The following is a 144,179-nucleotide window of genomic DNA, read 5'->3' as shown; positions in this document are numbered from 1 at the left end:
ATATGCGGTGGTTCAACCAAATTCCCCGATTTTATCTTTCCCCGATTTTTCTCAGCCCCCTAGGTATGTCTATTCCTGAATTCAAATAGACTGACTGGATCTGCCTCTTATTGGCCTTGACAGAAACTCTATCTCAAACACATTGTGATGTTCGTGGTTACAGTGAACACTTGCAAGAAATGGTAGCAGGGAGAACATCTTAAAAACTGTGTGGATTCCTTCCTCTAGTTGACAACAATTTTACTTTTATCTCTTGTGGCAGGTCTCCTCCTCTTAATTTAACTAGTTTTATAACCACCAAAAAGTCCCACTCCTAATGTGGAACCCTCCTTGCTATACATAATGCTAGAATCTGTGGTCAAGCTTGTGCACTGCATTCATTCCCCCTAGACCTAGAGACAGCCTCGCAGACAGGATTTTTCAAATGTCCACATTTTCTCTCATCTCTGGGGAAGTTTAGTAAATAAACTTTTCTCAGTCTCCTTACAAAATAAATAACCATCAAACACGTTGTTTTAGAAAGGTCAGACAGCTTTTAAATATTCTCAGGAGACCTTATAAATTGTAGATATCCAAAAATAAAGAACAATGAGCTAGAGACCCATAATGTAGTGTGAATTAAAATTTTAATAGATTTTCTTGATTTATGTCAAAATATGTGACATGTCAAAAGACCGTGGATTTCTGGATTATGTTGCCTTTATCATGATGAAAAATGCCATTAAATGTGTCATTGAAAATTAAATAATGAAATCATTTGGCACATGAAAGAACATTTTAAAACAGTAGTTTTTCTTTTAGCTGTCACAACTCATTTAGATACCAATTGTCTATAATTGCAAATCTTTCAATTGAAATGTCAGCAAAGGCTGCCGGGGGGTGGGGGTGGGGGGCGGGCAAAATAGCTCTAAGGTGAATATAAATATTAATTGCCAGAACTGTATCAAGAAAGAAACCTGTGATTAGTTTATTCTCTTATTAGGATTAAGAATATGCACAGACATAGGAGAATTTGGCAGAAGTAAAGACTCAACTCTAATGCATCCTCAAGGACATTTTAAATGTAACACTACTCTGAAAATGTTTTTCCCTTGCTCAAGTATTGCATTACAAATACCCCTCAATTTTCCCAACACACTCCAGAGACATTTCCAATATCTTTAGAAGAAGGGGGGAAACAGCCTCCTTTTCAAGTTGCCCCACCTTTGTTAACATGTCAGTCTTATTGCAGACACAGGCTATTATGTGTTTAAAAATCTCTCTCTCTCTCTTTTTTTGGCATATTTTCTGTAGAAGAAAACTACCAAAGTGTTTGAGAATAGTCCTGACAAATCTTAAGAAGTTCTTTTGTAACTATTATGAGTTACAAAGACACCCAAAGGATATACTGTTTATGCAGAGGTACTCGAATTTCTTATAATAAAAACCACTATAGCTCTGTTGTCTGTCTCTCTCCTTTTCAATGTAGTACTCATGGTGTTTATACCAGACCCACTCTCCAAAACATATGACCCTTAGAGAATCTTTGCTGGATTCTTTCTGCCTTGACACAAGGGTAATTGGAGATTTGCATCTATTGAAAGATCTTTCGGGACACTGTTCTAGTGGCTGAAAGGTGATGCACAGAGATACCACATTATAGTCTCTGGCTCTTATATGGTAACATATGCTTTTGCACATGAAATTAATGATTTTGAGATGAGGTTGTTATAGATTTTCAAAGTAGGCCCACAATGTATCACATGAATAAAAAAGTGAGACAAAGGGAGAGTTCATACACACAGAAGGTAATATGAAGATGGAGGCAGAGAATGGAGTGACACAACCTCAGGCCAAGGAATGGACTTCCACCAGAAGCTAGAAAAGGAAAGGAACACATTCTCCCCTACAGCCTTGAAGGGGACCAAAGTCTGGCCACCTTATAACTGCCTTTTTGGATACTAATTTTAAGCTGGTAATTAAGAAGCAAAATACTGAGAGAACCTGTGACCCTCTTTCTTACCTAAGAGATTCAGCTGGAAAGACCTGAATTAAATATGGTAGATGAGAGTGCTCTAGGCAAGGGCATAGTAACTAGATCAGCCACTGTTCCATTGAAGCAAAATCTTACCTGCTGTGTGTGTTCTCTTCTTCCTCAACTACTTGCAAATCACTCATTCTTACTTCTGAAATCTAAGATCCCATTCCCTTTCTTCCTCTTTTGTCTAAAACATCATGTATACTCACTTTTGCTTCACTGTCTTTAGAATTTTCATGCTTATGTGAATTTCCTTGCATACATATTAAAATCTTATTTTCTTAGCCCATCTAAAGAAACAGAAGGTGGGAAGAAAAATCGGATTCTTTAAGCCTCCACAGCCTCCAGACAGAGCATGCCCTGCCAACTCTTGCTTCAGTCTATCCTCAAGAATGGTGAGAGACAAATTTCTGTTGTTTTCAACAATTTGTTACTACAGCTTCAGAAAACTAATATGTCTGTCATCTATCAAATATGGTATAAGAATGTATATATATATATATATATATATATATATATATATATCTCATATTTTAGCAGTTCAAATTTCTGTGATTTAGAATTTTTGAAAACTTCTTTGCCAGTCAGATAGAGAAATGAGCAAAAAACTAGAGTATGATATGAATAAAATGTACCAAAATGTGATTCTGTTAGAATGTTTCATTAGCAATATAAGAATAGCTATCTCAAAATAAATAAATAAAGTCAGGCTACTATTAGTATCTACTATAAAGTTATATATACATATCATCCAGGCCAATTTAACTTTCATCATGCATCATAGATTTTAGATTACATTAAAAACATGTTTTATATTTTTATAGTGTGTATATATATATGATTGCAATTTTAGACATAATTCTCTTTAAAATAACAGAAAATATTGTAATTCATCTCTTCCAATAAATAGTCTTTAAAAAATAATCTGAAATAAATCAAATTTATAAACACATTTTTTTAAAAGAAATAATGTTTTAGATGATCTAAAACTGGATTTGGCAGAAAAGTAATACAATGTTTATTTACAAATGTGTAACATAATGTACAAAGCATTTATAAAGTTTGCTTCACTTTTTGAAAGATGTTACACTCAAAATAATTGGTGAGCTAGGTTAATAATAAACATTAAAATATTTAAAGTTAAAAATATCAAAGTATAATTGTGAAACTGAATAAAAAACACTAGAATAAATGTTTGTACAGATTTTATCAAATTTAATCTCAAGTAATATAAGAAGTTTGAATATAAATCTTTGCTTCTGAGCAGACCATATTTTAATATATTGAATAATTAGTTGATATGGACTGATGGGTGAGAAAGAAAATTCAATAGCATATCAGAATATTTACTGCTTCCATAAATACAGGATGCAGTAAATATTCTTTTGATTTTTTTGAAAGAGGAAGAGAGAGAGAGAGAGAGAGTCATTGATGTGAGAGAGAAACATTGATGGGTTGCCTCCCATACCTGCTCCAAACAGCGACTGAACTGCAACCTGGGTATGTGCCTTACCCAAGAATTGAACCTACCATCTTTTGGTTTACAGGACAATGCTCCAACCAGCTGAGCCACACTGGCCTGGGCAATACAGAAACTTTTTAATAAAGTACTAGGAAATAAAATTAATTGACTTATTACAAGAATAGTTAAACATGAACAAAATATTTTCCTAGGAGTGCAGATGATTTTATTCTAAATAAGAAAAGTGCAAAGAAATAAACCACAGTTGCCCTGGCTGGTTTGACTCAGTGGTTGGAGCACGGGCCTGTGGACCAGAGAGTCCCAGGTTTGGTTCCCGCTAGGGGCACGTTCCTCTGTTGCAGTTTGTCCCCTGCCCCAGTTGGGGTCATGTGGGTGGCAACCACTTGATGTGTTTCTCTCACGTCGATGTTTCTCTCTCTCTCTTCCTCCCTCTCTCCCTCCTGCTCTGTCCAAAGATGAATGCAAAAATGTCCTCGGGTGAAGATAAGAACAAAGAAAAGAAATAAACCACAGTTAAAAAAACATAAATAGGTAACGTGGGGGGAAACAACAGTTAATAAAAAAAAAATTACTATAATAATTCTTTAAAAAATATACTATGTTGGGAAACCAGGATACACACATCTAACGTACACACACACACACACACACACTAAAACAACATTATTCTCTTTATATTTTTCCCAGCAAATTAGCCATGATTATTATTTTTTATTACAAAAACTCAGTGACAGCGACTGTGTCACAAGATAAGCCCTTTCCTAGTTACCTGAACATCATTTAAGGCAACACATTTAGAAAATTATTTGGCAATAGTTCTTAAAAATAATAAAATATTTACATTCTTTGATCTAATAATTCTACTTCTGGGAATCTCTCCTAAGAAAATAATTTAAAATGCAGATGCTTTTTGCTCAGAGATACTCATTACAGCATTATGAATTTTGGAAATAACCTCATGTGTTCAAAAACAGGAAGATAGTGTGGTGTAATATGTTTGCATTTGGTAAAAGAAAAGGAATAGCTCAGGTAAAAATATAGATATGAGCAAAAGAGGAAGCAATATAACATCAGAAAGAGAACACAGATGTACTGCAATGATTAGCTATGAGCATACATCTCTAAATATATGTGGTAGGTTCAATAAAGGCCCCCAAATATGTCTGCTTCTTAATCCCCAGAACCTGTGAAATTTACCTTAATGGCAAAAGGGATTTTGCAGATGTGATCTGATTAAGGGTCTTCAGATGGGGAATTATCCTGGATCGTGCCGGTAAATAAATGTCACGACAAAGGTCTTTATAAGAGGGATGCAAAAGGAGTCGGAGTCAGAGAAGACCTGATGGCAGAAGCAGAGATTTGAACCATGTGCTTTGGAGATGGAGGAAGGGTCAGGATCAAGGAATACAGACAGCCACAGAAGCTGAAAATGGCAAGAAAACAGGTTCACCTCTCGGTGAAGAAAGAAGGAGCTTTACCAACATTTTGACTTTAGCCCCATAGAACCGATTTTGAACTTCTGTCCTCTAGAACTGTAAGATAATAAATTTTTGTTATTTTAAGTCATCAACTTTGTGATAATTTGTTATAGCAACAACAGGAAACAAATACAACATATGTAAGCATAAAGATTTCTTCTCTTCTAATCAACTCTCCCCTCACACGGGGATATCCAGGGACCGTTAAGTATGTGTAAAATTATATTTGTGCAAGATTTTATTTGAGGAGTTCATCAGTGTCCTGATTATGAAATATGTGAGATAATAGCATACAAGGTCAGGAAGCAGACAGGAAGGGTGAGGGATGTGTTTATAGAAGTCCTTGAGGAACCTCTGAGAATGTGAACAGGCTAAGTCATGTAGCATAAAGTGCTGTTTTAGGCTCTGCAGATTAGGTATTGAATAAATAACTCTTTAAAGCATATAATATTTTCACTATTTCCATGACCTCCAAGTGGCCATGGCAGCCTGGAAAGTGTCTAGATACTAAATTTTATAAACTTGGTTGTTTACAAACCTATAAAAAAAATATGATTACAAACTGATGGTAGCATTTTATTTTATTAAATACTTTTTTACATTAAAAGAAAAAGCAAGAGAAATTTATATGTACCAGTGATCACAACTAAATTATAAATATGTATAGATAAAATGTAAATAGAAAATATGTTATTCTCTCTGAGGGATGAGATTATCAGTAATTTGCTTTGTTGCTCAATTATATATTAATTTATTTCCCAAATTATTTAAAATTAGGATGTATTTTATAGTCAAAGTTATAAACCAGTAAAGCATTTAAGTAAATAATTTATTGTGCTGCAAATTTCTGCAAATATACTTACTTTACAATGAATATCTATGTTCAGACAAAAAGCTACTAAATCACTTCCATCAAATCAACTCTATAGCCACAAACAATTGGTATATTAGTAGCTCATGTCTACAGAAAGTTGGAGTCATCTGAAAACAAAGTATACAGCAAAATTTTAATAATTAAAATGCTGTAAATTTCTCATGCCAGAAGCTAGAGTCTACTTATTTCATAGAGTAATTTGGTTAGTCCTAAAAACAATACTATTACTGTCAACCCTCATTGAGCAGATGAGGAAATTGAGGGGCACAGAGATAAGTGATTTATTGAGAATTTGTATAGCTAATTAATGGTAGAGTCAGGATTCAAAATCTGGCATTGTAAACTCCAGAGCCATATTTTAACTGCCCTTATTGCTTAACTCTAAAATCAATGCAAGTACAATTATAGAGTGAGAACTTAGGAGAATAATTTTATTTCAATTATGAAATTTTATGGTGTATATTAATTTTCATTTGCATATAAGGTATACACATATTATCTTGACAATAATAAATTAAATATATATATATATATATATATATATATATATATATATATTCAAACACACACTTACATTAATTGTTTCTGCTTTTATCCACTGGTCATTTCATAGAAAATGTCATAAAAAGATTCTGCATGCACATCTGCAAGCTCCACTTGTTTTGTTGAACTAGTTTTCACAGGAGTGTATCCCTGGGGTGACCTTACCCATGCTGTACAAATCAGTTTCTCATTCCATAATTTTGGGACTGGGACTCATTATACATGAGAATTTGACATTTAAGAACATGTTGTGCCCTTTGGTGCTATGAAGTACTTAGAAAAACAGATACCATCAATCTGCTGACAGAGAAAGTATCAAGAGCTGAAGAGAATCTGGATCAAAGGCTTTACAGAAGCAAATGGATGCACCCTGCACCCCGCCCCCCAGCTGGCCTCTCCTTTCTGCTCTAGACTTTCTGCTCTAGGCTTGGAATCCACTGGATAAAAACTATTCTTTCAAGTTGTGAGGGGTTCTTGTTGCTGATTCCATATTAAAACAAATCTATTTTGGAGAAGAAATGCTTATTTTAAAGAGTTATAAAAATAGTTTGAAAAGAATTCTCTTTTGCTAGCAATTTCAAAATCTCTACATTCTGTTTTAAACTATTTTTTAAAAAATTAAAGTAATATGACTGAAGATAACTTGGAGGTTTATTTAGTGGCTAGTTCTCATTAAGGAAAATCACAGGCATCTGTCTTGTGTTTAGTAAATTTTAAAACTCCGTTCTTTCAGCAGCAGCATCCCCACTTCATTTTGGGTTTTTTCCCCCAAAGCTGTCTGTGCCCTGTTCTCTTCTAGCATGGTAGACAACTAACCATAGCCTGGACAATTGTCATCTCTGTTATGGGACTTCAACTCTTGACTGGAGAAACACAAGCATATAAAAAAAAGGTTGGAGCAAATTCATTCTAACCACAATTAGAGTTCATGGGTTTATACACTGGCATAAAAATGTTAGGAAGTTACTGTCCGAATTAATATACTGTGTCATTCTAGTGCCAAGCATGCACTCAATTAATATCACCTAGCCTTCACAAAAATAAACTGCTCAAAATAGAAAATAGTAACACAGAAAAATGAAGACATAATGAACAAATTCCAAGTTTCAGGGCATTTAAAAACGTTTAATATTTTCTTTCAATTGACATTGTATTTCAAGAACACAGGAAGGACCATTATGCAAACAGATGTTCTGATATGGCAAATATGTAAAAAGTTATTAGGTAAGAAGAGGACATTTTTCTCAGACTGCAATTACTTGTTAACATTAATGGACAAATTAAAATAATTTGAGTACTACTTTTATAGTTTCTAGAGCCCCATTTCTCTTATAAAAGAATTCCCCCACTTAATCTATTAGGTTAGTTCTCTGTTTGCGGTGCCTGCAATACTTTGAAATAAGTTTTTTTTCCTGCCTGTTTACATTTGGAAAGTGTTATATCCAATTCTCTACAAAAGAGGATCTCAAAGAATGCTTACAGGTTTGAAGTTTTGGTGGCTATCAGAGGTGTGGGAACGAGGGGAATTCCTCTGTCTAGACAGCACACGCTTTACTCACAGTCTTTCTGTCACGTGATTTAGCAACCTAAAGTTGTTCCACCTCTGGAATGTCAAATTCAAAACTGGGCTTGCTCACTCTAACCCTGAAACATACCAACTGACTCGTTTGGTTAATTCCAGCAGTGGGTTTTTCAACCTCAGCATAACCTCTTGCAGCATCATTCATTGAGTCACAAGAATCTATTGAATGCTTACTCTGCACTACATCAGATTCTTGTCATTGATAAGAAGATGTTAAACAAGACACACAGACTAGTTCTTCAAGGACATTATATTTTAGAGAGGAAAACAAATAAAAAAATTAACATGTATTATAATTTGGGGTAGATGTGTGTGATATCAAAAAATCTAGCAGAAAAAATGGTGTAGAAAGTGATGAGATATGTGTGGCCTTTTAAAATAGAGTGTAATAATTAGCCCTTGCACAATACTCCTGCAAAACAAAAATAACTTAAAAATGTCAGTGGCTTATAACACAAGTGTCTGTAGGCCGACTGGAGTTTGGTGGTTCAGCCTGGGCTTGCCTAAACTTGGTTCCGTGTTTCAGGTTGGGTCCAGTTCTTCTTCATGTTTTTTAGTCTTCTTAAATCAGCAGCTACCCATGTAAGTACTTTTTATGGAGAAAGGTAGGAATACAAGAGAAAGACAAGTTGGGCAATTGCATTCTGAGCCTTTGTTTTTGTCAAGTCTACTAATATCCTCTTGGCCAAAGCATGTCACTTGGCCAGACCCAAAATCATAGGGCCAAGAAATAGACTCCACCCACCATAAGGCCATTACAAAATTGTAGCTGCATAAAATTAATACAGTGGAGTGAAGAACGGAGACCAATTCTTCGATCTACCACTTTGAGAAAGGGGAACATTTCTTTGGAATTCCATTCAAGACCTGAATTAAGTGAATGAACAGGTGATGTGAAGACTGAGAGTATAACATTCCAGGCAGTACGAATAGCGGCTGTAAAGACTTAGAAGGAGGGCCAAGCTAAGGAAGACAGCATTTTGACTGATGTGGTAAAAGTGGAGTGACTGATAGGAAGGGTAGTAGAAGAACAAGCTGATAGATATTTGATATCAAAATCTTTACAAACTTTGAAGTACATGGGGAAAAATGGATTTTACTCAAGGTGCATTGGAAAGATTTCTGTTTCTAAATGATCACATGCAACTAGGTGGAAAATAGACATTAGGGGTTTCAAAAATAAAAAGAGAACAGTTAGTTGAAATTTTTTGCAGAAATAATTAGGGAGAGATGACGACTAATTGGGGTATTAAAAGTAAAGGTGATAAGAAGTAGAATTGTTGATACATATTACTGGAAATCCCAACATTATATGACGATGGTTCGGATAGGAGATGTGAAGGGAAAAAAAGGACTCAAAGATCACTACTAAAGGTTTTAGTTTGAACAATTTGGAAATTGGTATGCCATTTCTTCAATGGGAAAAACTGAAGGAGAAATAGTGTTGGTGGTAAAAATGTAGTGTTGGTTTTATATAACATACATTTCAGATGCTTTTTAGACCTCAAAATAGGATTGAGAGAATAAGAACGAAAGAAATTGGTGCTGAAGATATAAATTTGGGAGCTATCAGAAAATGGATAGTGCTTAAAGACTTTAGACTTGAGATCTAAGAAAGAAGTTCAATGATTTGGTTCTGAGTGCTTCCAAAATTAGCATTCAAAAAGAGGTGGTAGAACAGAAAAATGATACCAAGGAGTAGCTGGTAAGGCAGGAGCAAATCCAAAGAGGAATGGTGTCTGGAACCCAATGAAAAAAAGAATTTCAAAGAAAGTGAGAGGGATCAACATATGTCAAAGGCTGCTGAGGGATCAAGGAAGATGAGGACTACGAATTATACACTGATAATTGGTGAGGTGAAAATCTTTAGTGCTTTTCACAGGAAACATTTTTGTGGATGAGTGGGAATGAAACCTTATTGGAATTCATTAAAAATAGAGAATTACAATTAATATGAGGAGACTAGTGAGCTCTTCAGAATTTTTCCAGCCTGTTACTCCCTTCTACTTGAACATTTACTTTATGTCTTACTTTATTTCCTATTTATTTTAGATTATATAATTACAGTTTCCCATCAGTTTTAATTGCCTTGCTATTTTGCTTTTTCACTTGAATACTCAACAAAACACAAATCTTGGTAAATAAAACTGTGTTGTTTTGTTTTTTTTATTATTATTTCTATATTCAGGCAGTTGAGCACTGCTGAAAAAAATCACAGACTTACATTCCATTGTCTTGAAAAATATGTTATCAATACCATCTGCCATTCTCCCCTATAATTTACATGCTCTATACATATTCTTTCCTTTTATAATATCATGAGAAAAAGCGTCCCTTTTTATGTTTTTTTTTTTTTTTTTCTTTGTTTATTTTAGAGAAAGAGGAAGGGAGAGGGAGAGAGAACTAGAAACATTGATGAGGGAGAACATCAATTGGCTGCCCCCTGCATATCTCCCATTGGGGATCAGGCCCACAACCTGTGCATGTGCTCTGACTGAAAATTAAACTGGGGACCTCTTGGTGCATGGGTCAACTCTCAACCAGTGAGCCACACTGGCTGGGCCCTTTTTATGACTTTTCTGTCCCAGTCTTATGTAGCCATTCCTTCTACCTCCTCAGTGATCTTACTCCATCAATTATCTCTTTTTCTTGTCTCTTCAAAACCACCCTCCTCACTGGCTCTTTCCATCAGCATTTAAATATTCTGTTACTTTCATCATAAATATGACATTTCCCTATCTTTCTTTCTGTTCTAATCTTTAACTAGCTTTACAACAATGGCCATATATCTTTTTTTTTAAATCCTCACCTGAGGATTTTTTGATATTTTGTTCAGATAGAGTGTTGGGGGGGGGGGGGAGAAACATCGACATGAAAAGGACACATCCAGTGGTTGCCACCCACACAACCCAACCAGGTATGTGCAAACGAGGTACGTGTTCTTAGCGGGAACCGAATCCGGGTCTCTCCAGACCGCAGGCCAAAGCTCTAACTGCTGAGCCAAACCGGCCAGAGCTGACCATATATCTTTAAAGGATTGTATCCACTCATGATGGCCATATTTCTCCTTCAATTTTCTATTCTGATTTCTGTAGTCTGAAAGTCCCTTTCATCTCACTCAATTAAAAACAAGCAACGTTTTTAGTTTGTCAACTTCCTCCGACAAACCAAATATCAGAGGCAATCAGATTATTTTCCCAGTCCTTGACACTGTTGAATTGTCACTGCTCCTGAAATCTTCTTCATTAGCTTTTGTGATGTCATGCTTCGTTTATTCTCTCATCTTTCTAGCTGTTCTAAGTAAACATCATAGCTGGCCCTTCCTTCCTTCCTTCCTTCCTTCCTTCCTTCCTTCCTTCCTTCCTTCCTTCCTTCCTTTCTTCCTTCCCTCCTTCCTTCCTTCCTTCCTTCTTTCTTTCTTGCTTTCTTCTTCTTTCTTTTTTTTCCTTCTTTCTAATGTGTTTCATAAGGTTCTGTCCTAGTTTTATTAACTTTTCTCTTTGTGTTCTATTACTATATGACCTCATTCATTACAATCACTTTAATCATCATCTATATTCTATACATGTCTGGGAAGATACTCCCAGATGTATCTTCCCAGACATGTATATGATATTCAGTCGTCTCCTGGATCTCTCCACTTGGCTGTTCCTCCGACAGTTTAAGCTCAACACTTACACCTGCCTCTCCTGCAAGATTCTCAATGTCAGTGACTGGAGCTACCATGTATTCAAATGTCTAAAAAGAAAAATTGGAATGTAATGACTCCCTTTGTTTACTCTCACACCTAATCAACCAAGTCCAGCTGATTCTATAACACCCTTAAGTCTCCTGATTCATTCGGTTCTATCCATCCCCTGTGGATCTACCCCTGTTCAAGAAGGTTATCATCTCTCTCCTGAATTTTGACAACAGTTCTCTAACTCAGTGCCTTGATTTTAGGATCATTTTCCTGTTTATTTATCATGTAACTATAATGCCATTCTTTCTGTCTCACACTTTTTAATGTCTTTGACTTTTTTTTTTCTTGGTAGATTTCAAACACCTTTGGGTTTTGTACATACTGTTTATTTGTTGAAGCCCCCTTTTTATTCATCCCTATTCTCCCAGAATGCGGTTATATCCTGATTATCTTTGAGGTTTCAGCCAAGATGTCATTATTTTCTGGGTATTCCTCACCTCTCAAATTCTTAGTTACTCTCATTATAGCACTCAGATTGAACTGTATAACCCCAAAATGACTAGTGTCTTTAGTCTGTACCCTGTACCCAAAGGAATACTCTTGCCTGTCTTTCTGTCATGTTTCTCAAATTCTGGAAATGAGTCAGTGCATTTAGTCAGCAAATAATTTTTTGAATGGCCACTATGACGCCAGGCAATGCTTGAGGCTCTAGGGATAGACAAGTGAAGGAAATGAAGTGCCTACAGGATGACAAGATATTCAATAAATATACAAACATACACATAATTTCAGGTACAGGTAAATGCTAAAAGCAGTCAAACAAGAAAATCTGGCTGACTTATTGGTATTCAGGGGGACAGCAAGGGGCATCATTTTAGTTTAGAGAGTTGTGAAGTGAGGCTTGAATAGTGAGGAGAAGTACAATGATCTGGAGAAGCTTTCCAAGCCAAAAGAACATACTAATACTCTGGCATGAGAACAAGCTTGGCATATTCAAAGGCAGAAACGAGGCTCTTGTGACAGCAGCATTAATCAGAGGGATGAAAAGAAGAGTCCAGAGAGGTATGCAGCGCCATGTCATGCAGGGCCTTATAGGCATGGAAGAAATTTGGATTTTATTCCAGTTGTAGGGGGAAATCACTGAGAGGTTTGCGCCAGACAGTGATCTAGTTTGATCATTAGTTCATTAGTTTATGTGAGGTGAGAGGACTCATATGTTTTCACAAATTAACCTCTCTCATCTAGTCAAGACTTAAATCTCTAGGTCTTTCAGAGCCTTAAAAATTAAACAGCTAAAAGACAAAGCTTCTTGCAATGTTTTGATTGCTTCTTAAAAACAGACACTGCTGGGTGATTACATAATAGAATCCCTGCCTTCTAGGAGTGAACAAGGGTGAAGGTACAGAGAACCTCTCGCACTGCTCCGCTAGTGTCATCAGGTGCTCTTTCACGGGCCGGTCATCTCTTTGAAGCTGGGACTGCTCATGACCATACCCCCAGGCCTAGTGTAGTGCCTGACTGGAACTCAGTTGTGGTGGGTTGAAGGAAGAAGAATCTATGGAGGCGGAATGGAGGATTTTATTGTCCTCTCCATTTGATGGTTGGTTCTTGATGGAATGTGCCTGTGTGCTCCAGTGGCCATATACCCATTTCCTTTAAAGGGTAGTCTACAGCTCACTGCAGCCTTGTGACATTCAGGACAAATTGCCATGTCTCCTTGAAAGACTCGAGCTTTCATTCCTTGAACTATAACTAAGTACTCCCTAGTGCTTGCATTTACTTAGATTCCAATGCAGAGAACACACACACACACACACACACACACACACACTAATTGTAATGAACTTGAAGTTGGATTGAAAAGGCATAAGTTTTTTTTTATTTTATTTGCATTTGGAAAGGTGAATGACCGGATCCAGAGTTCTAAGGATCTCATGGTGATGGACAGTAATTAATAACAATTCAGAAAAGAGAACCATATTGCTCGAGTCACAGAACCTCTAATACCTCAAACATTTTTTCTCTTTTAAAAATGGGCCTTTTTGGCATTACCTTTGTGTGTGTTCGCGTGCGTGTGTGTGTGTGTGGGGGGGGGGGGGGAGAATTGTAGCTGCCATTCTTAGCTCAGTTTCTTTTGCATTCACTCTCATGAAAAAAAACAAAAGTGCCAAGCAGAAAGCTCTGCGTTTACATGTTCAGATGAAAGGCTGCAGTCCCAAACCCAGAGAGCTCTCAGCAGCTCTGACAGACCCATCTCTGGTTTAACAGTCAAAGGTGGTTGCATGGAAACACTAACAGTCAAAAATAACTTCTTTTGTTACAAAAAATAACAAGGAGGAGGTGAATTGAAAGGCTTTGGGACTCAAGTGAGTATCACAAAAATTATTCTAAACTTTGGACCTGACATTTGTCTATTAATGTTCATTCTAAAAATTTCAAATACAGCCTTAGAGAAATTTGCTTTGCAGTTTACTAATTTAAGTTCAGAAGGAGAAACTCCGACTTAAAAATAAAAAAAAATGTAACTTTTTACATTGACTCTTTAAAACATTTCATACTAATTTTTCTTACTGTGATTGATACCTGGAGTCTTACCTTAACTCTGTTGCCACCTTCCCAGATCAGTGCTGAGGGCTCCACCTCGTCTTCTCAGCTCTGCCTTCTCAGCTCGACTTCCATCATTGTCATATACAGAGTATCACTTCAAAAGAACTTTTCTCCCCCAGGGACATGTCATGCCATAGTTTGATAAAAACGGAAAGTAGGGTGGCTAAATACTTAAAGGCAATTTTGAAGATTCAGGGGAATTCAGAGTGATAGTTCTGTGAAACCATTAAAATAGCTATTTAAGAAAGATTTTTTAAAGTGGTTGTTTAATGAAATTTTTCATGTTCTAGTGAGATTTCTTGGCAGCCTATATAGCAAGTCTTATTTCTCAAAATGTTTGACTTGTTTGAAAAAAATGGACATTGTCTCACTTTAAGAAGGGATGACATTCAGCAGAACTCATTTCCCTGTGTCTATAAATAACTGTTTATTGAAATGTACCTTCTCACAAAATGTGTTTCTTCTCTACCTACAAAACTCTCCCTGAAAATGCCTATCTGTCATTAATATTCATTGGAATTATTTAGCTCCCTAATTTTTTTTCCTGTTTTTCTTTTCTGTTTGTTTGTTTTCTATTCTCTGAGAATACTGTTGAAACTTAGGTGAACTGAGAGTCATTAATTTTTGAGAAACCTCTGAGATTTAAGATGCTTTGTGCACTTTTACCAAACTGATTCTTCGACTTGTTTTTCTGGCTTAGACTGAGCTTACTGTATTAGAAGACAAGTATAATTGATGACATTTGGTTAATGAGTTGGTATTTCAGAAGGCAAACAAAATCTGAGCCATATAATCACTTCCTAGGCCTTCATCTTTATAAAAGGGCACCCCGTTGTTCATAGTTTTCTAAGCTGCTTTTAGAATCTAACAACAGACTGTGATACAATTTATGAATTAATTAATACAATTCCTATATTTTTTTCATTCAACTATATAAAATATTAAGTTCACTGAACCTAACCCTTAGAGCAATCCCAGAGTAGCATGAATTATAGTAATAAGACAGAATCATTTGACCAGGAACATAGATTTTCTTGGATACTTGGCATGTTCCATACCATGGGAATCATACTTTCTCAAGAAAAAAGAGGTTTTATGAAGATATTATGAGATCTCACATTATATTGATTTCCCTAAAATCCTTCCGTCCATTTTATCTCTCCTCTAAACACAATGAGCACTTGCAAACATATGATGTGGAGGGCATGTGTACAGTGGAAGGAATCAGAATAATGTCAAGGGGATCACTTGCTTTCACAATCTGACTGCATTTGCTGCTATTACAAACAGAAGTTGAAGCATCGTTTTACCCCTAAGAACATGACAGTTAGAGTTGGGACTGGGTTTGAACCCAGCCTTTGCTATGGACCACTTGGGTGACTTTGGGAAAATAACTATTTTCTTCTGTGCCACAAGCTTCTGATTAGTAAAATAAGGGATAATTATACAGCCTATAGGATTTTATGTAGATTAGATCAGTTAATACACATTAAATCACTTACAACAGTGCCTGGTGCATATTAATCATGTCTTAATACTTGTGATTTGTTATTGATCTTTTTGATATTTTGTTCATCGTATTTTTTGTATTAATATTGATTCTTTAAAATACTTTATTGGTTAATGAGTTGGTATATTATTGACTCCAGATTAGTGAGTTCTTTGGTCCTTTATTAAATTTTCCACCCAAGGTGAATGCCTCACTCATTTTATCCTAATCTTAACCTTACGCTGTTCATAAATCATTGCCATTACTTGCTTTCTTGTTGTCCTTGATCAAATTTGAAAAGATATGTATTTTGTTTTAACCATTACAATTGTGAAATATGTAGTACATGTAAAATTTTATTTTAAAAAGATATATGTCTTAGTGACTTAACAAAAAGCAAATAAATATTTATGTAACCACCACTCACATCAAAAAAGAGAACACCAGCATCTCATATCCCTTCCCCACCAGTAGTGGTCCCTTTCTTATTCCAAAAGGTTGACCTTCTTTTGACATTTGTGGTAATTGCTTCCTTGATTTATTTGATCATTGTACATCTAAAAATGCATTCTCAAATATTATAATTTATGTTTGCCCATTTTTAAAATTTAAACAAATAGAACAGTATTCATACATTATGTATCCTTTTATGTCTGCCTTTTTTTACTTACCATTAGGTTTGAGATTTAGCCATGTTGTTGCACACAGCTGTCGTCGTCTCAATATGCTTACTGAATAGTAATCTATTGTATAAATATATTCCATTTATCCATTCTACTGTTCATGAATATTGGGTTTATTTTCAGTTTTGGGCTATTATTAACAATGCTTCTAGAAACACTCTCACACGAATCTCTTGGGACACATAAGGTACATGTGCTTGCATTTATATTGGATATGTGCTTGAGCGTAGAATTAGCATTAATGTTGGTTTTCCAAAGTGGTTTTACCAGTTTTTATCTATTTTACTAACTTATTAATTATAATAGTTTATCTGTAGTTTATTTTGTATGTGCTATATATACAATCATGTTAACTTTAATATGTTTGAATTGTGATTAATGATGGTTGTATTTCTTCCTTTCAAATCTTTCAACATTTTATTTTATAACATCTTATTGCAATAAGATCACCACCTCCATTACCATGTGGCATGGAAACATCTGTGTTTTATTACAAGTTTTATAAGGAAAACTTTCAACATTTCATAATTAGATGAGTTGTTTGCTCACAGTCTTATGTAATGACCATTTGTCATATGAAGGAAAATCCTTAATATTATGAACACCCACACATACATTATATAATACTTTATTATGTTAAATAAATTTTCTGTATCTATTAAGATGGTGTTATTATGTTTCTTCTTTATTTGGTTAATGTGTAAATTATGTTAATGATTTTCTAATGTTAAACAATATTTATATTCCTAGAGTCAACTTAAATTGAACATGTATATATCATCCTTTTAAATGTTGCTGGGATGGTTTGCTATTTTTTCTTTAGGATTTTTGCATCTATATTTATGAAGAAATGGAGTAGCTTGCAATTTTTTCCTTGTAATATTTATGTCTGGTTTTATATCAAAGTTATCATGAACTTTTGAAACATGTATTTGAGTGATAATTCTTTTATCTATTCTCTGGAAGATTTTATTTTAACACTGACATTCATTTATCCTTAACATTTGGTAGAACTCACCAGTGAAGTATTTAAGCTGGAAGGTTTTTTGTTTGTTTATTTTTTAAAGAAAATTTAAATTATGGATTTAATTTCTTTTCTAGACTCTTCATATATACTATATTTCCTTTTTGTCAATCACTTGTATTTTTCTAAAGTATTGTCCATTTTTCATATTTGTTTACACTTATTACCATTTTAGTGGGTTGATTGTGAACCCCCTAAACATGTCCAAAATCTAATTCTAGTACCTGTGAATATGACCTTATTTAGAAACAGGGTTTTCTCACATGCTTACCTTTTTATTGCTTCTTAATTATATTTTTTTACAGTTCTCTCATTCTATTTAATTAAATAATAAAATTAATTTTAATTAAATTTTTTTCATTGCAAATTGACTCATAATTAAGTCTTCATATTTTGCACTTTTAAAAACATCCTTATTTTACGTTCTTTTTTTAAAAAAAATTGTAGGTGGGAATAGAATTTTAAATTGTCAGCTACTTTCTTTCAACATTTTAAAGATGTCATTTTATTGTATTTTGGCTTACATTTTACTGTATAAAAGTCAGTTCTAAGTCTCAGATGATGATTTTTAAAAGATAACATCTATTTTCTCTTATATGTAGACTTTTTCCACCTGTTATATTTGGTTTTCATTGGTTTTACTGATGTGCCTTAGGGTGGCTTTTTTTTTTTTTTTTTTCCCCCAAATCTTTATTGTTGGATGTAAAATGTATTACAGATGTTGCACATTTTTCCCCCATTGACCCCCTCCTCCCCACTCCCGCCCCCCTCCCACCTTTTCCCACACTATTGTCTGTGTCCATTGGTTATGCATATAAGTTCTTTGGTTTATTTCTTCCCACCCCCCCAACCCCTTTCCCTTTGAGGTGTGTCAGTCTAGCAATGAATTTGTGCTTCTTAATCCCTTCAGCTTTTTCACCCATTCCCCCAACCCCCTTCCCAACTGGCAACCAACAAAATGTTCTCTGTATCTATGAGAATGTTTCTATTCTTCCTGTTCATTTTGTTTGTAGATTCCATTGTTGATAGATATGTATTCATTGCCATTTTGTTTGTTCATACATTTTATCTTTTTCTTCAAAAAGACCCTTCATCATTTCATATAATAACGGTTTGGTAGTGATGAACTCCTTTAACATTTTCTTGTCTGGGAAAGTTTTTGTATGTCCATCAATTCTAAGTGACAGCTTTGCAGGATAGAGTAATCTTGGTTGTAGGTTCTTGGTTTTCATCACTCTGAATATTTCTTGCCACTCCCTTCTGGCCTGCAAAGTTTCTTTTGAGAAATCAGCTGACAGCCTAATGGGAACTCCCTTGTAGGTAACTAGCTGCCTTTCTCTTGCTGCTTTTAAGATTCTCTCTTTGTCTTGAACCTTTTGCATTTTGATGATGATGTGTCTTGGTGTGGGCCTCTTGGGGTTCATCTTGTTTGGGACTCTCTGTGCTTCCTGGACTTGTATGTCTGTTTCCTTCAACAAGTTAGGAAAGTTTTCTGCCATTATTGTTTCAAACAGGTTTTCGATTTCCTGTTCTCTCTCTTCTCCTTCGGGCACCCCCAAGATGAGAATGTTGGCACGCTTGAAGTTGTCCCAAAGGCTCCTTACACTATCCTCATTTTTTTGGATTCTTTTTTCTTTTTGCTGTTCTGATTGGGGATTTTTTGCTTCCTTATATTCCAAATCGATGGTTTGCTCCTTGAATTTACATACTCTATTATTGAAGCTGTGTAAATTATTCTTTATTTCAGTTAATGCCTCCTTCAATTCTAACTGTGTATCCATGATTTCTAACTGGTCCTTTTTTATGCTCTTGAGGCCCTCCTTAAGTTCACTGAGGTTCTCACTAAGTTCATTAAGCATCCTTATAAGCAGTATTTTGAACTCAGTATCTGTTAGGTTGCTTATCTCCCTTTCGCTTAGTTCTTTTATTGGGGTTTTGTTCTGTTCTTTCATTTGGGACCTGTTTCTTTGTATCCTCATTTTGGCTGCCTCTCTGTGTTTGTTTCTGTGTATTACTTAATGAGAGGTATGGGGCTCGCTGAGACCCAATGTTGCTCGTTTGAAAGAATTTAGGGAAAACCTGAAGCAGGATCCAAGACAGGCCAATCCTATGGTTAAGCAAGTGGCAACAGCTTGGGTGGGCTTGAAAGTTGTGTGGGGCGGGGCGGGGCGGGGCCTCAGGGAGTCAGCAGGGCGGGGCTACCAGTGTGAGCCAGGTTGCTGGAGTCCCAGATATGGCTTCTGTCTGCCGCCCCCAGGAAGGGCTCACCAAAGGAACAAAGGCCTCTGACAGCACGTTTGTCCCTGAGGAAGCCCCCTCTCCAGCCCTCGCTCCAGTGCCAAACAGCTCAGTTCTTCCCTGTATGTCTCTGGCGCCCCTCGAGCTGTCTCCCCTCCAAGCTTAGAGGGAGAGAGTCCGATAAGTCCGTGTGCGGGCCCTTTAAGGAGCTGCCTGGGGCTCCAGCCAGGTCAGCTTCCCTGAGCCTCAGTTCCCGCTGGTTTTTCCAGCCAGAAGTTATGGGGATTCTCTTCCTGGCACTGGAACCCTGAGCAGGGCACCTGGTATGGGACGGGGACCCCTCAGTCCTCAGGAAGGACCTTCCCAGCCGCGGGAGCCTCCTGATTTTTATCCACCACACTTGGGTGTGGGACCAGCCCGACTCGCCGCCACGCCTCCGCTGCCGCCAACGCCACCGCCGCCAACGCCGCCACCACCCATCGCGCAGCCGCCCCTCCTACCAGTCTGGATGTAGCTGCTTTTTAAAATTCCATAGGTGTAGGACTTCCATTCAGCTTGATTTCAGGCGGTTTTGAATGATGGTTGTTCTGTAGTTTAGTTGTAACTTTGATGTGGCTGTGGGAGGACGCGATACTGTGTTTACCTACGCCGCCATCTTGACCGGAAGTCCGGGTGGCTTTTTTTCTTTGCACTAATTCTCCATAAATGCTTCATGCTTTTAAAATCTGTGACTTGATGACTACTCAAATTTGGAAAGATATCACGCATTATTTTAAAAAATATTATCTGTCTTTTGAGAACTCCAGTTGTATACCTAATAAACATTCTCTCAATCATCTCTGTTCGGTACCTCATCATTTGTATTTTCCAGCTCTTTCTCTGTGCTTCAGTCTGGATATGTTATTTTAATTTATCTTTCGCTATGCCTAATCTGCTATAGAAGCTATTGAATGAGTCCTTAATTTCAGTTATTGTGTTGTTTCAGTTCTAAGTTTATCATTTTTTGAACTGCATTGTTCTTTAAAATTCTCTCTTAGTCTTTGAATGATCTTAAAGTCAATAACTGATATCTCTAATATCAGAGGCTTTTGGGGTCTTTTAAAGGGCTATTCTCTCCTCACTATCACATATTGAGTAGAGATTATTTAAATTTGTCATTTAACTCTAGGTTCAGATTTTATATATATATATTTATGTGTATATATATATATATATATATAGAGAGAGAGAGAGAGAGAGAGACCAGATCAAAAATATTAGCATCACCCAAAGACGAATCAATTGACATGATTTTTTGTTTCTTGCCCCTCCACATTGAAACTATCTTTATAAAGTAGGAGAGAATAAAGCCAATGTACAGATAATAACAGAGCAGGGAAATGGAAAGAGTACTGGTAATATTGTTTACGTCCCTGGATTCAAAGACGAAAAACTATCCATTTATCTTTAAGATTCAGAATAGACAGAAGGAAAATGGGATTTATGATGATTGGGGTTCTTGTTCAAATCTTCAAAGATTGGATAGAAACAATAACCCAACAAGAATAATGTCAAGAATAATGGGCTGAGAACCAGGACAACTGACTTCTAGTTCAAGCTCTTCAATAACAACGCATGTAAATGTGAACAATTCAGCGTTTTCGATTCTCAGTTCTCTCCTCTGTAAAATGCTTCAGCTAATTCTAAGATCTTTAAACTATAAACATGCATGCCTCAGACACTTCTAAACTAATTACACTTTGAAATAAGTGTCCCACCTCTAAATAGGTGCTTAATAAATTTTTCTTATACTAACATTTTATTTTTTGTCTTTGCTTTAAGTTTTCAGTTAAAACAAGTGTGATGTTGCTAGATAAATCCAGTGAAATGTAAATGTAATCAGCGACTAAATCAAGTGTCTGTAGTCCACAACATCTCCAAAGCAAAAACAAAATTATATATCCTTATTTGAATCAGCTGAAGTAAGTGCTGATTTTTACAATTTCAATGAAATAGTGAATGGTCAAAATTGATTGTCTTAGCAGATTATAATGTTGAGCACTCAGGCACACAGAGAAGTAGCAACCCCTACACCAAATTTAGAGGTTCATGAAGTTTAGCATTAGAAATATTCCTGCTTGTCCTGTGGGGGTCTCAACCCCACTGGCTTCTTTCCCAAGTTCGTGCAATTAAATTCATCATCAGGACCAACTGGAATAAGCTATGGCATCTGCATGGAATGCTGGGATGGAGAGAGTTGCGAGACTGTATTCTGGCTCATTGGAGAGGATGTTATGATAAATAAGTGGTGTCTGCAAAGGATACAATCCTTGAAAAAATGGGTATGTGCCATCCAATTGCTAACTTAACTTTGTATTCCACATCTTTTCCTTTTAATAGAAAAATTTCAAATTCAATTTCTAAATGATAGGTCTGAGCCCTTGATTTGTATATAACATCCTTCCCTACTGGGTGTTACATTTGGGGGCAAGGGTACTTTCTACATTATTCTTTATATCCAACCATCCATTCTCACTGACCATGCAAAGACAGCATTGATTTATATCCCTGGTGTCTTTCACAACTCCAATTTGTTCCCAGCATGAAATACCACTTATATAGGTTTGCAATTCTATTCTAAACTTAGAGCCCATGATTTCTGTGTAGGATGTAAAGTTGACAAAACAGGTGTTTTTTTCCTAATGCAAATCTTATATGCATTGGCTTTCAGGTAGTTAGGCTGACACTTCGGGCGGTGTGTAAGACAGAAAATAACTCCTATTAAATAAAAAGGTAAGGAGAGAGAAAAAAGGAAAAGATCTATTTTATTAAATGAAATTGTTAGAGACACAGAGCAAATGGTTCTGTTTTGTTTTGAAGGAGATTAAGAATAAAAATAAGGTATTTAAAATGAGAGTGAATACACGTTAGGAGGTTAAGGAAAGCTGACAATCTGCCAGTTGTCACAACATTTAATAATATTCAAATTAAGTGTAATATTGAAAATGGAAAACCTTGACTTCAAATGAATAATGAATAGCAAAACCAGATATGGCTCTGAGGTGAAATGTGATTTTCATGAGGATGGGAACATTTAACATTTATACAGCAGTTCATATTCTCCAAGTCATGTATCAGTGACAACTGTAAAATACATCTTTAATTTGAATTGATGAAATACTCTTCAGGGTTAGTCAGGAGGTAGTATACTTCCCTCTCTAAATAAAATGAGACACAGAGAGATTTGTATAAACAAATGCTTAAAAAGTGCTCATATAAATGGAAGTCAAATGCTCTGATATCCAATAATATGAAATGATTTAATTCTTTGTATGTTTTTCTCATTCATTCACATGAATACTCATCATATTTTGCAACTCATCAAGTCTTTAGAAGTTAAGGGTAATCCATATCCTGAATGCAAAAGGATACTCCTTAGACAATGCTTTAAATAAAAAATGCATTTTCTCCAAAACTGTCATCTCTGCTCTGCTTTTCTCATATCCTCGCCTTAGTTAAATTTCAGCTAAAACATTCCTGAAGTCCGCACATGCCCAGTGATTTCCTTTTAACTAGCTACTTCTCTATCTCAATGCTTAATACATTAACATGGTCTTAGAAATTCCAAAGTGCTCATGTGGTGATTTCACCCCTAGTAACAGTGTCTTAGTGTGATGTCACTGCCACCCCCAGCTCTGCCCCCTTGCGATTAGCACGCTCAAAACTCCCGTCATGGAACAGGGGCAGCAGCGCTCCATTCTCTTCCAGGCCTGACCCGGACAGCCCCTCGCGCCTTCCCGCCTTTGGCTGGCTGCAGTAGGAATGACAAGGACGACTTTGCAAGTCACATAAAGATGGCAGAACTGCCAGCACCCTGGATCTCTGAATGACCCTGTGGAGAATAGCTGCCCACTAACCTGGAACACCCCTGTGGACTGTGAACCTGAGAAGGACGCATGTTTTATTCTGATTGAGAGGTGTATCTGGAGGTCTTTTTTTCTTTGTCTTTTAATTACCCTAACTACTATAAGTCTAGATTTGCTGCCATAAACGTATGGTTTCTAAGCCCACCTGGTCTCTCAGTAGAACTCCGCAATTCTTAGGAAGCTGCCACCCTCTTGGCCTCTGCATTTTATTTTTTTTTTAAACCTTCAGAATGCTCTTCGAGATATCATTCTAACCTCCAGTCCTGCCATCTCAGCAGATGACATTGACTCAGAGGAAATGATGCCATCAGGCATGAATTCCTTCCATTTTCCCCTTTTCCAATTCAAAAATTATTCATATTTGTCCCAATCTTAATTCTTTTTACTTTATTAAGAGTTTTGTTTCTCTTTAAAAGTACTCTCCACACGATTTAAAAACAAAACTTTTTTCTTTATTGATATGAGAGAGAGAGGAAGAGAGAGATAGAAACATTGATTGGCCGCCTCGTGCCCCCCACTGCGGATCTGACCCACAACCTAGGCTTGGGCCCTGACTGGGAATCAAACTGGTGACTCCTTGGTGCATGGGTAACTCAGTGTTCAACCACTGAGCCACACCAGCCAGGCTCTGTACATGATTTTTAATGTTACCCTTTAATCTGCTTAAAGCTTTCTCTATAGCCTTTTTTTTTTCTGTCTCCTATTTCATTAATTTCTGCTCCCTCATTCCTGTATTTCTTTCCTTAATAAAATATAGTCAAGATCTTTGATCTTTAAAAAAATTCTCCCACTTTACCCAGTGTCCCCTCTAATCCTCCATCCATCTTACACCTTTGCTTTTTATATAAGCTTCCTTGAAGTGTATTTTAGTTCTCTTTTCAATTCTGATCTCTCAATTACCCCACAAACACTTTAGTATGCCTTACAAAAAACTTCAGTCTCTGGCTCTTATTTATTCTCCTGTTTCTTCTTCTATGGCTTCCTCCCAAGCACACTGTAAATAAATCTTACTGAACTTGTTAAAGTTAATTATGTTTCGATCTTTATTATTTTTTTCGGAATTGTTTTTTTTCTACTTGGGAAGTATGTCTTCAATTAACCATTTATTTAAATAATCTCTATACTTCAAGACCCAACTCCAGTATTTCCTTCCTCTTAAATCCTTTCTTGTTGCATTAAATCTCCTTTTCTGTCACACAGTGAATAGTGTTTACTCTGCTCTAGAACTTATCATGCTGTGTTATGATGTTTGGTAGGTATATTTCTTTTACTCTTCTATAAGACTATGAACTCCTTGAAAGCAAAATCCTCATTCATCTTGGTATCACTAGAATCTAGCATTTTGGTGAGGGCAGAGTAAAATGCTAAGACATTTATTGAGCAGTGGAATTAATTATTATAAATTATTTTCTTATTTTTAAGTAAGCTCACACAGTTAGTGACTCTGGGTGGTATTCATTAATGATATAAGCGATATAACAGATTATACTGTTGAGAGTTCAAACATCAAAATGTAAAGAACCAAATGATGACCTTGTGAACTTTTTCAAACTTAGCAAATAGAAATGCCCATTTAAGTTATTTTTCAAGAGGAAGAAATTTTTATTTAAGAACTGGTCAGCAGATGTTTTATATTTTATAAGACAGGTATTTGTGCTTATATAGAAAAATAAAAAAAGTAAAAGGATAAATTGCTGTGAAATAGCAACTAGGACTACAAACTGGTCGTCTGTGATGGACTTCAGAGCAGACGACAGTGAGCTAAATTATGGACTCCACAGGGGCCACCTGCTACAGGACATTGCAGATCCTTGTAAAGGCGACAGTGGTCATGGGCAGAAGCCAGCTCCTCAGAGAACGGAGTCTCTAAGATGGAAGGGGCATCATTGCCTTTGTTAATTGAAGACTGGATTGACGTAGGCCAATTTCTAAGAGAATGTTTGACAATGTCAAATGTGTGTGAGGAAAGAAGCCTGATATTGGAGACAGCTATTCATGAGTCAGAGTTAAAGAGAGGAACGTTTTTAATTGCACTGGAATGCCTTCTGTCATTTGAAACGAGCTGGATAACAGTTTCTAAATAATCAGATGGCAAGCCAAACCTATGGAATGACTTTCAACCCTTGGTTAAAGAAATGAGCACAGGCCACTTAGAGAAAGTAATGAGAAGAGAAAGAGATTTTCCTTGACACAAATAGAACACAAAACAATTGAAACTGAACTCAACAGCAGTGTTAAGATAAAATAAGATTTATTAACTAATGGTTCATTTGAGGCCTTTCCTGTGATTCTGAAGACTAAGTTTATCAAGTGAACTTCAGAGGAATTTCTAGGTCACGTACGGGATTTCCAGGTCAGATGAAAGCGAATACAATCAAATGGCCTTAAGTTCACTTTCAATGTTTTGAGTTTCTTTTATACTTCTTCATTCTAAAGTTTAAAAAGCCAATATTAAATTTGTGCTGTGTCAATTTGTTTTTGCAAGTTTTTCTTTACCTACTGGGCTAAAAGTAAAGCATTTTGCTTTTGTATATTTCTCCTGGTAAGTTACTTCAACCAGTGAAACAGGTAGCTTACACTCTGTTGGCTCAAATATAAAACTTCCTTATATTATGACACTCTGTCCCCAACCTCTGCTCCTTTTCCCCCTAAATCAACCCAGTTGATTATGTATGTTTGTCTTCTATTAAAATTAACCTGGGGGAGGGAAAATGGCGGCGAAGTGAATGGAGGGACCCAGACCGTCTCCCAAGACCAAACTGGATTTACAACGAAAACAAAGGCAAACCGTCAGGAAAGGGCAGCTGAAGGACACCTTGGAGGACCACTTAACCAGAAACACCCACTCTGTCCTGGTAGGCTTGCGAGGACGGGAGAGGGGACCAAGAGCCCAGGGTCCGCAGCGGCCTGGGCAGGGGCCAGGGAACTAGAGGGGAAGTTAACTCTACCGTCTTTCTTTCCACCGTGCCCGGCCTGGAAACCCTGTTGCCGGCTAGGCTAGGCTCTCCGCTGAAGTCGCACAGACTCGCAACCGGCTAGGCTAGGCTCTCCGCTGAAGCCGCACAGACTCGCAGCCGGCTAGGCTAGGCCCTCTGCTGAAGCCGCACAGACTCGCAGACCCCAGGCAAATCGGTGGGACCGGGGAACGCGGTGGAGAGTTAACGCTACCGCCTCCCTCCCTGCCCTGCACGGCCTTGGAAACTCTGCAGCCGGCTAGGCTAGGCTCTCCGCTGGAGCCGCACAGACTCCTGGCCCCCAAGGAACTGGGCGGGACCAGGGAACTCGGAGGGACCGGGGAACTAGGCGGAAAATTAATTCTACTGCCTCCCCTCCTGCCGTGCAAGGCCCTGTAGCCGCTGAAGCCGCACAGACTCCTGGCCCCCAGGCAACTCGGTGGGACCGGGGAACGCGGCGGAAAATTAAGTCTACCGCCTCTCTCCCCGCCGTGCACGGCCTGGAAACCCTGTAGCCGGCTAGGCTAGGCTCTCCGCTGGAGCCGCACAGACTCGCAGCCGGCTAGGCTAGGCTCTCTGCTGGAGCCGCACAGACTCGCAGCCGGCTAGGCTAGGCTCTCTGCTGAAGCCGCACAGACTCGCAGACCCCAGGCAACTCGGTGGGACCGGGGAACGCGGTGGAGAGTTAACGCTACCGCCTCCCTCCCTGCCGTGCACGGCCTTGGAAACTCTGCAGCCGGCTAGGCTAGGCTCTCCGCTGGAGCCGCACAGACTCCTGGCCCCCAAGGAACTGGGCGGGACCAGGGAACTCGGAGGGACCGGGGAACTAGGCGGAAAATTAATTCTACTGCCTCCCCTCCTGCTGTGCAAGGCCCTGTAGCCGCTGAAGCCGCATAGACTCCTGGCCCCCAGGCAACTCGGTGGGACCTGCGAACGTTGCACGGCCCTGGAAACTCTGCAGCCGCTGAAGCCCCACGGACTCACGGCCCCCAGGGAACTGGGCGGGACCAGGGAACTTGGCTGGAAATTATTCCCACCATCTCCCTTGCCACCCTGCATGGGCCCTCCTAACGCTATAGCCTGCTAAACTCTCCGCTGGAGCCACACAGACTCCCGGAGAACAGGGGACTTGGCGGGATTAAAGTGGGTCCTCTCTGGTGCATCCAAATCCAGGAGAGGGAGCCACAAACAGCAAAACACAAACACCCACTGGGAAAACTTGGCAGACTCCAAAGCCCACTGTGATAACCAAAATGGTGAGAAACAGAAACAAAAGCCAAATGAAAGATCAAGAGACCTCTACAGAAGATGAAATAAATGAGGTGCAGTTAAGCAAGTTAACAGAACTAGAATTTAGAGCCATGATGTTGCGGAAGCTCAACAGCATGTGTAAGGACATGAGCAACATGAGTAAAGACATAGAAATGTTGAAAATAAACCATCTGGAAATGAAAAACCAACAGGAAGAAATGAAGAATGACATATCAGAAATGAAAAACACACTGGAAGGTCTAAAAAGCAGAGTAGGGGAAGCTGAGGACCGGATCAGTGAATTAGAAGACAGGCTAGAAGAAATCAACCAATCAGAAAACCAAAAGGAAAAAAAGATTAAGAAACAAGAAGAGAGCTTAAGAGAATTGTGGGACAACTGGAAACGTAATAATATTCGTATCATAGGAGTCCCTGAAGAAGAAGAAAGTAAGCGAGGGCTAGAGAATATATTCAAAGAAATAGTGACAGAAAACTTCCCTAATTTGGTGAAGGAAGAAGGCATTCAAGTTCAAGAAGCTCAGAGAGCCCCAAGTAAGAAGAACCCAAACAGGCCCACACCAAGACACATAGTAATCAAACTGCCAAAAATTCAAGACAAAGAGAGAATCCTAAAAGCAGCAAGAGATAAGCAACAGGTTACCTACAAAGGAACCCCCATAAGGCTCTCAGCTGACTTCTCACAAGAAACATTACAGGCTCGAAGGGAATGGCATGAAGTAATCAAGGTCATGAAAAACAAGGATCTGAATCCAAGACTACTCTACCCAGCAAGGCTATCGTTCAAAATAGAAGGTCAAATAAAGAGCTTCCCAGACAAAATAAGGCTAAGGGAGTACATTAGCACCAAACCAGCACTGCAAGAAATGTTAAAAGGACTGCTGTAATTACCAGGAGAAATGGGAAGAAAAATAGAACCACACTAAACAAAAATGGAAATAAATAAGTACATATCAATAACCACCTTAAATGTAAATGGACTGAATGCTCCCATAAAAAGACACAGAGTAGCTGATTGGATAAGAAAGCAAGACTCATCTATATGCTGTTTACAAGAAACCCACCTCACAACAAAAGACTCACACAGATTGAAAGTGAAGGGATGGAAAAAAATCTTTCAAGCAAATGGAAAAGAAAAAAAAGCTGGGGTAGCAATACTGATATCTGATAAAATAGACTTCAGATTGAAGGCCATAACTAGAGACAAAGAAGCCCACTACATAATATTGAAAGGATCTATCCAACAGGAAGATATAACATTGATAAACATATATGCACCCAATATAGGAGCACCAAAATATATTAAAAATCTTCTGGAGGACTTCAAAGGAGAAATCGATAGCAATACAATCATAACAGGGGACTTCAACACCCCGCTCACATCACTGGATAGATCCTCTAGACAAAAAATTAGCAAGGAAACAGAGACTCTAAATGAAGCACTAGACCAAATGGATTTAATAGATATCTACAGAGAACTACACCCCAAAACTACAGAATTCACATTCTTCTCAAGTGCACATGGAACATTCTCAAAGATAGACCACATGTTAGGGCACAAACTAAGTCTCTACAAGTTCAAGAAGATTGAAATTATAACAAGCATCTTCTCAGACCACAATGGTATGAAACTAGAAATCAATTGCAAGAAGAACATACAAAGACATTTTAACACATGGAAGCTAAATAGAATGTTATTAAACAATGAATGGGTCACCGAGGAAATCAAGGAAGAAATCAAAAACTTCCTGGAAACCAATGAAAATGAGGACACAACAATACAAAATCTATGGGATGCAGCAAAAGCAGTTCTGAGAGGGAAGTTTATAGCACTACAGGCCTACCTCAAAAAAGAAGAAAAATCTCTAATAGACTACCTAACCTCACAACTTAAAGAACTAGAGAGTAAACAAAAAGAAAACCCCAGAGCAAGCAGAAGAAAAGAAATAGTAAGGATCAGAGCAGAAATAAACGACATAGAGACCAAAAAAACAATCCAGAGGATCAATAAAACAAAGAGCTGGTTTTTTGAAAAGATAAACAAGATTGATGGACCCTTAGCTAGACTCACCAAGAAACAAAGAGAGAGAACCCAAATACATAAAATCAGAAATGAAACAGGAGAGATAACAACTGACCCTACAGAAATACAAAAGATCGTTAACAACTACTATGAAAAATTATACGGCAACAAATTCGAAAATCTAAGCGAAATGGACAAATTTTTAGAAACACATAGCCTCCCAAAATTGGATCAGATAGAGATTGAAAACTTGAACAGACCAATAACAACAGAGGAAATTGAAGATGTAATCAAGACTCTTCCAGCAAACAAAAGCCCAGGCCCAGATGGCTTCACAGGGGAGTTTTACCGAACATTCAAAGAAGAACTAATACCCATTCTCCTCAAACTATTTCAAAAAATTCAAGAAGAAGGAAGACTGCCAAACTCGTTTTATGAAGCCAGCATAACTCTAATTCCAAAACCAGAAAAAGACACAACAAAGAAAGAAAACTACAGGCCAATATCCCTGATGAACATAGATGCCAAAATCCTGAACAAAATACTAGCAAATCGAATCCAGCAATACTCCAGAAAAATTATCCACCATGACCAGGTGGGATTCATCCCAGGGATGCAAGGCTGGTACAATATTCGCAAATCCATAAATGTGATACACCACATAAATAAATTGAAGAATAAAAACCACATGATCATATCAATAGATGCTGAAAAAGCCTTTGACAAAATCCAGCATCCATTTCTGATAAAAACGCTCACCAGTGTGGGAATTGAGGGATCATACCTAGACATAATAAAGGCCATATATGAAAGACCTACAGCCAACATCATACTCAATGGGCAAAAACTAAAAGCATTTCCCTTAAGAACAGGAACAAGGCAAGGATGCCCACTTTCGCCACTCCTATTTAACATAGTACTGGAAGTCTTAGCCACAGCAATCAGACAGGAAGAAAAAATAAAAGGGATCCAAATTGGAAAGGAGGAAGTGAAATTGTCATTATTTGCAGATGACATGATACTGTACATAGAAAATCCCAAAGACTCCACCAAAAGCTTACTAGACTTAATAAATGAATTTGGCAAAGTAGCAGGATACAAAATTAACGTCAAGAAATCGATGGCATTCTTATACACCAATGATGAACTCACAGAAAGAGAAACTAGGCAAACAATCCCATTTACCATTGCGGCAAAAAAATTAAGATACCTAGGAATAAACTTAACCAAAGAGATAAAGGACCTATTCGCAGAAAACTACAGATCTTTGAAAAATGAAATAGAGCAAGATGTAAAAAAGTGGAAGAACATACCCTGTTCATGGATTGGGAGAATTAACATCATTAAAATGTCCATATTACCCAAAGCAATCTATAGATTCAACGCAATCCCCATCAAAATACCAACGGCATACTTCAAAGAATTAGAACAATTACTTCAAAAGTTCATATGGAACCAAAAAAGGCCTCGAATAGCCACAGCAATCTTGAAAAGGAAGAACAAAGTTGGAGGGATCACAATACCAGATTTCAGGTTATACTACAAAGCCACCATAATCAAAACAGCCTGGTACTGGCACAAGAACAGGTATATAGACCAGTGGAACAGAATAGAGAACCCAGAAATGGACCCAAGGCAATATGCTCAATTAATATTTGACAAAGGTGGCAAGAGCATACAGTGGAGTAAGGACAGCCTCTTTAATAAATGGTGCTGGGAAAATTGGACAGCTACTTGCCGAAAAATGAAACTAGACCATCAACTTACACCCTACACCAAAATAAACTCAAAATGGATAAAAGACTTAAATGTAACCCATGAATCCATAAAAATCCTAGAGGAGACTGTGGGCAACAAAATCTCAGACATAATACACAGCAGAATTTTTACTGACACATCACCTAAGGCAATAGAAACAAAGGAGAAGATGAACACATGGGACTACATCAAACTCAAAAGCTTCTGCACAGCGAAAGATACAATCATCAAAACGGAAAGGCTACCCACTGTATGGGAGAGCATAATTGCCAATGATATATCAGATAAGGGGTTAATTTCCAATACATATAGAGTGCTCATACAACTCCACAAAAGGAAGACAAAGAATCCAATTAAAAAATGGGCAGAGGAACTAAATAGACACCTCTCCAAACAGGACATACAAATGGCTAAGAGACATATGAAGAAATGTTCATCATCACTAATCATCAGAGAGATGCAAATCAAAACAACAATGAGGTATCACCTCACACCGGTCAGAATGGCCGCCATCAACAAATCATCAAACAACAAGTGTTGGCGAGGGTGTGGAGAAAAGGGGACTCTAGTACACTGTTGGTGGGAATGCAGACTGGTGCAGCCACTATGGAAAACAATATGGTGTCACCTCAAAAAATTAAAAATTGAACTCCCATTTGACCCAGTGATCCCACTTCTAGGAATATACCCTAAGAAGCCTGAAACACCAATCAGAAAGAATATATGTACCCCCATCTTTGTAGCAGCACTATTTACAATCGCTAAGATCTGGAAATAGCCCAAGTGCCCATCAGTAGACGAATGGATTAAAAAGCTGTGGTACATATACACAATGGAGTACTACGCAGCGGTAAGAAAGAAAGATCTCTTGTCCTTTGAGACTACATGGAGGGACCTGGAAAGTATCATCCTGAGTGAAACAAGCCAAGCAGAGAAAGACAAATTTCATATGATCTCACTGATTTCTGGAATATAATGAACATAACAGTTTGAGGACAATCCCCTAAGGAGTGGGGAGCTGAGAGAGGGATGAACAACAGAATTTATATGCATATAGGCATGAACAGTGGACATGGACAACAATCGGGGGAAGGGGCGGGGAGGGAAGGGGGAGGGGGGAACCACTGGGGGAAAAAAGGAGAATCATTTGTAACAAAAATTAATAAATAAAAAAAAAAAAAAAAAAAAATAAAATAAATTAGAAAAAAAAAAAAAAAAAAAAAAATTAACCTGAAAACTCAAGCTCACAAAAAAGTTCTGCTTATTATTATTTTAAGATCCAAGTAAAGAGCACTTTCTTTCTTTCTTTTTTTTTTTTTTATCCTCACCCGAGGATATTTTTCCATTTTTTGTACAGATAGAATGGGAGGGAGAGAGAGGAAGGGAGAGAGAGTGAGAAACATCAACGTGAAGGGACACATCGAGTGGCTGCCACCCGCACGACCAACCAGGGCCGGGGACAAACTGCAACGGAAGTACGTGCCCTTAGCGGGAACCGAACCCGGGTCTCTCCGGACCGCAGGCCGACGCTCTAACCGCTGAGCCAAACTGGCCAGGGCTAAAGAGCACTTTCTATCCCAGTTAGGTAGCCCATAGATTTACTTGCAATCTAAATGTGTAATATTGTACAAAATGTTTTTTAAATTTCTTTATTTCTATTTACCACCAATCCATGTATAGAGTATTCAACTATAAGCTGTTTTGTGTCTGTAAATTGAGAAACAGAAGATATTGAGAAGTAATCTTAAAACTTGATGTTCTCTCAGCTATCTCTAATCCTTGAGAAATTGAGACTCATGGTAAGTAGCTATTTACTCCAAATTATATCTCTTTTCATTTAATTTTTATATCTATTTAAAAAAAGCATTTAAAATTATTGTTCTATTTTATAATTTTTTGGTGAAAATAGGAAATCTTCAAAATCTCTCTGCTTACCTCCTGAATCTTTTACATTCTGAAATTCAATGTGGGAAAAATATCATGTTCATAGTCAAATACAGTATACATCTTGCTGATTGTTAGTTTATGATAATAGCTGATAGAATAGCCAGATTATTTTTAATTGCTCTAAGGGCCCTGGCCAGGTGGCTTAGTTGGTTGGAGCATCCTCCCCTGCACAGAAGGGTCACGGTCAGGGCACATACTGGGGTTATGAGTTTGATTCAGGGTTGGGGAGTGTGTGAGAAGGCAACTTATGGATGATTCTCTCTCCCTCTCACATTCTCTAAAATCAGTAAAAAAACTAAAAAATTCTCTAAGGATGAATAATTTTGTCTACTAACTTGAATATTTAGAAAACCTAGTAAAAACCACGAGGAGTAATGATCAGTATAATCAGCTTGGAGAGGGAGCTGAACTAAATGAAACATTTAACAGGAGAACAGACTTTCATGATTTAGCATTGGCTTATGTAGACTTGATTAGTTAATAATGACAAGAACAGTGGTTTGTATGTATATGCTATGGAGCAGAAAGATTTCATCCACCCAGCACTGGCAGAGCCAGACACTAGACACAGAGAATTGCAATGGAGAAATATTGGTTATTTTATTATGAATGGTGCCACCCTGGAGAATGGGAAGCGAATGCTCAAATGCTCAAACACCTCAATGGCTGGCGTGTAGATCACAGGTTATATGGGGCAAAATCACTGGACATCCTGGGTTAGGGGGTACAAGGTTGACCTGGGAGCTGATTTGTGAGGTAAGGGTAATAATTCATTTCTTCAGGTCCTGAGGACAGCTCTGAGGTCTTGTCCCACATCCCTTTGTCTAGTTTCATGAGGAAGGAGCCAGGGGCTTGTTCCAGCTTAGCTAAAACATAACTTAGGTCACAATGTTATCTTTAGCCTGCCAGAGGTCCAAACCTTGTGATTATTAATTAGGTCCCAGCTATTGTCTTCTGCTGTCTCAAGGGTTGCTGATTATCTAGGGGAAAGGCTAGGTCCCTGATAGATTTGATAGATAGATAGATAGATAGATAGATAGATAGATAGATAGATAGATAGATAGATAGAGATAGATGATAGATAATAGATAGAGCGCAAAATTTCTTTTTTCGTCTTTTTTTTTTTTTTAATCTTCACTCGAGGATATTTTTTCATTGTTTTTTAGATAGTGTGGAAGGGAGGGAGGGAAGGAGAGAGGGAGAGAGGGAGAGAGAAACATTGATATGAAAAAGACACATCAATTGATTGCCTCTTCCATGATCCTGACCCATGCTGGGCTTAGAACCTGCAACTCGGGTAAATGCCCTTCCTGGGACTGAAACTCTGACCCTCTGGTGTGCAGGCTGACACTCTAACCACTGGGCCAACAAGCCAGAGCTAAAGATAAATTTAATCCAATTCATAAAGATCCTTGGTTTCACATATAGTTATTCATGTATATAAAACCAGGATAAGTCTATCTGTGCCAATCCTAGAGAAATGAAAACATGAGAATACATCATAGCTATTACTGAGAAGAGAGAATCATCACTTTCAGGTCATGTTGAAAGAGCCCAATTAACTGAAAAAGTCTCTTCAAAATGAATACCTCTTAAAATTCATTTTTAAGAACACTGGGAAAAAAAAAATGAAGAAAGACTAATGTATTTGGTTGGCCTGGCTGGTATGGCTCAGTGGTTGAGCACCAAGAGGTCGCTGGTTCAATTCCCAGTCAGGGTACATGCCCAGGTTGTGGGCCAAACCCTCAGTAAGGGGCGTGCAGGAGATGGCCAATCAATGTTCTCTCTCTCATTGATGTTTCCATCTCTCTCTACCTCTCCCTTCCTCTCTCTCTAAAATCAATAAAGGAAAAAAATTTAAAAAAAAGAAAGGCTAATGTATTTGTTTATAATGTTTTATTCTTTGAGTGTTCTGAAGAGAGAGGAGTGTATATCCTTAGAAAAAAGTCAATTACTTGATTTTGAAAAGCTTCACAGAGTTCCATTAGAAACTTCAAGCTATATCTTATGAATTGAGTTTAAAATAATTTGAAATAGTTCTAATAACTTTTCAAAATGAGAAATATACTGATTTCTTAATGTCAAATAAGATTTCCAACTCATCCAACAAATGTTTTTTAACATGTTTATTGGCTAGAATTTTTTTTTACTCTTCTTTTTTCCTTCTAGTATGTATAACCTGAAGTTAGTGATGAGACTTTAAGAGTAACATCAAACACTGGGAATTTAGTGGTCTTGCACTATAGTCTTATTTCAACTTTTATTAAATAAGTGTGTGTGTGTGTGTGTTATCCCTCTGAGTCAGCTTATTTTATTTAACCCCTGACCCAATTAAATTCTTAATGAGTTACATAAAAAAGTATTAATTCTTTAGTTAACTACAGTGAAAGACTAAAATTTTATGACAAATGGAGATGGAAAGTACTCTTTTCTTGAAATTGGAAGCACTGTGGAAATTAATGGAGATGCCTTTGGGGGCCAAGTGAGTGGAGTTCTGTTTTTAGGCTACACCCTCTCCACCATAGAAAGACGATACCAACCCCTAGTTCCAGTAGGGTGCTGGGAGGACTTTGCCTCTTTCCATCTCCTGGTGGGCCTAATTTGCAAGGATCCCATTTACCTGCAAATGGTAGTGTCTGCAACTAAGTCTTACCTCATGGCAAGGTGTCAGACTTATAGTGACAAGCCTCTAAACCCAGTCTTAGGTGTAGGATGTTTTATAAAATAACGAGCACGACCTGGAATTATTTCCCCTTTTGTGAATTGAGAGTGTTTACTTAGTTATCTTTTTATTCAGCGGGCATATAAACACTTCCTATTGTGCAAGGAATTGGGCAGCAGATACAGAACTGCTGACGATCAGGAGGTCACAGTCTATGGAAAGAGCTGTTGCTGCACTTTTTGGAATCTCAAATATTAAAACAACATACGTGACTTTCCTTTATGATCTCTGAAATACCATACAAATCCAAGAGGGTCTGACAACCAAGGGAAGCAAGTTAAGGCTAAAAGTTTAAACTACAAACATCTGTTAGGTTGACTAAGGGAATAAAATAAAAGACAAGGTAAGTCAGCCCTTTATTAGTAACAGATTGGCTAGAATTTGTGATTATCGATGCCCTTTGATTCTCCTTCTTCTTCCAACCACCAACCACTGAATATTTCTCTGCTCATTAACACCTGGCTACGAGTGGAAAGATGAAATGCTAATCAGCCAATCTGGCTAATTGTTAGCTGCTATACTCATTTTTATTTTATTTTTCTTGAAGTTGAAGTAGGGAAAAGGTGAAATCTTTTACTAAAATGTGGCTGTGGATTTCCAAACGTTGTGTCACCTTCCCTTTCTATTGCGTCAATAAGTTCAGATACTTTGTTTTTAGTAAGATAGTAAAGTGAACAACAACAAAAAAATCTAGGAATTTTTCTGTTCTCATGTGTCAATATAACTTCATATTATATATTTCTAATTGACTGGTGTTTGAAAAAATCTCAATCTCTGACAAGGAGGCGTCAGGATTTAATAGTTGTAACTTTAAGTGTAGCTCTATATAAATAACTACACTTGCTGAGTGGATTTAGACTAATAGGGAATCGAGGTTGAGAGAATGACTTCAGAATACCCTCCACTTTGCCTCTTCTAGACATTACCGGACCCTCCCCACACCAAATAAGGGAAAGAGGAATGTTCTCAGCATTAAGGGCACTAAGAATAAATCTGAGCTATCATGGATAAGATTACTTGCAACTCTTTATTTTGTGTTTTCTGACATAGACCCCAAGATCTGTAATTATCTTAGGAAAACTACAAGGTCTTAGGCAGTACTTTTTGGTTCCTTTGACTTTTTTTTATTCTATCTCTTCTTTTGGCCTATATCTCTCTGGGGCTGGGGAGCTGGTGTGTGGGGTGTGTGTGTGTGTGTGTGTGTGTGTGTGTGTGTTTCCCCAGTGCCAAAAAAAAAAAAAAAAGTGCTGAAGAGTCCTAGGGAGATGAGGCTATTTTTATTTGAAGCTGATACTTCTGCCTGAGCCACAAGTGCTGTTTGGAAAGGGCTCAGGTTGTTTCCAGGGGGAGAACTCTGCAGAACAGAGACGAAGTTCAAGAAGACAACAAAGGAGCAGCAGGAACAGCCAGAAAAACCAAGAGCCCCCACTTTTCATACAGAAGCCCCCCATCAGAGTTCTCAGATCCTAAAGTATTCTGCAAGCTGCCACTTGACCGGAACTCTTGGCCTGCCTCTTCCTTTCTGGAACCACCATGACGGAGATCACTGCTGAAGGTACCGCTACCGTTTTCCAATTGTATCAACTGGAATAAAAAGGTGGAAATTGACAGTCACATTGACAGTCAATGTGTTGACTGAAAATGTTGCTTTTAGTTCATTATCTTGATCAAATGATTCTATAGGGGATCAGAGACGTGGATTTGGGACCTGAGAGGTGGACAGATCCGTGTGTTGGGGGAGTGAGAAGAGGTTTCTTGGAAATTTTGCATGTGTAAACTTTTTTGCTATGCCAAAGGCCCTACTAGTTACTAGTGTCTCCCACACCTCTATAAATAGCTGTGGTCGTGTAACAGGGCTGATATCTTACCTAGCAAAAATTATAAGGCTTGGAAGGATGGAGACCACAATGAGCTTAAAATGTTGCATATCATGATTAAACTTAGAAAATAATTTTGAGCATTTTGCCTAATGATATTTTAAAATGTAGGTCTTAAATTTGTTTTTCCCTTCTAACTAGAGTATATACATACACCCACATCTAGATTTGTATACAATTTAAGACAAGTCTTCCTGAAATTTGTTTATATGTTACTATTGGTGGATATTCAGAGACAAGGTTTGGAACTGCAGAGAGTCACTGTAGATCAACATGATTTTTAAAATAAAGCAATTTAAAAGTGGCCATATTCTCATTCTTTTTACATGTTCATGTTTCTTTTCCCCCAGATGATGAATTCTATCTTTATATTAAAACAAATATTTTCTGTTTCAATGCTTATTCTGAAAAGGTACATGCCATATTCGTAAAGCCTATAATTTTCACTATTTCACCATGGTAGCAATTGTTTTACATATGCATTATATGTAAAATATATGTTTAATATAGATGTATTATATATACTTATATATATATTTCTTAAATAAAACGACCCTTTAAAACAACTAAAGCATGTTAATACAGACACAATCTGATTCTAGTTGGGGTAAAAATTTGGGAGGTGGATCTAAACTTTGCTTCTGACAGCTGTAAGAAAATCGGACAGGTGGTGCTCTCAATGGCTTCCAAGCTGAATGCTGTGCTGGTTTGTTTTTAATCAGACAACTGAAAAATAGAACGTGAGTTTTTGGCTCTGTGGGTAGACATGACTACAGACACACAGCAATTTCAGAGTTGGAGATTTTCTATATTTATAAGGAGAAATGTCTTACTTGTGCTTTCCATTGGAAAATTTAGTCTGACACCACAAATTAACACAAACAATTGCTGACAGATTTCTGTATATATCAGGTATTTTGCTCAGGACTTTATATGTGTTTACTTAGTTAAACCTCACACAATTCAATTAAGTCAGCATTATTATCTCCATTTGGTAGAAATAGAAACTGTAGCTCAGATGTTCGGTGACTTGCTCAAGGCCACAGTATTGCCAAGATTAGAAGTTAGCTCCCTGAAATCTGGTTTGTGTTTTCTCTTTTCTGTAAGAGAATATCAGGTTTACTCTTCACCAGTTTTAGTTGAGAATTTATTAACTAAGTATAAACTGCATTTGTTCCTATTTCTTAGAGTTTGGCCTTGAGTTTGTTTTAAAGAGTGCTATCTATAAAAGCTTCTTGCTGAGCCCTGCACACATTACTAAGATACCTATGAATATATTTCTCTACCTCTGCACAGGACTGCCAGCTGATTCAAGAGGTCACTTGGCCAAAACATTTTTGGCTTGTCTGTAGATTATGCTCTGTAGACCTTTGTACTTAACTCATAAAACATTTTACAGGAGAATTCCTAAATATGAAATTGAACTTTTTTTTCTGTGTTCTCCCTGTGGGAGAGTTTAAAGTGTTCTTGGAAGATCTCCTGGAGTCACCCATTAAAAATCATTGAATTAGTAATAAATTAAAAATGTAAAAATGCCACTTAGTTCCTGGGTGATGGTCATTTCCTACTCCCTGGCCTTAACAGTTCATAGGATCTATGTCATCTGAACATCAATTATATGCTCTTATCATTTTCTGGAATGATTTATTAATCATATTTCTGAAATGATAATTAGACTGCCAAATCAAATGAGCTTACCTTTTAACGTTAGTACGTCAGTCATTCTCGGGGGTGATCTAAAATTTCTTGCATGCTACACCCTTTCCATTTTGTTTTCATGATTCTCACTTTTTTCGTCTCATCTAATCATCTTTTAGTGGTGTACTTTTGTATAGGTCTTTGGTACATCCTAGAATATTCTTTTCTTTCATCTTTTTTTTCTTTTTTACCACTTTTGGACACATTATTAAAATGTAAACACTGCTTTTAGTAGCCTATGACATCTATTGATTGCTTTTTGATCAATTTATCACAAAGCAAACAAACACCTTGCAGTACTTAAGAAAGTTAGAGCTAAGTAGCCCCTTAGAGAGTTTTAGTCCATCGTCCTCACCTCATTTTTTTAAAAACTGAGGCTCATAGAGTTATTACTGTCCCATGATCATTAATGATTAGAGGAGGTCTGAGGATAAAATTCATGTGTCTTTTAACTTATCCCAGAGCTAATTCAACCATAATGCAGGGCATGTCTTTAAACCTTACGAGTTCTTCACATAGATTTCCACTGAATGTTCCAAGCTGGAGGACTCCATCTGACAAATGAAAGGAAGAAATACAAAGTATGGAATTGTATTTCAAGTACAGAGCAATAGATTAACTCAAACTAGGACAAAGCTGAACACCAAAGGATTTTAGGGAAAGAACATCCTTTAATTCTGGCCATGATAAATTAGTAAAGATAATCATAACAACAATGATAATAATTCACATTTATGCAGAAGATATTATATGTCAAGCATAGTATTAAGCTTACTATATGCTCATTTAATCCTCAGGACAACCAAATGAGATGGATACTTTATTTTTGCTCTTTATAGAATAGGAACCTGAGGTTTAGAGAAGTGAGAAATTTGCCCGAATTCACACAGCTATATATGATGTAGGTAGGATTCACACCCACATCTCTGGTCCCACAGTCATGTTGAATACCTCCTTTTGCTGTGTGAGACTAATAGTTAGCCTGGTATTAATCTGGAGGTTAATAGGCCCAGTTCTGGTTTGGACCATGCTACTTTGGGGAGGTTAGAGCTGGCCACAGACTGGATCAGACTCAAACAGCACTAAGGTTTAAGACTATAAATAACCTTCTATCTTCTTTCCAGAGGCTCAGTTATTCCTAGACAAGTGCCAAAGTTAGTTCCTCTTTCTGAAGTTTATATGAACTTTCAACTACCAAGTTCGGTATCCGTTTGACAGTATATATCACTACGCAAACATATATTTTTAGTAATTTGATAATGAAATATGTTTAATTAATTCTTAATACCTTTGTTAAAAAGATGGAGACTTTTGAAAAAGTTGATAAATATGTAATGTTTTCAAATTACCATTTAATTAATATATAATCATATATGGTTCACAATAACACGTATATAATTGTGTTCTTTGGGTCTAAGAACCTCTAAAATATCATAAAATAAAATATTTGTTGGTAGAAACCCTATATGTAAATAATTTTTATTACTAGAACACTTTGTTGAGAAAAAACATTTTTTAAGTTATGAGTTATGTCATTCTCTCAACTTCTAAACTATTATATAACTTCAGGATTCAGGAGAAGGGTTATTGTAGTATATATGAAATTCTTTCCTTACTATTATTTCAACCATATTTTACTGCTTCTGTAGCAAACCTATGGGAGAGTTTGATTTCAAAATTTAATGCAAAAATAGTCATTTATTTCACCCAAATCACTGCTTTGACAACCTATAGCACATGAGGACCCATTGTTGCTCTCAAGGAAAAAGATCAATAATTCACAGCCAAACTACTTAACAGCTATGTACACAAGTTATATCATCCACTGCAACAGATAGTGAAATTAAGAGAAGGAAGAGATCCAACTTACATATCTGTATTTATCTTACCCAAACCAAAAGGGCTACTCTGGCCTACGTGGAGATGACTTGAGGGTGGGAGGAGGAGAAAGAGAATTAAGCATTAGATTCAAGTCTAATTACTTCCGGGTGATGTTCTCCTGTTCAAGAAAAGCAATAGACCACATATAGAATATTATTTTTAGATCCAGGAACACATTTTAAAGTTGAAATTAATAAGCCAGTGTATTTGGAGGAGAACCATGATGGTAAGAACCACAGTTCAACGAAAAGACTTGTGGACAGGCTATTTAAATGCAAGATTAGAATTTTTTTTATTGTGTAGCACTAGAGGAAAATGCAAAGACCTTTGGATAAAAGCCTGGAAACCACAATAAGGCAAACTGTTGGCAAAATATAGGGCGGAATCTAACCAACCATTAAAATGATAGCTAGAACTAACACACACACACACAAAGAGAAAGAGGAAAAAAGAAAATAAAAAGGAAAAGAAAAGAAAAGAAATAAAAGAAATACAGCCTCCAATTTTCAAGAAATGGTGGGGCGAGGAATACACAATAAACTATACCATATCATGAAGTAAGCAAAATACTGAGTATAGGAACCTCTAGAGTATAAACAATCCAGTTCCTTCAAATAAATTACTAGGAACAAAAAGAGAAGCCAAAGAAGATCATAGATTAAAAGAAACATAGAGCCCTGGCCGCTTTGGCTCAGCTGTTGGAGCGTCAACCCGCAGACCAGAGTCCTGGGTTCGGTTCCTGCTACGGGCATGTACCTTGGTTGCAGTTTGTCTCTGGCCCCGGTTGGGGTTGTTTGGGTGGCAACCACTTGATGTGTCTCTCTCACATCAATGTCTCTCTCTCTCTCTCTCCGTCCTCTCTCCCTCCCACTCTATCTGAAGAGAAATGCAAAAATGTCCTTGGGTGAGGATTAAATAAATAAAGAAATAGTAAAAGAAATAAAGAAATAGAGCAACCCATCACATTGTGTACAATTATTGGATCATGATTTGAACAACCTTAAAAAAATTCCAATGAAATAATTGAAAATTTGACACATTCTGGATATTAGATATTTATGAATTATCATATTTAAGTGGAATAATCATACTGTGGTCATGCTTTAAAACTAATTTGGAGATCATATTCAAACATATACTGATGAGATGACACAATGTTTGCCTAGAGAGGAATGTAGGTAGGATTGTGGGTAGAATAGAAATGGCCATGAGTTGATTATATTTTGACTGGTGATTGGTACTTGGAGATTCATTACAATATTCTGTCTACTTTTGTGAACATTCAGGCTTCTTCTTAATAAAGAACTAAAAAGAAAAACAAAGCTAATGCTTTTAGTAAAGTAGATTAATAAGAATATATTTTTGTAAGGTAAGTGAATCCACTGACCATCAAATTTATTTATAAGTGCAAATTACTCTCTTAAGTGAATAGTCTGGTGTTATTAAAATGGGAACCAATTATACTTATATTGGAGAAAGGGGTCCAGAATGGACATTACATTTGTAACAGAAGACAAGTAAACACTGATTTTTTTTTTTTTTATTAATTTATTTTTGGTACGGATATTTCTCCTTTTCCCCCCACTGATACCCTCCTTCCTGATTTTTAAATATATGAATTATAATGTGGGAATCTGGAGGTTAGTTTCATATCATTTTTTCAAAATTATTAGTGACAGTAATTAGTAACAGATAATTTTTGAGATGGCCCATGTGAAAACCCGAGAAAAAAGTTAAAAATGTAAGCAGTCTATATGATGCAACTAAAAATAGTTCTAAGAAATACTATGGTCAGACACATCATCTGTATCAATAGGGTATTAAGTGCCAAGGTCTTACATAAATATCTCTTCTAAATATCACAGAAACTCTGAAAGGCTAGAAGGCAGATATCATATACACTTTATCAATCTAACTAAAATTACTTGATCTTCTTTACTGCTCAAGTTGAATTTAGAAAAAGAGAAGAAAAGCAGATTGTGGAAACCAGTGGGATATGTAGTTCCCTGAAAATCAGGGAGAAACAGTAATGCAGAGCTGAGAGAAGGCAGCATTAAAATAATTAAAGGCAGCATGACAGAGTAGAAAGTGTGGGGTTTCCAGTCCAAAATCTGGGTTCAAGCATTAGCTCCACTACTTAACCATATGTGGTTTGGGGATGATGAGGGGCCTCGTGAGGCAGGGCCAGAAACTAATGGGTGAATTGTAGTTAATTGTGAATCATATAGCCAAGAACTTTTTCAACTTTTTATAATATCTTTCTAGTTGGCAAATTAAGTTTACGTTTTTTTGTTTGTTTGTTTTTTAATTGTGCAAAGCATCCATGATGCCAAGTCTGCAGTGTAAATGAACAGAAAATATATCTTTGTAGCATCAGTCCTAGCTCTGAGTTCCATTAAAATGTTTTTTATTGTAGCTTTTAAAAAATTATTTGTAATAGAGACTCTTTTTTCCCCCAACACCGTAAGCACACAGTACCCGTGGAAAATGTTCTGTTTGCCTCTTTAAATGCTTCTCAGTTTTTTCTTATTTATTTTTGGTCATCATTGTGACTATAATTTAAAAATTGTGACACTATTACAATGCAAAATGAATTGAGCCTATTCAGCTATTCCAAGGGCTTAGGAATACTTAGAGATTTAAAGCCTCCAATACTGTTTGCATTAATTTTTAATCAGTTAACAATATTTAATATGAGAGAAACATAAAACGGTGCAACTAAGCAATTTTTGAATTGTCTACATTGACCTTTGGGTTGAATATATCAATTTGAAAGAGAACACATAGACAGCTAAGATTTTCCTGTTAAGCTTTTGGTTTTACAGTTATGGAGTTTAAAACAGTATTTTTTTTCCTTCAAATAAAAAGATAATATATTTAAAAATGCATGCTATGTAAAGTATTGCCATTTAAAAAGTGCAAATTAGGGAAAAACCTTTATTTGGTAACTACACATTAATGTCATACAATAATGCCAAGTTTACGGAGTTTGGGTTCCGTTTAACTCAAAATTCTAGGAAGATACGTCCAAGTTAAATTGTTTGCTCTCCTCAGTTCTCATTTTCTCTGGATAATCTGAGTGCCATGCATAGTTTCTGTTAGGAAATTTTTGCCACATAAACATGTATTGCCCCAAATGAGGGTTATTCAGAGATAGATGAACTTCCTGATGCAAGAAAAGATATTTTTTCATCTTTAAAGGAAAATATTGTCGGCATATGTGTCATGAGGAAAGTTTTCCTTCTCTCTGTACAATGTATGCTCTCTAAACCTCAAACCTTCCCCATCTCCTTGCTCAAGCAAGCTGTCAAAGGCACACAGAATTTATGATTTTGAGAGATCCTTTGGTATGTAAAACCACAGAGTCCATCTCACAATGTACTTAAGTATTACATTTAAGAATGTATGATTTAGATGTTTTCTAATTTGGTAGTTATGGCAGAGGCTGGAGCATGTGGTCTTCACTGAAACAAGTTAAAGATACAATCTTTTAACCTGAAAGTACAAAGGTAATTTATATTTGGCAACCTGCTTTTTACAGGGGAAACCTGGTTTTATTCAGATGGCACGAGGCTAGAGCTCATTGTGATAGACTGGTTGTGTCCTCAATACTCATTTGCTGCATTGTTCTTTCCCCAACACAGGTTACTGAAATGTTGAGAAAAATGACAGAAAGAAAAAGCTCTTAATATTTAGAACTTAGTTTTAAAAGGCACTTAGTTTTAAAGGGTGCTAGTACATTGGTGAGCATGGGGATGTAAGAGAATCAGTTTCCACTTATTTATACTTTCAAAATACATTTTTAGCAAGGTTTCCCTGGAAAATTTATTTTGTCCTTTTAAAATAAAATCATCATGTGATTAAAAGAATTTTCTGTGGCAGACATTTGATACAATGTCAAGATAAAAATGGTAAATACAAAGTGTTGCTTCTTTAACATTCAGTGCTGGAGCTATTATCTTTGTCCCTGGTTTTTCTTATTTAACTTATGTATAATTGCCTGGCAGGGAAATAGTATACTATAAAATTTTTCAGGTATCTTACTATGGTACAACACTAAGCTTGTAAATATAAATCTGCAGAAGTTTTAAGTGTTGCATTTCGAGAAAAGCAAGCAAACAAAATAAATCCATTTGAAATACAACAAAATTTTAGACTCTATGTTATTAATTACCAACTTATAAACAGATTTATAAAGCTGTAGGTCACATCAGAGTTTCAGTTATAATCAATAATTTAGCACCTATTATGTACTAGGCTGAATGCCAGACATTGGGGACACGAAGATGAATAATGCAAGGTCCCTGAATCGAATGTAGTAGATTGAAAAACAAGCAAGAAAAAGCAAAAAAAAAAAAAAAAATCTAGAAAATGAAGACTGTACAGATTTAAAAACATATAACTACAGCCTGTGGACTGGAGAGTCCTGGGCTCGGTTCCTGCTAGGGGCACATACCAAAAACAAAACAAAACAAAACATATAACTACAGTTACATTTATGAATGAGGGGTGTTTAATTTAGTTGAATAAAGTCATGTTACTGTTCATACATTTTATGATTAGTGAACACATGGAAACTTGTTGAAAATAACTTTAGAATGACAAAGAGTGCCCCATTACTGACTCTGAAAATCTGCAGGCCGCAGGCCATTGTTGGGAAGGTGAATGGCTTGCCAAAGAACAAGGAGATCAAGAACTAGATTTGATCAATGTAGAAATGAAGGAAAAAGATTTTAGTTAATAATTAGTGGTCTGTGGGATGGAGCCCTGCTAGAATGATCAATGTACAGTTACCTGGCTATGAAATTGGGTAAAATCCTGATTTAAATACTCTTTTTTTGTGAAAGTTTCTTATTATTATAATATAGAGAAGGATGGATGTCTTACATTCCTGATTTATTTTGAACTGGTTGTTCATTATGATCTCTAGTTTTTCCTGACCTATACAGTTTTCCAACTATTTGTATTCCCATCACTGCTTTTCATCCCCAAATACTCTACATTAAGCTTAGTTTGTATTTATGGAACATCGTTTTCAATGCATGAAGAAATGAAATGATAGTCAGACAGCACTGACTAAGTAAGTTTCTTCAGATTAAAAATAAGAAATCAGCTTTTAAATAAAAACTAATACTATGGTCAGTGGTGTTCTAAGTTTTTACTATGAGAAGCAGTGTTACAGATCAGTGGTTATGTCATGATGCTCTTGAAACGTAAAATATGTACAGATATGTAGTTCTCAGGGAGAAATTAAATAATTGTATAAATAACTATATGATACAAGGCTTTTTCCTAAGAAGTTCCAAGTTTCCTAAAAGAAATAACAGTTAAAATTATATTTAAAAATTGTGAGATAGATTCCTTGGTTTCTCACCACTCATGAGTAAAGTAGACAACGTTAACACATATGAAACAACTGAAGAATGAATTAATATATAGCAAAAAAATACACTGTTATGAGATATGATTATCAGAGAAATCTAGGAAGAGGAAAATAGATTAATTTGGTTGATGAGAGATTTATAAAGGAATAGAACTTAACTTAAAACTTGAAGGATATTTCTAAATAAAAGGATGGGAACAGAAAAGAAAAGCAAAGAATTATATTTTTTTCAACATCCCTAGAAAGTTCCAAATTTATTTAACAAATTGTTATTTGATATAGTTTCACTAAATTAATATCTTGGCTCTATGTTGGGGAATCAAAGGTAGAGGAGATACGTTCTACTGGCGTTTGGGTCAGGATAATTTGTCATAAAGGTCTTTCCTAGACACTGCAGGATAATTAACACACAGTATTACCTTTCACTACAATTTTGACTCCACAATCCCACACATTTTCTTATAGGTATGTTAAACTACATCCAGTTGATCATTAACAAGAACCTAAGACAAAGATGATCATTGGTTCTCATGAGCATGAGGTAGAATCAAAATGTTCAACTGTGAGAAACTCCTGGCTTGGTTATCTTCTAATCTTACACCAAATATTATTTTAAGTAAACATAGGGGATTTTAATAGATGGGAATGTCTTTTTAATATCCTCCAGTCAATTATCAACTAAGAGTTAATATACTAAATATAGCCATCTAGTTCAATGATTAGAGAGCTTTGGGGATAGAATAAAATCTTTACTGAAATATAATTATGTCTGGCTGCCTTGATTTGTTATTTATAATTCTATGGTAGGAAAAAAAAACCCCACAATTTTAAGGAAGTGTGGGGCAAAGAGATTCACAAGCTAAACAGAATGACATGATTCCCCCTTGAGAAAAATCACTGAAAGGTGATGACTTATTTGAGTGTCCTTGAGCTAATAAGTTGACGTGACAGCATAATTTGAGGAGCGACACAGGTGGAAGCAGCCCTGATGGGTAAATTGAAAGATAGGACTTTGCAAAATTGCCTCACATAGTTTTATAGAAGCTAAGTAATAAACTTGAAGGTAGTCTGCATTTCTTAACTTGATAGTCACCCCATATTATGACATGTTGAATATGACTGCTTAGAGTATCTCCATTTTTTTAAAATCTTTTGTATCACCACTAAAATGGCAAATGTGTTCTCTGATCCTATAGGGACTCACTTAAAATTAAGTTGTTAGATAATACTAACCCACCGAGACACCAACATTTACAAGAACTCTATTTACAACTGAAAGTGAATGAGATGATTGTGGCAATTTGTGAATAATACTGTCACTTGATTTTCAAGAGACCAGCCATCTTATCCATTCAATATTAAAAGAAATGTATTATAAGTCATCACAGTTTTTATTTTTTATTAATTTTTGGAAAGAGAGAACAAGGGAGAGAGAGAGAGAAACAATGATTTGTTTTTCTATTTAATTATGCAGTCATTGTTTGGTTCTTGTATGGGCACTGATTGGGGGTGGTGGAACCTGAAACCTTGACGTATTGGAACAATCTGAGCTACCTGGCCAGGGCAAGTCATCACAGCTTTTCAGATGTTTTAAATTTTTTCTATAAATTCTTTTCATAAAATATAGGTTCTGAAAGCTATGTAAATCACATGTATTTATATATCATTAAAAAAAGTTCTTTTTTCCTTTATTGATTTTACAGAGAGAGGAATTGAGAGAGAGAGAGATAGATAGAAACATTGATGAGAGAGAACATCAACAGACCGCTTCCTGCATGCCCCACACTGGGGACTGGGCCCACAACCTGAGCATGTGTCCTGACCGAGAATCAAACCGGTGACTTCTTGGTGCATGTGTCTATTCTTAACCACTGAGCCACGCCAGCCAGACTATTTATATATCATTTACTAAACAACAATGGAGTTGACATCCTAATAACCAACACTCAGATCAGGAAACAATATTTCAATCACCTTTGAAGCAGATTTCTATTTGTCTACCCACCAACTGACTCTCACTTTGGTTTTGCTTTCTAACCAAGACTCCTCTTCTCCAACCCTTCCCCCACAGGAAACAACTGTCCTGACTTTTTAGATAATAATCTTGCTTTGAATTATAATTTTATTACCTCCACATCTAAAAATAATATAGCTTCATTTTGCTAGGTTTGTTCTCTCTGTATATGGAACCACGCAGTATCTATTATTCTATGTCTTGCTGAATTAATTCAACACTCTATAAGACTCATCTATTTCATTGTTTGTAGCTGGAGTTTATTATTTTTTTCTGCTGTATAGTATTTCATTGTATGAATGTTGTGATTCATTTATCATTGGAATTATTCTAATTGGAAAGTTATTATGAACCATATTTTTATGATCATTCATCCTCTTTGTAGCTTAATATTCTATGATTCTATCATCATTGTATATTTATTTCATGATACTGTGCTCTGTGCTAAAAAGGTACATTCAGCATGGAGAAGAAAAGGAGAAAGAGAAAAAGACAAGAAAGAGATGGAGGGGGAGGGAAAGAAGGAGAATTCCTGATGTCAATAGACTCATTGAAGCAGATTCTCAATTACCATTCCACTTGGATATTTTCCAAATGGGAATGGACATTATTTTTGGTTAGTGGGCTTAAAAGATGCCTTGGTTGTAGGCTAGGGAATTGAAGCAACTTTTGATATGTGTAAGATCCCTACACAGTATTTTGATCTGCTGAGCAGGCCCAGATAACACTTTGCATAGAGAACCGTTCACATAATTATTGATAAAAAGCAGAGAAAATATTCATTTTGGTCGGCATAATAATGGCCCCCAAAGGTATCCATATACCAATCCCCAGAACCTGTAAATAGGTTATTTTACAATGCAAAAGGGAATTTTCAGATGTGATTAAATTAAGGACCTGGAGATAGAGATATTATCCTGGATTATCTGAGTGGGTCTACTCTAATTAAAAGTCCTTGCGGTGGAGAACCTTCCTCACTGTGGTCAGAGGATGATGTGATGTCAGGACTTGATCAGCCACTACTGGCTTTCAAGATGGAGGACACGGTTGCAAGTTAAAGAATATAGTAGCCTGTAGAAGCTGGAAAGAGCAAGGAGACCAATTCTCCCCTGGAGCTCCTTGAGACCCATGTTGGACTTCTGAGTCACAGAACTGTAAGATAATAAATTTGTGTTATTTTAAGCCACTGAGTTTGCAGTAATTTGTTATGGCAGCATTAGAAAACTAATATACCAGGGCCTATCTTGTTACTATAAATCTCTCTCATGCACCAAGAGACAAATTTTCAGAAGGCTCATATAAAATTGACATAGAAGAATTGCAAACTTATTTTCCATGAAATATTTTTACATAAATCACTCTTTAAGTAAAATGAATAGGTCTCCCTTCTATGCAAGAAAACAGGCTAAAAGGGAGTTTGTTTTTCAAGGTCATAGAGCTTATTATTGGGACAATTGATAATGAATTAATGACTAGGTTATTCTCTCTGTAAAGATATATGTTGACTTTTCTTCCAATAACATTTCCCCCTGGTAATTAGCAATGTTAGAGACATTTTATTTTGGTTTGTATTTCTACCAATAGATACTTGCAAACCTTAAGAAAGAAGGCTATAGTTTATGCAGTATATATTTCTTCTTAATAGTTGTATGATTAATCTATTTTCATTCAATTCTGTGAGCATTTCTGCAACACAAATTGTAAATTTTTCTATAATCAATAACATTTGCATATATACTTAGTTATCTACACACAATGTCTAATACATACTGTCCACACTATCTAGATGGTTATAAAGTAAACGTCTTTAAAAGGTTCCCTTAAACTAGGACCTTCACCTTCCTGGTTTGAACATACCAGGAAGCTGTGGACTTTTTTGCTGGATAAGAGCTTATTAATAGAAAGCTGACACTGCTACAGTTTAAAAAAAAAAAAAATCAGGTCAGAGGGGATTAATTTCATGAAAGCTACAGTCATGTCAGCTACACACGATCTGGTTGAGGTTTATTCATTTCAGCTGAACAATTAGAGACTAAAACCAAAGGCAGAATTTTTCTCTAAGCACCCCTTGGAAAACTCTAGGACCTTCTTACTCAGGGTATGGTCCATGTACTAGCAGCATTCTCATTACCTGAGAACTTGTTAGAACTGCAGAATTTCAGGCACCACCCCACAACTACTGAATCAGAATGCCTTTTAACAAAATGTCCCATTGATTCATATGCACAACAAAGTTTGGGAGGCATTGGTCTCAGTCTGTATAAATCACTTCCTACTTCAAGCTCTCCACCACTCAAAGAACATAAGGTGTTACCAGGGAACTATGGTTAGCTACTTTTAAATAACTTTATACTGACCAAAGATATTAATTCAAAGATATATTAAGTATAAATTTAGAAAAATAAGACATACAAAAATATTCTGGAATGAAAATAGTATTACTAGCTGCTGCGACTTTGTCTCATATGTTTGAGGAACTCAATATTTTTTAAGATAAAAACTTTACATTCCTATTGTATTCTATGCATCACAAGTCAGTTATGTACACTTCATATTTATTTCTATGTATTCATACTATGTAAATGCTATACACATGTTATATGCTTATGGATTTATTTCTATGCATTCATACTGTGTAAATGCTATACACATATTATATGTTTATGGTTTCTCCCCACTTACAATTACATTCTGTTGTTGTATTCTTTTCTTTAAAAAAATCTTCCCTTAATATTCATCTTTGTACTTAACAGGCTGAAACACCTATAAAAAATATATTAATTTGTAACCTGCATATTTTAAATAATAGTGTGTTTTGAGAAGATGTAGATGTGATATTTCAATCATTTATTGACAAGTAAAGTGAAGGAACTGACGGATAAGAAACAAGAAAAAACCACCATACCAATCAGAAGGAATGTCAGCCTTGATTCTATGCTTGTGATTACTGGCTAACAGCTCTGGTTTATTTGTTAATAATTACAAAATGTTAAAAATTAAGATGCATTGAGAATGTTTGATGAAAAAACTATATAAGGTCAGACAGTCACAGATTTAAACTCTTGCTCTTCCCTGTACCCAGTGTGAATTTCTCACATTATCTTTCTGAAATGTAGTTTCCTTATCTATAATAGAAAGGTTACAACTGTAGTTCATAACATGTATGTCTGAAAGTGCCCAAAATTGCCTGACCAATACTAGGACAACATAAATATTAGTTTATTTCTCTTCTCTTATGTTGATCAAATGACATAATGGGAGCTCTGAAGAATCATAAATTTCTGTGGGTAGCTGTATGAATCATGTATGCATATAATCCATAATACATACAATTATTTTTATTTACTTATATAATAAAGATTATAATGTCCCCTTAACTTTCATGAATAAGTGGGGGCAATTGTTTCATTAGTTTTTTCCCTCTTACATCTTCTGAATGGAGTATAAATTTGTTCTACACAGTCTGATTCTCTTGATTATTCTAAAATTATTGACATTTGCATTTTCCAGATTTAGAATTCACAGTAAAACCTTATTATTGCATATCAATTTTTTAATTTTTAGTTTTCTTTCACGTACTAATCTCACTTTAATATTTTATAAGAATTATGAAATTCCTAAACAATTCAATTATTTCTTCTAGCTCTCAGAACATGTACAAATAACAAGGATAAATAGGGTCTTTCCAGGGTTAATTAATCTTAGTGGACACCTTGTATTACTTCTCTGTTGTTATGTAACAGTATTAACACAAACTAAGTTACTTAAAATAACACATATTTGTTATCTTGCAGTTTCTGTAAATCTGGACATGAATTAGTTGGATCTTCTACTTTGAGGTCTTTCAAATATGCAATAGGGGAGTTAACCAAGATGAGGTTGCAAACAATGGTGAAATTGTCTTGAATTTTATGAACAATCTTATGTCTAATGTGTTATATAAATTATTTTATGCTTTTTTTCTAAAATATCACCTTATTGTTCTGTAATATATTCTGAGTTTTATCCAAATATATATAGCTTTAATAGGAATAACTTTTAAAATCTTTATTTTTTATCATTTATTTATTTATATTTTCAATGTTCAATGATTGTTGAACTTTTTATTGGCCTCTTACCCTCCCCAAGGGGTACCCCACTTCTGTTGCCTTTATCTCTTCAGTACTTTGGTTTTGTTGACCTCAGACACTACTTTGCCATCCGCAATCCTGTGAGTGGTGGTCTTTGGATGGATTGTATGAAGTGGTTGTTGTCAGGGTGTCTCCAAGTTTGAAGTCTTCCTCTTCTTCCAGCATGTGTGGGTCTCAGTCTCCAGCTTGACCTTGATGTTCAGCAGGGCCTCCTACTCCTAGATCTATTTTGACATAGGGTCATTGTGAATGAAACTGGAATAGAAAGTAACATACTATCTAACTACTTTGTTACAAGAGTAACAGTCATGAAAATTTACTTACCGCTCAAATTAAAAATGTATTTTGTCAACTAATAAGTTTTCATGACTCTAGTCAACAATGATACACAAATCACATCCCTCATCCATGCAGTGAAAATGTGTGTGTGTAAATGCTTGGTATATTTGTTAATAATTACAAAATGTTAAAAATTAAGATGTAACTATTACTTTCTCAAAATAAGTATCAAATTATTCTAGTGACTATAAATGCATAATTTTCCCCAGCAAACCTGCTTTTTTTCCTCAATATTCTGTCTTGGTAAATGACACCATCCACTTACTTTTTGTAGCTATAACTCTAATAATCTAATCATTAATCTTCCCCACCCTCTAACCATGATATCACCCATGGTGTTATGATATCATCAAATCATTTAATCCTGCAGGTACTATTTTCTAAATATTTCTTAATTTTATCCCTTTCTCTCCATTTCTCATGCTATCCCCAGTGTTCAGCTTATTATCACAAAAACCTGGATTTCTACAGAATTTTAAAATTTAGTTTCTGAGTCTTGCTTCAACTCCTGTGCCCTCCTATTTATTTATTATTTTTAAATATGTTTTTATTGAGTTTTTTTTAGAGAAGAAAGGAGAGAGAGATAGAAAGATCGATGTGAGAGAGATACACCGAGTGGCTGCCTCCTGCACGGCCCCTAATGGGGTTCGATCCCACAACTCGGGCATGTGCCCTGACCTGAAACAGAGCCCAGACTTCTCAGTCCACAGGAAGATGCTCAATTCACTGAGCCACACCAGTGTCCTCCTATTTAAATCAACTTTCCAAAATGCAAGTATGATCAAGCTTCTTCTGTGTAACATTGAGCTCTGACTTGCCATGTTCTTTGTTATAAATTCCAACTTCTCACTTCAGCAATCAAGGACATTTAGCTGTGTTTTCTGCCTACCCGTCTCTTCCATTTTGCTACAAGTGCCTTTGCCCACAGTCCATGAATAGACCTGCAAATCCTGAATATAGCCTCCTTTCATCCTCTCAGCTTTCACACATACTGTCCTTCTGTCTGGTTTAGGTGTCCTTCTGACACTAAGTTCTCACAGTAGCCTGTGCAGAACACCTTCACATAATTGGCAAATAATGCTGTGATATGGTCTCTGTCTTCCTCTTGAGTCTCTAAGCTCCTGGAGGTTAGGACAAGATCATATCTGATTTTATCTCCAGCACTTGATTGTCATGTAAGTGCTCAATATACATTTATAAAATGAATGAAAAGGGACACAATTCTGATAACCACTCAATAGTTAAGCTTGATTTAACAATCTTCTGAGAACTCAGCAATTTATTTCAGATAGATGCAGTGTTATTTCTTTTGATAACAATATTAATTCTAGTCTTATTTTTCTAACAAAACATATGAGCATGTCAGTAGGAGCATGTACATTATTGCAGTTGATAAATTGGAGAAAGGTAGTGCATTTGAGTTAATAAGTTCAGTTCACCAATGGTGCTTTCAGAAATGCCTGCTTCATGGTAGATATTTCTGAAAAGTTTCAATTAAAAAAAATGTTACAAAGTAAGTATACAAGAGAGTTTTCAGTTACCATATCAGCAAAGGGTTCTGGATCTGTGGAAAATGAACAATGACAGTAAGAAAAATATAAAGAATCTCACATCTTTAAAAATTAGGAACAGCAGACTCTAGGTTCATCATCTTCATTCTCATAACATAGAACATTACCTGGAAAAGGTAAACACTCAGTAAATATTTGATGGATGAGTAAGTGCATTAATCTTAGGGAAATAATTGAATAAATGACTGTGAGTAATGTTTAGCTATGAGGTTAAATTAACCAAATATAATATCAAAGTTAGATGGCTTGACAAATCATGAAAAACCTCAATACAGAAAGAAAACAAGCATAAAGAAAGAAAGACATTTAGAAAGGAAGGAAAATAACTCTAAACTAATTTTATTATACTGAAGTTCCAGTAAAAAATGAGATGTGGATTGGGTTTGATTGGAAAGACAAAAGTAAGTGTTTATATTTTTCCTAATGGCATTTCAGATAAGACTAAATCAGGCTGCTCATTTCCAATTTCAATTGTGTGCCAGTGATATTAGTTTAGAATATGTTTACAATTCATGAAAAAACAAACTTGGGCAGAAACACAAGCACGCTTCGTTTCTATAATGCCTTTCTAATTTCTTTCGTGCTGAGTATGTTGAAAAACCACCATAGAGAAAAAAAAAAGTCAAAATGAATAGTATTATGATTATGATTAGATTTCAATAGATCCATGATCTATCCATTGTTATACATTAGCCTTTAGAATAACAAAGATATGAGAACTAAATATCTGAAATTTAAATAAGAACCGATGCTAAATTGAATAATAGATCCTAAGTCAAGATTTAAATTTTATATTGCTGTATAATTTTATAAATCTAAATTGCATATTTATTTTAAATATAATCACTGTCCCTTGGCTGAGTAATAGAATGAAGTCATTGTTATGGGGTAATAACACAATGATTAAATTTTGCCTTTGTTGCTGTATTGAGATATTATCCTGGGCTATGGTTGCTAGTCCATAGGGCACATGGAAATGAGAGTCTTGTTTTGAAAACCACCCTTTCTAAAGTTTACCTTTGTAAATGCAAGGTGGGGTGCATTTATGGTAAGTATTATGATTTGGATGGAGCTCAGTTTCTCTATGTTGTCAGCAGAGCCTTTGTTCTTCTCCTTTATTTAGATTGAGATAGGGTAACTATCTCAGTAGGTATTTGATATTATTCCTGATGCTCTAGTTCAAGCTGATTGATGTATTAAGTCTACCACTCTAGGTTTTAGTCTTGGCACAATCATTTCCCAGTACTTATCATATAATCTCTTTAAACATCAGTTTTCTCTAAAGTGAAAATGGGATTAAGGTGCCTAGCCTACTTCAAGAAGGTCATTTGATAAGATACGTGTGAACTACAGTTTCGGTTTTACAAATACTGAAATATTACACAAATGTATGATGTTTTTAGCTCAATGAACAAACAAAAACTTTTAAACTGATTATTTGTTTCCTGCGAACCTAAAATACCCCAGTTCATATAGAGCATGACTGGGTTTGCCAAAGGTTGTGCCCTGCAGAAAGATGCCTGGTTGAAGAGGCAAGGCAAAATCTGGAGTGTTCTTTAGTCAATAAACCCTCATCTCTGGTATAGTGGCATTGACTGCTTAAAAGAGACACCTCTGTTGATTAGCACAAATGAGGCAAAACAAGACCACCATGTTTTGATTCTCAGTTTCACCTGATTTCGTGTCGAAGAAATGGAGGCTCTGCCATGAAACATGAAACCCACTTCTAAATTATAAAAAAGGCTGCAATTTTATTCTTAAATTCAGGTCGCTAGACATGCAGCAAAGTTGAGCAAAAGGGTTGATGATGGTACACCACTGTGGGTTTCTTCAACCTGTTTTAAGGTAATGCATTATGTTTCTCATAAGAGTTGATCAATTTTCGCCCTTAAAAAGTCAGAATTGCCAATGACAATGCATCTTCTTACCTCCAAAATGAGAATTCTCTCTTTGTGAATATTTAATATCCATAATCTCAAATCTGATTATGCTATACTTCCCATAGTCTTTCTCAGCCAGCTTTGTGCACTAACGCAAATGCTGTCAGATCTGGTTGGCAGAGGGAGTGAGGAAAGGATAAGAAATTAGGTGGATACAGCATTTTTTAATTTAAAAAATATTTTCATGTTTGGAACTTTTCAGTTGTGCTCATTCAACTGATAAGTGCAATATAAATAATAAATTATTTTAGCCTTTAAAAAATTCATAAAGAGCCATAAATGCATACAATAGTAGGCAACAGATACAATTGTGCTGAACTAAGAATCCTGCTTTCCAGAGTTTAAAATGAGAAAGCAAAAAAGGGACGGTAGAGTTAGTCCTGTACCCAGGAACACTTCCCAACAATACTCATAATTATCTGTGAATGTGATAGTGGTTGCTTTCCTTCTTTAGCCCTCTTCCTCCCCCAACTATAACCAGAGTTGTTAATATTTTTTAACATAGCACTCTAGATTTTCTTTCCACCCCTGTATGTCTCTACTGGGACAAAACTTAGGACCAGAAAAAGTGAAGTCAGCTACCATCACTCCTACCTCCAAAACTTTGTTCCAATCCCTCCCCCATTTCCCCATAGCAAAACTTGTTGTGCCCCTTCTTAACCCCCACTGCCAGAATCTTTCAGCCATTCTCTCCATTGTTGACTCACTTAGGTTTTGTCCATCCTCGTCTGATCCTAAAACCCTCACCTTCGCACACCCAACCCAAGTGCCATTCTCAGAAGAATACACTACCATTCCTGGTTCTCTCCTCCTGGGAGCTGAAGGCAGGTGGACTCTGGGGATTGAGGGGAAGGAAGAGCACTATTTCTTCACATGTTAACAAGACTTCATGTGTTGTAATGTTCTGGTGATAAAGGGGCAGATATAAAATATGCCGTTGTAACCGCTGACCAAGACTCCCCAAAGATCACAGAGGGTTCATTCTGTAACACAGCACACATGTTTGGAATTCTACTTCATAAATAGCACTGTGAGACATTTAATATTCTGGTCAACTCACCAATTCTAGAACAGTTTCCTAAGGTGAGTTGTTGTGCTGGGCACCAACATTTACAAATGAGGACGAGAAGCTTCAAAGAGCTTGGATTCTAGAGGGAGGAGATCCAGAAACATAAGCAGGCAATTGCAATATAATATGGTAGGTTCGAGATAAATGTGCAAGGAAGGTGGTCTGAAAGTGTCCAGGAGGGGCATTTTAAACACCCTGGAGGTTTATATCTAAGTCTTCCTGAAAGAGCTAAGGCTTCAGCTGACTAGGACTTGCTCCTGTCCCTTGCAGAGATAATATACAAACACATAAAAAAGCATGACAATGTCTACAGTTTTATTTGTATAACAGTTCAGCTGCATAATATTGATAAGGTTTTGATGGACATACTGAGACCATTACCAACCTTCAAAACATGTTTTAAATTAAAATGGGGAAATACATGTGTACTCCAAATAACCATCTTATGAAAAAATCCTTTGGACCCAATGCCTGTTTAGAATAAAGAATGGCATTAAATTGTGCAAGAGATTAGCAAAAATGGAATTACTGTACTTTTTGTAATGGTGAATGCATTAAAAACACTATGAGTTTTTCATATGAATGAAAATACAAGTTTTACCCACTAGCCATTCTGAATATTGGTTGGAAAATAAATTTTTGAATTGTTTACATCTCTTGCTTTATTATAATGGTAGTTAGGAATGAGTTCAACACCAGTTATGTACTTTGCCTTGTAAAGTGTCTTCAAAAAAACAAACTTGCAAGTCTCCAGGGCTTACATTCTCAGTTATATAATTCCAATTATCATATACATGAAAAAGTGATTTAATCTTATTACTTCAAAATTTCATGTTCAGAGCAAAAATAATTGAATGGATGGAACTGAAGTAATCCCCCCACTCAAGAAAGACATTTTAATGTTATATTTAAATGGAAAAATATTTATCTGTATTAACAATTAATAAATTGGGAAGGCTGGTAATAGAAGAAAAGGAGTTAGTTATGCCTGAAACTGTGCTAAATAATATAATCCTCAAAATAACCCTATAAGAGAGTTTAATTACTTTGATTTCATAGTTGTTAATGAAGAACAAAGCCAAGATTCAATCTTAGGAATGTCCCATCTACATCCTACTTTTATGTAACTGTGCCATATGGCTCCCCTATGCCTAATTAATATTTATAAAGTGCTAGCTTAAGTTTTCATATATATAATATATATAATATATGTATAATACACACACACACACACACACACACACACACACAAATAATAAATAAATACTTTGTCAGTTACTCTCCTAAATCAAAGAATGGGATTGGCAAACCTTTTCTGTAAAGGGCCAGAGAGAGTAACTATTTTAGATGTGGTGGGTCATATGGTCTAGGTTGTAACTGCTCAACTCTGCTACTGTGGCAAGAAAGCACAGACAAAAGACAACACATAAATGAATGGGTATATTTATGTTCCAGTATAACTAAATCCTTAAGTGAGATTAAGGGGCAAAATGGACAATGTAATGCAGTTGTTTCAGAATGAGGCTGCAGACAGCTCATACTCACAGAGGAGTGAGCTGACACAGTGTGTCCCAGGTCTAACAGAGATTTTGGGTTTACTGGAGTATCGAACTTAGAGGGATGAGTGATGAAATCTGGAGTTAATAAGATGTGGTGGCAAACTTTATACTGGTGGTTTTTGTCATTGTTAGAGTTAAGTCTTGATAGATAACAGAGCCTCAGAGGTGGAGGTGACAGTTACAGGGTTTATTGGTTTTGTGTTACCTGCATAATAGCACTTTTACTGAACCCAGGATTTTGCTAGAGGGCAGACTGATTCCCTTACTGGTGCCTACTGAGCACTATAGTTTTCCACAGAGTATCACATGCTTTCATTTTCAATTGGTCCTTTGTCTTTGCAGGACGGGTAGGGCAGTCCCTGATTTACATTTGCAGAGACTGACTGGCTTGAAGACAGATGAGGTGACACCCTTAGGGTCTGTCAGTCAGCCCTACTCCACCTCCTCGTGCACTTCTCCACCCACAATTATTGTTATTAACCTGTGGTATATTCTTAATGTCTTTTAAAACATAATCTGACAAGACCTTTTCTGATTACTCTTTCTTTCAGAAGAACCAAAGCCATCTTTAAGAGAAGATAAAAAGAATACTTGGCTGCTTTTTAATTTCTCATTTAAGCTTTTGCAAATCTATTTGTGGAAAGTCCACTTAGTAGCTATTCAGTCTTTCATCAGGATCCATGGCAGGACAAATTGATTGTGTCCCATTCACTAATAGCTTGCTTTAGGTCATAGAATCTGAGGAGGATGTGACTACAGAAAGTGCCATATGAAAAATAATAAAATACTCTTTAATAGGGGACACTATAAGAATAATGAGCTTTAAAAAAAACTTTTATTCATAAGATCTGAGGTCTATGGAAAGTACAAATGAACAGTGGGATAAATTAATGTGATTTCATTAAAATGTTCTGCTTTACATAATTAAGCTTAGATTTTATAGATTATTCTCAAATTCATGTAAAATAATTTGCAGGACACCAATACATGTTGCTATTTTGTTATACCATGCATTTCCGTGGTACTGTGGAGTTTACGGATTCAAATATTGTCAGTATTTTGTGAATAAGAAATTGTAGTTAAAAAAGTCAGTCTAGCCTAATGTCTCTATATCACAGAGGCATATTCTGGGCTTGAACCATATTCTAGACTTAGTTTTGTTTGTTTATTTTTGTTTCAATTATCAAGCCATCTTGCTATAGAATAAAATTTGATCATTTGGAAACAATTCTTCAGGTTTGATTAATAAATTGGAATGCTTGTTTGTTTGAATACTAAAGATATGTTATTTAAATAATATTAAAATATATGTTCAAATCTTTTTTGACATTCCACATTATAACTTTTCAGTTATTTATTAGCCCTAAAACAATTCCTGCATTATAGGTACTGAGGGTAGTAGATTTTGTTGATTATATTTTCTTAAGATCAATCAACAAATATTACGCTGGATTTCATTCTGTTTATTAATATTCATGCTTTAAGTATTTCTTAATTATTAAAGATAATTATTCTTTTTCTGGGATAAGTGAAGGGAGCAAATTTTCTTTAGAGAAACTTTTTTATTGTAAATATTTTAATTTAGCGATTATCATTTTTGGGGCACGTAATTAAATCATACAAAAGATATAACCCATAATAAATTTTCTCTAAAAACAAAACATTCATAAATGTTGATGCCTTTGGCAGAAAATATGTGGTCTTTACATTATAGTTTATAGATTAATAAGGCTACATGATAAGATTATTTAAATGTTAAATACTTGGTTAAAAGAATCTAATAATTTAATTCAGTGAAAGAACAAATAATTTGGACAAGCAGCTTTTTTAAACATCTGACTTAATTATAGTTACTTTGAATTTTGGTGTTCTATTTTTTCATTACAAAAGATTGTGCCTTACTAACCTGCTGTGTTTGTGTGTTTATGTGCACATATGTATTTTAAAATACACACAATTTTATTTACATATTTTTTATTTACATGTATAATTTTATGTGTGTGTGTGTGTGTGTATGTGTGTATATATATATATATATATAATTTACACCTAGGACTTTGCTATAGGGCACATTTCCTTGTAAGTACATTTACTGAGCACTATGGTTATTTATTTTTTTAAGATTATCACATGCTTTTTTTTTTTCCCCCCTTTATTGATTTGAGAGAGAGAGGAAGTGAGAGAAAGAGAGAGATAGAAACATTGATGAGAGAGAACATTGATTGGCCACCTCCTGCATGCCCCCCCACTAGGGATCAGGCACACAACCTGGGCATGTGCCCAGACTGGGAATCAAACCGGTGACCTTTTGGTGCATGGGTTGACATTCAACCACTGAGCCACACTGGCCGGACTATCACATGCTTTATTTTCATTTGTTCTTGGTCATTTTAGGAAGGGAGGGGCGATGCATGACATGATTTACATTTAAAGATACCGACTGGCTTGCAAACAGATGAGGTGTCCCCCATGAAGTCCCTCAAGGAGCCCAACTCCAGCTACACCAGGGAAATAATCAGGAGCATTACTACCAGAAGCCATTGCTTGAATAATTTCATAGTTTCAAGTTCCCTTTCTAGTTTGAGAAGTTATTCCAAATTTCTTCCACAATTTGATTAATTCAAAGTTTCATTTACAGAAGTTATTAATAGTAATTTCTTAGAATAAATTTAATTTAACTTTTAAAAGATAATTGTATGGTATGGTGAAGAGACCATATAGTATTTTTCAGAGGTTGAATTGTATGCCCCCAGCCCCACCTGCCATTCATGTGGAAGTTCTAACTGAACCTCAGAATGTGACTTTATTTGGAGATGGGGTCTTGACAAAGATAGTCAAGCTAAAATTAGGTTAATAGCCTGAGCTCTAATTCAACCTGACCCAGAGAAATTTGGAGATAGATATGCAGGCAGCCAGAATGCCACATGAACGTGAAGACAGCCATGCACCAGCCGGGGTGGGGGCCTGGAGCAGTCTTTCCCTTAAGGCCCTCAGAAGGAACCAGCCAGACCAACACCTTAAATGGGAACTTCTGGCTTTCCGGACTTTGAGGCCACACTCTTCTTTTGTTCAAGTCATCCAATTTGTTGTTCATTATTATGACAGTCCTAGAAAACTGTTACAGTTCCTCAGAAAACTGTTACAGTGTTTAACTTTTACCAAATGACAAATCAACCTTTTTCTACTTTGTTTTGACAGACTTTACTCATCGGATGTTCTTCATTTTCAGCCCAATGCTTTTTCCGAGTCATTGTGACTTCAGAAATGACTGAATTTATCCCAGGAAATATATACATATATGACATTTGCTAGCTTGTGTGATAATTTTAGTTTCCCTAGAGCGGAGATGCTATGTAAGCCTAAAGCAATATAATTATGATCAGTTGTGGGACTAGGATATTAACATTTATGATTTTCTCCTGAAAACTGCCTTAAACTTTTTTTATGATCTGGCTCTTTTTATAATATATGGAATCTTTTACAAGAGGCATATTTAATCAGAAATAAGATGTGAAAAAGAATTGATGGTATCTTTAAAGAACCTCCTTTAATATCGAACCAAAGGGTTTAATATACAAATCTGAATCTTTAATGTGTTTTCCTTTTGTTATAAAATTAAAAAGAAAAGTGACTTTTTTTAATGCACGAAAAATGATCCCTGAACTGTTCCTCATCTTTCTTCTTCTGAGATAGGAATAGACATAGGATGCAAACATCTTACAGATTATAACTCTAGAGCTATGTTACTCCAGGGAAGGCTGCCTAGGAGTTTCTAAAAACACATGCTTTAGGGCAACACAGTTTTATAAAGCTTATTTTACTGAATCCGCTATGGTTTGGTGATGCTAATGTTAATGCAGTGGTAATGCTTGAATAATCTTAGCCAAATAAAGCTTATGGAAATGCTCACTCCATAGAAATAACTGCTCTGAACGATCTAGATGTCAGAATATGGGCCTGTCAATGATAAAATGCTATTCACAGAAGCCATTTGAAATAAGATAGGGGATTTCACTGTTTCATGTAATACTCGACCATCCCACCTCCTAGAGAGGACCCTGCACTACCTCTGAGGAAAGCTCCTTCTCTCTCCCTGTCTGTAGCATGAGAACTACAGTTGAGTCCACCTCACAGTAAATACCAAGTAGGACCAAGTAGGTTCTAAGAACACATGGGCCTAATTTTCCATGTATTCCTTACTCCTTGAGGTGCCGAGGATATAATTTTATCTCCAGAATGCTCAGTAAAAGACTGCTCTTCTGCCTAGTAAAAATTGACTAGTAGAGGGGCTGGATGAGGAAAGTTCAGTCATTTATCATTTTGTTTATATCTTTTCTTTAAAAAATTGTTTTGTATCAGAACAGTAATGCCCATAGAAAAAGCCTTTTATTAGTTGCCAAGGAGTGGCATCTTCCTCACATAAAATTCAAGACCAGTTTTAGGTCTATTTAGAGAGACAATTCAGGGAATGAAAATGTTAGCGACTAAGCAATACACAATACTTTGAAAACTTCGATAATGAGTTGACTTCAGAAAACTGTTCCCTTTAACTCCTCGTTTTATGTCAAAGAGTGGAATACTCGCCTGGCTCTATAGATGTGTGGAGCTTTCTCAGCTGTTTCTAAAACTCTGTGAACTCCTTAGAAGAAAGATTTGTAGGAAGTATTATTTGTGTTTACCTAATTGCTTGCATTTAAAAAATATGGGCATGGATACCTTAATGTTCTTTTCAGAAATGCATAAAAGAGCTTCATGCACACTTAGAAATCTTTTGAAAGGCACAGGAAATTCTCTTCATGGGATATGTGAACTCAATTTAGAAAGATGAATGTTTGGGCCACACTATTCTGATTTGTTCTAAAAAAAAAACAGCTTAATAAATATATGGGTTTAAGTTAAACAAAATATAACTGTATCCTATTACAATGGTGCCCAATTCTAAGTATATACATATATTTTTTCTCCCTAAAATACTTAAATCTTTTACAGTATTAGAGATAAAAAAAAAGAAGTTAATGAGTCTGTTTTCAATCCAGTGATGGCAATACCATTAATTTTGGAATAACTATAGAACGTGTCCATTCATATTACTAATACTTAAAGATGCACAAAAATAGGAGATTTCATTGTAATTTTTATTTCAAGTGCCCCAGAGTACTTCTTATAATATTAGTCGTGTCCCTCCTTAGTGGTTAGGTACACTCAAATAGACTTGTTCATAACCACATACATATGAAAAATATTAAATATTTGCATTATCATAGCTTTCCCAAAGTATAAGTAAAAATTTCCTTATCAATAGAAAATGCAGGTCTAGTTTTCTTTGTACTTAAATATATTAAAAAATAAACTAGGTTGATTTGTAAAACATTTGCCTAAAAAGTTACCCTGAGAACAAATTAAAATAAAAAAATTAAATCTTAGTTCTTGCATTTTCTTAAATTTTCTGGAAGTAGCTGATGGCAATGTGAGAAATTTTATGAGTAGAATTTTAATCAGACACTTTACATGAAGTCCTTATTATTACTGAATACATTTACATGAACAAATATGAATATGTTGTGTTTTTTGGGGGGGTTGGGCTGTCACACTTTCTTAATGAAAAAGGAAAAATTATGTGGACATCACAATGATAAGATTATGACTAAATGTGAGGTAAAATATCAGGAAATGATTAATTCTTAAGGAAAACTGTGAAAACACATTAGAATCAACGAATCTTGGAAAGCAAATGATTTTGAAGCATTTGGTTTATATATATATTTTTCCAAATCTAAATAACATTTCATTACTAAAGTCCTCTCTATTTCAGTGGGTTTGTGATTCAGTATCTATGGGGCAATTTAGTAGGCGGACCACTGGGACTAGGTGAAGGATTTCATTTATGTGTATTTGGTCCAGATAGAAATTGTGTCAAAAAATACTAGAAAATTAATTTTTCAAAGATACTGAATATAGTTCATGAATCTCATGTCTGTCCTATTTGTATCATATTTGCTAAGAATAAGACTCTAACTTCTATTTATCTGAATCTGAATCCATAGACTTTGAAAGATTTTCTATAGAAAATTTCATAGGATTTCATCCCTAACTTCAAATTCATAAAATCAGACAGACCCAAAAATGCCTTATTTTCTTGTATGAGACTTCCTGTATTCATGCAGTGAGCATGGATTATTTTTCCTAAAATAATAAATAAATAAAATAATCAGATTAAATCTGTCAAAATCATTGTCATAAAAGAGTCATCTCATGGGTCTTGTTGATTAATTTCCATTTCTAAACTATTCATTATATGTAGTGCCCCTGGACATTTTGATTTGGTCTACTTGGGTGTGTACTGGTAAGTGAATGTGGCCATGGTTTTTATTTCTTTTTTTACATGAAAGATATAGATCTATTAAAATAGCTATGATTATTGAGCTTACTATATATCAATATTATTTTGAGCAATTTTAAAATAATCAAATAGAAATATGTATTCCATGAACTAACTGATTTATGTCCTCCCAAATTTCCATTGTGATTGTACTTGTGAAATAGGGACTTTGGGAAATAATTAAGTTTAAATGAGTTCACAAGGGTAGAGCCCCCATGATGGGATTTGTTCCCTTATAAAGTGAGAGAGCAGGAAGTTTGCTAGCTCTCTCTCTCTGCCACGTGAAGACATAATGAGAAAGTAACCACCTGCAAGCCAGAAAGAGAGTTCTTACCAGAATCCACCATGCTGGCACTCTGCCCTGAGACCTCCAGCATCTGGAATTGTGAGGTATACTGTTACGGCAGCCCCAGCTGACTAAGACAATACATCATCACATTTGTAAATTAATCATCAGCACTCTTATTAATCTATACATTTACTCTGCCTAAACTGGTTGTAGAAATCTCTCCCAGCTCTCAGAGATTTTTTTTTTTTTTAGAACCTTTAGAGATTTAACAACCTTAATAACATCAGAGAGACTAGTTTTAATTGTTTCATTAGAAAGAAATGTCTCAACTAAATTATTGACATTATTTAGCAAATATATGCTTTATTCAGTCAAAGAGATTGCATATATTTTTCTTTATCCTACTACTCTTTCCTCCTCTGTTGTAGCCTTAATTATTTTGACCAGCTAAATTTCCTACTACTTATGAGATGTACCTAAACAGATGAGCTTTACATCAATAACATAGCTCTCAGCTAGACATGTTCTCATGTCATGAAACTACATTTAAATATATTTTGTTTTAGATTTAATTTCTTTCTCTGGTTAGTTGTTACTCTGTACTACACACCCTTCTGTATGCATAAATATTGACGTTATTGAGCACAATACCTTTTTTAGCTGATTTTCTTTAACAAAAGTTACGAAATTTTCCCATTATAATAAGTGCTTGTTGGACCTCACTGTGCAAAAAGTGTTGTGCTATAAACAGATAGATGACTTGCTTCCAACATAGGGCCTTATTGAAAAACAAAGGGCTAGAAAAAGTCAGAATAATTTTATTCGTGCCACTGCATTATCAAAAAATATTATAGCATCACAAGTAAGAGCAAATGCTCATTTAAAAACATCAAGGAAATAGCATTATGGAGTTGACATTCAAGGTAATTCTTGAAAGACAATTTGCATGTTAACAGTGGAGTTTTATTTATTTTATTTTTTTTAGTCCTCACCCGAGGACATTTTTTGATATTTTGTTCAGATTGAGTGGGAGGGAGAGAGAGAGAGAGAAACATCGACGTGAAAGGGACACATCGAGTGATTGCCACCCACAGGACCCAACCAGGGCTGGGGACAAACTGCAACCGAGATATATACCTTTAGCGGGAACCGAACCCGGGTCTCTCCGGACTGCAGGCCAACACTCTAACCGCTGAGCCAAACTGGCCAGAGCAACAGTGGAGTTTTAATAAAACTGTTTTTTAATAGAAAAAAATAATCAAGAATCCTTGCCTACTTTAAATTGGTAAAACAATGCATTTTACCTGTAATATATTAGAAGTTCAATACATTTTGTTTCAAAAAATGAATTCTTAGTTATGTACTCATCATTGCTTTTCACCTTTCAATTCAGTCTGTTACTGGTAGGAAAACTACTATCTGAATGGGGAGTAACCACCAAGTTGGAAATGAAAGTTCAAAAGATCGGGAAACTGGGCTGACAGGAGCTAATACACAAAGAGACGTCTATTACTCTGCAATAAAAGCTACTGGAAAGCCGGCCCGCAGGTCACTGGGTGGCACCGCTGCCAGGGAGGAGTCCCTGCCTTTCCTTTACCCAGAGCAAGAGCAAGCGCGTTCTAGTACGAGCACCTCAATGTCAGCAACTCACCTTGCAAGCCCCAAACACATCTTTTTATTTAGAACTGTGACAACTCAGCCACTAAAGAAACAAGAGATAACGATATTTTCTTTCTAAAGTGAAAATAATTTTTCAAAGAAGCTGTATATTTTGACCATTCTAGCTGATTACTCCTCATGACACAACAGATGAAGGAAAAGAATTATTTTCCTTTCTAGCAAGAGCAAGAGGGTCAGTCAGAACTCGTCATGGCTGTTAATGCAGACACAACCAAATCAAACCAGTCACTCCCATGTAATTGGAAAGTCCAGAGATAAACCTGACTACATGTACCTGGCTCCATGTGCCTACCTGACGGTATCTGGACCCTGCCACTTTCTGTGCTGCAGCAGACGGTCCAACTGGTGGGCTGGAGGCTGGAGGACCCCACCAGCTTAGCAACTCTTGTAGAAAGAGAGTGTCCAATAGTTCCACAAAAAACGTGGAGGTTTCTTCACTGTCACAGGCAAGAGGGGGTGTTGTGAATGACCAGGCTTGAGTTAAAGGACCATTCTTAGGTCTGGGAGTTAGGACAATGTTCATTTCTAGTCTCACCACTAGGGAAAAAAATCACATTAGAAGGAAGAAGTGGGTAGGCAGAAAGGATTGCTAAATGATGTACAAAATAAGAATAGATTTCTTCACCTCAGCAGGTAGATTAGGTGACCAAATCATTCTATGATATATCATTACAAATCACATCCCACAAAATCTGGAAGAAAAGTTGACAACTCAGAGCTTTCATTAAAATTGGCCAGGGACTAGTTTCTGGTTTGAGAGAAAAGCAAATCTTACCTTGAAAGTAAGTAGTGTTTGTTGTTATTGTTTTGATTTTATGTGCCTAGGATCTGAATTTTTGTAAAAATTACTCTAGGTTATTTTTTATGTTCTATCTATCTATCTATTAGAACATGTAGGATTATTTTTTAAAATTGCCATGATATATCTTGCTTCTCAAACTTTGTTTTCTTTCAGTTTATATATACTTATAGAAATACATAATTTAATTGTCACAGAAATCTATGTATATAATACATATACATTGTGTAAAAACTAGAATGATGAAATATGTACGTTAAAATATGGATTTAAAAAAATTTTTCAACTAATTTGCCAAAAGATCTTTTCAATAGTGTCTCCAAAATTCCTATTTTACATGCACATTTTTGGCATAGGACTTAAAAATATATATTTATGATTATTCTTATAATTTGAATTTGATTCTTAACACAATTTTGGAATAAAATATATTTTTATGATGCCATGATAGTATATATTCTCTCTCCTTTGTTCTCTAATTCTTGGGGAACAAATATACTGGTCAAGCCCTGGCCAGTTTGGCTTAGTGGTTAGAGCGTCAGCCCCTGGACTGGAGAGTCCTGGATTTGGTTCCCGCTATGGGCACCTACCTCAGTTGCAGTTTGTCCCTGGCCCTGGTTGGGGTTGTGTAGGTGGTGACCACTCGATGTGTCTCTCTCACGTCGATTTTTCTCTCTCTCTCTTCTTCCCTCTCTCCATTTCACTCTATCTGAAGATAAATGCAAATATATATATATATATATGTATATATGTATATGTATATATGTATATGTATATATATACATACACTTTATTTATACCATTCTAGAATATAGGTGTTCTCCTTGAACATCTTGGAAGAGATTGTATTGCCAGTGTCCCATAGGAATAATGATGGGCAAATACACTTGGCAGTTTCCTCATCTGATTAGCAAGGCATGATGAGGTTAAGTGACTTCCTTCAGGAGGCTGATGATTTATTCTTCCAGGCATAATGTGACTGTGAAGCTGGTCTGGGGAACCACTGCATAAGCTGTCCATTTTACTTCATGGAGCAGAGTCACAGGGCCTTTCAGCCAGAGCCCCACTTCTGAAGCTGAATCTAGCTTTCTGGCAATCAAAATAATTTGTATAGAATCAGAAGCAATGAAATGAAAAAGCAGGGATAGAAAATACTGTTACATATCATCACTGCTCTAGTTCTATCTGAGACAACAACTTTCAAGAAGCAAGGCCCATGTCAAATTTCTCAGTAGTATTTACCATCCATGTTTTCCGCCATATCGATAACTAGCTCTTGTCATCTTCAAAGGGCTTCTCAAATATTAAGTAATCTCAGATTGCACATTGCTGTTTGCATTTATCTTGACCAGCTGTCAGAGAAAGCAATTTATTTTGCCTCGATTTTATTCCTCTTGGCTCCGTGGCTTCCGTAGTAAATTTGAAAGAAACATGAAAGGTATAACTTAGTGTGTTTTCATAACAAAAGCAACACATAATTTTCTTTAAGCAGGATGACTTTCAAATTGCTTGTGGTTTTGCAGTTGATACTCAGAATATATTTTTATCATCTTTGAGTCTTCATTAATTATTTAGTGACAATTTTGAGGATGTGAAGACAAAGAAAATACTTAAAAATTAAAAAAATTACTTACTATATCATTTTCATCTATGTTAAATATTGTAACAATCATTTTGGCAGGATCAAAAGGTGAAATAAAATTTGAAATTTATATATATAATCAGTTCTTTAAAAAACAAAAGTCATTTTAACTCTGAACTTTCATTACTTTTTGATCAAGAAAAGACAAACTATATAGAAATACTAGTTTCTTCAAACATTTTCTGTCTTTTAAAAATGTGACCAGGATTCAATTAATTCACATCAAATCTCAGTAAATTTATTCTTTTAGTTTCAAGATACCAAGCAGGTGCATATTATATTCTCTACGGAAATACTCTCTAATCCACGGTTCACTGAGATGAATCTGAAGTGCAGAAGCAATTCTTCCAGAGTTCTCCATAGAGCAGTAGTAGGAAGCCTTCTGGAAGTTAAAACATTGGAAATTAGCAACATATCGATTTTCAGGTGGGCCCCTCCTAAGCACTTACAATTCACTTACTCTCTTGCAAATCACTGTTCCAAAGGTTTGATTCACTCACAGCCCCACTTGGGTCTTAAATCACATTTCAAAGCACTCCTATCATTCATCCATTTTCAGAACTGCCATTAGAAGTGATGGGAATTTGGCACAAAAAAATCAATGAGAGGATATGATATGAGTTCTTTCTAATTTTTCCTTCTTGGAGCACCATCTCAAGTACAGGCTGTGAAATCTGTTTTCAAAGGTATTTTTCCATCTTCTTATCATTTCAACTAAATTGAGTTCATAAACTTGGGATATATAGTCACATAGTGTTTAGAAAAGAAAGGAGATTTGTTAGCACCATTGTGAATTTTTATCTAAAGCCATTTTAAAATCTTAATTAAATCATTTTACTACTGATTTTCCACATCAGGTTTCTAACCTTTTAAAAACACGGGCTTAGATTTACCATTTTCATCTAAAAATTGTTGCATTTGTTGTTTCTGGGTGGTAAGATTATAAATGATTACCTATCTATCTATTTTGCTATTTTTTAAATATCTTTAAAATTATCTCTCATTAACGTGTAAACTCTTGAAAGCAGAAATTAAAAAATTACTGGATATAAGATTTTCTCACATTGTCCTCTTAGCTCTTCTGTGCACTTTCACAAATAAAAATGAATGGCCTCAAGAAAAGGGTCAGTTATGCAGTTAATCTAGGATATCTAGAAGGAATTCCATCCATTCAAAGTAGTTTATTACTGATTTTGTTTCTCTCCCAGAAGAGGTACTTTTGCTTGCATTTAGAACTGACATAGCAGCCTAAATAAAGAAAAAAGGTGTTAAAAACAGCTTAACCAAAAAAAACCCATTGACCACGAAGGTATTGGATATATAGGAGGCGATAAGGGAGAAGCAAAAACAAATTCAAGGTGATGGTAAGGTTTGTGGCCTGGATGGCAGCAGTTATGGAATTTGGGAGACAAGGAATGCTGAATAAGAGCATGTGGGTTTCAAGCCAGAGAGTAAATGCTTAGGAAGAGATCATGTGCCACTGGGCAGCGAGGTATGATCCTGCCACTGAAGGAGTGTGTTCTACTATGTAAAATGGTATAAGCAACTTACATATACTTATATAACCTGTATTGTTGTGCTTTGTCATTAATATTGGATGTGAATTTCTAAATTGTAATTCTCCTTTCTGAATATTTGGTTAGGAAATGCATCCACTACTACAACTATTATAGACAACAAAAATGGATCTGTGCCCAAATCCCCTGGAAAAGTGCTGAAGAGGACAGTCACAGAAGACATAGTGACCACATTCAGCTCCCCAGCAGCCTGGCTTCTAGTCATTGCTCTGATAATCACATGGTCAGCTGTTGCCATTGTTATGTTTGATTTAGTGGATTACAAAAACTTTTCAGGTAAGATCCGTGAAATTTGGTTTTAAATTAATATCAACAGTGTTCTCCCCATTTCTGGCTTTGTTTTTCTTCACCCGCCTTAATGTGATAATTAAAGCACCCCACAAATGTACTTTGGTCACTGAAGTCTAGTTTCCTTCTTTGCTTTTTCCATCTGTCCTCCTTGTTTGACTAGTATATTCACTGACTTCAAATAAAACAGATATCCTTATTTGTAGAGCTGAACAAAGGCTGAATGTTACAATTTCATGAAGATAATGATTAAAAAGGTTGGATAGCTACTTCGATTTGGAACTGGAACTTTATAAACCAGGAATAAAGGATAACGTGTAGGTTTTACAGTAGGTAATATAAAACAAAGTGAAAAGATTTCAGACAAATGGAAAACAGTGTGAAGTATTTTTAAGTCCCCCTACCATCTGGCTTCAAGCTTCCTTTTTAGATATATTCTTTGCTTCTCCCATCAAAACATCCTATTTTGAGTTCCTGAAAATAATGAGTGTTAAAAGGATTTTCCCAGAATGACTTTAATGAAATATTGTATCTTGAATGTACATGTATTTTAAAGTAAAATAGGAAAAACACAAGCGAAGAAAGATTTTATTAATGGCAATTCAGTCTCTGAGTATATCGTTCATTCCTTTGTTCAGGTCTTTTTATATTTTTTTAAATTATATTAATCTATTTTTGTCATTGGCATGCTCTATTGACTGTGCATTCCTTGAAGGAAGAAATTAGTCAGGCATTTGATACATATTAAATAAATAGATGAATGAGTTTTTGCTTATCACTTTTCACCATAAGCAAAAACATTTCATTAACCTATTAAAGCGCTTCTTCATATTTATACTGCCCACCCCCCACTCCTCATTTTCTTTCTAGCAGATTAATCAGTAGGACCCAGAAACTATAATTACTGTAAGTTGCAGTCTATGCACTCAAGAACCCTCTATTTTTCATTATGGTCTTTTATACATTAAACAGTTCCTTATCAAGAATCCACTATGTCTGCCAGAAAATGGCTATGTTAAAAGAAATAAAAATATAAATTTGCAGAATCGTAAAATTGTATCATTTGGGTTTATTGACATGGAGACGTGATTGAGATGACCCTGCCCATTTGCACCATTGGTAGCTGGATTAAAGTGATCATCATCTGACATCTAGAGAGATGTTCATGGTATCAATCTAAGCAAAAGGGCTATTCATTCAGAGCCATGAACCTCTACTCTAAATATGCTGTACTTTGGGAATATTGTGTAATGTAGAATCTTAAACACTGGAACTGCCCATAATATAAAATTATGATCTAGAATTTAAAATGAAAAACAATTACTTACATTACTCTAGTGAGCCTACATTGACTGTGACATTTCATCGTTTCTTCTCTTTCTTAGACTTTCATTTATTTAAAATTTTAGATACAAATATGATCGTAAACTATAGTTCTTTAATGTTTACAATAGATATTGTTAAGTACTGCATGTAAATCTAATATTTGTAAAGTTAACGATTTAAAAGTGCATTACAGAACTTTCTGTTGAAAGGAATTTATTCTTAATTACTTTATAAAATGAGCAGCTACCTATTAGACTTCCAGATTAGATTACTTAACTGTAAGACACACTTTTAATCCCCAGCAGACTTTCTTGGACCACTGTAATTAGGTTCTGTGGGTAATGCCTGTTTTACTGGCATATCATCTGATAGGAAAAAAAATAGCCTCTGTATTGCTACTATTTCATTTCTTCTTTTAAGAAGTGTTTATTAAACACATCTTCTATATGAGGTCTCCCACTCCAGTTTTCTAAATTTATTAGTGACCTAACCAACTATCTATTCACTGCAAAAAGACACCTGCACGTCATCTTTTAAATCCTCTGGCATCTGATTAGTCACAGTGCTCCATGACAACTTACTCCGTGTCTCGTAAATTTGCTCCCTTCTCTTATTACCACCATCTCTTTACTACACTGCAGACCTTGATTTTCTTTTTTAGGGGATTACTGCAAGTTCTTCTTGTCTCCCTCATCTAGTCTCTTTCTTTTAACATTGCTCCAAAGTTATTTGCATAAAACACAAATGTCATCAAGTATTTCCTATTGCCTAAGTACAAATTCCTTGGCGTGCTTTTTAAGTCCTTGGCTTAGTTCATTTTCTTCTTCCAATTCAGTTTATTCACCTTGTTTTTCAGTCATATCATTATGTTCTTCCCTGTTTTTCGTCCTCTAGAAAAACATACTCTCACTGCTTAATACCTCTGTTTATACTGTTTCTCTTCCAGCCCTGTCCAGATAGCCAAAAGTGTTTTGAAGTAGCTAAGAATGTGAACGCTGGTGTTGGATTTCCCTGGTATTAAATCCAGACCTTCCTTACCACTTTTTCGAGCTGTGTGATATTGGAAAAGTTACTGAGTCTTTCTCTGTCTCAGTTTCATCGCTTGTAAGGCTGGGATAATAATAGTACATATGTAATGAGATTAAGAAGATTATATAAGTGAATTTAGTTAAAGTACTTAGAACAAAACCTGGTTTATCACAAGCACTATATAAATATGAATATCACTTACCTCAAAAGTAAGTGGTTTAAAACAACAATAACTATTTTTTACTTCACACAGTTTCTATGGGTCAGGAATTTGGGAATGGCTTAGCTGGGTGGTTTGGGCTTAGGGTATACCTTGAGGTTTCCCTAAGATATTTGCTAAGGCTGAAGACATCTGAAATATGTTCTGGGATCACATGGCTCCCAGTTAATGTTAGTGTGTCCTTGCAAAATGGCAGCTGCTTCCTCCAGAGTGAGTGATTCAAGGGAGAACAAGGTAGACACCATAATGCCTCTTAGGACCTAGACTTAGAAATTACACACTTTCAATTCTGCAAAACCCTTTGGATTACACAGTTAGTCTTATTTAATGTTGGAGGAGACTACACAAGAGTGGGAATACCAGAATGCAAGGATCATGGGGGGCCATTTTGGAGGCTGGCTACCACATATTTTACCCTCAGAAAATTACATTGCTGAGTTATACACTCTTCGATATGTGCTTACATATAAGGAAGTGCCATATAATACTCTAGTTGACAAAGAGATACTGTAATTACAATAGATGCAAAGAGAAAGATGATATGTTAAGATGGCTCATGAGGCCACAGCTAGGAAGACAAATATTCACCAATGATTTTGAAATAAAAAATATAATCAAAAAGCTGAAAATTTAAAGGGGAAATGTATAAATTCTTCAAATAAGAAGTTCAAATACTTTTAGTTAATTGAAATTTGAATGATCAATTTCTGGAACCCAAAGAAAAGAAGTTCAAAAAATTGGTATAATGATAGTACAAAAAACTCATATTAATCTTTGATTGGATGGGACAGATCCATTCACATTAAAATTCTAATTTCTTTGCTCTAAATAGCAAGTTCAAACCTGCCTTTTTTTATACTGATACTTCACAGAATAAATCATTTGCTATACTAAGAGTTTTTAAAATGTAAAAAGTACTCATGTTTTCAATATCATTTTTAATTGATACATTTCAAACATTAACTAAGGATTAATGTTATGATGATGATGATGATGAATCTCTTGCACAACACAATAGTTTTTGGAACATGTATCGCTGATGTTGAAAACACAAGGCTAGTGGTAGAGGAAAGTACGCTGAGAATACCTCTGAAGGCAGCCATCCTTGGGCTGTAAATTACTCTCTGGCACTTTAGAAAAGCATGAAAAGGCTTTGAAGACATTAAAAATTGTTCATAGAGAAATAAAAATATATTTTCACAAGCAGGTATCATCCTGGATTGACAAGAATGAGTCTCTGAGCAACCTTCACAATTCCTTCGTTTCCGAGTCTGATCTGACTGACTTGTACATAATCTGCTTGTGAAGTACTTGTGGCTTTTCTGTGCTTCTTTCAGAAGACTTGGGTTCACTCTACCGCTCTATAACCTACAAGCTAACATGACTAGAAATTCATATTTCCTTGTCTGTGAAATGCAGATAGAACCTTGCTTTCTGGTCTGCAAACATTGTGACTTTGATTCATGTTATCAAATAAGGCAAATTACAGGACACCAAAACAGGAAAAGAAGTTTCGCCCAACCTTCTTTTCTTATTAAATATAATGCCCCAAGTGTATTCAAACAATACTATGGTATATCTGTCAACGTTTGATTAAAATAGAATCACTATGAGTGATACAGAATACAGGGCTTATTATGCGGTTTATGGAGGCTGTTGCCATGTGTCTGGGCTGGGTCAGAAGTCACCAGCATGGAATCTGGTGTAGGAAAGAAAAAATGTCTTTCTCTTCTTTTTTCTTTTTGATTTTAGAGAGAGAGAAAGGGAGAGGGAGGGAGAAACAGAAACACCGATGAGAGAGAACATTGACTCACCTTGTGCATGCTCCCCACTGGGGATCTGACCCACAACCTGGGCATGTGTCCTGACTGGAAATCGAACCAGTGACCTCTTGGTACATGGATTGATGCTCAACTACTGAGACACACTGACCAGACTATCTTTCTCTTCCAACCTTCTAAATTTGGGCTGGGACCCCTTTCATGAAACAGAAAAGCATTCAAATATGTTTTATGTAACACTGGAGCCTTCATAGGAAAGGAAGACCTTAAGAAGCAGTTAAACCTGAGTGCTTTTATCCTTACTTTGAGGAAGAGTGAAATGTAGTGGAACAATGTGATAGAACAAAAAAGTTATGAGCTTAGTGTTGTAAATTGGGGCAAACAGCAAGGCCTGTTCATTGAATTCCTCTGACCATTTTGGAAGATACAGATGCTCCTTTCCTTAGATACAGGGGCTCACCTCTCATAGGAGGGTTTTGACCTACTTCAGGGGAAGATCAGAAAGTCCTGTCAGTACCTGCCATTTCTCAAATTCCTTCAGCTGAATATAATCAATATGCCAAGTCACCAAATTGTGGGATATGGTGTCCTGAACCCTGTCATTGGAAAGGGCCAGTGGAAATAGAATAAGGGTGACTAAGGACAAACCAGAATTGACAAGGATAAACTGGAACCCTCATTTGAATTCTCACCACCTCAAATCATGTTGAGGTGGATGAGCTGCAGGATAAATTGGTGCCTTTACCATGGAATCTGGGAGAGCACCTGACCAAGCTTTGGAGATGCTGAAGGAGGGGTCCAGTGGAAACTGGCAGGCACACTGCTGGCGCTGCCGCAGGTCAGGTCAGCCAGCATATCATGGCTAAGTGTACGAGCTGCAGCAGCACCTGCCCTGAAGCAACCTTCATAGAATAAACGATGGCCTATTACTTCCTTTCTACCTTCCAAGACTCATACAAATTTCTCGCGTCCAACTTACTTGGAAAGTACTTATAAAGGAATTGGGATGTGTAGCTCCAGCTTAGTGACTTGACAGCATGCAAAGCTACCACATAGGAGGACTATAATTTATCATCCAAAACAGGGATACTGTGGAAGTGAAATGAATTAATATTTATTTCAGAACCACAGGCACAAAAGAAGATGTCTGATCACCCAGATATTATCCACACTGTGTTTAGTCTCCTGGAAGATGAATGTCTTCAGAAACTCCAAGTTAAGGGAGAGGGAAGGTGGTGTTGGTGTGGAGGGCGGCAAGACAATGTTACTTTCTTAGTAATTGATGCTAGGAAGTCACAAGGTCTTGTTCCCAAGCTTTGCAAACTTGCCAGGAAGCCCTTCCGGAAATCAGAAGGTTGCCCTTATAATTTAATAACTCTTTCAGGACCAAAATTTGTGGGATTTGGTTGAAATTCCTTACAACTTCTTTGCTTTATTTATAAAGAGACAACTTTTTCTCTAAGCAATGCATATAAATAGGATTTCTAAAGAAATAACCACAAATTTAGGCATTTAGTGGACGTTTTGATTTCCCTCTAGGTCAGAATGTACAAGAAAAAAAAAATTGTAGTAACTCTTGGCTCTACCTGCCTAAGAACGAGGGTCATAATTTATTAGCATTCTCATTCACATGAAGGAAAAAAAGTTATTATATGGCTGTAGCAGGTGGTCTCAAAACACATTTGGTAATTTTTGCATGCATCCCTCAAAACATACTTATTTCAAAACAATTTTGTCAGAATTAGATAAGCTAATCTATGTAAAACATACGTGCCTGGCACATAGGAGGCACTCATTAAATGTAACTAGAATTTGAATCTTATTACCAGGAAGTAAGATCAGTAATTTGAGAAGAGAGCCAGCAAGGGCATGATGGTAGGAAGCATCAATTTCTTATGAAAGTCTAGCAGACATCTCCTGATGTGCCTTTTAAATAGATTTTCTAATGAGGTGTGCCATTTATCTACTGCTCTTGGAAATTAATTTCCCTGATTTTTTTTCCCTGGCACTTAGCCCAGTTAAGCAGGTGCACTGTTTGTCAGACTAAGTTTAGAGGAGTAAAATGATTCAGGTAAGTCCCAAAGTCAATCAGAATGTATGAATTTAACATTTAATAGTTATGTATATTTATATGGATGTGTGTCTGTGTGTGTATAGATATATCTGTGTGACTGTATATACATGAATATGTTATTACATTTCAGGAAACTTGAGACACTAAATGCACCATTTTAGACTTGATTAGTTCTCGTGTATATTGAGTTTTCAAGTATGGTTGACGTTTTGTGTGCTTCTTATTCTGATTCAAGTCTTATCTCGTATTCCACATTTTCTGTTCAATGTTCCAGGACTGTTTGGTCCTCTTGGTCACTAAACCTAAAAGGATGCATTTCATTATAAGCAATTCCAATCTGCTTATAAATATCTCAAGGAAGCAGCAGGTTCTATAGTCCAATGATTCCCAGACCTTAATCAAATTTGTTGATTCTTCATGAAATGAGAGGGGAAAAAAAAGAACAATCTATTTATTTTAAAGAAATATTATTCTATTGTTCCTGCATTTTTGGTCTTAAAGTAAAACAAATATTCTTTCTGTCACAACTTTTAAATGCCATTGTTATTATTATCATTATTTTACAAAATAAAAAGTTGATAATTCTGTGTTAGACCTTAGGACTTTGTTGGTTGTCAATTCAAGGTAAAAAAAAATCTAAAAGTATGATAGCAATGCTCTACATCACTCTTTTAAACTTTAGCAAATGAGACCTTATACTGAAATTTATATTTGTCCTTAGAGATGGATACAATTATAAATCATATCCTATGTTAATGCTCACTTTTTGGTAGACCAGCTGTTGCACATCTTCCAGTACTATGCTTACATTCATTTGGTCCAAAAAACCTTTTCTGAACTTTCAGTGAAAATCAAGTCACTCTATCATAATTCCTCATTATGTATTTTTTACTCTTTACGCCTAGCACTTATTCCAAGTTGTATATATGTAATTGAGTCTGATTATTTATTTAATGTCTCTCTTTACTGATCTTCTAGGTTTGTAAAAAGAATAGCTTTGTCTATTTCATTTACTTGATTTTTTCCTAGTGCTTGTAAGTGTTTAACACCCAGTAGAAGCTCAATAAATAGTTGACTAAATATCAAAATGCAAAAAAAAAAAAAAAAATGAATGCATAAATAACTAAATAAAAGAAAGGGTGGTAGAAACTTTTTGCACTCTGAATGTCGAGTAATGAGCATAGTATTTTTTTTTAATCCTCAACTGAAGATATTTTTCCATTTATCTCGAGATAGAGTAGAAGGGAGGGAGGGAGAAAGAGAGAAAGAGAGAGAGAAAAACATCAATGTGAGAGAGACACATCGACTGATTGCATCCTGCATGACCCCGACAGGGCCGCGGACAAACCTCAACCGAGGTATGTGCCCTTGGACAGAATGGAACCCAAGACTCTTTAGTCCATGGGCCCACTCTCTAAACACTGAGGCAAACCATCCAGGGCAATAGCATTTCTTTATAAATTATTAGTTTATGATGATATTGATAGTGTTAGAATTTACATTTATAATACTTTGGAGATGACTGAGACCCCTGTTTTGCCATCCCATGAACTGGCTCAGACGGATGCAGATGGGTAAATCCAGAGACCCTTTCTCTTTGTTGCTCTTTCATTATACAAGGAAAGTGTGAGTCATGAGGGCAGCCTTATAGCTGGGGGGTAACTTATTTGAGAGTGGATACCATGCAGTCAGAATTGAGATGCCGAATACCTAAGTGGATACTGGAAGCGACAGTTGTATTGTAGTTGGAGATTCTAAGAGAAGACAAGATCATATACTGGGCCTGATATGCCAGCCCTGGCTAGCAAACTTGGAAGAACCTCTGGATTATTCTAGATTCAAAGACAATATTGCTTGTTTCTCCACATTGACATTTATTAATTACCAGGAACTGTGTTATGTGATTTATATGTATGCTCTTATACAGTACTCACAACACTTGAGATATTATCACTCTTATTGTCATTTTAAAGTTCAGCAAATGGAAGTACAGAGTACTTTGAAAATTTTTTCCCATTATATAATACTGTTTGGGTATCTTATACAGTGGAATATGAGAAGGCTGACTATAGGGATAACTGGCAGGAAGAGTTGAGGCTGTGATTTAGAAAAGTGACTCTGGAAAAGCAAACGACTCATTAAATTTTATAAACATGGAAAAGTTAATTTTCTGAACATCACAAGCTATTAGGTGGAGGAAGCACCAGGACTAGCCAGAGGTGTGTAAAGAACTCACCTTGGGTGTCAAATTTAAGAGTGTCTAGAAAATTCAGTAATTAAAATGAATAGTATTTTAATGCAAAATTCACAAGTTCAAAATTAATGCAAAAATTGGTGATGACAAAATATGAAAATTTTAAATAAAGACAGGATCATTTTGACCAATATTTGCTTTTGTTTCTGGCTCCAGTATGGGCTGATACAGCACAAGGTGGGAGCCTTAAATGTGAATGCTGTCAGTCTGAGCTCAGAACCCATGTTTATAACCATTGTTCACTGATGTTTCCCAGGAAAGATAAAGAGGAGTCAAATACAACTTAGAGAACCTAAGACTGGTGGTCAAAGATAATGGTGCATCCATGGAATTCATTCTTCAGGAGGAAAGCAGAAAAAAATGACTAATTTAATTTCCCTAGTATGTTTAGAAACTTAAAATCTGTACAGTTTGGCTTCAAAGACAGAGAACAAATAAAAATCTGATTTAACTTCAAACTTCTTCTTGCCTTTTTGGCACTCTTTTATGAGTGACAAGAATCCAATTACAGATCTCAAGGAGTCTAACGCAGTTTCCCCTGCATCTGGTGGTATATATTTCCGTAAGAAATAGAAGATACAATTAAGAGTACTTGAACACTGAGAAACATTTTTTATCTCATATAATAGAAGTGCTGGGAGCAGGTGATTATTGCAAGATTGGGTAATTCAATGCCTCAGCAATGTCATGGACTCAAGTTCTTTCATTTTTAACCTTCGCTTTTCTCGGTAAGCCAGCTAAGTCTGCATGGGTGTAAGGTGGCTTACAGCAGCTCCAGGTTCTCTGATACCATGCAACAAACTTCTTATTCCCCCTCTTAGCAGCAAGAAATCCCCTCCCAGAATCTCAAACCCAACATCTTATTTTAGGACCAATTGTAAATTTATGTTTTTGTTTGTTTGATAGCAGTATAACGTAATTGCTTAAAGTCATGTTCTGGAGGGTACAAAAATCAGACTGCATCATTTACTAGCTGTATAACCTTAGGCACATTATTTAATTCTCTGTGTCTCAGTGTTTTTATATTCAAAGTAGAGATAAAATAATATAGTTACCACATTGGATTATTAAAAGGAAAAAGTGAGTTAATGTATGTAATTTCTTAGAATGTTATCCTGCAGGTAATATGCACTTTATAAGTGTTAGCTACTATTATTTTTATGATGATGCTTACTGTGATATATGTAATTTAACTCATGGAAACAGGAGAAGTAAGAAAGTACAGTTATCTGAGTATTCTAAAATAGGAAGGTATTAATAGAAGATTTAGTTGCACTGTATATTATTCTCTTTGAGATAATGTGGATGTGATGTCTGAGGGAAGAAATAAGAATTGACTTGAAGATTGCTGTCTTATTTAAGATATATATCTATCTCTATATCTATCGTCTGTGTCTGTGTCTGTATCTATATCTATATCTATATCTATATCTATATCTATATCTATATCTCTATCATCTTTTAAAGTTGTCCACATGGCTAAAAATCAGAAGCTGATCTCAAGCCAGCAACATTGACTTTATGAAGGTAGTCTGATTTGGCTATTTTAGAATGAGGCAAAATACATATCTACAGAGTTTATATAATGCATATAAGTATAAGGATAATTAAACAGATGTCTATTTTGTTGGATTTTATTGTTATGTTCCTCAGTGAACACTTAGAAAGAAAGGGAATGGTGAAATGGTCTCAATATATTCAGATAATAAAAACACCATTTGCAGTATTCTTCCATTAGATATAAAATATTCTAGTGCTAAAATGTCTTTAATGATGTCAGTACAATCCAGTTCCTTACATATAATTCTTTTAATAGCCTCAATTGCAATTATAAAATCCACTCATTTCCTTTCTCTAAGGTTTAATCTAACCATTCAAACTATCATATCTTGCTCACATGAAACTCTCCAGAATGTAGTAAAATAAAGACCAAAGAGTAAAGTTACAATGACACTGAATCCTGGAGATATGTTTCCCTGAGACCAGCATTTTATAACTTGTCTTTCTTGGATGGATGTGAATCTTTTGAAATAGAACATAAAATTAAAATTTCCCCAGAAATCTTTCTCTTATCATTTCCACCTTCTCTGTGGGATCTTACCCATCAGCACAAAAATGGAGTATTTCTTTCTTCTTTCCTAAACAGTATCAACAACAGAAAACCCTCTATGAGTAATCCTCCTTCAACCATTTCTGAAACTGTCATTTACTTCACAGTAAAATATACTCACTGCCTCTAAATTCTTCCCGTTTGGTCTTGAATGCATTCCACTGAAACTTCCATTTGAGAATACCAATGACATCCTCATCATTAAAGCTAAAAGTCATTCTCACTTGACCTATCAGTTAAATTTGCTCATTTGTCAGTGATCATTCTATCTTCCTCAAAACAATTTCTTCACTTGATATCTATCTAGTACATCTAGTGCATTACATTCTCTTTTTTTAAATCTGTGTTTCTCTCTCTCTCTCTCCTTTTAACAATCCATTGCTGGTTCTTCCCCATCTCTGACTTAATCCTATCTTCTAAATGTTGGAAAGTTCCTGGATCTACTCTCTTGTTGATCACTTTCAGTGTCATGACTTTGAATACTTTCTGTTCTCTATCAAACCCTCAAGTTTCTATCTTCAGTAAGAACTTCTCCTTTATAGATCATAGTGAGCTATACACTATGATACATTGCCACATAGATGTGTAAAAGGCAACTCAAGTTTGACAAGTCTAAAACTCAACTACTTATATACACTCCCCCAAATCCCTGCTTCTCTCCAATTAAGTAAATGGCATTTCCACTGTTCTGATTTTTTCATACCAAAACCTTCACACTATCCTGTATCCCTCTCATTCTCTCACATCCCATAACCAAACTGTAAGTTTAGGTTATTAATTCTATCTTTTAGATACATTCAAATCTGGCCACATCTCACCATATACACTGTTAAAATCCTGATAGAAATTGCTGTAATTTTTCTTCTATATTACTTTATGTGGCTGCTTTCTGATCTTCCTATTTCCAACCTGGCATTCTTTCAATACTCAACACAGCAAATGACATTACATAAGTCAAATCACTTCATTCCTCTTTCAATGACTTCCTATCACAATCAGAGTAAAAGACTAATTTTGGAGTACTTAACCTTTAGATAATATAATATGTGGGTATAATTCTAGACTCTTCAGATATCAAAGAGAAAAGAATCTCTGAAAGCTAATGTAGTTTTTTGAATTAAGGAAAATATAAATCCAAAATTTAATTACAGATTAATAAAAAATCAGGTGCAATTTATGTTATGTTTCTAGAAAGATCACCTTTTCATCAAATCTAAAAGGCTGTTTTTACTCCTTCAAAGACATTTTCTTATAATTTGAATGAGAAGAACAACATTTTGGAAATACTTAAAATGTTTAATTGCTTGCCTTTTTTTATTATTTAATCTCTCATTCTGTAAACACTTTATATCTCTTAGGAGAAAAAAAAGGAAATATTTATGCACTTCATTTCCTTTTCTAATTCTATGCATTAACATTATTAGAGATTCAAAACTTAATTTTTAGGTACTGGGATATCTCACAAGGATAAACCAGTTGAGGCTAGCTGGGGCTGAACATGATCACTACCTTGACAACTCCATATTTTTCCTGCTATGTTACAAATTATAATAAATGGACTTAACAGTTTTATTTTAGTCACAGCTAGTTTAGTCAGCTTGGTACTTACTGTTTATCTGAAAATGTACAGGTCCATCTTCACCATGATGTTTTCCAGTATAATATGGACCAACCATTATTTCTCTGTTCCTGACCATCCATAACTTAGAGTTTATATTGTAATTTGAATAACACAAGTATACATTGTTTTAATTTATTTCTAATTTCTCCCATGTTGAATTCTTATTTAGATAAAAAACTTCTGAAGAGCATTTTCATTCTTGGTTACACCATAGTAATTTGGACCACAGTTATTCAATAATTTTTCTTTTTAATTGAATATACATGTATACTATGACAAAATATAATTTATATTTCTAAGCAAAAAAAAAAAAATAGCCAAGAGATATTTAAATTTATAAAATTGACATATTCATTTAGTCAAAAGAACAAATCAGGAAAAACAGCTTTTCTTAGATTTTTTTGGAATTATTATAAACTTTTCTTCTTTTAAAATTACTTTTAGCAAGCTCTATTTCCAAGATTGGCTCAGATCCTCTAAAATTTGTACATCATGCTGTGGAGGAAACCACGGACTGGGTCTATGGCTTCTTTTCTTTGTTGTCTGACATCATCTCCTCTGACGGTGATGAAGAAGATGATGATGATGGGGATGAAGACACTGATAAAGGTACAAAGAGCATAGAAACATATCTAACTGCTAGGACCATTATTAGATATCCAGTACAGTGGTTTTCTTAAGTTTAAGCACAAATGAGAGCTTGGGTCAGTCTAAACCAAAATTAATGTATTTCTGAGTACTCATAGAGAATCAACAGTATGCCAAACTCACTAAATTGGTGGTCTCACTTGGCTTTCACCTTGTAGCTTATCTGCCATTATGGCAAAGATGTCAATATTAAATACTACCATTAGAGTAGCATTATAGTAGAGGGTCTTATTATGTGCTACTACAAACCCACAATAGAAACATTTATATGTTTATTTGGGGAAAAGTAATAGATATTTTTCAAGTTTATCCTTAGAAAAGTTGAAATAACAGTAAAACTAAATATACATATAAATGTTTTATACATAAAAGTCACATTCATAGTCAAATAATAGAAAGCAATCTCATTAAAATCAAAATCAAAATAAATTTATTGAACCAAATGGGGGTTCAGAATGCAAGGACACATTCTAAATGTCACAACAATTATGCAAATGTTACAACAAATATATATTAATGAATAAAAAAAAATAAACTCAAATTACACATAAACTGCTATTGAGTAGACATGAAAAGTAAAAGCATTTTGATTCTGTTTTTCAGTGACATTTTTAGGCACAACCTTATTCATCAGACATAATTTATTCAGCCTTGACTACCAGGAAAGCTCTTATTATTTTATTTCTTTATATGATTTTGTCTGAATTTATAATTGTTTGGCCCCAATGAGAGTTGGAGAAGAACAATAGAGAACTGAAATTAACATGATATGCAAACTATAATGTATAATTTGGACCACTGACAATTTTATTGAACACATAAAAGTAAAACTATGTCTAATAAATGTACATAAACAAAGTTTATATTTAAAAAAGTGGAATTTGGGAAACAAAGTAATATAATGACTATTGTAAAAATTAATAGATGTTTTTAAGAATAAAAAAAAGAAAATGGGAAAATAGAGTAACAATATTATGCTATGATAAAAGTTTTCCTAATTTACTGTTTTTTGTCTTGGTTTAGGAGAAATAGAAGAACCTCCCTTGAAAAAAAAAGGTTGGTTTCTTTGGGTTGTTTTTTTTTTCACCTTTGAAACAAAAATCTCTATGGTAATAATCTTTAGCATGACTCAAATATACTTTACTTGAGTTTTAGCCTTAATTTATTTTTAATATAAATTATTTATTTCATTACTAGATCAAGTTTTATAGTTAGGAAAAGACATACTCAATTCTTTCCAGTGAAACTGATCCCACTGTTTTTCAGTTGATTGTTTAATTGATGCTTTCTTCCATAGATGTGTGAATTCATCTACACACAGATCAATGGGAATTGGAATTGCGGGAATGAGGAATGAATTCTGTAGCTTTGGAAATGGCCAAAGAAGATGATGCCCATGATCTTTATTCTCATCATGGCCAGATTTATTGATTCTATTTTTTTCTTATTTTCTTATTCAATTGTTTATTTATTTATTTTATTTTGAGGTAGTAACTATGAGACATGGTGGCTGAGATAGTGTGGAGGATACTATCTTGGAGGCACAAGCATATTCAGTCAGTATGTATCATGTATGATCCTGTAGGACAGTTACCTGGGTGTGGTTGGATGTGGTGTAGAGGATTCTTTGCAGGAATAGCTGAGGTCCTTCACCACTGAATGGGATGTTCACAAATTCAAAACATGGGCACAATAAGGCTAGAAAAAAGTGGTATAGCTATGGGGTAAGAGCCTCAGAAGGACAGAGCTTTTTATAGGAGAGATAGGACTTAGGTCTGCAAGGGGAGCAAGAGATACCATCCTGAGGTACATTTAGTGTGATTAAGAAAATGCCAACAAATAAGCCAGACTTGACACTATTACAATGTTTTAATTATTGCTGCACATGTTTAGCAGCAATATCTTGGATATATTTATTCTAGAGGAGATCTTGCTGGCTTCTGTTGTTATCTTCCTAGAACAACAATCGACGCAACAGGGGGATCCAAATTTGGAGCTTCAGCCTTGCTTGAGCAGATGATGATCACCTCACTATTTGGGGTAAAATTTTCTTAGTGCATATTAATTTGAAAAATATGAATTTGTTCAACCACAGAGAGCTAAGCCAGTGGAACATGACTGAGACAAAGTCACCCAAAATAAAAGTGTTCATGAAGCTATGAAGGGGAGAAAAATCGGGTTTCCTGACTCACAAATCCAGGATGAGAACCCAAGAACTCAAAATCTACTAGCCATCAGATCAAGGCTTAAAGATTCTAGATTATTGTATTAATATTTTGAGATCAGAAACATAGTCGTTTTATATCTGATCTCCAATGAATAGTGAATGGAACATAGACAAAGTTTAAGCTAATCAGTTACTAGTCATTATCTGGAAATAACAGCTTGTGCATATTTGTATTCCAACTAGAAGAGAAAAAACAAATCAATAATATTTTCTTACTTGCATTTATAAATTAAATTCTACAAAAATATTATATTATCCATAATTCAGTATCTAACATTTAATAAAGAATCTGTTCTTTTCTTTTGACTTGAATTTCCCTTGGGTTATTTTAAAATTAAGTTTCATGTAATGATCAACATAAATTGCACATTCCCACAAAGTTATTTAATTATTTTCTCTTTTGTTATTGCCTTGATTCTTCAAATCAACAGAAAAATTATAAATAATTATTTAGGATACTTAAAAATGTCAGTAATGCTTAATAGTGAAAATACTCTAAGTGATATATGTGTTTAAAACCATATATACTAATATATTCCTGAAGGACTACTAGGAGGAGAATTGTTTTGAAAATCACCTGAATATATTTTCTTAGTAATATTATACACAAAGTTACATGTTAAAATGGACATTTAAGGAAACATATTATGTCCCCTATTTTGGATACAAAAGCTATGGAATTATAAATATTATATTTTATTATAATTATAATTTTTATTTGTACATTTTTGTTAACTCATGGAGGCAATGAGAGTTTTAAATAAATATGTAATATTTTACAAAACATTTCTAATACTTATTCTGCATTTAAATGCATATTTTAATATTAAGAAAAAGATGTTATGAATTTATCCCAATTTTTTATGAGTATTTTACATTTTTGTATTTAAAATTTTGAAAAAAGTTTCATTTTTGTAATCTAGAATGATAGTTTCTAAAAACATTTAATCTTTATTTGTCTAAATTATTCTTCATTGTCTTCATTAATACTCTTTCTTTTCAGAAATGTTGAATAATATTTAGCTATGTTATACTGCCTCTGTTATCAGACTGATGCATTGTTCATTCAGTTACCCTGTGTCTATATGAAGCATTTTATTTAAATCCACTTAAAGTGTTAGTTGAATTTGTATAGTTATTGCTACTTTCACCAAAATAAAAATTCAACCACATAGTTATTTATGGGTGAAGTTTGCAGTTCTAATTTGATGTGGAATAATGGAATAATCTCAGGGTTACAGGATTGATTATTAAATAGACTATCAATATGGATGAAATTTTTGAGTCTGCTCTTTCATGGCTTATGTTGTTATATATAAATACAGCTTTAAGGTACTAGATGTAGTACTTAGTATGTTTATATATTTTTTTGAATATTTATTTTTCAACTTGTCAAAATTTTAAAATATTAAATTCTATTACCAAATGCCCAAACACTTCATGATGAGGTTCCAAGTTTCTGAGCCATTATAAAATTTTATGTTTTTAGTATGTAACTATTTAACTTATAACTATAATAACCAAATACCATTTCGAATCCCATTTCCTGGAACAATGATGTGTGGTGTATGGTGGGTGGGCTTTGTATATCTGGAACAGTCTTGTTGAATAACATTAAAAAAATTTTTTTCTTTATTGATTTTAGAGAGAGAAGAAGGGAGAGGGAGAGAGAGATAGAAACATCAATGAGAGAGAACATCGATTGGCCGTCTCCTGCATGCTCCCCACCAGGGATTTGGCCCACAACCTGGGCATGTGCCCTGACTGGGAATCAGACTGGCAACCTGTTTGTATAGGTTAATGCTCAACTGCTGAGCCACACAGCCAGGCTGAATAGCATTCTTCATATGAGTGTACACATCATGAATATATGAACACCACACTTTTTGAGAGGTACACAATGCAGAAACTGTTAAAACTATCAAATTACATTTGTACGCTTTTCTAAAATTGATCTACCTGAGAACATATCCAAATTTGTAATAACACTACTTCTACTTTACAAAATAAAGAAATGTCCTTCACCCATCCCTCAACTGCTGGAATGCCAATGAGAAACACCACTGGGCCTTGCTGTCCTGTCCTGCTTACATCTGCTAAAGAAGCATGGTGCTGGTATGCAGTTTAGTGTCACAATGGGAAGTCCTGAAGTCAAACATATGGTAGAGTAGGGTGATCAGAGCAATGACAAGTTTCATTTGATGACTTTGCCTTGTATTTAGCTGAATAATGTGAAAGAGTACATTGTTCTTGAGGAAGAAACCCATTAGAACAAAGCAAAAAGAGTGTCAATAGGGAATAGAAACTAAAAGCTAAAAATGACTTTAAAATGTTTTCAAGAAGCTATTCTTTTTGTTATTCTCAATACTTACTCCTAAGAAGTATTTTTTGGCTTGAAAACAAGAACTTTGCAACAACTGAAGCAGTATAGGTTAGTGACATTGATTCTTTTAAATATAACTGGAATATTTTCTGAGACAACCAAACTTTTCAAGATGAAATGAATAAAGCCGTAGATGCCACATTTCTGTGATTCATTTCAGATTCAATTTGTATGATTAAAAATTGAGTTTAAAAACTATATAATGCAATTATATTATGAAATATTTAATTTAATTGTAGTCAAACCTCATTATATTTCATTTAATATAAAAAGTTTAGTTTTTGGAACCTCATATTGACAAAAATTAAATTATATACTATTTGTAGAACCAATTTAGCAAATACACACACACACACACACACACACACAGTACATTATATACCATTTATTCATTTAGCCACTAATACAAGAAGTATTTAAAGCTTTGCTGATCTTATAAAGAGATACATTTCTAAAAATTTTACTTTTCAGGTTTAATAAGTTTATATAAAAATTTGTAAGATTTTTATAATCACAAGATATGAAGGAAAATTTAAAATCTCAACATATACACATTGTTTTTCTAGAAAAGTATGATGGTCTAATTGAGAAAAAAAGATAAAAATATATATTTTTTGAATAAAATTTTATGAGAGAAGGGTAATGAAAATATTAATTAAAAGAGATAGGGAAAGATGTAAAATGTTCACATGTTAAAAAGCAGCTTGTTGATAAGTGTATATTTTAAATCAATAATAAAGAGTCTCAAAATATAGTCAATCTGATTTTTAAATCAATATAACTTTTAAAAAATATAGAATTTTATTTTTAAATGTCAATTTTTATAATAAACCATAAATTATTTACAGTTTTTTAAGTTACAATAAAAATTTTAGATGTTATCTTCAAATTATGGAAGGAAATGCAGTTTTTCAAAATAATTAAAGGAAATGTCAAAGGAAAAATATGAAGTGGCTGTAATAAAAAGTAACATTTTCTTTTCTGGATAACCCTAGGATTCTGAGTGAGAACAAAGCATGGAGGCCCAAGATCACACTATAGTCAACAGTGTAAATACATAGATAATCATTATTTTTTATTTTTTTATTATTTTTTTTTAATCCTCATCCGAGGACATTTTTCCATTTTTGTACAGAGTGGGAGGGAGAGAGAGGAAGAGAGAGAGAGGGAAACATTGATGTGAAAGGGACACATCGAGTGGCTGCCACCCGCACGACCAACCAGGGCCGGGGACAAACTGCAACCGAGGTACATGCCCTCAGCGGGAATCGAACCCGGGTCTCTCCGGACCGCAGGCGGACGCTCTAACCGCTGAGCCAAACCGGCCAGGGCGATAATCATTATTTTGGAACACTGACATGTTTTATCCCTTTCACAAATGTGTGTTTCAATAAATAGTTTCTCTGTGCCAAGCAATTTATAAGTCTTTGCTTACAACATCCCCAAAGGCTGATGATGTAAGTTTGTTGAATACGTTAGTAAATAAATGACTGTAATAAAGTTTTTATGTGGTATTGCTAATAAAGTTAATTATTTCTTACTAATATCAGGATCAATGTAATGGGATTCTATAGACAAAATAACTGCAAATAAATAACAGAGTACCTTATTTAGTATAATGTACTGAAAAGAACATATTTACGAGTTTGATAAATAAATGAGCAATTGATGTAGTAAATGAGATAAAATAATTTGGACATTTCATATTTGATAATGGTGAGGAAAAGTCTCTATATGAAATAATTATATACAAACTAAACTGAATGAGGATGAATTGCAAATACATAAATTCTATTTTTCAGGAAAATATTTTTAATTATCATAATCATTCATAAATACTTAAAGCCAAAGTTAAAACCAGAGTCACCTTTCCACACACACACTCACAGAGAGAGAGAGAGGAGAGAGAGAGAGAGAATCCAATATTCTTAAAGCAAGTTAAATGTCTATTCAGTATTAGCATCTTAATCTTTTTCTATTTATTTTTCAAGTAATGTATTGGTTTCTCATAAAGTTAATATGATTTTTCTTTCAAATTTCTATAGTAATATTTAAGTGATGCTGGCTTTTCAGTTTAGGTACACATTCTCAGAATGTGTAAGTTTTTAGTGAGTATATGGCTTTTTAATTACTTTTGTACCAACATTTACAGGTGGAGCATAATGGATATATTTATATCATTTTTACAATTTATTCTTAAACTTCAGTCTATAATAAGTCTGTATAAAAAATTATTATAGCATTTATGTCCTTTGAAATGTGTAATTGTAGAAGAAAATAATAGTCTTCTAACAAGAAATTAATTTCATAATGTTGTTTCCTTATATTTATTTTTAAAGTTAAGGAAAAATAGTTTTAGTCATTCAGAAGTTTGCACAGTGTTTTGGGAGGGAAAAATGGTCTTCAATTAGGGGTTATAATATCCTAGTGTGTTAAATCATCTTTTGCCTTAGAGGAAAGACCTAGAGACCCCTCTGCATTATATTGAAATTCTTTGCTTCCTAACTACTTGTTCTTTGAAATAAGAAACTGTCATTAAGTTTGAACAGGACCAAATACGAAGACTAGTATTTCTGTAAGATTGTACCTGACGCATGTCAATGCAGAGAAAGAGTCTCTTCTCTACTTAGAGCAAAACAAATTACATCCTCCTTATAGTTATGTTTTTAAATTGCCCTAAACCTTCTAAGGTCAAAAAGATCCCCGTAAATTTAGACTCAGTTCTTGCACTGTGTATTTTTCTCACTTTATTGAAATCCACAATAGCTCTATGCAGTCAGGGTGAATAAGGAAGAGCCAGGAAATTTGAGCATCATAAATATTCAAGACTTTAGGATTAGGCCATTGAGAAGATTGCACCGAGTCATCGAGAGTAAGATGAATGGACAAGTTCCCGTGCCCGATATTTCATTGCATCTATCTTTGCTGGCAGCTTCAGTGGCTTATACCAGGCTGAACATTAAATGTCCAAAAAAATATGGTGAGAAAAGGAGGAAAAATGGAAAGGTGACTAAACTTGTTAAAATTCATAACCTCACAATAGTGGTTACTAGGTAGGTCCTAGTAAAATTGTTAAGAAGATACATTTATTTTTGGACCTCTCTAAATAAGTCTATATCAGAACTCAGCTTCATAACTGCAGTGTTGTATATAGCCCTCAGGCTGCACCAGTAATTCAGTGCTTTATCCTCTGCTTGTCTTTCTCAATATTGATCAGATCGATGGTGATAGGGTAACAAAGCCAAGAGAGAATAGGCAGTGAGGGTTTGGAGGTGGGCGTCAGAATGAAAAAGGCTGAAGAGGCAGAGGTAAAGGGAAATACGGTGAATGATCCAGAGATGAACTTTCCAAGTAGTTGCAGCTGTAGTGAATTCTGGGTCTATTTGTTCAGGCAACTTTAGTACCAAGTGCTACTAAAGAGAGCTTGTCTCCATCAAGAACCAGGATGATGCAAATAATAGTGGGTAAAACCAGAGCCTTAAAGAATAGGCCAAAGAAAGCAAGAGATCAGATTTTGGCCCCAACCTCATGGGGAATAACAAGGCTCTCTGAGACAACTCAACTCAGGCCCAACCATTTTAAGTTGTTCTTTTTAGAGCAAGAATAATCACAGTGCTGTTACATTCTCACCTGTAAGTAAAATTGGATACGTATTTGAGATGTGCATGAATGGAAAGCTGTTAAGCGGAATGTGTTGCAGTCTCTTTCTCTCTAGCTGTGTATGTTTCCTTTCTCAAAATCAAGAGAAACTAAGGTGCTGGTTGAATGTAGATGGCTTAACATATTCCTTATTCCATATTATGTATTTTCGCTTAGAAAAGCTTGCTGAAAAATACATTTACAAAAAGCAAAACAAAACTTACCAGTGGTTCTCAATTCTGTGCATCAGTTTCAAATATATCCTAATTATTATTATTATTATTATTTTATCCTCACCAGAGGGCATTTTTCCATTTTTTCTTCAGATAGAGTGGGAAGGGGAGAGAGAGAGAGAGAGAGAGAGAGAGAGAGAGAGAGAGAAAGAGAGAGAGAGAGAAAGAGAGAGAGAGAGAGAAATATCGACATGAAAGGGACACATCAAGTGGTTGCCACCCACACGACCCAACCAGGGCCGGGGACAAACTTCAACCGAGGTACATGCCCTAAGCAGGAACCGAACCCGGGTCTCTCTGGACCACAGGCCGATGCTCTAACCGCTGAGCCAAAGCAGCCAGGGCCTAATTAGAATTATTTTGTTCACAAAAGACAAAAATAAATTTTAAAATGGTGTAGTGGAGAAGATACTTTATTAGTTCAAGTGACTGAAAGTGAAAAGAGTAAAACTGGCTTCAGAGATGTCTAGATACAGGTTTTGTTATAAAGTCATTAGTAAATGCTTTCTCTTTTCCTGACCTTGCTTTGTTTATCTGCTTCACTTGCTTAATTGTCAGGCAGGATATCCTCTCAGTGACAATTATGATCACCAGAAGCTTGAGGCCAATATATTTTTCATTTTAGCAACTCAGGAGAGAAGGTTATGCTCTTTCCCAAGTATTTCAGCAAAACCAAGGTCTCTGGCTCTCCTTGAATTGTATCACAACTCAAAGCGTGCTCCATGGAATAGCCACATTAGCATCTTTTGAGAGTGATTTAGACATGCAGAACCAGGCTCCTTTTAGACCAATTGAATCAGAATCTGCATGTTAAGAAGATCCCCAAGCGACTCATGTGCACATTAAAATTTGAGAAACATCAGTCTAGACAGTCGTTCTGACTGTGGGTCTAAAACCACCTGAGAGCTTATTTGAATCGAAGAGCTCTAAAAGTTCCTCACCACGAGAACTTGCAGTGATTGATGAAGTTTGGACTGCAGCTCAGGAATAGATTTTAAAATCTCCTCAGATGATTCTGATATGCAGCCATATTGATCTTGTTTAGTAGATCATCCAATAGGAAGCCCAACTACGGACACTGTCAAAACCTCCTCCGAATCTGTGAACTCCACTAGTGATTGTCCAAAAGGTATTATTTGTAATAATTTGCACCTCTGTTTTATAAACACGTGGGAAATAACATCTCATTTTATAATTGTGAAAATAAAATTCAAAAGAATGGATTAACCTGAGATGACTAACTTAATGGTAAAAATAAAATTGAGTAGGTATCATCTTATACTCGTTTTAAAATGTTTTTGGTAGGGGTCAATAGTGGGTAGTGTTGAGACTACTAATATGTTTTTGAAGAAGTTTCATTTATTTTATGTGATTTACTAGAGGATCAAGTCTCTGAAGTGTACGCCCACTGAATCACTAACACAAGGTGTTTTGAGAGGGAGAAAAAAAATTTCTCCTTATTTCCTTCAGTAACAATTGGTCAGTACTGTATTTTCCTCAATTTTTTTGTTTACCAATAGAAAAATTGTCAGAAAATCATGAAAAATACAAAGGTCTGCACATCATTTGGTATGTTTATCTAAAATAGTGAGAATTCAACAAACTATATCCCCTTAGTATTTCTTAATTAGACACTAAAAAGATAAAAAAAAGGTTTGCTTGTTTATTTATCATAATTAAACTTCTGTGTCCTACACAATTGGCAAAATCTTTCCAATAGAGATTATATGTTCAAATAAATAAATTATTTGAATTATTGATATTAAAATGAGAAAAAAATTAAGTGGGCATTTTATATTGTCTGGCATTTGTGAGACATATTTATAAAATATAATGATAAAAGGCATTCCTAGAAATTCAAAACCTTTGCCCGGCTGGCATGGCTCAGTGGATTGAGCATCATCCCATGGACTGAGAGGTCCCCATTTGATTCCATGTCAGGGCACATGCCCAGGTTGTGGGCTCAATCCCCAGTAGGGAGCATGCAGGAGACACCTGATGTTTCTCTCTCATTGATGTTTCTTTCTCTCCCTTCCTGTCTCTCTAAAAAAAAAAATCAATAAAAATATATTTAAAAAATAAGTAAAATGCATGTAATATAACAAAATAACTCAGAAAGACTTCACTACAAAATGAACTTATTCTTAAGAATCATTTAGCATAACTTAGTTTTACTAATTTTGGTCCCATTGGTTGCTGTTGGTAGCACTCTTTTTGTTTTTAGTACCCATGGCCTCTCTTCCCAAGTTACATGTAAAAGTTGAGCTCAGAGTCTTGGGAAAAATCTGTTGGTCCCTGATTGTTATTGGCACCCTAGGAGACAAAGAGCTTAGATGAACATATTTTGATAGAATTAAGTAGCCTAAAGATGATGAAGGAGAACCAAGCCAATAAAACAAATCTTCACATCTAATTTCGAGACATTTTAAAGATTGTGCCTATTGCAGCAATTTTTAACTTTTTTCATGTCATGGCACACATAAACCAATTACTAAAATTCTGCAGCACATCAAAAAATATATTCTATTTTTTGCTGATCTGACAAAGGCATGCTTTTTATCCATTCACACCAGATGGCTATTGTTGTGTAGGTTTTTGTCATTTTTTTTATTTGACAGTCTAAAGGAAAATAAGTCAGTGTCCCTGACTAAATAGTCAGGTATTGCAAGTTCTAAAAATTCTTGTACATGTTGGTGAAAATCTCTAGTCTATTGAGTAATTGTATGTTCCTGTGGAACATGCAACATTCACTATTAGACCAGAAAATTCCCCATTACACTTAATAGTTCTAATATGGACCACCAAGGGATCTTGGGCTTTGCAAGCCACAAAGCAATCTTTAAGCTTTACTGTTATTAAAAGACTTCTGATTCTAACAAGTTTTGGGTGATGAGACTTATACCTAAGGACATTGGACTCTAACCTAATTGCAAAGCTCACGTATTTGGAGGTAAATACTGATTGCTTTGATTTTCTTCTTTGTCCCTGTGTCCAAGATTGGATCATGTCTAAGTTAACTCTTTTTAAAGAGTGTCATGTTAAATGCAATTGTATGTTGCCATACATTGCTGTCCTTTTACAGAAAGTGGGAGGGGAGGGAAGGGTAGCGGAGGGAAGGCATTCACCTGTGTATGCAAATTATTAAATAACTAAAAGCTAGTATTAACATAATAAGAAATTTTATTTTTCTTGGATATGTGCTTAAAACCACAGGGCAATAAATTTCTACTTTGCTGATTTAAATCCTTTACTTTTAATTTGTGTTCTTATACAAATGGTTCTTAGCAGACAGCACCAATTGAGAGTAATTAATCAGGTATCATCTACTTATGAGAAAAATATCCTTCTGAAGTCTAAACTGGTAGCATGCTGTACTCAATTGGACAGGTGCCTGAATGGTCAACATTTCATGGCTGAAGTGTGAGGAGAGAGAACTGGCTCATTGTGTAGAAGCTTTACCAGATTCTTCAGACATCTGGTAGCCACAGATAGTGACACTAGTGATGGAATCCAATCCCCAAAGAAAATACAATGTGGCAATAAGACATTCAGAGAGACATTTAATTATTCTTAAGTTTGAATAATCAGAAATGAACTTTGTTTGCATTCTATGAGAAAATAATGTAGGTGTGTATGTGTCTTCACAAGGTTAGCTCTGCTTGTCTGCACTTGCCTCCATAGAAACACTAATGATCTTCAAGTGATCAGTTAAAAAAAATTAGTTGATGATATTCCTGCAAAAAATGCTCATATAAGTCATCATATTTCTGTGTATTCTAAGCTGTAGAGATTTGTGTGTGTGTGTTTTAATCTATAACCCCTACTTGCAAACCATCTGAGTGGATCTGCCCAGAACGTGGGACTGTCTTGGTTTGTGTTAGGCTGAATAAACAGTAAAAGCTCTGAAATACATTGACACTTTTTCAGTCTACTTCTCCTTTAGTTTCATTTATATTTGTTTTTCCTTAAGTAAAACTTATTATAAAAGTGTATCCAACATGCCATGATATACCTTCCACTTTAGGGTAAACTTCCTTCCATGTATTTGGGAAACAGTGGAGGGAATGCATTTCCCCTGCCTTTTTCTGCATGGTATTCATGCTCCCCATCTTTTGGAGACTTTTCTTTTATTTTAATTCTTACCTCCAGGACAGGCCCTGCTTATTTCAGTTCTAGTTACAGTCTGGAGCCCATTCCCCCTTGACGGGCTGCTGCTGCCTGCACAAGAGGTAACACTGAAGAGCTTCCAGGGGGCACCAGCTACCGCTCCGCCCTCTGTTCCCTCGCATACAAGCTTCCACTTGCCTTGCAGGAAACACTGGCATGGACCAACACAGCCTGTCCAGTCCCATAGAGCACGGCTCTGTCCAAACAGTGTATTTCCCCAGAATGAGATAGGCGAGGGGCCGAGACAGGATTTCCAGGCAGGATATCTTCACCGCCTACTCCTGCAGAGATTCTCAGGTCTGAGCCTCCTGTGCAACTTCTAGAATCTCTCTTTTATCCTTCTGAGTGGCCAACAGATGTCTGTGGAATACACACACACACACACACACACACTCCTCTGAAGGAAAAATATTAGCCTAAAGGACCATGTTAAGGTCTTCTCATTTCACAATGAATGTAGCATTTCATGTACCATTTTAATTTAACACTATTTCATCCCGCTTCTGTAATCAAATTCATCCTTGCATGAAGTAAGAAATCTTTGTTCAAGGTGACTGCCTTAGTATTTCCAAAGACCACTCACTCTCTCTTTGACAGCATACTGCTTTTTTTGGCCTGAGTTATACAAGGAGCCAATCTTTCCACAGACTTTATTGTTTGAAAAGGAGGAAGGAAGCAGGATCATATTGACAGGAGAAAATTCTGAGTTCAGTTTTTCAATTCAGTTGTAAAAGATTTAACCCTGTGTATAACTTTAGATTGTAAAAAGATTATTTGCCAACCCATAGGACTAGACTGGTGCTGTTCAATAGTTATAAATTTTGAACCACATATATAATTTTTAAAAATTTAGTAGCCACATTAAGGAAAGTAAAAAGAATAATAAAAATTAATTTTAACAACATATTTAATCCAGTCAGGACATCAGACCTCAACCAGAGAAGCAGAACCAGTTAGGAACTTTGCCAATATATTGTATAGTAAGAGATTTACTACAAGGAATTGGCCTATATGTCTGTGGGGACTGGCTAAGCAAGTCAGAAAGGGAAGATCATGGGAAATCTTGTGCCCAAAGCAGGGACCATAACTGTAGTCCACAAAGAATTTTTTTCCCTTTCCCTGAGAAGCCTCAGGTCTGTTTTCAAGGCCTTCCAGTGGAATCAGACAAACCCACTCAGATGATTCAGAATCATTTTCTTTTTTAACATCAATGGATTCAGGATTTTCATCACATCGCAGCAACTCTTAGATTAGTGTTTATTCGAATGATTTGGGATAGCAGTTTAGCCAAGTTGACACATCAATAAAGCCATCACCTCAATATATCTAATATAATAGTATTACACTCTGTAACTAATATAAAATTATTAATGACATATTTTATATTTTTCTTTATACTAAGTCTTCATAATCTAGTTTGTTCTTACACTTATATCACACCTTAATTTGACTAACCACAAATCAGGTCCTTAATATGCACAAGTGTCTAGTGGTTACTGCATTGGACAGTGTTAGTCTGAACACTGACAAACAGCAATTAGGTTGATTATCTTGCATCTTTAAAATGCTTCTAAAGAGCCTTGGCCAGTTTGGCTCAGCAGTTAAAGCATTGGCCTGCAGTCTAGAGAGACCCGGGTTCTGTTCCCGCTAAGGGCACGTACCTGGGTTGCAGTTTGTCCCTGACCCTGGTTGGTCATACGGGTGGCAGCCACTCGATGTGTCCCTTTCACATCGATGTTTCTCTCTCTCTCTCTTCCTCTCTCTCCCTCCCACTCTATCTGAGCAAAAAAAAAATGGAAAAATGTCCTTGAGTGAGGATAAAATAAAATAAAATGCTTCTAAAGATATAAAGTGTGTGTGTGTGTGTGCACGCAGGTAATAAGGTCTATTGCTAGCCTTTATGTGCCTAGAGTCTATAAGATGAAACTTTATTATGCCTTTGCAAACAGAATACATTTTTAAAAACACTGATCAAAAGTTTTCACACATGTAGTTCTACATGATAGATTACAAAGCAACACTATTTTTGTTATATAATTATAAAAATACTATAAAACCCAAAAGCAAAAGGCTAAGCAAAAGAAATATAATCCTGAGCCATTTGAACATGTTCTTGGGAATGATTTTGCTCTACAGGGGCACTTGGCAATGTCTAAAGACATTTTCATGATTATAACTAGGGATGAGACTATGATCATCTAATAGATAGAAGCCAGGGGTGCTGCTAAATACCGGGGAGTGCCCAGAATAGACCTACTGCACCCTAGTGATTCACTCAACCTAAGAAGTTAATGAGGCTAAAATGATAAACCTTGTTTTGAAGTAAGATTTGAAGACACATAAGAAAGAGCTTTAAAAAAAATAGTGAGAATCCAGCCAGCATGGCTCAGCGGATTGAGCATCCTCCCATGAACTGAGAGGTCTCAGTTTGATTCCCAGTCATTTCAGGCTGATCCCCAGTGCGAGGTGTGCAGAGTGGGCAGGGTGTGCAGGGTGTGCAGGAGGTAGCCATTCGATGTGTCTCTCTCACATCCATGTTTCTCTCTCTCTCTAAAAAAAATCAATAAAAACATATTTTAAAAAAATAGTGAGAGATCCAGGAAGAAGAAAGTTTCCTGTGCTCTGCGGAGTACTTACCTTGCACCTTGGTGAACTATATATATATATATATAATTTTTATTATTATTTTTTATTTTTATTTATTATTATTATATATTTTATTATTATATATATTAATTTTTATTAATTTGTTTTTGTTACAGATGCTTCTCCTTTTCCCCCCACTGATTCCCTCTCCCCCTCCCTCCCCGCCCTCTCCACAGCTTTGTTGTCCATGTCCATTGTTTATGCACGCATGCATATAAGTTCTGTGGTTTATCTCTCCCCCACCACCCCCTCTTCTGGGGATTGTCAGTCTGTACACCACTTCCACATCTCTGGGACTACCCCATTTCTCAGACTGTTATGTTCATTATAATCCACAAATAAGTGAGATCATATGATACTTGTCTTTCTCTGTTTGGCTTGTTTTGCTTAGGATGACACTTTCTAGGTTCCTCTAGGTCGTCTCAAAGGATAAGAGATCTTTCTTTCTTAAAGCTGCATAGTACTCCATTGTGTATATGTACCAATGCTTTTTTATCCATTCGTCTACTGATGGACATATGGGCTGTTTCCAGATCTTAGCTCTTGTAAATAGTGCTGCTACAAACATGGGGGTACAGATATTCTTTCTGATTGGTGTTTCAGACTTCTTAGGGAATATTCCTAGCAGTGGGATCACTGGGTCAAATGGAAGTTCAATTTTTAATTTTCTCAGGTAATACCATATTGTTTTCCATAGTAGCTGCACCAGTCTGCATTCCCACCAGCAGTGTACTAGAGTCCCTTTTTCTCCACACCCTCGCCAACACTTGTTGTTTGATGATTTGTTGATGGCAGCCATTCTGACAGGTGTGAAGTGATACCTCATTATTGTTTTAATTTGCATCTCTCTGATGATTAGTGATGTTGAGCATTTCTTCATATGTCTCTTGGCCATTTGTATGTCCTGTTTGGAGAGGTGTCTATTTGGTACCTCTGCCCATTTTTTAAGTGTTTTTTTTTTTTTTTTCCTTTTGTTGAGTTGTATGAGCTCTCTCTATATATTGGAAATTAAACCCTTATCTGATATATCATTGGAAATTATGCTCTCCCATACAGTGGGTTGCCTTTCCAATTTGATGATTGTATCTTTTGTTGTGCAGAAGCTTTTGAGTTGGATGTAGTCCCATATTTTTATTTTCTCCTTTGTTTTTGTTGCCTTAGGTGATGTATCAGTAAAAATTCTGCTGTGTATGATGTCTGAAATTTTGTTGCCTACAGTATCTTCTAGGATTTTTATGGATTCATGAGTCACATTTAAGTCTTTTATCCATTTTGAGTTTATTCTTGTGTAGGATGTAAGTTGATGGTCTAGTTTTATTTATTTTTTTTTGCATGTAGCTGTCCAATTTTCCCAACACCATTTATTAAAGAGGCTGTCTTTACTCCACTGTATGCTCTTGCCCCTTTGTCAAATATTAATTGAGCATATTGCCTAAGGTCCATTTCTGGGTTCTCCACTGGTCTATATGCCTGTTCTTGTGCCAGTATTAGGCTGTTTTGATTACTGTGGCTTTGTAGTATAACCTGAAATCTGGTAATGTAATCCCTCCTACTTTGTTCTTATTTTTCAAGATTGTGGTGGCTATTCAAGGTCTTTTTTGGTTCCATATGAACTTTTGAAGTATTTTTTCTAGTTCTGTGAAGTTATGTCATTGGTATTTTGATGGGGATTGCATTGAATCTATAGATTGCTTTGGGTAGTATGGACATTTTAATGATGTTAATTCTTCCAATCCGTGAACAAGGTATGTGTTTCCACTTTTTTATATCTTCTTCTATTTCTTTTATCAATGACCTGTAGTTTTCTACGAATAGGTCCTTTGGATTCTTTGGTTAAGTTTATTCCTAGGGATCTTAATTTTTTTGCGGCAATGATAATGGGATTGTTTTCTTGGTTTCTCTTTCTGTGAGTTCATCATTGGTGTATAAGAATGCCATTGATTTCTTAACGTTAATTTTGTATCCTGCTACTTTACCAAATTCATTTATTAAGTCTAATAAATTTGTAATGGAGTCTTTGGGGTTTTCTACCTATAGTATCATGTCATCTGCAAATAATGACAGTTTCACTTCCTCTTTTCCAATTTGGATCCCTTTTACTTTTTCTTCCTGTCTGATTGCTGTGGCTAAGACTTCCAGTGCTATATTAAATAAGAGTGATGAAAGTGGGCATCCTTTTCTTGTTCCTGTTCTTATGGGTAATGCTTTTAGTTTCTGCCCATTGAGTATGATATTGGCTGTAAGTCTTTCATATATGGCCTTTATTATGTTGAGATATGATCACTCCATTCACACATTACAGAGCGTTTTTATCAGAAATGGATGCTGGATTTTGTCGAAGGCTTTTTCGGCATCTATTGATATGATCATGTGGTTTTTATACTTCATTTTGTTCATGTGGTGTATCACATTTATTGATTTGCAAATATTGTACCAACCTTGCATCCCTGGGATCAATCCCACTTGGTCATGGTGAATAATTTTTTTGATGTGTTGCTGGATCCGATTTGCTATCATTTTGTTCTGGGTTTTGAAATCTATGTCCATCAGGGATATTGGCCTGTAGTTTTCTTTCTTTGTAATGTCTTTTTCTGATTTTGGATTTAGAATTATGCTGGCCTCATAAAATGAGTTTGGAAGTCTTCCTTCTTCTTGAATTTTTTGAAATAGTTTGAGGAGAATGAGTGTTAGTTCTTTTTTGTTTTTGTTTTTTAATCCTCACCAGAGGACATTTTTCAACACTTTGTTGAGATAGAGTGGGAGGAAGAGAGAGAGAGAGAAATCGATGTGAAAGGGACACATCGAGTGGCTGCCACCCACACGACCCAACCAGGGCCGGGGACAAACTGCAACCGAGGTACATGCCCTTAGCGGGAACCGAACCCGGGTCTCTCTGGACCACAGGCTGATGATCTAACCGCTGATCCAAACCGGCCAGGGCTAGTTCTTTTTTGAATGTTCGGTAAAACTCTCCCATGAAGCCATCCGGGCCTGGGCTTTTGTTTGCTGGGAAATTCTTGATTACATCTTCAATTTCTTCTGTTGATATTGGTCTGTTCAAGTTTTCTATCTCTTCCTGGTCCAGTTTTGGGACACTGTGTGTTTCTAGAAATTTGTCCATTTCACTTAGATTGTCGAATTTGTTGCCAAATAATTGTTCATAGTAGTTGTTAATGATCTTCTGTATTTCTGTGTTATCAGTTGTTACTCCTCCTCTTTGATTTCTGATTTGGTGTATCTGGGTTCTCTCTCTTTGTTTCTTGGTGAGTCAAGCTAAGGGTCCATCAATCTTGTTTATCTTTTCAAAAAAACAGCTCTTTGTTTCATTGATCCTTTGAATTGTTTTTTTGGTCTCTATGTCATTTATTTCTGCTGTTTTCTTTACTATTTCCTTCCTTCTACTTGCTCTGGGGCTTTCTTTTTGTTTGCTTTCTAGTTCTTTAAGTTGTGAGGTTAGGTAGTCTATTGGAGATTTTTCTTGCTTCTTGAGGTACGCCTGTAGTGCTATGAACTTCCCTCTCAGAACTGCTTTCGCTGTATCCCATAGGTTTTGTGTTGTTGTGTCTTCATTTTCATTGGATTCCAGGAAATTTTTGATTTCTTCCTTGATCTCCTCGGTGACCCATTCATTGTTTAATAACATGCTATTTAGCTTCCATGTGTTCAAATGTCTTTGCATGTTCTTGTTGCAGTTAATTTCTAGTTTCATGTCATTACGATCTGAGAGATGCGTGATATGATTTCAATCTTCTTGAGCTTGTAGAACTTTAGTTTGTGTCCTAACATGTGGTCTATCTTTGAGAATGTCCCATGTGCACTTGTGAAGAATGTGAATTCTGTAGTTTTGGGGTGTAATTCACTGTAGATATCTATTAAATCCATTTCGTCTAGTGCTTCATTTAGAGTCTCTGTTTCCTTGCTAATTTTTTTTGCCTAGAGGATCTATCCAGTGATGTCAGCGGGGTGTTGAAGTCCCCTGCTATGATTGTATTACTGTTGATTTCTCCTTTGAAGTCTTCCAGAAGATTTTTAATATATTTTGGTGCTCCTATATTGATTGCATATATGTTTATCAAGGTTATATCTTCCTGTTAGATAGATCCTTTCAATATTTTGTAGTGACCTTCTTTGTCTTTAGTTATGGTCTTCATTTTGAAATCTATTTTATCAGATATGAGTATTGCTACCCCAGCTTTTTTTTCCCTTTTCATTTGCCTGGAAGATATTTTTCTATCCCTTCACTTTCAACCTATGTGAGTCTTTTGTTGTGAGGTGGGTCTCTTGTAAACAACATATAGATAAGTCATGCTTTCTTATCCAATCAATTATTCTGTGTCTTTTTATCGGAGCATTCAATCCATTTACATTTAAGGTGATTATTGATATATATTTATTTATTGCTATTTTTGTTTAGTGTGATTATATTTTTCTTCCTATTTCTTCTACTAATTGCAGCAGTCCTTTTAGCATATCTTGCAGTGCTGGTTTGGTGCTAATATATTCCCTTAGCCTTTTTTTTTTGGTCTGGAAAGCTCTTTATTTGACCTTCCATTTTGAATGATAGCTTTGCTGGGTAGAGTAGTCTTGAATTCAGATCCTTGTTTTTCATGACCTTGATTACCTCATGCTTTTCCCTTCTGGCCTGTAGTGTTTCTGTTGAGAAGTCAGCTGAGAGCTTAAGTCACTTTTTAGAAGTAGTAATCATATTTGTAAACTCTAATCTCAAATTTACTTCTATCCAAATTAACTGCAAATTCAGAATTAACTTCATTTTCTGAGACTTGCAATCTATATGTACTGAAACTAGCAGCAAATCAAATATATTTCTTAAAACCTGATATTCAGAAAAATTTAACAACTAATTTTATTTCATTTTATGAAATGGGTCATATATGCTTGCAGTAATTATTGGTTAAATGCAATACCAAATTCTGATTATAAATATAGCTTAGAGTCACTGCCTCTGAGATGTTTTAAATGAGATAGTTGTTATAGTTCATTTCATAAATTCTTAATTTATTATGTAAAAACAAAATCTTCCTAAATGACATTCGCACTAAGAATTTTTAATATGTATTCAGAGTAACTGAAATAAAACATAATTATAATTTGTGATTAATTTTTGCACTGAATACAGTGACAACATATTTCCATTGATGTAAGTTTTTAAGCTTTTTCAAATAACCTTATTTCTTTATTTCAACACATGAGTAATTTATGTAGCAATATCTTACAAACTCTTCCTTTTTAGAGATCTATAAGATTGGTAGATATAATATTTTAGGTTTTATGGTGAAATTATAAATATTGAGTCATAGCTATGGTTTATATTTTGCACATTTTCAAGAAGAGTTTTAAAATGATAAATTCTGTTTTTCTCTAGAAATACACAAAGACAAAACTGAAAAGGAGGAGAAACCTGAGAAACCCGAAAGGAAAATTCAAACTAAAGGTAAATGTTTAATTTTGTGTTTATTCTTATTTTATTAAGGGTATATATATAGTTTTGATATTTAGTATTTTTTGTTTTAATTTTTGATAGTGTTTAAATAAGTACCTTTACTTATTTAACTTCAATCATCAATATATAAATAATATTTAATGATTGGAATCAAAGTAACTTCAAAATGTATGACATTTAAATTATTTACAACTGGTTTTTACTAACTAAGATAGTACCACAAACATATTTTTTAACTTATTAGTAAACATTTTTAATAAGGTACTATAAAAAGCCAGAGTTCAATTTATCTTAACTTTAAATGTTTTATGCCATGCAATACCTGTAAAATATTTGGTGTAGAAATGTGGTCATTATATTACCTCACTGCATACTGCTAAGGCCTTACAACTTTCTTACACAGTCTTAAGTGGTAGATGGAAGGTGATGCATGATGATTACCATCCCTTTCAAGGGAACTGAATTCAGTAACTGCAGTGTTGAATGACCAGCATTGTCTTGCTCATTTTATAAACATCATTGTGATGTGTGTGTGGGAGGGCAGTCCATGTAGTCATAAAACTTTAAAGAAACTTATAGAAAGCAAAAAACATATTTCTAAATATGCCCAGGTTTCCTCAATTGTCAGTTTCATGTGAGTTTGGGTGAAACTGACAATTTGGGGGGATGAAACTGGCCATTTTTATTTTTGCCAGGGCAAAAATAAAACATAATTATTATTATTGTGTGATGCAGACAGAAGTAAATAATTTGGGGAGGATAAAAATAGAATATTGTCTAATGCTTATTATGCTCAAACTGGCTAATGCAAAATTACCTGTAATAAATATCAAAGTTGCAAAATAGTGTTTCAAATAATAGAAGTAATAATTAACTAAAATTATACCAATATGTCAATCTATATTTAAAATGTCATTTTAAAAAATACACTTCATATACTTTCTTTTGAAGACCTGCAATCATTCTGCAGACATTATATCTTTAATCCTAATGTTTGAATTTATTTCCTATTGGCCAGTCAATCCTTATTACAGTCAGGGACATCGAAGCTTACTTAGTTGAAACCTATTTATATTTGTAGCTCAGGAACTAATGTAATCTTACTTTTCCCTTTCCTTTTTTGGCTCTTAATTCCTTTGGACAGGGAAATTGGACACAGCTCTTAGGTACAGATTGACTAGCCAATACTGAACTGGCTTTGTGCTTCTATCTGCTGGAGGTTAAACAGAAACTCAACTGGTTGCACATGAATGGGGTCTCTGCTGTTTTATTGCACAGACTTTACTATTAATTTAATGGCAGTGCTGCTGGGGTGGATGTGGGGATGCAGATGGCACCATTTCCAGTTTGGACCTGGCTCTATTAGAATCCTGGTATTAAAGACTTTGAGCAGTGGGCTAGAGAGTGGGTTTATTAAACCAGTGAGTTTTGCATAATTAAAACAGTGAGTTTGGCTAGAGATTAGTACTTGAATATATAAGCTGAAACTCAAGCTGTTCAACATTGAAATGGGCTTCAGACAAGATTTTATTTTAAGTCTTAGTTTCCTCATCCAGGTAGAATAGTGCCTGCTTTTAACTCCCAAGCTGTTCAATGAGAAAATAAATGTGGTTTTATAACTGTTTACATATGTAGATATATATATGTTTACATATGCCATATTTCATATCAGTTATGGTTAACTCTGATGGATAATTAGAAATTTAAATTGTTGTTCAAGCATTTTGAACTTTTCGAAGAAAAGATAAAGAATATCAAGTAAATAGTAGCCTGTAATGGTTAAAGACAAGCAAATATCTGAGTCTAAAAAGATCCATTATGCTGAAGCTGGTGTATTTTGTGGAGAGATAAAAATTTTGGTGATGATGGAAGCTACATCACATCCTATTGTCTCTATTTTCCTCCTCCTCCAAGGGATTTATATGAATTCTAAAAGGTTTTAAGAGTGTGAAGTTATTGGGAAAGCATGGAAGTTTACACCTAAGTGATTTACTCATCTGCTAGAATGAAGAAAACAACAGAATTTGAATCCCAGAGAACATATATTTCCAAAATAATTTCATATAAATATGCAAATTAATTTATTTTTAAAGTATCAAAGAGTTAATGTTTCAATTCAGACTCTTTTTCATAGGAAATTAGGTACTTTTATAGTCATAAATGATTCTAATTCATGAAGCCAGGAAAACTTTTACTACTATTTTCCATTTTTTTATTTTGTTTGATATTTTTCATTAGAGAAAAAAAAAGGAAGCAACAGTTTTACAAAGCAAAAGAGTAAACTCTTTAATTCTTAACCTAGCAATGAGTACTTATTTTGGTTTTAAAGTATAGATCTGACAAGTTAGATAATGTTTATCTTTGAATTAACCTTTTTGTCCCACATAAAAGGGGCAGTAACTTATTTTATGATTGGAATAGTATGTATTTTTATGACCTTATGTTGAACTAGTATAGTAATACAGTGAAACATTATATTTACTTAGAAGAAATTTACAATCATAATTTAACCTTTCCTCAATTACCAAAGTGCCATTCAACAAATGGTCCCTGGCAAAATAACTTTACCACACCAGAGAAGTTGTGAGTCTTGAGTAATTTGCTCAAAATTAGCTTGAAGAATGCTGATTTTATTCTAGAATGATGGTTAATAGTGGAAGATTTTATAGGTCAAATGATCTTGCAGAATATATTTGTATTTAAAAACAAGTGTTTTGGAATATATTTCTATCTAACTGAAATAACTAATTAGTGTCCAGATGGAGATGCATACAGCAGTGTAGAGACCACAACCATGAGTATTTCAGATGATCAGATACACGCCCATTGTGGAATAATAGGAGCCACATGTTAAATAATAATAAATGGTGGTCAATCTCTTCCAGTAGTCAACAGCCTGGGAACCCTTTGTTGGTATAACCAACTATGTACACAATTGTCTTAAAAGAAAAGAAGAGCTTAGTCACATTGGAAATAAGATAAAGTTTATGCATGGTCAAGACAGTGCTATGATTTCCTTAGATATCAAAATATAAATAACTCATTAGAAATTCATCGTTAATGTGCATTCACCTTAAATTAAAAAAACTTGAGAATGCCCTAGATATCTCAAGTATTTGTTTTTCTTCTGAAGTTTGTTTATTTATTTATTTATTTATTTATTTAGAACTCATCTTTATTGTTGAATGTATTACAGATGTTTCTTCCTTTTTTCCCCATTGACCCCCTCCTCCCCATTTCTGCCCCCTCCTGCCTTCCCCACGCTATTGTCAGTGTCCATTGGTTGTGCATATATGCATAGAAATTCTTTGGTTTATTTCATTCCACCCTCCCTCCCCCTTTCCCTTTGAGGTTCATCAGTCTAACAACTAATTTGTACTTTTTAATTCCTTCATCTTTTTCACCCCTTCCCCCAGCCCCACCCATCTGGCAAGCAACAAAAAGTTCTCTGTATTTATGAGTCTGTTTCTGTTCTGCTTGCTCATTTTGTTTGTGGATTCAATTGTTGATAGATATGTATTAATTGTCACTTTATTGTTCATATTTTTGTTCTTCTTCACCTTCAAGAAGACCCTTCAACATTTCATATAATACTGGTTTGGTAGTAATGAATTCCTTCAGCTTTTTCTTGTCTGGGAAACTCTTGAAATGTCCATTGATTCTAAATGATAGCTTTGCAGGAAAGAGTAATCGTGGTTGTAGGTCATTGCTTTTCCTCAAGTATTTTTAAATTGAATAAACTCTTCACATTTTAAGATATTGATTAATTTAGGATCCCTGGTGGTTAATTAATTTTGATATTTGAAAAGACTGAAGAAGTAGAATGTGAGAAGTCTCTGGGCACTTCTATACAGCTCCCATTTGACTTAACATTGATAACTAACAGAACTTCTTTTATTCACTGTGTTTGAAGCCTGTATTAACTTCTATTGAACAATATGTCTTCATCCGTCTGTATTTTTATCCTAATAATTGACATTACATACACGCAAGCTATTCAAGTTAAAAAACTAGGAGTCATTGTTGCCTTCGGTAGTACTCATCCTTGACTGGATTTTAGAATCATGTGGATAGTTTTTTGTGTGTTTGTTTTTTTTAATATATCCATGTGCAGACTGCATTCTGGAGCCATTAGTGTTTGGGAGGTGAGGGCAGACTTTGAATCAGGCTTTGCTAATGATTAAAACGAATAGCCAAAGGTAAAATCACTGTCAATTAAACTCATGACCTGGAGTTCGAGCATATCCCACAGAGGTTTCCTTTGACCACCTAGTATTTAAAAATAATGTGCATGAATGTCTTTAAGTTAAAGCCTGTACCCACTCTTTACCAGTTTCTACCACTCTTCTATGTCACTACTAGAATAGACTTGTATATCTAATTTATCTCTGAAGACATTTGAGTTATAATCCCTGCCATAAACTTCTAGACCAAAGTCCAATCCTGCTTGGCCCCTCGTAATACTTCCCCTTCGCTACAATGTATTCTATCCTCACCACTCATCTCTCACTTCTATGTCCTCAACATTCAATCCCCCAATTACATTATGACAGTCACTCCTTAACTGATAACCCCTCAAATCTATGCAATTCATGCCACTCGCAAGCTTAAATCTATCTGTTGCCTTAGAGATAAATTCATATATTCTACCTGGGCATATAAAGCCCTTCTCATGTGATCACTGATAGCCCTACAAATTTGATAGTCCTACAAATTTCCAGCTTTGCTCACTTTACCACATACGTTCCCTCCTCTGCAACTACTCATCAGCTTCCCTTACTCGTAACTCTCCTCCTGCTCTCCCATGGCACCTAAACCACCAACACCCTCTCTGCCATAGACAGGCTAAATTGTTGGGCAGTCCCTAAGCAGGCACTGCTGTTGTCTTGTAACTCTGGGCTTTTGTACACAGATCTCTCTGGCCATCAGGCCCTTCCTGTGTGGTTGTTCTGCAGGCTTCTTCCCATTTTTTTGGTTCTCAGATAGAATGTAAGTTCCTTTAATAGGCCTCCTTTGCTGTCCCTTAATCCCTTAAACAGTGCTGTGGAGAAAGTAATAAAGAGACACTTTCTCCATGGTACTGTTACATTCTTGCCTTTACCCTTTAAAGCATTTTGACACAATTTTTAAAAAATGTTTTTATTGATTTTAGAGAGAGCGGAAGGGAGAGGACAAGTGCCCTAACCAGGAATCAAACCTGTGACTCCCTGGTACTTGGGATGACACTCAGCCAACAAGCCACGCTGGCTGGACTTTGGCACAAATTTTAAATGTGGGTATATTGATCTAACTTACCAAGGGCAAAAATTATGTCAGTCTTCATATATGTTCTAGGTCACCCCTGGCATTTACTCCTATTATTCTGTTTCCTTATCTATGGACAAAGAGATTCAGACTCAATGGTCTCTCAAGTTCCTACCAGCTCTGAAAGTGTTAATATCAAATTAAAATTATTCTAACATCTACAAAGTACCCAACACATTAAGCACTCTTAGTAAGTTTTGAAATAATGAATTAATTTAAAAAGTATCACTTTTCTCTGTTAGTTTGTACTTGATTCCTATAAACAAAATTTTCTTTGAGATTTCTGTTTTTATTTTAATTTATATCTGTATATATATATGTGTGTGTATTTTAATATATATGTATATATATGTGTGTGTGTGTGTGTGTGTGTGTGTGTGTATTCAGCTTTAATTAGACCACTGTATTTGGTCAGCAACAATTAAAGTATTTGACAATGAGCTCCATATTAAAACAGAAACAAGCTATACGATGTAATTAGGAAACATCTATAATAAAATTTACAGTATAATGATATATATTAAAGTAATACATATTAATTTGGACATTTTTGAAAATCAAAAGAAAAAAATCAAAACTCAATTTTCCAGAGATAAATAGTAACATTATTTTCCTCCATTTTTTTTCTCCTGTTTAGTTGTGTGTGTGTTTTTTTTTATTGCATATTGCTTTGTTTTCAGTTAACATTTAGGGTTTTATTTAGCTATTAAACATTTCAGTTTACTCATAGAACAGAATAAACCAAAAAAAAAAAAAAAAAAAAAAAAAACTAGAACCTGGTGGTAAACACATGACTAGATGAGAGAACTTTGTCTATGATGTTTCCTAGACAAAAGGAGGGCCTTTTAGACAATGAGAACAGTATATTTCTGCTACATAACCTGGACTGTAAGGCGTTCAGGTATAGTACTGACCTCAGACATGGTGAGAAAGTTCACATGGCAGAAGTATGTGCTGATGGATGGCACATGGTCAACATTTGTGTGAGCCAGCCAATGGAAATGGAGGTATCCTGGAAGGTACATATTTTAAATAGAAAAACTGGCTATAACCATCAGGCAATAATACACCTTAATTTATTCACAGAGTTTACTTTGTAGCAAACACTGTACAGAGCACTAAAACTTTAAAGAAAAGTAAGACTCAGTTCAGTGAAAAAACCTAGAAAAGCAAATACAGTCACACCAACATGTGGTCAGTACTCCACCAAGAGATGTCCCTGAGGAGAGATGGTGTTTGAGGAGACAACTGGCTGCTTCGGTTGCAGAATAGGTTTGACTGTAGTTTTCTGGTAGGGCCTTAGAGGAATGGGTAGGTTTGAATTTAAGTGTTTCCTAGGGCTGTTGTAACAAAGTATCAAAAACAGAGTGGCTCAAAATAATAGAAATTTATTGTCAGGGATAGGAACTAATTAAATTAATTTGCAAACCATTATTTGATAGCTGAAGTCAAGATCTCAGCAGGGTTGATATTCTCAACCCTACTTCCAACTGAAGTTGCATCTGTTTGAGGTGACATAATTCAACCCATTGCAGTTATCAAATGTATAAAGTGCAAAGAACATCATATATATATATATATAAACATATATATTTTTTCTCAACTACAGTTTATATTTAATATTATTCTGTATTCATTTCAGATGTATAGTGTGGTGTTTAGAAAATCATGTACTTTACAGAGTGGTCCCATTTTTAAAAAGGATAATTTATAACAATCATGCTGATTGGCTCAGGATGGTTTCTGGAAAACAATTACAGAGCAGGAATTGTAGCAAAGAGTTTTGCTGAAGATTGTGACTCAAAAGCCAGAAAGGACAGGACATTAAAATGCATCTAAATATCCTGGAGTCCTTTATAAAAGCGCTTTCAAAGCCCAGAAATTAATTTAGTCTGCTTGTATTGTATACACTTTTACTTTTGCCTTCTCTCAGCTGTACATAATTGACCCCTTAAAGTACAAAAGACATTCCCTTTTCCTCTCTGGCAGCAGTGAAAGATAAACCTGGAAAATGAGAAGAGAAGGTCCTAACAAAGCTGTGCGTCACCTCCATAGTGATTGTTCACTTGTGAGGAAGTGGTTAAGATTCTAACTGTGGCTATGAAGTTAACTCCGGGTGAAGGGGAAATTTCCTACTCAATTAAACCAGATTTGAGAATAAAACTCATGTTTTGGAATTTAAAATTATGTTTTATGATTTAATACACATGGATGAGATGAGCTTTGTCACTTTGGGTCATTCCAGAGACATGGAAATAGAGACTGATGATCCTCAGAGGGAAGAAGGGTGGGAGATTGCAGGGGAGGAGAGATTAAACCAAAGAATTTATATGCATATATGCATAACAAATGGACACAGAAAATAGTTTGGTGAAGGCTGGTGGGGGCAGGAGTGAGGAGGAGGCGGTCAAGGAGGTAAAAAAGAAGGGACATCTGTAATACTTTCAACAATAAAGATAATTTATTTTTATTTAATTTAATTATTTTTTTAATCCTCACCTGAGGATCTTTTTCCATTTATCTTCAGATGGAGTGGGAGGGAGGGAGGGAGAGAGAAACATTGATGTATGGGAGATACATCAATTGGTTGCCTCCCGCAGAACCCCGAAATACATGCCCTTGATTGGAATCAAACCCTAGACTCTTTGGGCCTCAGGTTGACACTCCAACTGCTGACAGAAACCAGCTAGGACAGCAATAGATAGAATTTTAAAAAATACATTAATATATATAACTTTTTTGTGAAAAAGACATGTGTAAGATAGATTGTAGATAACATGCTTAGAGAATCCAGTCAACACACTTTGGCTCATAGAAAATGTTTATAATTTGGGGATATATAAGGCAGCCTAGTTTTAGAGGAAGAATACTAGTTTAGCTATACCTTGGACTCTTATGAGCTTGTGTTTTCTTGTCCAGGGACAAGAAAGTTCAGGCTAATTGACTTTTTAGGTTCCAACCAGCTCTAAAATGGTGTACTTATATTAAATTTAAAATGATATGCCCCGCCATTGTGGCTTAGTGGATTGAGCATTATCCCATGGACTGAGAGGTCCTGGTTTTATTTCCAGTCAGGGCAAATGCCCTGGTTTCAGGCTTGGTCCCCAGTAGGGGGCCATGCAGGAGGCAACTGATCAATGTTTCTCATGTCGTTTCTATCTCTCTCCCTTCTTCTTTCTTTAAAAAATCAATTTTAAAAAAATGATAAGTTCTTCCTGTAGCATAAGTGAATAATGATCTTTGAAAAGTCTCTGTACTCAGAAATACATCATTATGCACTGCTCAAAGTGTGTAGATCATTTTACCTGAGCACAGAATGTTTTTTGGGCCAATTAGTTACAAAACTGGTGAAACATACAGACATAAGCACTAACCAAGGGTAATCTGGCATTTTTGTTTAAGGGGTTTAAAGTGAATGCATATTTTGCTCTTTTATAAAAATACGTATGATGAATTCAGACATTGATGCATATGAATTTTATAAAGCTATTTGAAAATTTTACATACTTAAAATTTATAGACCGCTTCAGTGCTAATAGTTTCCCCAACAAAAACACCAGAAAGCAGAGAAGCAGTGAAATTAATTAAAAGAAAAATCAGTAAACTCTATTACAGCTAACCATGTTCCCCAAAGACTTTTATAATAGGAAGATGTAATGATTAGTTGTTTTTCCATCTGATTTCTTTTGATTTGAACACTCAAAATTCACCCTGTACAGAAGTTCTGAGGTCGAGTATGAATTCTTCTTTTGGTTAATTAAACTTATTTACTAGCCATCAGTTGGAGAATGTAGTAGCCTATACAAAATAAAACCTTAACATTTTCAACACCAAAACCTTTTGATATTTGAACTAAACGCAGAGAGATCAGCAAAGGGCTCTGACAATCTGGCACTGAATGCCTACTGCTGTGCCCCCAGGAAGATTTTGCTGGATAAGAACCTCAAGGTCAGGAGCACTGTGAGTTCTGATACACTTCAGAGCCTGACTGGCAGGTTGCCAAACCCAGCACTGTGAAAACACAGAGCACAGCTTGCAGAGTGCTGGAGAGGGACCATATGGGGAAGTTTGAAAGACACACTTTAGAGTTGAGTTGAGCTGGATGTTCTGGTCAGGGAAAGGTCAGAATCTGGGCAAGTGCAGAAACAGCAGGCCCATGCCAACTCAGATGCCAAACATCAGGGCCATTCCAACTGGTGGATTCCATTTGTTCTTAATTATCAGACTACCGAAGGGACTTTTGTTTCTTGTAAATAAGGATGACAAACAAATTAAGCTCTAGCAGGTGCAACAAGCTTATTTTATCCTGAGTTGGAACTGTCCTAGCTAAGATGTAACCTGCCAAACAGATCTGGTGACAGAAAAAAAAAGGTATTTTTTTTCTTCTTTTTGAAACTTCTAGTTGTGGGTTATAAGTAGATACCCAAGAAAATGCAGTTGTTGTAGCAAATGATTTCTATTCTAGAGTAATAATTAAGGCAGTTACTGATGATTGCATTGTTTTGATGAAAGACATTTTAAAGCTTGATATTTGAGCTCAGTCTTGCCAAAGTCTGAAGTTTCTGTCCAAGAAGATTTAGTGGCTGCCTGCCATTTTGAACAGCTCCCCTAGAGCACATGGATCCAGCTGCTGCTTCAGAAAACAGTATTATGGTGCCATTTCTGAGGGGGGTATTGAAATGCCAGCATACAGCACTGTGTCTGCAAATCAAACTTAGGCTGTGAGGAATCAGATTTTCCCACAGGATAATAGGAAAGAGGCATTAATTCAGCCTTCTTGCTTGTTTGATTTTTGTATTAATACTCCCATTTACACCCGTGAACTCATCAACCAGAAAATCCTTTAGTGCTGTGGACAACCTGCTGTCCGAGGTGGGTGAGGTCCCATCCTACACAGAGGTAGATACACAGATTAGGTGTTCTCCTAGGGCCTTGCGAGAGCACAGCCTATCTTACACAAATTTGGTTTCCCTAGAGAAATTTTTAAAGAGGCTTTGTTTTTGCCAAGATTTTATTTTGGATTTTAGCTTAATGAATAGTAATCCAAAGAAGCCAAAATAAGCTATCTATGGTCATGTGTGAATACTCATGTCCTCTACTTTTTTTGTCAGATATTTATATTTATATAAAATTTAGTAACTCAAAAACTCCTAAAAGAATCATTGAATGTGGAAAGAAAAAAGAATATTCTATGGTACATATTTCTTCTGTTTTTTATTGGGTTTTAGTTAGTTAAGAAACTTTTAATACATTGTACAAATTTTTTTATGATTGAAGCAAATAGTACTTATTTATTTGTACCACATCATCAATGAATAGAATTGCAGTAAACGATGGAAATAACTCTTCTTGCAATAGTTTATAATTTTACTTATTCAAAAACATCTGTTAAGAGTCCAGTATGTAACAGATGCCATATGATGGGCCACAGATGCAAAAATAAAATATTGCAGTGTAGTCCCCAAAGAGATTTTACTTACTGGGTTGTAAGATATATGAGCAATTACAGTATTAGTATTTAGCTACTAAAATAGAATTATACACATGGTATAGTTGGAGTATAAAATAAGTAGAGGTCAAAAAACATTTCATAGAGGTGAAGGATGGAAGCGTGCACAGAAGAGAAGAAATGTGGTGTGGAAATTTCAGGTGAAAGACAAGCAGTTAGAGATGCTAAGGCATTAACAGGGCACATGGTGTGCTTGTGGAACTCCAAGAGTTTTGTTATAAGTGGATGGAAAGCTCAAGAGGAAATTCCTGGTAGATAAGCTTGAGTTGAAAAGCAAATTTCAGATCACTAGAGAAATAAAGTATTTTTATATTTGATATAGCACCTACTTTGTGACAGACACCATGCTAGTCAATGAGGGAGATAACCTTTTAACTGGTCAATGGTATAATCGGATATTCATGTTATCTACATTACTCTGAGAGAGAAAAATCTAAATCTAAAGGTACAAGAGACTACTCAGGATATTGTTGTAATAATATGTGTAATGACATGCTTAAGAAGGACATCCTACTTCAACTTTTGAAATTGTCTTTCTTCTTTCTCCTTCCCATTCCCTTCCTAGCTTAATTTCTTCTCATCTTTCATATCTGTAGATGTCAACTTTACCGAGGGGCCTTCTCCAGACACACAGGCTAGATTAGGTCTCATTGTGTACACTGACATGACACCAGGAATATTTTCTTTATGGCAACATACTAACTGCAATTAATCATCTCCGTAATTATTTGTTTAGCATCCACCATCCATTAGCTTGTTGACAGGAATGGTGTCTTTCTTGTCTAGTAGGATCTTGAGCACTTGGCAGGTGCTCTTTCCATATTTCTGTGAAAATAAATGATTGACAGAAAATGTAATATTGGGTAAAAGAAGATGGGTAAGAGAAATATTAAACAGGTATAAAAGAGTTTGATAAATGAACAAATATTGAAAATAAGATAAATCCTTGGTGAGTCCCATGTTTCTAGCTTTGATCATTGGGGTGCCATTAATAAGACTTATGACTAAACTGTGGGGTAAGATTATGACTTAAATTGGAACCCAGTTATATCAGTTAATTGGATCACAGCTCACATTAAATTCAATTTTGGTTTCTTTGAAGGAATTTGGTGTCACCCTAGTCTCATATCACTATATTTTCAAAAACTTTTGTTGTGAATTGTTTTTGTAGAAGATTAACATGTACTTTTTAGGTTGATTATATTTTGTTTCAGTTTCAAAAGATTGTCTCCTGTATTTTTGTTCTCATATTTTTGGCATTTCTCCAGTATTGAGCTAGGCTCCTTTGTCATATGGCATGATATATTTCTAAAAATTTTCATTTAATTAAGTTCAAGAAGATTTGAGAAAGCTGAAGTGTATTCTTATATTTGCAGTTAGACTTGGTTTTTGTGTAAGTTTGTGCTTGAATATGAAATAAAAATAGAAATAAATAAATCTATAATTATCTTAACATTGAAACCTCTAATTATGTAAAAAGCGTCTTGCCAGTTAATGAGACATTTCTAAAGGCAGAACGTTTTTTACATCAAAGACTGTGGTGTAATCATCTCGTCATTTATTCTGTTTACTTAAATAAAAAGTATTGTCTGTTTCTTTCTAGTTACCCACAGAGAAAAAGACAAAGGAAAAGGAAAAGAAAAAGAAAAACCTGAAAAGAAAGGTATAGTGTTTTTCTTATTGCTTTTTTTAAGACATTGGTTTTTCCTGTTTGGACTCTTCTTCTTTACATCAGATTTTAGATTATCATAAAGTTATGTTATTATTTATATTATGATAATTTCCTCAGAATAAACTGAAAAGAGTAATTTCTGGATTGAAGAAAATACAATATTTAAGACTCTTGTACTCTATTACCAATTTACTTTCTAGAAAAGTTTTATCAATTTTTCTGCTGACAGTTTTGAGGCTGCCTTAGTCAACAATGAGAATATTATTGGAGAAAATACTTCCAATTTGATAGGTAAGAAAGCATATTGCATTATTTAACTTGCATCCTTTGATTACCTATTAGATTGGACTTTTAAAAATTTTTGTTTTTATTTATTTGTTTAGGATGTGCAACGCAGATTCATTATTTAACACATAAAGATACATTGTGAAAAGCTTCCTGCCTTGCTCCTACCTTTAAGGTTTCCTTTCCATCCCACCTGCACATATACACAGTAAATCACTTTTATGAGTTTTATGTGTATCTTTCAGAGCTTCATTATAAGTTTATAAGATAATATGGTTAATTGTTTTTCAAAACAAAATTTAGCATGTCCTCTATTATGGCTTTTATAATTTATCAATAATTTCGAGAGAACTTTCAATATCAGTCAATAGATATTTTCCTCATTCTTTAGAAAACTGTATTTAAATAAAGACTTTTTTTACTTTATCTTTTAACGCTTATTATCTATAGATTCAAGGAGTTAAGCATGACTTTTAGCAATTTATAATTCTGGTTGTAACTATAAACACTTTTTACTCCTGATAATATGTGTGCATGTCATTGGGTAGATATCCTTGGTCTGTCACTTTTTCAAATATTCTTTTTCAGTTTTGTAGTTAATGTGGGGACAGACATGTGAATGTGTGTGTGTGTGTGTGTGTGTGTGTGTGTGTGTTTATATTCTTGAATTTTTATGTGGCTAGATAGGTTAATATTTTCTTTTGGTATTTTCACTTTTAAATCTTTATCCAAACATTAAATCATTAGTTATTAATATTTTTCTCAAGTTTTAAAAACTTTCACATTTTACTTTAATGCATCAAAAATCCATTTTAAGGTATGATGTGACATAAAATTCTCATTTACTTTTATGCTTTTGTTTTAGGCTGGATTATGTCTAGGATATTTGGGCTAGATTTCAGTTCACTTATGGGTCCACAATATGCATAACCTGTTGAGTTACCTTGTTTTGTTAAACATTCCATTAACTAGAATGCTTTATGATATTTAAGAATCAGATCAGTTGAGCCCTGTCTGGTGTGACTCATTTGATGAGGCATCATCCCGTGTACCAAAGTTTTGCCAGTTCGATTTCTGGTCAGGGCACATATCCAGGTTGTGGGTTCAATCCCTAGTTGAGGGGCATGCAGGAGGCAGTTGATTGATGTTATGCTCTCACATCTATGTTTCTCTCTATTCCTCTCTCTCTAAAAATCAATAAACTATTTTTAAAAATAATCAGATTAGTTGAAAAATACTTTAATCTTCTTAAAATTTGTATTAAATAGTTGAATATTTGAATTAAATAGTTGTTATTTTATTAATGTTTACTTAGTGATAATATCCATGAGTTTCAATACAGCCCTCTTTTTTTCTAGGAGCAAGTTTCCACTTCCTATCTGCTTTTGAGTTATACAGAATTACTAAAATCAGATTCTGTATGCTCTGACTAAACAAAATAATTTGATATTTCTAATGATTTTTTCAACCTTCACAGTGGCTAAATATTTATTATGAGAATAAAAATATTTGTGCCCTGGCTAGTTTGGCAGTGGGTCGAAAGTTGGCCCGCAGACCAAAGAGTGGTGGGTTTGATTCTGGTCAAGGGCATACACCTCAATGGCAGTTCAGGTCCTTGGCCTACATTCAATGTGTCTCTCTCACATTGATGTTTCTCTCTCTCTCTGTGTGTGTCTCTCCCTCCCACTCTATCTGAAGATAAATGGAAAAGTATCCTTGGGTGAGGATTTAAATAAACACATATATATATATATATATATATATATATATATATATATATATATATCCCTTTAATTATAAATGTTGCAGGAAAGTTGTCCAAATTGGAAAACAGAAAGAAAATGTTCCATTGTAAATGTCCTACTCTATACTAATTAAAGAGTTGGTTTTAATGATGTAAATTATTATATTGTAGCCTCATGACCTTGTGTGAATTGTAGCCTGCTTAGCCTGGAAAAATGCTCCTTCAGCTATTGTCCAAGTTATTACCCACCACTCCAAATGGTATTGGAGTTGGCTGTAGTGCAAGCTGAGTGCTGGAGAGGTTGAAATCCTGGAGGAGAAGGCATCCTGCTATCTTGGTAGCTCTGCAACTAAGAGCATCACTTAGTCTTCAACAGGACATCAAGCTTTAAGTTTTCTATGAGGCTTGCATCCTCTCTGCAAGATTTAGGAACAAACATTCATAGACTATTATTCTTTACTATATTACATGCACTATCTCATTTGATCTATTTTATTTATTTATTTTTCTTTTACTGATTTTCAGAGAGAGAAGAAGGGAGAGGGAGAGAGAGATAGAAACATTGATGAGAGAGAACATTGATTGGCTGCCTACTGCATGCTCCCCACTGGGGATTGGACCCACAACCTGGGCATGTGCCCTGACTGGGAATTGAACTGGCGACCTCTTGGTGCATGGGTAGACACTCAAACACTGAGCCATACCAGCCAACCTCATTTAATTTATTTTAAATTACATTTATTGGGGGAATATGGGTTAATAAGGTTATATGTTTTAAGTGCACAATTCTATAATACACTTTGTATATTGCATCATGTGCCTTCCACCAAAAATTTAGTCTCCTTCCATCACTATGCATTTATTTGATCCCTTTTACCTTCTTCAACCACCCACCACCATCCTTGGTCTCTGGTAACCACCATACTGTTGTCTGTGTCAATGAGGTTTATTTTCGCTTTGTTTTGTTTTGTTTGTTTGTGGCTTTCTGTTTTATATCCCACATATGCATGGAATCATATGGTTCTTGTCCTTTTCCATCTCACTTATTTTGCTTAACATGCTACTCTTAAGATCTATTAACATTGTCACAAAAGGCAGTATTTCATTTTCTTTCTGTGTCTGAATAGTGGTCCATTCTGCATATACACTACATTTTCTTAATGCAATCATCTATTGAAGGACACTTGTGTTGTTGTGTCCATGTTTTGGCTCTCATAAAAAATGCTGCAGTTAGCATAGGGGTACATATACCTTTATGAATAAGTCTTTTCAAATATTTCAGGTAGATACCCAGAAGAGGAATTTCTGGGTCATGTCATATGGCAGCTCTATTCTTAATTTTTTGAAAAGCCTTCATACTGTTTTCCACAGTGGCTGCACCAACTTACATTCCCACCAGCAGTGTATGAAGGTTTCTTTTTTCCACATCCTCTCCAACACCTGTTATTTCTTATCTTGTTAATAACCATTCTCACAGGTGTGAGGTGGTATCTCATTGTGATTTTAATTTGCATTTCCCTTATAGCTAGTGAGTTGAGTATCTTTCCATATATCTGCTGGTCATTTGCATGTCTTCTTGTGAAAAGTGTCTATTCAGGTCCTCTGAACATTTTTAATGAGGTTTTTATGGTTGTTGTTGAGTTGTATGCATTCTTTAATATATTTCAGTTATTAGCCCCTTACCAGAGGTGTTGTTTGCAAATATAAATTACATTTTTAAATAACAGTTTTAAACACATATACTAAGCATATTTTCATAGTACAAGTAAAGCTGATAGACATTGTTATTCTTATATTGTTGGAGAAATGGAAAGAATTGTGGCTTCAATTTTTAACTCTAATAATTTGACTCTGTTCTTAACCCAACTATTTAATTAAACCTATGTTATAATTTAATTTTCCATGATTTACTTAATTCTTATTTTCTTCAATAAATAGTATGTAAATGTTGAGAAATGTATGGTGATTTGGAAATTACCAAACCGCACAATTTAATGTCTTTGAATTACAAAAATAAACTGCACATGCTGTTGTACTTCTCAGAACTCCTTTACTTAAATGATTGCAAGACACTAGATTTTACCAGTCTATGTAAATAAAATTTCAGTTAATAAGATGAATTAATACTTATTTATTAATTTATTACGTAGACAATGAAACAATAATGTTTCCGACATTGTGCTTACTACTGTTCAGTTGAGAAATTACACTCAGTACTTCTTTACGATTTTACTTTTGTTGGTAGTAATCAACCAAAGTTGCTATCCCTAGAAAGTATTTGGAAAACTTTTTGGTTGTCATTGGAGTGGAGGGCATTTGGTAAGCAGGGACCAAAGAAGCTAAACATCTTGCTAATGCATGAGACAGTCTCATGCATTGAGACCTCCTATTCAGTGGTGCCCTTGTTGAGAAATACTGTGCTTAATTAAAGCTCTAGTCCTGACCTAAATATTTCTTATATTAATCCTGAAGAGAGTACTTCTTCCTGATAAAATGATGTATCTTTCAACAGACTCTTATACAATTATTCTCTCTCACTTTGTCTTTCTTGAAAATGTCTGTTTGGAATAAAAACTTTAAAAAGGAGGGTGAGGCTATCGTTCAAAATGCTTTCTAAGTCTTCATGCCAAATCTTTAAAATGGGACTCTAGCCCTGGCCAGTTTGGCTCAGCGGTTAGAGCGTTGGCCTGCGGTCCGGAGAGACCGGGGTTCGGTTCCCGCTAAGGGCGCGTACTTCGGTTGCAGTTTGTCCCCGGCCCTGGTTGGTCGTGCGGGTGGCAGCCACTCGATGTGTCCCTTCACGTCGATGTTTCTCTCTCTCTCCCCCTTCCTCTCTCTCCCTCCCACTCTATCTGTACAAAAAATGGAAAAATATCCTCGGGTGAGGATAAAAAAAAAAAAAAATGGGACTCTATTCAGTGATTATTAAATTAGTGGATCTTTATTTCTGAATTAGGCCTATTAATATCATAAATCTTTGAAATAGTTTGTGATTTTGATGGTTATATAACTGAGATAAAGAGAAAACTTGATTTTGGAATCTATTAAAAGTGTGTACTAATATAAAATTTTCTGTTTAAGCAATTCACAAGGAAAAAATTGAGAAAAAAGAAAAACCAGAAACAAAGACAGTGGCAAAAGGTAATTTTTCTCTTTATTATTTCCATAACTAATTTATTTTTTCTGTTAAAGTTTACATTTTGGGTAATAGCGGGATGATTGTAAGCATTAACTGTTTCCTTTTCATAAAAAACTTATTTGGCATTACATTTTTTTTTAATTGATTAATTTTTGTTACAAATGATTCTCCTTTTTTCCCCCACTGATTCCCCCCTCCCCCTTCCCTCCCTGCCCCTTCCCCAGATTGTTGTTCATGTCCACTGTTCATGCACACATGCGTATAAGTTCTGTGGTTCATCCCTCTCCCACCTCCTCACTCCTTAGGGAATTGTATTTGGCATTACATTTTAAATTTAATATGGAAAGAATAATAAAACTGAATACTTAAAATAATACTGCACCTCAAAATTTGAGAGGAAAATGGAGAACTTTCCCATTTGTGGTAGGCAGGATTGTGACCCCATCACTCATCTCTCAGCATCATCCTGGTGGCTATGTTACATTGCATCGCAAAAAGGAGTTTGCAGAAGTAGCTAAGATTGAACTAAAATGCCAAGACTTTCCTGGATTTCCCAGGTGGCCTCAATGTAATCTCATGAACATTTAAGGACTTGCCAGTTTGGATCAGTGGTTGGAGTGTCAGTCTGTGAACCAAAGAATTGTGGGTTCGATTCTGGCTAAGGGCACCTAACTCATTGTGGTTCTTCCTCAGCCCTGGTCGGGGTCGTGCAGGAGGCAACCAATTGATGTCTCTCTCTCTCTCTCTCTCTCTCTCTCTCTGTGTCTCTCTTCCTCCCTCCCACTCTGTTTGAAGATAAATAGAAAATATCCTTGGGTGAGGATTAAAAATAATAATAATAATAAATAAGTAAGTAAATGAAAGCATTAAAGAAGGGGTTAAAAATAAAAATTGAAGTGTAAGAACTTGCCCCTTATTGCTGGTTTGAAAATTGAGGAGAAAAATTCCACCAGCACATTGAGTAAGGGTGGAAAGCCCTTCTTCCCCAGAGCCTCTACTAAGAAATGCAGCCCTGATGACAACTTGATTTTAGCCTGTGAACCCTAAACAGAGGATGTAGTTGAGCCACATTGTGCCAAGACTTTGAACCATGGAAACCAGGAGATATTAAATGAATGCTGTTTTAAGATAGTTTTAGTAATTTGTTACTATAGCAATAGAAAATTAGCACAATATATCTGCTTTACAGCTTTTGACCAGTATTTTACCTTAAGCTTGATTTTAGAAGATTCTAATTCAGGCTTTCTTTAAAAAATTAAAAAGAAGAAGAGGTAAGGTATACATCTTGAGCTATATTTTAACCATTGAAGACCCCAGTATCTTAATAATAAACCAAAAAGAAAAAATCAATTAGACTATCATTGTAATGTTAAGTATTTCGAAGTATGTATTGGCTTTTATTAGTCCATAGTCGTCTATCAGTTGTTTGATTTTAGGAAAATATAAATTTTAACCGATAATTCAACATGAACTATTAAATTTCAATTTTCTCTTCATATTTAAAATTATAGGTTTTATGTGATCAATATAGTTTAGAAATCTCAATCCAGCATTTTCAAGGGTTGAATAATTTAGGCAAAAATTGGTATCTATTTTAAAAAATTCAATGTGTTTATCTACGCTATGTCAAATAATTAGATATTTGAAGCAGATATATATTTGACCAATTTTTTTAATGAAATAACTAAATATTATTTTATTAAAGTTAAAATGGGTAAATTATAAATTGAGACTCTTTTCCCTAGAAGGTAGTATTTACTCTCAAGTTAAAATGTGTAACTAAATACATATTATTTTATTCTATTTGGTTCTCTTCCTTTGACAGATTTGAATAAAAATACATTTGTATAAATAATATTCATGTAAAGTTATCTATATACACCATATACCCAAGAATCTATGCATAGTTTAGCTGAGTGCCCTACTTCACAATGTCTCACAGGACTGCAATCAATGTGTTAGACAGGGCTGCAGTCCCAACTGAAGGCTCAAGTGGGGAGCCCAACTGAATGCTCTAGGTTCATTTACATAATTATTAGCAAGACTCAATTCTTCAAGGCCTATTGAATGAGAGGCTCAGTTCCTTCTGGCTGTTGTCTGGAGACCATCCTCCGTTTCTTGCCAAATGAGTCTTACTAATACAATAGCTGGCTTCATCAAACCTAGCAAGAGAGAGAATTAGCTAACAAGAGAAAAATAATCTTATGTAGACTAACCATAAAAGCCACATACTTTTGGTTAGCAGCAAATTTAAAGGCTAGCCCATATTCAAGGGAGAGGATTACATAAGGGTATGACTACCAGGAAGTAGGGATCACTGGGGCCATCTTTAGTCAGCCTGGCGTGCCATAAATCACAAATGCTTTATGTATGTACTTATATTCTTATGGGGTCATAAATGTAAACAAACTATGTATGCATGTATATACATATATGAATATATATACACATTTATATATATAAATGTACATATGTATGTACATGTGAATATAATTTTCATTTTATTTTATGTGTGTGTGTGTATACACATTGTTATAAATATTGGAAATGCTCTTTTCATAATCAACAATTTCAAGGAAAACAGAATAAGATTAAAAGAGCCTGTATTATAGTATGTGGCATTTAAATGAGAAACAAAGATAGCCTATCGTTTTGGAAAGATGTGACCAGAATTAAAGTAGGAGTTCCTTCTGAAGACCTTTGATACCTAGACATAATCCCATTGAACAGGACACATTTCTTGCTATGTTACAAGAATCGCTTAGCCAAGGACAGCAACAGGCTGAACCACCTCAGGACTTCCTACTAAAGAACAATGTGTCTTCTGATGTCTACCCCTGTACACATGTAGGGATTCATAGTCTCTGTGAAAACTAGCCTATTCGTATTGTTCATTAAAAATAACAAAGACAGGGAAGAAGAAGAAGAGAATGATGGAAAGGGAATTGGGTAAGCCAAATTTGGGCCAGGCTATCGAACTGGCCGACAATAACAGTATTTAGTTATCTGTTAGTTGAATGAAGTAAGGGAGGTTACTGCTGTTTTGAATCACTTTTAGAAGTCCATTGTTTTCAATGATCTGTGTATATTTATATTTCCCTTCATATTTCCTGAAATACATTTTGTTATCATCCTCATAGATTAATATTAATAACATTATGCAGTTTAATCTAATGGGGAAATGGGTTAGGCATGCTGGTTCTACAGCTTCTACTCCTGATTCATTAGGTGCACCATTTTTGACAAGTAGCTTTTTGAGTCTTAGATTTCTCATTTGCAAAATGAAAACAAGTAATTTCTGGTATACATCCAACTCTGTGTAAGTTCTAGGGAAACTGCAAAGAGTATAATGTGAATATAATATTGAAATTTTCTGTGTACTTATTTTTTTGCTCATATTATTTTACTTATCTCCACAGTTTTCTTAAAGAAAGAGACAGCTACAGTAGTGATTTTTTTTTAATACATAGAAACTAAGGTACACAGAAGTTAAGCAGTTGACAGTTGCTTAATAAATGAGAGTGTAAATTTGTTATTTCCTAACTCCAAGGATACACAGTATGTTATTATGTTTATTGGGTAATGTAGTTTTCCTACTTTGGCAAAAGACAGTTTGATTCTGGTAAGGTCACTTATTGGTAATGTTAATTCCAAAATTGTATTAAGTATGCTGATATCATTATTTTCCATTAGACCATTTTGTTTTCCATTTGATAAAGTCATGAATTAAATGTCTTTTTAAATAGAGCTGGATGATTTGAATATAACATAACAATACTCTGTGTGTGTGTGTGTGTGTGTGTGTGTGTGTTTTCCTTAATGAACTCCTAAGTGCAAATATCACTTAAATTCTTTTTGAGAAAAGTCAAGAAGATTATTTTGGAACAAAATTTAAAAACACTGACACAGTTTGAGAAAAATAAAAATTGGGTGTTACTTTAGTTTCATTGTTATTTTCTGCATTATATCAAAATCATTGTTGAGTTTGCACCCATTTTTATTTTTAATGTGAAGCAAAGTTATTTGTTTCTAAGATAAAGATCCCTGTCATATACCTAAAATAAATAGAGAATATTTGTTATTTTTATACTTAAAACCATTCATAAAAATTAGTTTGATTTAGATGTGGTTTTGTCTTAAAGAAAATTGTCTCTGCACATTTATAAATTATACTAGCATTAAAAGTAGATATGAATTTTATATATCTCTAATTCCATACTATAAAAATAAGATTAAATCAATTGCTACTTACAAAGAGTGGGTATGTGTTATTTAGGATATCTATAGTAACAATTTTACACACAAAGAAATAGAAACAAACAAACAGTTGGCAAATTTTCCAAGCTATGTCAAGTTCATTTCTAAATACATATTTACATATGCAATCTATATATCATTGTATTACACATAAGATCTCAATGTAGTGAAACATTTACTTTTTTCTCTCCTTGATCACTATTGTAAATTTAGTAAACATTTATTCTATATTTTCTCTAAAAAAATGTACTCTTAGACATAATGATGCTACAAAAATGAATAATATAGTTCATAGCTTCAAGTTGCTTTCAGCCTTGTAGGGAATAGAGATATTTGATAAGCCATTTGTAATAAAATATATATAATGGTGAATAACATGTGTGTTTTAATAAAATTGAAGCAAATCAATGCTCAGATGAAGAAATGATTAATCCGAGTGCCAGAGTCACTTGTATATGAATTTAATACAAAGGAATTCGTATGTTGGGAAAACATGGAAACTATAGAGAATGCCTGTTGGCAATATTTGACATGTGGAAAATGCATGGGATATTCAAGAAAAAGAAAGTAGTCTAGTGGAGGAAGAAACTTTTGGGGAAATGCTATGTGAAGAGAGAGAGGAGAGAGCCAGATATCAAAGAGATTTAAACGCTAAATTAAACATCCTTCAGAGTAGATCGTCCTGCTGATCTTCAGAGCCCAGCAACAAGCTATGAGCCCAGGTCATGATGAGCTCTCTGGCAGGGTTTGTTAGCTGAACATGTATGAATTGTATATCTGAGGTGCCATTGGCTGTCTGAGTAGAACTTTCTCTCCAGGCAGAAACTAATGAATATCTATGGATTTCTAGAATTATGTTAATTTAAAGTGCTTTGCAGAGAGCCAATGGTTTCAGTCACAGAAATGAGTCTGTGGTATAAAGAGCAGAAACTAGCAAAGAATATTTAGAAATGGTTTAAGGGGGGTAGAAGAAAACCTCCATTTGAATATAGTCACAGAAACTGCAAAGATGTTGGAAGTTTGTGGAGCAGTAGGGTGATTTTCATATGAGATTTTTCATGGTCAAGTAGTTTTGGAAAATAGTGCATGGCATAATTGCCCTCCTTAAATATTCTCAGTACACTTCAGCTTTGGGAAGTCCATATTAATGAAACTAGTTTAACATAGCAATTCCAAATTTATTTGATCATAGGAATATCCCCCTACCCCATCTCCATGTAAGGTTTCTGAGGAACAGTGCTTTGGGGATGTTGGTCCATTTCATACAACAAAGTACCACAGACGATCTGGTTTTGTAAACACCAGGCATTATCATTTTCATTCTTCTCTTTATTCTTCACTGGACCTCACAATATTAGCTTGCCTTAGTTTCAAATCTGCTTAGTATACTAAAGTCAAGAAACTTGATAATATTTTCATAAAATTCTTCAACATTGATAAATAACATGAAAGTTCAACATTTTAGCAGACTTATTTTGATGTCTAGTGATTATGTGTGATGCCTTAGAATAAATAATGTCCAATGTGCAGCATCTATTATAAACAATTTTCCACAAGTATATGCTATATTATTATTGTTTTCTAAAAATAATTGAAAGATTCAGACTGATTATTGCACATTCCCAGATCCTTCCCTCCAAATACACATAATAATAAGTTTAAAATAATGTTTGTATAGTCCAGCCTATGTAGCTGAATGGATTAAGCATCCTCCTGTGGACTGAGACTTCCCAGTTTGATTCCAGGTCAGGGTATGTGCCCGGGTTTCGGGCATAATCCCCTGCAGGGAGTGTGCAGGAGGCAGCCAATCAATGTTTCTCTCTCACATCAATGTTTCTATCTCTCTCTCTCTAAAAATTCAATAAAAGCATATTATAAAAAAATGTTTGTATAGAACATATATGTATATTAATTAATATATAGTCATACGTATTCTAATTCATAGCCCTATTTGTTTACTCAGATACATTTAAGTACTTTAAAAGCCATTAGAATTATTAATGACTTCATATTTGCAGGAGCCAATATGTCACCTGCTCTCCTTACATCTCTTTAAAGTCAAGTCATTAGAGACTGAATGTCTCTGAGTCATCCTTTAATGGATTTTACTGTTTTATTTCTATTAGTCATCATCAGTGCAAGTAATTTTATATTTGAATTTCTAATAGTTATTTTTTAAAAATACTGTGTTGACAGTTTAGTTTATTGAATGACTTCTAAGATACTCAGTTGTGGAACAAAATGATCCTATCCTTTCAACAGGTCACTTTTATTGTGCTTTTTGGTTTGAGAATTGCCTTTGATTGAACATACCTGTATATACATCCCCTGCATATGTGGGATTCCTCCTTGTTGAAATACTAAGTTCCTAACTACCTAAAAATAATGTTCTCGTGTACAAATTAAGAAAGAGTCCAACATTTTCTTTTTTTTAGTACTTTAACATGACACCTCATAAACTCTGTAAAAGTTAGATGATGGTATTTGTGTCAAGTATTTATTTCAGAGACACTATTTTTCATTGTCTTTTTCTCTTTCTTTTTAAATTGTTCTTAATAACTAGTAAAAGATGAAATGTTGTGTTGGTAAATAAACACAACTAATCCAACTTTTCCTAAACTTATACAGAAGAGAAGAAAACTAAGACTAAGGAAAAGACGGAAGAAAAGACTAAAAAGGAACAGAAAGGTGGGAAACAGGAGAAAGTGAAGCAAACAGCTGCAAAAGTAAAAGAAGTACAGAAAACATCACCTAAACCCAAAGGAAAGGAGGAGAAAGAAACCACAACTGTGTCTAAACATGAACAGAAAGGTAAACATTGAGACGAGGCGGCTGGAGGTTCTAAGAGACTATTGGGCAAGAAGCAGATACAGTGAAATTAAATCTGAAAAAGATCGAGATCAGACATCAAATGGGAAAAAAAAAATAAAGACTTGTATAAGTAAATATACCTGAAAATAAATACAATAAATTGGTAATTAAAATTTATTTATAGAAATACTTATAGGTGTTCACATATGTAAAGATGCACTTTGAAGAATTTTGAAGAGGATTTGAATTAATATCTGAAGTTGTTTAAGGGTTGGTGATAAATATTGAATTCTCAAGATATAAGAGTTCTATTAAGATGTGGAACAAAAATTGTTTATGTTCTACTCTTTGGAAGAAAGCAGTCCATAAAAAGTAATTATTATTATAGAGTGTATTTAGGGGTGTATGTTCAGATATACAAAAAAACTATTCATACATTTCTCTTACCTCTGCAAGAGCACATAATTTAGAATATACATCAAATTATTAAATTCAGTTAATTTAATAGGCAAAAGGTTTAGGGAGAAGAACCCTCAAGTTTCTTTGACAGTTTCTGTAACTAATTGTATGACTTTAGAAAGCTCTATATCTGACATATTGTGCTGTCAAACTTACATCCTACTGATAGAAATAGAGCATTTAAATGGAGATAAAATATAAACCTGAAATTCTTTATGGGAAGGTGCTATGTAAACATAAAAAGGTGGAGTTTTAACAGGGCAGTTGAGGGTCTTATTACCTGAGGTTTCTGTTCCTTGTTGAATCTTCCCTTCCCTAAATCCATTCCTGGCTACAGCTGCTACACAATCTTGATAACTCCCCATACAGAATGTGGGATCTACTCTCGAGAGACTACTCCTACACAAGTGTCTTAGGGGTATTGCAAAATAACATTTTTCTTTACTCCCATAGTTTTGAATAATTTCATTTGAAGACTAAAATTAAGAAATGGTCTCTAGAATATTTTTATTAAAATATTTTACAACTTTCTTACTAAATAAGCTATTTGAATAGTGAAATTGAAAATAGCTTTTTCCTCATTATAAGGTGTAAGATATAAAATTTGCAATCTACACTTTTTTTAGATTCCACATAGAAGTGAAATATATGATATTTGTTTTTGCAATCCATTCTTGAATTTATTTTTGAATTATTTTCCCCTGAATTCATAAGCAATATTTGTAAACTTTGATTCATATTTTTAAAAATCTAAAAGCAAAATAACAAAGGGGAACAAAAGGTAAAAACTAAAAAAAATTTTTAGTTAGCTGCAGAATTTTTAATTTAGGTAATTTTCATTTATTTCAATGTAATTTTTAAAGATATGAGCGGAGTTCAAACTTTAAAGCCCTAAAACCCTTTTTTAATTTTAAAGATAATATATTTATTTTTAAATTAAAAATATTAATTATTGCCTTTCTTAAAACTATATATTATTTATGAAATAATTTGGGTAGAAAAAATACATAGCAAAGAAAAATATATTTTGAATAGATTATTTTACAGTAATAGTAAACAGGAAAATTAATCTTTTGACTCTCTCATATGTTAATGTACAATGATTATCAATACCCTAAAATACTTTGTATTTTAGATTCGCCTTTAAAAAATAAAATAATCACATGAAACCAGCTAAAACATACCAAGTATCTAGGTAGGAACTTAACTAGAAACATGAATATACTTTTTGATGTTCACTTTTAGCATATTTGGTTCATGGATGGGGCATATATTAGTGATGGAGACATATCACTAGAACATTTTCAAATAATATTTATTTATTTTCCTGGTCACATATATTGTATTTTATTTCTATCAGTAATAAGGATTATTAAAGATAACATTATATTACCATTTTCACTTTCAATCTACTGTTTTTCTTTTCACAAAGAGCTACTTATCTATTAAAAGGACATTCAAATTTTACTTAGTTAGAAATAAAACCACGAATGTGATTTTATCAGCTAAACAAATGCATTTGCTAAAGTAAAACTCCTTATTGAGAGCTATTACCATCAATTAAATAAATGTTTCATTAGATAAGTCAAAACTTTAATCTTTAATACCTGGTCAGAAACATAAATGTTTTTTTTTTTTTTAATTAAGCAAGAATTTAAGAGCATTTACTTATAAAAACTAATCACATTATGGTTTTAACTAAACATGATAAAGACAGTGTTTTTAAATAATCTATTTGTGAGATGGCTTTGAATTTGAGATTTGTACTGCTGATTTAGTAAAGTTACTGAGTTATTCTCTTTTGGACAAGAAAACATTTATTTCCTTAGTTTAAAATAGGCCTAATGAATTTGAGTTATTCTTTTCATATAGGCTTCTAAATAATTATTCTTGAATAAATAGGGCTCATAGTTCTCTTACTTATTGGAAAGAGATTTTTACATGGACCACACAAACTTATTGGCAATTATTTAATTATACAGTTGTGGGCAAAGTAGGTTTATAGTTGTAATACAAATAAATAATACAATAATTAATAAATAATAATACAAGAATAAACTGTTTTAAATACTTCCAACTCTAAACCTACCTTTTCCCACCCCTGTATAGTAAACATGCAAATATATTCATAAAAGGTTACTCTTAGTATTATTTATATGTCATATATGAATATATAAATAATACATTTCTACTTATAGTATCAGGAATAAGAGTCATATGTACATACCTACTATAAACGTATACACACAATTATACATCACATATTCTAGTTTTTATGGACCAATCTTAATCTGTTTAAAGTAGGGTAAGAAAGGTGACATGATTAGGCATTGCTCCCTGATTTTCTGATGGTCTGTGGCAGGGAAGGAAAGATCAAGCCTCCCCACTGTTATGCTCATCCTTTTCCTTCCTCCCTTCCTTCCTCCCTTTCTCCCTTCCTCCCTTTCTTCCTTCTTTTCTTTTTTAACAACTATTTGAATATTTGTGGCAGAAAGACAAAGTATAGCTAACATGAATCTGTTGTAGAGTATGGACCACATGTGCTTATCCTTATTAGACTTTTAAAAAATTTTCCTTTCTGATGACATTCTGCACCCAGAATGCATTTTCTCCCAGCTGCCACTCCACAGGGAACACCCACAAGGCAGCAGCTGGATGACATCCATCATTGTTCCCTGAGAATTAAGAAGGAGATAAATGGACAGTGTGTGTTATTCCCTAGAAGAATATTCATTTGAGAAAAAATAAATAAATAAAGTAGTGACCAAATATAAAATTACCATATATGAATTATTATTGACTACCTTTGAAGTTAGAATGATAGACAGTTTAGATTTTTCTCTAGGAAAAAAATTATATTTCAATATTTGAGTTATGTTTAAAAACATTTCTGTAAAAGAAATCTTTCGAAGTTGGAAGAGTTTTGTTTTGCTCTATCCTGAGACAGGTGAAACAGATACACTGGGGACTGTCCAAAATATAATTGCCTAGAATTCTTATATATTGTTAAGTTCAATACTGAGGACAGGTGGAAATAAGCATCCTAATATAAAATATTGAAAATTTCTTATTTAAAATATTTGAAAAATATTTTTCTCATATTCCTATTAATATGTTGGTGCCATTAGAATGCAGGATCATAGCATCATTTAAATATGACAGAAACCCCCTAAGTATTGTAACTCAAATAGTTTTCTAAATTAAAAAATGAACAATCTTACAATTCATAAGTGATTTCCTTTTTCAGATTGGAAGCTCATAGGACTATTGGTGTATTAATTAAATGAATGACTTGGGTTCATATAATATTTGACATAATAAATATAAGCACTTTACTTTGGTAATTTTTAACATATAGGCTTTTTTCATTACACTGTCAACATTCAGCAAAAGGGGAAACTTTGAAACATGAAGATTGTAGCTACTTCAGTATATTATTCCGCATACCACCACAATTTGGAGTGGAGAACAATATTTCACTTATGACGGTTGTCCAAACCTTTCACATTCCAAGGAGTCCCTGCATTCTAAATTTCCAACACACACACATTTCCACTGCTGTTGTGAAGGTTATAGTGTCACTAGAATTCGTGAATAAAAAACAAAAACTGAAAGATTTTAGATCAGCAATTCTGGAAGTGTGGTCTAATTAAACTCTTCTGAGGAGTTTGTTAAAAACGTATATACCTGGGGTTCAAACCCATGGAAGTACAGTGTTTTGGGTGATGAGGCCAGCAAATCTGCACTTGAACAAATTCTCCATCTTTTTAATATTTATATTGCCCGTTGAGAACTACTTCTGAATGCGAGAAGGACAAGTCTAAAAAGAGTCCAGTCACTTAAGCTACTGAAACAAAGGGGGAAACGACCGTTTCAGGAATCCCACACTTGTCCAACCTCAGATTTATTATTCAAGGGAAATCATCTTTTTCTTTAGCTTTATGTTAGAGCCAAATTGCCCATTGTAGATTTTTGCTCAGGAAGAGTTATGCCTAGAAAAGAGAGATACTCTCTGCCTTCATCTTTCTTCCCTTCTGTCCCATAAGGTTTCCAGGTCCTGGGATCAGAAACCCCTGCTATTTCTCTCAGTAAGTCCATGAGCAAATAGATTCCTGGACTGACCTGACAATTGGCCTCCCTCCCACTCCACACCTCACCTGTGGAAAAATGTGCTCCAATACAACAGTCAAAATACATGCACATTTTGAAATCTAATGAGTTTTGGCCTATTCATATTTAGGTAGTAACAAAAAGAATTATATTTTTACACTTACTACAATACTACATTTATTTTTTCAAAGATTTGACATAGTTTCATAATAAAATGAAATACTCAAAAATACTGTTAATACTCTAAAAAGAGTGAGGTTTACAAAAATCCTTGTATGTGTATTTGTATAGTAAAAAGTTTTATTATTTTATGTTTGCTATACATAATTTAGAGCACTTAAGGGGGATCATGTTGTATATATTCAATAAACTCTCTTTGTCCTAAAGCTTTAGATTTGTTGGATAATAAAATGCCAATTTAGAAACATTAAATGTAAATATTCTTAAGCAAGATTCATTTTATAACATGCAAACTTTAAAGAAGATAAAATGAATATTATAGAATGATTAATCAACTGAGATTTGGGGTGCAATGACCTCATCAGAATCTAAAATTATGTGAGAACTTAGAGTTCAGTGCAATACATTTAATTTGAGGGAAAAGAAAACAAACCTGCTTCTAAAATCATTTTAACCAAGTCTGCTTCAAATTCCCAAATTCTAATTGTTTCTTTCTTACTTCTTCCTTGGGCTATAGACTATTCAAGATCATAAGATGCTCTTACAGTCAAGATTACTAAATCAATTAGCTTAAAAGGGATATTTGGTACTGTATACCTGTTCTGTATACCTCTCCTAAATGAAGAGCATTTCCAGGCAGAGGACCCCTCACAGATTGCCGAGGGTTAGCCCTTCTGCTTGCCTTTCCTTAAAACATTCTGATGCTCCATTTAGACAATTAGCAGAAGGACTGGAAGTGAATATTTGGTCAAACATTCCAAAATGAAAACAATTTCCTGTTGTAAAACTACTCTTTCATTTTTGAGAGTATGGACAATGAGAAAAATTGCTTTAATATGATGGCTTTTGTAATAAATGTGATGAAAACAGTTTTGATTTTTAAGAACAACCACTATAATCTTACCCTAAACTAGTCTCTTTCAGTTTTTAAGGTTACTCTTTTTTGTATGGAATGAATGGAACTGTATGTTTATTATGTCTTTTTACCTCCCAGTTTTTATATGAGTGCAAATTATTGCTTCACAGAATTGTAGTAAATAAAATAGAATTGAGCTATTTTGTTTGTTTTGTTAAGCCATGTCTCCCTAGAAAAAAGAAAGGTGTTGATGACATTTTTTTATTGTTCTTTTTCTTTCTACTCTTGTCAGATCAGTATGCATTCTGTCGATATATGATTGACATGTTTGTCCATGGGGATTTAAAACCAGGTATTCCAAACAATTCTTGTACTTGTTTGTTTTAATAGTCTTTGTTTATAAGATAGTCAGCTTCTTTGTGTACTAAACTGTATTTTCTTTTTTTTCTAAATATTGCATAATGCATGTGTAGATCTAGAATAAAACCAATAAAAAGAAGCAATAACTCGCATTAGGGCCTTTAATTTTACTTTCTATTACTGCATGGCCTATTATAAATGAAGTCAGCTGAAAGCTTAAAAAAAAGTGCTAATATCTTTATATACAAAAAATGCTAATATCTTTAATAATATCTTGAAGTGAAAAGGTGAATCATCTTGTTTTATTCCTGGTAAACTTAGAATAAAAGACCTATGACAATGAAAGTATCCATTTTTATTTAGTAGTGCACAAAATTCATATTAAAATTCATTACATTTTAAATATTTAATCTTTTTTCCCCCCAAACTGATTTTCTCACTTACATATGAACTTGGATTAGTTGCTCCAGAGAACTACTACTGATGGAGACAGTCATCCTTGGAATTAATAGTCAATGCAATGAAGATGTATATTTTTTAAAGGAAATTTGCCTATTATCTCTCTTATCTTTGTTACCCAGAGTGTAACAATGGTCTCTTTATTAACATCTCAATTAAGAATGAGTACCTTGATTGCTTGTGCTATGTCTTTAAAATTTTTTTTCAATATATTGGGGTGACATTGGTTAATAAAATTGCATAGGTTTCAGGTGTACGATTCTATAATACATCATCCGTATATTATGTTATGTGTTCACCACCTTAAGACGAGGGAGACTTGACTTGTGCTATGGCTTTTGCATATTTAAAAATGGATTGTGACCCTGACCCATGTGGCTGTTAGTTAGGTGTTGTCCTATGCACCAAAAGGTTACTAGTTCTATTCCTGGTCAGGGTACATGCCCCCGTTGTGGGCTCGATTTCCTGTAGAGCATGCAGGAGGCAGCTGATGGATGTTTTTGCTCTCACATCAGTGTTTTTGTCTCTCCCTTCCTATCTCTCTAAAAACTAATAAAATATTTTAATATTAAGATTAAATGAAATTTGATGGTACTATGGAACCATATTCATGTTTGGGGAAACATTTCTAAGAACTTGGTATTGTTAAAGAAGGGCTAATTTACATTAGCATAATTGAAGCAGATTGTTTAAAGAAAACTATGTCTTGGTTTCTCAACTATTTTTATAGCAATCTTTCTAAAATGTATGGTTATAATTTATGCATATCTTCTCAAACAGGCATATCATACCTAAAACAAATATAAAACACATCTAGGTCCTAGAAAATTAGAAGATCATGAGAACTTTGGCTCTCAGGAAAAGCTAGTTAATTCTAGTAACTTATTCCAGCTGATTTCCTCCCCATCTTCCTCCTCTTCTTCATTTTCTTATTCTTCTTTTCTCTTTTCATTTTGGGTTTACTTTCTTAATGATTTAGAAACTGAAATGAGAGAGAAAGCACTGAAAAATACTATGAGTCACTCAGTAAAAATGACTAATGTTAACGTACCTGTATAGTTTCATAGTAGAATTTGATGGAAACATTTAAGAAGATAGCTTAATGTAGTGAAAACAGAGGGCTTTGGGTGCAAATACAGCCACAATTTTTGGCACCTTCCTTTTCTACCATTGGACCTTGAACAAATACATCGAATTCCACCTGATCATCAGTGTTCAAACATTTTAAATAAGGATTACAGTAACAACCTTGCAGGACTGTTGACAAAGCACCTAGTAAAGGCACAACAAAATGCCACTATAATTGCATTCGTTAATTCATTCATTTCACCACTGACTGTTCGGGTGAGACTCTTATGTAAAGGGAATTTCTCAACATTGACAAGTACTAGTCTATGTGCACCATTACTTAAATTTTAGATGACAGGTTTGTTGCCCATTATGTTCAACTATAATCATTTAAGAAAGTTAGATTTGCCCTGGCCAGTTTGGCTCAGCGGTTAGATTGTCAGCCTGCTGACCAGAAAGTCCCGGGCTTGGTTTCACTAAGGGCATGTACCTTAGTTTCAGTTTGTCCCTGGTTGGGGCCGTGTGAGTGGCCGCCACTTGATGTGTCCCTCTCAGATGTGTCTCTCTCACATTGATGTTTCTCTCTCTCTCCTTCTTCCTCCCTCCCTCCCTCCAGCTCTATCTGAAGATAAATGCAGAAGTGTCCTCGGGTGAGGATTTAAAAAAAGTTATATTCTACATATATTTTGCTTTTATAAGATCAACCAATTGTTTACTTCTACACTAAATGTGTTTACTTAAACACATGTTGGTGAACATTCGTTTTAAATCCCATTATCTGAGGATAAGTATGTTCTTGTGCCATCACATTTTTTTATATTAGCTACTAATTGATCATAAAGCACAATTTTTAAGAAAATCTCAGGAAATGGAGACCATACATGGTTAAAGTCAGTGAGAGATGCTAACAGCTTAATAGTCATGATGCCAATCATTTCTTTCTAAAAAATTAACGACAGATTACGGTCAGAGGAAGAGTAAAACCATTTCTGCAAAAGTTAAGGAGAATTTAGCTGTGAACAATACAGGGAGAAACCTTCTGAAGGTCTCTGAATAACCATGAGTTTAGATGTATAGCACCATGTCATATCCTAAATTCTGAATCTAATTCTGAAATGTTATAGGATTCGATTTCTTAATATCATTTATTGACTTTCCAATTGCCTTCATAATTTATTTCATCTACTACATTCATGCTTTTGAAGGTTTGTTGCTATAGTGTATAAGAAATTAAAGAATATGTAGATTAGGGTTTCTTGTGGGGTTGGGTAAGGACTGGAAGGAGCTGGAGAAGGAAAATGTATATGGTGTAACATGCCTATTGTTTCATGTAACAAATAATGTAAAGCTTCATAAACAATACAGAAGGAAGATTAATAATATTGTCTTTGTTGGTGAGATAACATATAAGATAGAGTTAGAAAGCACAAAATATGGCTTATACTTTGAAAAATAAAATATGAGAAATAAAATTTAATCTGGGCATGTTAATTTGAGAATATGCAAGTGATAAGACTTTGACTCTGACTGACACTTAGAGAATAAAACAATTCCTGCCAAGTTTATTGCTCTGCATGTACCCAGTATTTATAAAACATTTGTGCTTCCATCTGTTTCTGTTTGGGATTAGCGAAACACCTGTTAATGTTTTGCTGGAGTTCATCATTAATGACTGGTAATGAGTTTTTAAAACTATAATTTGATTGTTCCCTCTGGGATACAGTATTTCCTTTGTATAATATTGTCACACCCTCAAAAATAGTCCAAGTTACAGTTCAAATTTGAAAAACCTTATTAAGCCCTGGCCGGCTGGCTGTTTTGGTTACAGTGTTGTCCCATACACCAAAAGGTTGCAGTCTCGATTCCGGGTCAGGGCACATATCTAGGTGCAGGTTTGATGCATATGGGAGACAACCAATGGGTGTTTCTCCCTCACATCTGTGTGTGTGTGTGTGTGTGTGTTTCTCTCCTTTTTCTCCTCATCCTCCTTACTTCTCTCTAAAAAAATATATCCTTATGTAAGGATTAAAAAAAAAATTATTGAAGTATGCTGACACTATGATATAAGTTCCAAGTTTTGCCTTTTTATCCCATTAAATAGAATATGTCTAAGATAGCCTTATCATTTTTTTAGCTAAGATTTTTGTCTATACACCTGAAGATGAACTGAATTGCCCTTTCTGATTCTCTATGGTAACAATCCCCACCTCAATTATAGGAATTTTTAAAAATTTATTTTTAAATATGTTTTTATTGATTTTATTTTTTAGGGAGAGAGGGAGATAAAGAGAAACATCAATGTGAGAGAGAAACATCTATCAGCTGCTTCCTGTATGCTCCCTACTGAGGATCGAGCCCGCAAGCCGGGCATGTGCCCTGACCAGGAATCAAATTGGGACCTCTCAGTCCATGGGACGATGCTCAATCCACTGAGCCACATCAGCTGGGCTACAGGGATTATTTTAATAAACCAGTATAAAGTATAAGGTTCATATCACTTTGTTGTATCTAAAACTCTCCTGTATTGATTCACTTTATATTAAATTGAAAAAAGTATATGTTTAAATCTAGAAAGTGAGCATATGCTACTAAGGCTGGTACTATGGCAATTGGAGTAGATATATATTAAAATGTATACTTTTAGGGGTATTGTGGACACTGACGAGGTCCCCCATCCAGGACTACTTTCTCTGATGCCCTTTAATCACCTAACAACTCTACCCCTAGATCTTTTGATTGTGTAGATGGTCAATGTTTTGGGATGAGTTTGTTTTGAATATCTTAGGGAGGAGAGGGAAAAGGAGAGCAAGAGAGAGAAAGAGAAAGAGAGAAGGAGATATCATGTCCTCCCATGGTAGCTATCTTGAAGCTGGTAACTCCTTCTTTTGCCTTAGGCCTAATGTAGTCTAGTTGTCATTATCTTATGATAAAACTATTAAAACTGGTCAAGAAAGACATTAGTTGCACTGCTGACACTCATTTCACAGTGTTTTGTGTGTGTGTGTGTTTTTAATTGCGATTTCTTTTTAGTTTTTATAAATTGATAGTATAGATGGTCAAGATAAATTCCTTTAGATTTATCTTTATCAACCTTTCAATAATTCCAATTATCTTTTTAATACTTTGAGGCTATATATATAGTACTTAAGTGACATCCATAACAATTTTTTTATTATTATTTAGGTAGGCTCTTTAAAAAAAAATCATGATCTTGCTGGGCATTTTCATATTTGCTCCTCATCAACTTCCACCTGACCCAAATGAATTGCATGCTTGCTGGGCAGAGTCAACCAAGTCAACAAATTTCTATTAGAAATCACATGGCTCACAGAACTTTTTATACTAACCATAGATAAAGAAATCAATTTTAATGTCCAGTACAAGGCCCAGGGTTAGTGTGCTTTGACTTATTAATTTCAACACTTTTTTCCCCCAGTTTTTCATCTCTGTAGCCATTATGATTAAAGTTCAATACAAGTTAAAGTTTGTTCCTTAAAAGTTATCCCACCTTTGAAATTCTAGCTACTAGCTCACTTTTACTTGAGCCAAAATATTATGTCAAAGTAATTTATTCCATTTCCTATGTCTCTTAAAATTTAAGGTATTCACCTATCAAAATTTTCTCTATTATAAGGTACTCTTTGTCAGCCTGTATTCCAATTCTATGGATTTAAATCCATAGCTAGAAAGAGCCTCAAAGAATAAGTTAGTACTCTCATTTTATTAAGATCCTTTTCTTAAATTTCAGTGGTTTTTAACTGCAATTTTTGTTTGATACTATTGAGAAGAGGTCAGATGTAATTGTTTTACATCAACTGTTATTTAATGGTTTAATCTAATGTATTTCAGACCTCACTTGGCTGTATTGGAGAAGACTAAGTAAGATTCAGACACACTTTTCTCTCCTGCAAAAAATACTGCCTCAAAAAATATACTCACTTTAGTTTCAAACATTCATTTATTTTACAAAACCAAAGATTTGGGAGTTTTGTTGTTTACGCAATAGTATTTGTTGAATTCCCTCAGCACATTAATATCCAGAAATGAGATAAGATGGCATAAATAATTTTGTAACTAAGGACAACTTGATAAGTATGCAATAAAGTCCCAGAAAATATACATGTTAATCTCAGTATATTAAGAATGAATAGCTATCTCCAATTACCTCTTGGACTTCTTAATGGTTTTTCAAATACTTAAATAATTTTAAAAAATTGTTACAAAAGCCCTGGCCAGTTTGTCTCAGCGGTTAGAGAGTTGGCCTGCGGTCCCGAGAGACTCAGGTTCGGTTCCGGCTAAGGGCACGTACCTCAGTTGAAGTTTGTCCCCAGCCCTGGTTGGGTTGGGCGGGTGGCAACTACTCGATGTGTCCCTTTCACATCGATGTTTCTCTCTCTCCCTTCCACTCCATCTGAACAAAATATCCAAAAATGTCCTTGAGTGACGATAAAAAAAAAAAAAAAATTGTTACAAAAGTAAGAATAAAAGTATAGTAAAATTTTCATAAGAACTTAAATACAGCAAAGCTAAATATTTATTTTATTAATTTTCTGATTTTGAAAGTTCATATAATCCCACTTGGAAACATTTTCAAGAAAAAAATGACTGTTCATCAACTATCATGCATAAAATTGCACTGTATTTATTTACAGATAGCAATTCCAGATTTCAAACACATTTTTACTAGGTTCTAGTATCTCATTACTTGCATCATCAAAGTGCAACAGTTGATTATTTGAAATATTTTGTTGAAAGAATGGTGTTACTTTTATTTCATAATTGAAAAATATTTTTGTATTTAAATTTGTAAACACTAATTAGAATGATAAATCTAGTGATTTATTTTATTTATACATTTGCAATTTTCTTCTGTACATGCCTTCACATTTCTTCAGCATTTGTACACTTAAAAGATGAAAGAGTTCTGTAATGTATTCTGTTAACAAAATTAGATGGTCCAGCTTCTTGCCACAAATATTGCACGATAGTCCTTCCAGTTGAAGGACTAACTAAATGAAAATGCCATATTCCTTTTTTGTCCTTTGAAATGTATTGTTCACTTGTTTCTTAAATTTGAGGAAATACATTTTCGAAGATTCATTGTCTGAGATTTTACTTGAACGACCAGTTACAATTTCACCTTAATCGTTAGTTTAGCATACTGTTACCTGTCTTGTTGCATTCATCTCCTGACTTCTAATCACTGAAATATCTTCCTCTGTCAATTTTCTTCTCTGTGGTTATGAATGGGAAATAAAAATTCTAAATTCCAAACTGTATTTAGTAAAACTAGAAGTAAACCATAAAAATATCTTCAAGTTTCTTTTATGCCTTGTTAAATAATGATGCTGTACTTACTCAACTTGTGGACCAACACTTGAGATAATGCTGATTTATACTACAATTGAATCATCCTTCTGGGCAATTCCATCATTATTCCATTTCTTATTATTTTAGTCTTTTTAAAACATTATTGGGAATAATTAATGAGTAATAATAAAATAATTCCTAAGTTGATGAAATAGAAAATGTCCAAGTTATAGGCAAAATAAGATCATGAAGATTCCATCATGGGGCCTCGATTTTTTAAATTGCTCGGCAGTGCCATGTGGTGATTACAAGATAGAATGAGTATTACTTTGTTTAAAAAATAAGTAATTTTTTCTTTGTTCCTTGGAAGACCTATAAGAAAAAATAAGACAAGACATATCAGTCTCTACAAATAATTACAACTGCTTGAAAAAAATAAACCCA

General features: G+C 34.9%; 1 protein-coding gene across 1 annotated transcript; it reads left to right on the top strand.

The window, feature by feature from the left end:
- The first annotated feature begins 37,595 nt into the window (after positions 1-37,595).
- On the top strand, positions 37,596-130,998 carry LOC118621540 (triadin-like). The gene is given in 8 exon segments (XM_036248856.1): positions 37,596-37,833; positions 72,172-72,381; positions 85,253-85,417; positions 86,480-86,512; positions 106,135-106,203; positions 118,629-118,688; positions 123,808-123,867; positions 130,751-130,998. Coding segments are annotated over 8 exon segments (867 nt in total). The 5' UTR covers positions 37,596-37,811.
- Positions 130,999-144,179: the final 13,181 nt, after the last annotated feature.

This window comes from Molossus molossus, unplaced genomic scaffold (genome assembly GCF_014108415.1).
Source record: "Molossus molossus isolate mMolMol1 unplaced genomic scaffold, mMolMol1.p scaffold_m16_p_8, whole genome shotgun sequence".
NCBI lineage: Eukaryota > Metazoa > Chordata > Mammalia > Chiroptera > Molossidae > Molossus > Molossus molossus.
The sequence above is the reverse complement of the archived record's forward strand: the minus strand, read 5'-3'. Positions and strand labels throughout refer to the sequence as shown.